Source organism: Diprion similis, chromosome 6 (genome assembly GCF_021155765.1).
Source record: "Diprion similis isolate iyDipSimi1 chromosome 6, iyDipSimi1.1, whole genome shotgun sequence".
In the NCBI taxonomy this organism is placed as follows: Eukaryota; Metazoa; Arthropoda; class Insecta; order Hymenoptera; family Diprionidae; genus Diprion; species Diprion similis.
The window spans coordinates 13,083,994-13,228,172 of NC_060110.1; the positions used below are offsets into that span (position 1 = coordinate 13,083,994).

Sequence of the window (144,179 nt, forward strand, 5' to 3'; positions counted from 1 at the left end):
GAAAACCAAGTATATGCACGCTTTGATAAGGAACAAGTTCTTATGTTTAATTAGACCACCGACTTATAAGATAAGCGGTGCAATTTTATTATAAAAAGACTTGTAAGTAATATAATATTATATTGTCATAAATGCCCTTGTTAAGAATTAAATTTGCACGAAACAATCGGTCGCGATCTAATCTCCGACGCAGAATCTTCAGGTTTGGCATTATCGAATGGCTTTCTATTTATATAGTACAATTACGATTATACCGCGGTTGGCAGCGTGTTTATATAAGGTATATTTATATTACGTACCTAGCAGTGATTGTAATCCAGTTATGTCACCTGTCGTTCTCTACACTTCCGATCCTTTGCCGGCTTTCTTCTGGCACTTCAATAATCTTACAACTGAATTTGAAACGAAAACTACAAGTTTCGCCTGGAACTAATATCGCGAATGACTGCCAGGTCTGTCAAATTCAAGTAACGTACAAGTAGAACGTAGTAGGATGGTAACTTGAGATCTAAGAATAGAACGAAATTAAACTATTCTATGATCAGTGCAGGGTCAAGTATTAGCATTTGATATAAATAACAAAACTCGAGGTGAATTAGGTCGATAAGTGAAAAATTCGAAATTGAGATCTGGACCAAGGTGTTTGACAATCCGTGGATACAGTACGCAGGAAATGGTACAGAGGATCGGGAAAAAATTTAATTGGGTGTATTAATAATTTTGATACAGGCTTTTTAATTTAGAAATTCTTAAAAGGAGACAGTGATATGAGTAATATAATTATATATATATACAATGAAGAAAGTTTTTTACTTATGTTTTTGTGTCAAATGTGTGTGTGTGTGTATGTTTTTGAAATTGTGTATGAGCTTCGGTATGTGGCCGTCAACTAACAAAAATATTTTAACTAAAATTACCTTGAAAACGGACAAGTAGAAAACCATATTTGATGTATATAATGCCATTTACCGCAATTGTTTAAACAACCTGTTTAAAGAAAGTATATTTTTTTTTCTCACAGGAACATCTTTTGTAGTTGCGAATAACTAGCCTCTCGTTATGAGATCAGTGAACGGTGTTCGATTTTAATTTTCAATTATAGGTACCTAATCGAAATCGAGTTTTCAGTTTCACGGAATGAACTCAATTTGAAAATTCGGCAATAGATTGTGTACGTGGAACACTGAATATACATAAACTTTTACACGTAATTGCCTTACGATCTCGAAGAGCAAAAAGATTGCCATTTGAAAATCGTCATTACCTGCGCGTATATAACGATTACTTACAGTTTCCGGTCAATTCGTTGGCCACTAATTTATGTATTCCCTTTCAGAGTCTCGGATGGCCCCTTTGAATATCGAAAAATTCACTCGAATGAATGATTTTTAATTCGTAAATCATACTCAAAACAAAATTCTCAACTGCTCTGCAATATTTTGTATAATCAATAATTACAAATTTATTGCCAGATTATAACTTTTGGAAGATACAGGTATTATAAGTCCCGTTGCATTCGAGGAAATCTAGAGATTCTTAAATTATAGTATATCAATAAAATGTTTCGTATGTTTTCCATATTTTGTATACCTTATTTATTTCGTTTTTCTTGTATAATAATCATAATAGTACAATTTAAAACAATAGTGCTCGTGTATTTATGTAATGTACAGGATATCTTTAGAGGCTATAGTACAATTTAAAATGAAATAAAAATCATAAAACTATTAAGTATTTTAATACATTTTTTCCGCTACTGGATGACAGTGACAGTTCTTTTGATCGTATATCCGTGTATATCTCGTGAAGGGTATTTATATTTTTCTGAAGGTCTATCTACAATTTATTGTAAAATATTCATTAAGTTTACGATATGATTTTTCATGTTTCTATCGTAACGAATCCTATGCATATTCATATTATGTATACGAATTTTTATATTACATCTTTATGAATTTTTGTTCTTTTAATTAAAAGCTGTACCGTTTAAATAATTAAAGCTATGATCTACGTTCTAGCGATTATCTACAAAAACGTATAGTGTTATGCTGGATGAAGAAGAAACAATTATCGGCCGTTACAGTCAGCCGTCAAATACTCTTGGTGTCAATCAACGTATTGTAACTAGCAAGGACGATAGTAGAGCCCATTTATGCATTTTTATCTCGCTTCGCGTTCCGATTAATGCGGATAATCGTTCTTGGATACATAGTAGACGGTTAATTGTTACCATTAAACGATCGATTAGAAATATTCGTAAAAAAATTTGAAACGGTAACCCAAATCGTATTTTAAATTGGCATGAAAAGCTCGCCGCGCCGTGGAGTATGATAAACAGAATAAAAGAACCAACTACCGTTTTATTTAGTTCAACAATGGATTTAAAAATGTCCAAGCATGAATTGAGTAAAATTGAACAGAAGTCGAGGATTTTCGAAATCCTTAACGCCAGTCACCGACGAAAAATTATTGTATGGCTCTTTTAGATGATTAATAGATGCAAATTAATATTCAATTTGTTCTCCATTTCTAATTGTTTTCGTCAATTTCAAAAAATCCAATAATATATATATCGACCATGGAGAATTGAAAATGTATTAAGCTAATTGAATTTAAATAATTTAGTTTGGTATTAGTGTTTTGAGATCGTGTACTTTTGCCGCTAGTTCAAAAATCGACAGCTGAAAATGCATTGGCAGATAAAATGTGAACGAATTAATCAAATATCGATCAATTGCTCGATCAGCTGTCGGTTTCTACGTTATATATATACACACACATATATATATATAACAGATTCTGGTTATCAGTTAAGTTAGTACTAACTAACTATAACCGACTAACTAGATAACCATCTAAGTTACAAGTTTTACGTTAAATATATACATTGATATTCTACTATTCCGTAAGAAACTTAAATTGTAACGAAGGAAAAATGTCGATCACTGGTCTTTCTTTTGCAATGCCCTTGAAACGTTAGTGTCAGTTAAAATCTGATTTAATTACGGACTAGAATTTAATCATAGATTAATCGTAGCTTAATCTGGTAAATACTAGTTTGATTCGTAACTTCGGGAATAACTTTTTATCTCTTTTAATCATTTAGCAGGCATTATTATAACTGTAATTAATATTACTATTGTTATTACTACTTAATAACTATTATTATTAATATTATTATTCGCGTTGTTGCTAATTTATTTACTTATTATCATTATTACTATTATTATGATTATTATTACTATTACTATTATTATTATTATTCTTGTTATTTTTATCATTATAATTATCATCATCATCATCATCATCATCATCATCATCATCATCATTATTATTAATCATGTTGTTGTTGTTGTTGTTGCTGCTGTTTCTGTTGCTGTTGTGTTGCTGCTGTTATTGTTATTGTTGTTGTTGCTGTTGCTGTTACTCTTGCTGTTGTTGTTGTTATCATGATCATCATTATCATTATCATCATCAATATCCGTTATTATCTTAAATGTTGAGTTTGAATTTTTGTTCGTCGTGTGGTAGGCCTAGGGTGTGGATATACTGTATGTAATATTTATATAGAGTTTAATAATAATATGGTATAGTAATGTACAGGGATTTGCGTTTAGTTTCATTTTGTACAATTATTTACATTTAGATAAGTCAAGAAACCACACTACCATTCCACGTGTACATCTCACTACCTCTCATCTCGAGGTTGAGAACCTCTGGCTCGCTTGTAAGCATGTAAGCTATATCACATTGGCTTCATAAGCCGTTCGTTTTCACAATAATAATTAATGATTCGATTACCACTTACTATGATACGTAATTATAACGCAATTATAGCTATATCATTTTTAAAAATTGAAAATAAGAAGAGAAAGAAAAAGGGAGAAAGAGAAGTAAAAAGTCCCTTCCACGATTATTTACTTTTTGGCTACATCATTTATCATTACTTTATAATAATAATAGTAATAATAACAACAACAATAATAGTAATAATAATAATATTAATAATAATAATAATAGTAATAAAATTGGTAACGGTCTCAAAAGATTTTTTTCATTACTTCTCATGATTTCTTTTCATAAATAGAGCGCTCAAAGCAAATATGAAATAAGAGAAATGAAATTTCAACCGAAAAAAACAGTCGTATCTGAAGAAATAACGTCAACAGCTTATACTATATATAATAAAAACGATAACATGAATCACAATTACGTAATGATTTAGTTTAACTTAGTTAAAATTAATAATAATTTCATCTAATAACGTTACGGGAGATTGCACTGTGGTGCCCAAACTCTTTTTTGGACAAAAGTTCGGATACATTGATTTCCTTTTCTTCTTTTTCTTACCTAAAAAGAGAATTGGTACTTATCATATACCTCATATATTATCGTAGGTAGAGCAGATTGCCAAGTGCAAAGCGAATGGTTGACAGTTAAATGAGTTTCTATGCGCCGTGTGCAACGTTTGACGAACGTTTTGATGAACGCATATCGCGAATTAAATTATTACCACACTCACTCGCTCTCGTTCCGTTCACTGTGCTAAAGAGTTTTTGATTCTGCTCTTTTTTCGGTGTGAATTCAGCCTCGTTCTTACTCTTTTTTGTCTCAATTTTCATTCTTACTTTTTCAGCAAGGTACAACCTGCGCCGGTAATACGGTAATGCCCTTATTATAGGCAGGAATCGGCTTAGCCGATATTCCTATCGTTGGCTTCTTTTTTATTTTCATTTTATTGTTTTTTTTTTTTTTTTGTTTTTATAGGATTTATCTAAACTATTTTTTTTTTTTTCTTATATATTTTACTTCTTTTTTCTTCACTAAGATCACTTTTTGAAAAGCGTACATATTTTGGCAAGTCGATAACGACGATATTCACTGCACTTCACTTCACTCTATAATACCTTGAATATCTTACTGATGAAGGAAAAAAAAGAAAAATAATTTAAGGAAGGAACGAAGGCCTGCGGGGGCGGAAGATACAAGGGAGTTTTGACATCCTTTTTCCATAATTCACATCCCATCAATATCCCACAGAGATCGTCATGATCTTGTTGCAATTCTTTAAGCCCCGTGCAATTAGTAATCCCACGTTTGATCCTCAGGCTCGTGTTTTACAACATCCTTAACGTTGTCCTCCTGCAGTGAATGCTGCTGCTGCAGTTGTTGTTGCTGCTGCTGCTGCTGTTGTTGTTGTTGATGATGATGTTGCTGCTGTTGTTGCTGCTGTGGCTGCTGTGGCTGCTGCTGCAAACTGGGCTGTGCCGAAGGGGGTCGCGGCGATGTGATCGGACTGTGCTGACCAGACTTTGGACTGGGCATCGGACTGTCACTGTCCTGGAGGCCTTGCCCCGTTCCGGATGCGGACGAGGAGTCGCTCCCGGCGTCCTCCTCATATCTGTCTTGCACAGGGGTTGGTTCGACACGTACGGTTTCCTCGGCTTCTCGCTTAACTCCGTAGTCGTCCGTCTGCATAACGCAAACTCCGTTAATTATCACCTCGTCACCGGTCCTGGCGGGCTCCTGCCATTCGGGGTTCACCCATTGGGGCGCGGCCGGCTTTCTCCTGTTCGATCGGACTGTGGCCGGTGCCGGGGTCTCCGTTGGTTCCCGTTTTATGCTCCCCGCCGAACCGTCCGAGTCCTCGCTACCGGGGTTGCTCATCGCGTCGTCGCCGTCGTCGTCCTCGAACTCCTGATTCGGCTCCCGCTTCAAAGCCCCCATGGAGAGGTCCAGTCCCGAGCATTGCTCCTTTAGGGCATTGCCGACGAGGGCAACAAGGTTCGTGTTGAAGTACGGGGGATACGGAATCGGGACGTTCCCTAGGCCCAGCCTTTCCTTCTGGATCTCAAGTAGTCTTTGGTTGAGAAGTAGCCGGAACTGTACGGGGTCGAAGGGTTGACCCGGTTCCCTGGGGGACTGTGGTTCCTGGGGACCGTGAGAAGACTGCTGCTTCAGCCGCATTCTATGGTTGTGGAACCAGTTCGTTATCGTCCGCGACGAGAGGGCGAGTTCTGCGGCGAGGAATTCTATCGTCGCGACGTTCGGGTAGGGGTCAAGATTGAAGGCGAGTCTAAGGGCCTCTTTCTGCTCCTCGGAAAAGAGGACACGCTGTTTCTTCGCCGAGGCTGGACCGGGTCCGGGCGATGCCGCGTGGTAGAACTCGGCAGTGTCGTTGCTCGACGTGTCCGAACTGTTATCGTGACCAGGGCCGCTATTCCGTCGTCTCTTGTTGGCCTCCCGTCGCTCGTTCTTCAGGGCCTGAAGCCGGTCAACGTTATGGGCGTCCGAGAGCCAGAGTTGCATCCTTATGAACGGTTCACGTCCTTTTATGCTCAGCATATGCCAGGGCTTCGGTTTGCTCAGTAACTCACTTACGGAACCCTGAGACAGGCCGAGTACCGCCTCGCCGAATATTTTCTGCCCGATATTGTTGGCCAGAAGAGCTTCCTTGATCTTCGTCGTTATCGTCTGGGTATCGAGGTCTTGCGTCAAAGCCGCCATCTCGTAAACACTTGGGGAAATGTGGGGATGAAGATTACGCAGCGGCGAAGGTGCCATTTGATGGTGAGGTGAGTGGAGGCTCATTTGCTGTTGTTTCTTCTGCAGTTCCTGCATCGTTAGCTGGGTATGAGGGTGGTGGGGAGCGGTGGGAGTGAGTATCATCGGCGGCGGTGGCTGCGGGTGCTGCGGATGCTGCGGACTCTGCTGGGGAGGTCCAAGCTGCATTTGAGATTCCTGCTGATGTTGCGCCGCCGCCTGAGCTGCGGCCTGTGCGGCGGCTTGAGCTTTCGCTGCATTCTGGAGTTGCTCTTGCACGAGCTTAGTAGGCGGCATCGGTTTCATGGGGGTGCCGCAGGCTGTAAAGGAAAGTTTAGAAACGTTAGACGGGATTGAAAAAACGGAATGTCTGATCATAGCTCAAAAGCTCCTTGATAGGTGCGGTGCTTCAGGATTACCAAACAGTACCTTCGGTTCCACTCATCTATGATGCACCCAAACACAGACAGTGCAAGCAAAACAGAAGTTGCTAAAAGTACGATGCATTGACTTAATGGAGATTCCGGTGGAATTTCGATAATATCGAGTTTTGCGTTTTTCAAATTACCAAAAAAGATGTGATCAAAAATTCTTTCCAAGAAAATTTAGATTACGGTAGCAGGTGTCCTAAAGAAAAAATTTACATCGTTTGCGATGGAAGTGTATGTGCAAGGAACCCCTGGCATCGGTACGCTGGAAATTTTCTGCCAAAAGCTAATAAATTGTACTACAGTTTGATTTTTATATCATTTCAGAGGCGTTTACAGTTTTAAGGGGAATTTTCGTAAATGAATATGAGAAATATTTTCAATACACCGGCAATCCCCATAGTGATAGTTTCGACGTCTCGATAAGTGAGATTGAAAAACCGGCAGTGTTTGAGATCGCATAGGTGGTTGGATTCTGTTCAGTAAGCTATTGAGCTATGATTGGTGGAATAAAGTAACAAAACATCTATATTGACCTGAGTTAAACTTACGAGGCAGGCCGCCGTAGCCGCCGGTCCTCATGAGCTTCTCCGGTGCGATTTTATACTGGCTAGCGACAAGCTTGTGCACCGCGTTATCGTCCTCGAGGAACATCTTCATTCTAATGAACGGCTCGCGTCCTTTCTGCGTAAGCATATGCCAGGGCTTCGGCCTGGCCAAAAGATCCGACACCGATCCTTGGGAGAGTCCGAGAACGGACTCGCCGAATAGACGCTGGGAAATCGAGTACTGGGAGAGCTGCTCCTTCACCTGTACAGAAATCTTGGCGATTCAGTCTCCAGAATAGGAATGAAAGTCCAACGCGAAAACTGTCGCGTACGTTTATTAAACAGTTACGGATGTATGACTTACCCTTTTGACGATGTCTTCTGTGTTCAGGTTGTTGTACATGTCGAACTGCTGCTGCGTTATCGGTGGTAAAACCGCCTTCAATGGTCTCTGATTCGGCGAATGGTGAGTCGGGGTGGACGGTTGGCTGATTAAGCTATTAGTTATGGACGCCATCCTCTGGAGCGGACTGGCCGCTGCCGCACCGGCAAACTCTTCGCTCGGCGTCATGGCTGGTGGTAATATCGAGTTGCCCAGAGGTGAACTCGCGCTGGAACCACCCGGGGTAGACTGGGGTCCGATAGATTGTTCCTGCTTGGGTCGGACCAGGGAGAAAGCGCTTCCCGCATGTCTCATTGCCTCCTCCATCTTTTCCTTGTCTTCCTCCGACACTCCGTTCATCATTTTGGTCCGCGGGTCTACCTTGACCAGACTGAGGTCCTGGACACCACCGCCATTCGTTGCGAGATGGTGCTGCTGGAGGGCCTGCTGCTGGAGAGCCAAGAGGCCCGGAAGTCCTGGCAGACCGGGAAGTCCGGCTAAGCCGGGATTTTGCCCGGGAGCAGAGTTGAGCTTTTGTAATTCGCGATGATACGCGTCGAGGGCAAGACGAATGTCATCCTGTGTGCGATCCATCCCCTGCATACCCTGGGCACCGCTGAAAAATGGAGGAAACATCGCACTGCGATTAATCGAGATTAAGTGCTGTCCTCATTGATGATCAATTTGGCACTGCTAGAGGGAAACTTATCGCGCATTCATCATGAACCCGGTAAGGACATTTTTAAAATCAGTTCAAGAAAAATGAATCTTAGCTTCGGCAAAATTTGGAAGATTGTCGGGAGATTTTAAGGTATTGTTGAATTGCTTTATCTAACTCTCAAAGCTGCACGTTTGCCGAGCTTGAAAAATGCTTAACAAAACAAATACAACTTTAATGATTTCCTGATCTCTGTCGGTTTCTTTGAAATATTTGCAATACTATACGAAAGAAGGAAATATCGAATTTGATGTTGCAACTGTTTCGAAAAGCTATCCGGAGTGTGGACGTAAGAGGAAAATGCTTATTCCGAAAAATCAGGTGATTAGAAATCCCACTAGTGGACGTAATAAAGTATCGAACAATAATAAGTAACAAGGTTGTTGGACGTGTAGGAAGATACTAAAGTGAACTCATTGAGTAAATATTAATACTACATTACGTTTATACGATGTTGTTAAAACGCTCGAGATTTAGGGTGTTATATTTTTAGAAATATAATGGGTCCAACGGTGATGAGCACATTTAAAATTCCCGAGGCAGGTATGCAAGGAAACTATTAGCATTACGCGCATGTGTATAACTCATAACCGTAAACCGAGAGGGATAGCAATAGCAATGAAAATGTGGAAGATAGAACAATGAACTAAAAAACGGTCTGTCGGATTGACGAACTCACCTCGATGGGAAGTCTCTGTGTCCGCGAAGATCGTCAACTCTACGTCCCATTAGCTTGGCCAGTTCCTCTTGATAGATCCTCACAACCTTCTCCTGGGGAATGTCGTCGTTTTCGTACTTCTTGAGCCTCCTATTTTGGCTGTCGATTCTCTCCTTGCTAAAGGGGCTAGGGCAGCCAACTCGATGCGGACTTTTGCTATCGGCATCGTTCGAGGTGTCGTGCTGCATCTGCAGGTGTCCGGACTCTGATAGCATGTGGGCCAATCGTTCGTCGCTCATGTCTTGAGGACCACCATCTTGGGGACCTCTAGCAAAGGTCGGCATTCCCTGTTCCTTGCCTGCAACACACTCTACGGGTAAGATACGACTTGCGATGCGTTCTCATTTCTTTCATCGGTTATATTGTACGACGGCAGAATGCATATATATACTTATATGTATACAGGCAATAGGCATGTACATACATTGCTGGGTTTTTTCGTGTTTCGCACAAAGGATCTGGCATTTCGTGGATCTACTATTCATCCCTGCGAGATAAATTAATATCGGCCCTTCTCTAGTTTTTTTACCGCCTGTTTAAGTATCACGCAGAACACGCACGTAATCCATAGGTGGAAACTATACCTATAACCGATTCTGAGAGTTGTTGGGATCAAAAAAGAAAAGAAAGAAAAAGAAAAATAGACAAAGGAAGGACTAAGTAACGAAAAAAGTTATTTCTAAGCATTGAAACGACGATCAGTCCACGTCGAACTAGAACGAACACCGACCGAAATTATCCAAAAATAGAGGATGAAACCACTCGTTTCCTGGTAATCCGTGGGAGGTGGAAAAAAGGTGATATTAGAATAGTTATAATAGTCGTAGGTATAGCGGCAACAGAACCTGCAACATGAACGTCGTTGGAGACGGACTGCAGGGGTGATGGTTATAGACGAATGTTATACGTTGAGAAAATGAGCGGCACATTGTATGGTTAGAAAAAGCCACATCGCGTGCAACGGGCAATGGCGGCATGATCATCTCGGCACGCAAGACAAAAATGTTAACAACACAGAACCGGCTGAGTGGTATGAGCGGACAATGTACGCCTGCACTCTTAGTCATTGTTCGACGTTGATCTTGCAACACTTGGTTGGCTATCGAAAAAGCAGCTCTGAATTCGGCGCCCTCGCTACAGACATGCACGTAATCAAAATTATATTCCACGACAGGACGATGCTGCAACCTTTCACTTGAAAAAAAAAAAAAAATGGATCCTTTTTTAATAATATTATCCGAGAGTGTTAATTGTAGGCAGATTGTGCAGTAAAATAGTATATCCCAATAGAAAATTCACAGTAAATTATATGCAACCGCTTTCTTTTACTTAAAATTTTCCATATTTGCTACAACCTTGTATACGAACAGAGTCACACGTGACTCGGTTAACAATGTGCAGCGATTTCGCATGTAGACGACCAGACCGCTAATAATAACGTCACCCTCCCGCACATTGCCTCAAATTAGAGGCAGTTCGAGGGATTCAGGTATGATTCCCGTGTAGACGTATAGTCATCGGCGCCATTCGAAACAGAGAATCGCTGGCACCGCAGTCAAAGTCTTCTGGCACGGAGTCAAGCGTTGCGACAATGCACCTACATACATATGCAGACCTATACGAATGTATATGCGATATTTTTTGCTCTGTTTGATTTCTGTACTGTCGCATTACGGACGCGGTTACAGTAAAAATTCTGCGGCACGGTTTCCTCATCGTGATCGGATTCTGTACTTGAATTTCGGCAGTCAATCGATAGCTTTGCAATGGATACGAAGCAGTGGCAGGGTCTTTTAAACCGGATACAGGAGGCGATCCAGGGATGCTTGATGCCAGAGACGACCCACGAGTCTTGTGATCAAACCGCGAAGCAATTAATATACTAACGTAAAATCAATAAAGCATCCCAGGATCCGGTGAAGCACCCATGATAATTAAAATATCCTCTTCTAGGCATCCCTCTCTTCGTCTTTCCCCCCTAACCGCGGTCTCCCCAATGCGAGAGTGTCTCGCACTACGTGTTTCTCCTCTAATTGACCAATCAGACGCCAAGATTTCGAGGGGATCAGCTGTCGATTGCTTTATACGTTTTTCAAATGCCAAGATGTGTATTCGGTTGTTAACGAGAAGACGATCCTCAATTTTTCAATACCCCCTCCCACTGCCAGATTCATTCCATCATTATATTGTACAATCTTTAAAAGCAAGGGTCTTATATTCTCATAGATGTCACTGCAAACCACGATAATTTTTTCAAACAAAGTTACGAGACCAATACTCGCGGATTGTACCCTTGTAATTGCACGGATCCAATCATCGGCCTCGTCGGTGAAAGTTGGAGCTTTTTTTGTCAACCTCGTTCAATCTTGATAGTACGTTTTATAGTTTCGGTCGCGAACCGAACGGAACATATGATAGGGAAATTAAGCTGAATAACGAAAACGATGCGTGAGTCAGATTCGTTGGTGAATGTGCGTGAACGAAAGAGTGGCCTCGTTCCCCTTGCTACCCCCCTAGCCCCACCGCCGCCGAGCTCTTTCATTTGTTTTTTATCGGAGAGAGCTAATATACATATTTCAATGATAATAATAGCTTGGCCTGAGCCGATAAATAGCCTGTAGCGGAGGTATATATTTTTGAAAATACCTCAACTGTTTCGTGAACGATGTGATTACGGCTAATAGGTCAACGCACAGTTTTATCCTGCCGACATGCACTTAATTTTCACTGATATATTGCGACCAAGGTATTATACCAGCTACTTTGTAGCTGTTAATACAGCGTGAGAAATTTTACACGAACATTCATTTTCACGCACATGCGTATCTGAGCCTCGCACGCAGTGAAGGGTTGCGTTTCTTTCTACTATTCAGAATTCACGTGATACTGTACACGACACGGTTTTTACGGAGGATTTTTGAAACCGGATGAGGAACGTAGCTGGTTCACGGTTGAACAATTTTAAGAAATATTCGGACCTATTGAGATAGCGTTTGGTGAGGTGAATTCGTTCTTTGACAACCCGCTGAATGAAAAACTGTTTCCAATACTATCGAAAGCCTGCAGTCTCTATAGGATATTTGAAACCTGGCTTCTTGTTTCTCTTTGGTACGATAAATGGCCAACTCTACACAAAAATGGACCTCGCGTTGATTATCAGCGCGGGTGAAGGGCGCAGACTTATCGAGGTGAAACGTCCGGCTACTTATTGGTGCATAAAATCAGCTGCCGTTGAGCATATCGAAACGGGGGTTCCCATGTGTGTTCCATCGTCCGGGGCAGCGAAGTAGGCACGAAGTTGCGTGGGTGGCCAAGTCGACGGTGAATAGGGTCAGAGGTCGGGGCGGTTGGCGATCAAGGGTCACTTCCATTACGCTGTTTCCTTCCGCGACCCTTTGGGCGCCGATCTGATTTACCGACCCGACGCCTCGACGTCGTGGCGTCCCGACGTTGCGACGCCCTCGGCGCGAATTCCGAATCGCAAGCGGGCCGCGGTCAGGTTAGGAAAATTATCGAAATCCGCGTTGAATTAAACGCTCGTAAAACAGCGCGCTGCTGCGTCAACGGTCCAATTTTACACCGAGAGCGTCGGAAAGGTTCCCCGGAGTTTTTTGCCGTCATAAAAGTGGCGGTAGGTAGGTATATGTATATACATCGGTGGATATAACGGGTAAAAAACAAGCTCATTCGTCAGCGCGAAGCGCGCTTTTATCGCGACATCTAAACGCGACCGGCTGAGATACCGACAACGCATTGACGCGCGACCCCGAACCTGTCACTCCGACAACTGCCATTGAATTAGTGAATTATGGAATTACTCAATTCCTGAATATTTTAAATGTGTTTTATCCGCGGCACATTACAGTGTAGCCCATACCTACACAACCGGACGGAGGAGGACGGTGGCATTGTTATTATCATATTCCTACCTACCGACATCCTTTTCAATTGATATTAATACCTGCTTGAAAAAAAATTGACAACCAAAGGCAACCTGTTGTTGCGGCAACAATGGGGCAATACCTACAGAATTAAATGGGACAAGCGTTCTCGGTCGATTCACTGCATGTGGCTCGCATTCGCAACTTGTGTACATGCATGTACACACAGGTATTATAAGCGTTATTATAACAGTGCCGTAGAGTCGGGCTGCATAACGGCCCGTTGATCTTATCGATTTACGTCGCCCGGTTGTCCCCTATTTTCTATGAGCTGCTCGGTGCAGCAATTATGCACACAACAACGGAAGACTCACGCCGCGAAAACAATCGGTATTTCTTAAGTCCGTGGTTGGATTCCCATGAAATTATAACAACTTTCGCAATCGAGTATATTATAGGTATTGTTCCCGCAGTCCGACGCGTTTATAACGGCAGGATTTCACCCGCGCGCGCGCGAGCAGTGCGCATGGTGATTTGGTTTTTAGAATTGCCAAGCGTTCTGCACGGGTAAAAATTTCACGAGCGGGTGTAATTGGCGAGAAATGTCATTTACTTTCAGTCGTTGTCTTACTCACGTGACGCATCGTTGTTTTACTTTTCTCCTCATGTTTCTATTCCCGTATTTTTCCTTCCATTTTTTCTTCATTGACATGTTTTAAATGCGCGACGTGCCGCGCCGTTTCCTTTCGTCATCGCAAACTCGGCGAACCGTGCGGTAGGCGCTAGTTGTACTTAAAACTCGTCGGTATAATTACCATTGAAATGTGTAATATTTCTTTCTACGAAACTGTAGACGGCAGGCGAAGAGTTGAAAACGCGGTGTACGACCTCTTCGAGGGCCGCTGCAAAATAAGCGATAAGTGCAGCACCCGTAGAGACATGGATATAATTCTCTCGAAGAGTAAAGATATTGCAAATGTACCTACATGCACACCAGGTTCGTCTGTGCAGGTCTAGACGCGGGAATACACGGAGGTAGCATGTATAACGCGAGCTTTACACTCGTATTACCTTTGCCCACCTAGCGTAACGAGTCGTTAGCAAAGATATTTAACGGGGAGGATCAACTTATCTTTTTATCGTTTTATCGCCGACCTTATATATGCTCCTTGAGCGGTGTTGCTGCCACGGTAGGATGCCTTTCATGCGGAATAAAGGCGTTGATTTTTGCCCATAAATCACAACTGCTTATGGAAGTTTCAGACAAAGCTTCGAGTATATTTATCCCATTGAGTCTTGCCTCATTGTATTTATAAACAGCCGGGAAGCACAAAACCTCCAATAATTAGCGATCAAAACAAGAGGGGGCCGCGAACTCCGGTGTTGCCTTTCCTCCTCCTTCGTCTTTGCCCTCTTCTTCGTCTACTTTCCCCGCTTATGCGGTACGCTAAGCACTTACTTGCAGGTGTTTGTGAAACAAATAAATTGCTACCTCGTAAAGTTCAGCTGTATAACATGGTAGTGACACCGGTTGCCGTTCCGTTGTAGTAAAAAAAAAAAAATTCCAAAATAAATAAATTAGGAAAATCTGTTACGTACTGTTACACAAAACACCGCAGAATTCGTTTAATTTCCAAAGAAACCGTTGCGGATGAAAGTGTGAAGAGAAAAATTGCTACAGGAACCCGACAATGACGAAAATATAATAACATAAAGATGAAGAGGAATGTGGAATTGAGAGTGATGGCGGATCGTGACAACTTCCGTGCGAAACTAATAATTCCGCAATTCAATGCAATCAACCAAAAGTGTAAATTACCTTTGGTAAATACAGACCGGCATCTCTGAATCTCTCGGATCCCTTTCTCCTCACCCCTTGCCCCCTACCGCCATGCTATTCCCAGGAGCTATTAGTCTAAACAATATGGCTGCCAAACGCAGCAAACAATCGATACCAGATAGGTACCGTTGGCTGCCTAATTTAATTAAGATAATTAATATTATTCATGGGAGAACGTTGGATTTCTAATTTAGGACAGCCCGCAATTACGAAGCGGGGAAAAAGGCGAATCCCGCCGGCATGCGGCAAAAGCCTCCATACATTGTTGTACATACCAGGTTATCGACGATTTCAAGATGTCACCGGGAAAATTTTCTCGCAATGCAAAGTACCTATACGAAAGGTATGCAGGTAAAGTTTCTCTACCGAAATTCTTTTACCCAGGTATAAGTTGAACGAAATTATGATATGTCTGACTGGTAGGAGATGCACAATTTCCTACAATATTTTTGGTGTGTCGAATTGAATTAGTTAGCGGCAGTTACTACATTCATTGTTAGTACGATGAAGTAAAATTAGAGCAGTGCATAGATAGAAGAAACTTGTACGATAGCGTGGTCGATGGTAAAAGCATATAAAGTATGTGTTGTACCTTGTACGAATAAACGTGCGCATCCTATAGCTACAATTTTAGTTCCGTAGTCTAAAGTTCTCGCCATAATCACCTGGCCTTACTATCCTCCTTCGTATATCTCTCTTTCCTCTCAGTCTTCTCTGATCTCTCTCTCTCTCTCTCTCTCTCTCTCTCTCTCTAGGAACCCTCCCTCCCCCCGCACTTTCTTTAGTCTCTTGGCCACGGACCACGCGCTCGCAAAGTTGGAAATTGGATAAGAAGACTCACCTTTTTTGGGGATGAGAGATTTGAGCAGCATGACGGCGTTGTCGTCGCAAGCCCAGCCATGCATCTTTCTATAGCTGTCTCTCCCCTTCTCCGTAAGCTTGTCCCACGGTTTTGGCTTGCTAAGCAGCTCGCTGACTGTCCCCTGGCTGAGACCAAGTACGTATTTGGCGAATAGCCTCTGCCCGATGTTGTGTATGGACAAGAGCTCCCGCACTCTCCTCGCAATGTGAAGGGTGTCGAGGTTCTGGGAGGCGTACTTGTCCATGTTGTACCGGAGCATCTCCTGGAGTCTAGCCTCCATCGGGTCGCCCTTCGGAATCAGCGACTCGCCGAGTCGTCCGGCCATGCCGGCTGCGCCGAGTTCGTCGGCGAACCGGAAGTGCGCCCTGTGATCGTCAAACCGAAACGGACTCTTGAGGGTGTCGAGGACACTGAGACCACCGCCGATGTTGTTGTTGGTCAGATGGTGGGAGTTGTTGTTGTTGTGGCAAGACTCCTCCACGGGACTCTTTGGCGGGATTCCGTTAATGGACGCGGGTGCGGGCTGCTGGTGCTGGTGCTGGTGCTGGTGCTCGACGACGGCGGGGGGCGGTTGAAGGCTGGCCGGTGAGGTCAGGCCGGCCGTCGAGGAGGGCGTCGGTGGTGCTGGGGTCTCCTGACCGGGAATTGGCGTCGGTGCTTTTTCCGAAGCATCCAGACCGCTACCCAGGGGGGTGTTTGACTTTGCCGGGGTGTTGGTTGAATCTGTCGGTGACGGAAGATGGTTTAACGAGGGCCCGTGTAACAGCTGAGGCTGGCTTTGCGAGACTTGGGGATGCTGCTGACTCATGATAGACCTCTCCAGGGACCGCCTCCAGTTGGCGACGATCTCCTCACCGAGGAATGAGCCGAACGTCTCCACGTTTTGGAGCGGTGGATGGAACAGTAGGGAGGACGAAGAGGTCGCCGAAGAAGGGGTCGGGGTGGATCGGGTTGGGGTTGGTAGAGGTGGCGGCGGCGGCGGTGGTGGTGGGGGTGGCTGGGATGCCGAGGGAAGCGCGTTGCCGCCGTGGGGCGAGGCGGTCGCGGCTCGCTGCAGGGGGGAAGCGAGGCCACCTGCAAGCACCAAAAAGGGGCCCCATTTGGGTCAGCCAATCTACGAGCTCACCACCATGTCGAACAAATCTCTAACACATTAAGGTTACTGTCTCTCTTTCCGTTTACGTTCTCACGGACATCCCGTGGTGTCGTGTCTTCTGCGTAAAGTAAAGGATCGCGCCGATCGGCTGAACTTCCGCAAGCACAATCTGAATGGCAGTGCACGTATGTATGCAGACTGTGCAGTGGGATCAAAGGAATTGTTTTATGTTCATACTCAATGATGGAAAACAAGAATTTATCCAAACACTCGATTGAAAGATAAATATTTCACGCATGATGGAGGATCATCGTACTATAGTGGTGCTTTTGTTTCATAGAATTGCGATAGTTTGAAGTTGAATCTGAGCGAACGTTGACAACAACGGATAGGATGCGTCGCGCATGGAAGAGGACTTTTGCGTTGGTAAGCACGTGCTGGTGCGTGGCTTCGACGTTTCGGGGTTTCAACTGTGGGGCGCAGGAACCCGGGGTGCCACAGGGACGAGGACGAGGATGAGGATCTGGTGGGCGTGGAGTATGGGTACGGAGACGGGGTGGTTTGAATCAGAAGGGTTGACGTTGCAGTATCTCTGCCTCTGTCTCTCTTCGCGTCCTGGATCGATTCATAATAAACTCGGTTTCGAAACAATGCCCCACGGGCAAATATTGCGTCCACAATTTACGTTGAAAGTTTCAAATTCGTTACGTTAGTACAGATACGTGGCAGACGTCCGACTCACAGATCTGCCCGAGTATGGTAAGAGTGCAGCCGAAGCATAAAAGAAACACAGAGAGACAGAGAAAAGGAGAGTGAGAGAAAGGGGAAATTGGACGAAGAAGGAGAGAGAGAGAGCAAGAGAGAAAGGAAGAATCGAGCGATGGAAAGAGAGGCGGGATTCGTCGGCTGGGAGACACAAAAACGGGGAGGATCAGAACTGCCGAAAAGAGATGGAAGAAGAGATATAGATGGGAATGTACCGACGGACGGAGAATATGGGAGAGACAGATTGAGAATGAGACAGAAAGAGAGACAGAGGATAGTCAGTACACAACACAAGCAGGATTATTCTGAAAGCTTGTCGAGTATAGCTTGATGCCGTTTTTTAGCCTTAAGGTTTTAGTTTGTCGACCGAGCTTAGAGAATCAGGCCTGAAGATGAGAGCAGCAGCAATTAGCATTAGTAGCAATGACCGATGCAAGGGATGGACCAGCGTATGTGATACGCCGTTAGGCTCGCTTCTAAATCTAAGCATTACATACATGATAAAAATTTGAGCGATTTGATCCGAGTGACTCGAGCTGTGTATACAATGATCGAAGGCGTTCTCGTCGACGACTAATAATTGTCGTACCAACGGTTGATCGAACGGGGTGAACAGATGCCGTTCGGAAATAAAATAATCCTTTCCGTATAATAACAGGTAGTTTCGAGACACGATTCCCCCAGGCTTGCAGAGCTAGGTATACATAGACAGATAAGGCAAGATGGGCGACGTTGCCCCTCGAGCTACGGTAAAAGAACGGCCGACTATATATGTAGGTATATGTATACGCACACGTACGTACGCAACCTGTTGCCCAATCACAACTCAAACGTGACGATAGAGAATTTCTCGTGATACATAATGGAAACTTCGCTCTGGATGAGTCGACATTTGGTAATACTCTGTCATTATCCCGTTTAATTGTGCATGGAGTGGATGACGTGCTACCATTTCAAATAATGGCCGTTGGAATATGTGCAACGTGTATTCTCCTGCCGGCAATTCATCTGTTACTTAACAAAGGCACAACAAGAAGACATTCGGAATACACCCTCCTCGATATCATTGAACGAAAATCATTCTGTGCAAAATCCATTTCACGCGTATACTTGAAACTTTTGAAGATCAATCGGGATAATTTCAGATACCTTTCTCTTCTATTTCGATGTCATTATTATTATATCTATTGCACCCGAGATGAGGGACACAGGGGTTTGTTCGTCTGTTCGTTTATTCGCTCGCTCGCTGCCTCGTATAGGGAAAACTTGTCGTTCACGTGCTCGAGAAAAATATAGGATAAAATTAATGCGTAACTGCAGGGAAGGCAACTCACCGAGTGCGTCCGGCGTTGTGGGTGGTTTCAAGCTCTCCGTTTGCTGAAGAGCTTTCGTCCGCTCCAGAAGAAGATGTTCCAGGCTTTTGCCCGGTTCCCCGGTCGGGATTTGGGAGAAATCCACGGACCTCAGGATGCTGAGCTCCCGTTTGAGGTCGTCATAGTCTCTTTGTCTCTCGAGTCTAACTTCCAGTCTGTGTATGTGTTGTCTCCGTAGTTCCAGTTCCTCTTCCAGGCGGGCAGTGGCTTGGGCGCTGGTCTCTTGATGCCGTTGCAGGCTCTGCTGCAGTCTCGTAACCTCTTCGCTCAGCTGACTGATCTGTAAGGTGATGGAAAAAAAGAGACACTTTAAGTCCAAGTCTCAACAAATGCGATTTAAGTGGTCTGACGAACGGAAATTATGTACCGAAGGCTTCGCTGAAAGAATTAATGGCATTGATTCTCAAAGACATCGTAACAGCTGAGAAGCTTATACATACACAATTACACACATATATACGTATTACGTATACACTACAGCGAGCGGTGTACTTTATCAATTTTATTGAGAATATACATCTAAAAGGTATAATACTCGAACCGGTAATTGCCTCTATATACCGAATGTAATTATCAGGGATTGAATTAAATAATACCTTCTCGATCGACTCCGATAAATACCCTCTCGGAGGGATTATTTCGTTATTAATTATTTATTGGTTTTTCTCTCTTAATTGCTTCCGCTCTTATTCATGCCCTATCGACGTTTCTTTGACGACAAGTCGTTGTTTATTCAAGTAGGTTTATTAATGACAAGAGTGAATTGATGATTCTCCGGGGTTTTAATGACGCTTTGTGCCAGCTACCGGTGCACGTAAGTTGTCGTTGTACCCGTTCTCGTTGTGATTGTTGTTGTTGTTGTTGTTGTTGTTGTTTGCGGCGGGGGATTCGCGAATATGATCAATTACGATAGACTACCGGATTCACGTTCGCATGTGTACGAGGGGTGCACCCCCGCACGAGGGGAACGGATGGAGGGTTTGCGGCGTGCACCGCGCTCAGGCAAGAGTGCATCAACGTAACGCGGTGCACTCGAGGACCCCACGAAGCACGTACCGAAGCCCGCGGTAAAAATGATCAAATGAACCGTGTTACTTTGAGGCTGCCACTGCCGAGCGATCGCTTTTTCACATCTGCAATACACGCCGCGCACTTTCGCTAACAACCGATCACTTTGCAAACAAACACGCACTCATGCAAAACAGACTGCATTCACGCGGTTGGAAAAAGTATGCTAATTATTTTCAAAACTGCATAAATTTTGAATTCCATTTTTTTAATTGGGAAATGAAGATTTCACATTAAATTGAACGATCTCCTTTGATGTCATTTCAAGTACAGGCGAGTGCAAAAGTTTGCGTATTATACATGCAATCTCAATAAATGTTAGAAATTTGACGTATCTAATTAGTGGTTGAGACTTTGAGTTATAAATATTAAGACTTATGAATCTTCGTGAAATTTATCGTTCAGAGAAGTTAAATAAATGTTTCAAATCGAAGAGAAACTCTATGGGAACGTGTTCATTTCATAAACGGAAATCGACATTTTCAGAAAATACTTCCGACCATGCAAATTATAGCATGGAAACTGTAACGGATTTGCATGTTTCGTGTAAACTGTACACCTACGCGCATTCACTATTGCGAGTAGCAGTTTAATTAACGTAACTCCAAATCACGTGGCTGCCAGGATAGAGGTATACATATAACTCTGGCACAAATAATACGAGCATTCATCACCGTTGCACGCACCATCCTCGAGCACACACCTCTAGACTTTAATATACGTGTGCACGAGTATAATTTACTCCGTAGGTTTAAAAGCTAGTGTGAAGTAAGTTACTCACCGACTCAAACCTATGCCGACGTTATACGCGATATCGATTACAATTGACGAAGAAGACTCTCTCGCATCCAGTCGTATAAATGAAACAACGAATGTGAGGGGGAGAGAGAGTGAAATAGTATAAGAGTATAACACGCAGGTGATAACAAGTGAAGGTCACTGCATGAAGAGCAGGAATAAAGATTCAACTTTAAAATTTGCGAATTTCTCCGATGCGGGGTCGGAAGTGGGGTGGGGGATTTTATTTGACATTCAACGTAAACCACTCGGTACAGATCGAGAGGGGTGTGCCGTATCGATGACATTAACGGGTGAAGGGTGGTGTAAGAGCTCCGGTCTGATCCGTGCTGTTAAATTAAATGTCTTTGGCAGTTGGTAAAAACCGCAAAACGAAAGGTCCCCTGCAATTGTCCGGTGGAAATCTACCTTTTGATATAATTGCACAATTTAGCTAGGGTTTTCTCCCCGTTGTCCCAAACCTTGACGATACCGCTAACGCGAAATTTGTCAAAATTACGTTAGAGAAAGAGAAAGAGGGGTAGACAGAGAGGGATAACCGATCAGTGAAGTAGAGCCTAGCCAGGAGTAGACTTGAATTTTCTGGCCGCTTTTTCCATACCCATAGAAATAACCCACGATGAGAATCCGCACGAAACAAAACAAAGCGCAACACAATAAAGCGTCGTGTTGCTACTAGATGCGGTATGGTCGGAGGGGGAGGGGGTGAAATTTTATTAGTAGGGGAAGTGACCGCCTCTTTTCTCTCGTATCCTCTCCCCTTTCTCTGCACCCCTCCTCGACGAGGACATTTCCCCGCCCCAAGGAGTAAAAACAACGGAGAAGCCCGTGATCGATGGTGGTAGTGGTGAGTCGGGTGGGCAGCCGGACGGATGGACGCGGTGGATGTGACTCAAAGGGGAAGAGTCGTGGTCCAGGCGAACCGAGTTGCGAGGCGGTGGTGGAGACGGGGGTGGAGGTGGAGGTGGAGGTGGCACGCACACACGTATCCGTCACGGAGACACAATTTATACAATCGCAATTGGCAATACCGTGGCTTACTCATACATGCTAAGAGGGGTGAGGGGGGGGGGAGAGGGTTGGTCAGTAGAATCTATATGCATAAATGCGAATCTACGTTAAGGGAGTACGATCGTAGGATACGATGTACGGTTTGAACAAATGCACATGTATGGTGGACAATGCTATGGTGGTGGTGGTGGTGGCGGAGGTGGTATAGATACCTAGCTGCAAGTTATAGCCGCACGGCGGTTAGGAGATGGGTACAGAGGCGTCGAACGACCATAATTTACTATTGTTTCTCCCGGAGCGGCAGGCAAAGCCTTAATCCTCCATGATTTTTGCTATTTGCATTATGGGTGTAGAGCTTTTGTTTGCGTCCCTATTGATCACATTTTCTCCCGCGGTGTAATCAATCTTCACTCACACAGTCGCGTGCATGCTCAGAGTTAACACACCGACTCAGGTTAGACCCCCCTCGCCACCGTCCACACACCCGCAACAAGATGGCCGTGGCTTGGTATTAATTTTACGACGCGTGCTCCGCGGCCCACGTGCGATGAAAAGAGAGACGCCGCAAGAGCCGGCCGAGGCCGCAGCTCGTCCACCACCGTCGCCGCCACACCGGGCTTTTCGCATTAATCGTCACCCCGTAAAATTGTCCCTATTTTCTCCACATCCCCACCATGCAAAAAATTTCTGATTTTAAAAGTTATAAAAAATAGCCGGACACGAGCATCTGCCGCAATAAGAAAGTAACGCACGTTATCGGTATAAGTACCTACGAGCATCCCCACTGCGTGCTCGACGACGCCTCGACTTTTTACCCAAGCAGCCCGAGGCTGTGGAGCGCTCTTAATTTCCGCCGATTCATTCCACCGGACATGGCATTGTAGCTTTTTAATCTCACCCGTGACTGAACAAATAATTCGTACGTTCCGCTGGACTGAGGTACCGGAGAGGGGTTTGGATCAAGCATCATCTTTCTTCTCGGGCAGGAGACAATAATACCGGAATGATCGAATCAGTTGAACGTACGTACGCCCAGACCGTGTGAGGTGTGGTATCCATGCAGTACGCGAAGGAGGATGGGGTGGGAGCGGGTGAGTTAACCCTTCCGACATGGTCGTCGAAAGGCTCACGTTCGCCACGACGAGAGAATGCCAATTAAAAGCCAGGCCCCGAAAGAAAGTTCAATCGATAGGACTATAGGAGGCGCCCTCTGTAGCGCGGGGTGGCACAAGGGGGGCAGGGGGGCAGGGAGCTCGGAGCGGAACACAGAGGGTTGCCGAAACTGGAAGTGGGAATTATGGGTAGGATTAATATGCAAGGACTGGATACGTGCCGCGGTAAGGGGAAGCGAAGCAACACAAGAGGAAGGGGTCCGTGAGGCGAGGGACGCTGTGGGGCGGAAGGGAGGGAAATATAGGAAGAGAGAAACGGTGGACGCGAAGGGGTAGGTATGGAGAGAGGTACACCTCTACACCCACTCACCGCTGGATGGCTGCAGGATGGGTGGCCGGAGGAGGAGGAGGAGGTGGCGGAGGGGGTGGGGGAGGGGGGCAGGGTGAGCATCTCATCCCCTCCATCGCTCCTTACAGGATACACGGGCAGCGGACAGCGGTATCGATTTTACAACTCGATATATGTGAATACCCACTTGTCTAATGACTGATCGGGCTTCGAGCTCCGAACCCTTTCCACCCCCGTCTCCGTCCCTGCCGGCGGCTCCGCCGCGACTCCACCAAGCCGCAGTCGAATGTATCTCGGCTCATTACGCGTTCTACCTTCGGCTAACGTCTCCCTTCGCCTTTCGCCCTTCACCCTTCAGCCTTCAGCCTTCACCGTTCGCTAGCCCCTCACCCTCTTTAAACTCGACTCGCTATCTCTCTCCCCCTCCCCCTCTCACTCTCTCTCTCTCGTTCTCTCTGTATGCCGCAGCCTGATCCTCGCGGCAGCGATAATATACGTATAAATAGACACCGAGGCGTACCAATAATTGCTGAATTCGGTCGCTGCAGGCACGTATTTATTATCAATGCCTGAAACACGCGATTAGTGTATGAAAAATTGATACGCGAGTAGCCGAGGCGCAATTCGGAACCGCTGCGCGTTTCAGAAAAGTCCGATATGTAGGTATTTTCTGCACGGTCTCTATTGCCTGGAGCGCGCACAGCCTATCGTCGTCCCCTGCTGGAGTCCTGCGGCGAGGAGATGAGTTAGGAGAAGACAAGAAAGGCGGACAACTACGCTCGTTGGTGAAAAGTGATATCGGGTGTCTGGCCGGTTTGTCGGTAGGTATTGTTACGCGAGCTGGGGAGTGCATTGCAGCCAGTGGCAGGGGCGTATCAAGCGAGGCTGGATGCGAGTCTCTCTCATTCCGGTGGCCACCTACGTGGCTGTAATAAGCATAAATCCTCCAAGAGCTTATCTAGTGGAAGCCAGAAGAACTCTAAAATAAAATATCATACATTCTCCCTGCGTTCTCTCCTCCCGGTCACCCTGCCCACTTTCTCTAACCCCCTCCGTGAGCCGCTCTTCGGCCACCCCCGCGAACCCCGTGGTTGGCTCCTCACGTCTCCCGCGTCACCCCCACCCTCCGGTGACTCGGGGATTTTGATTCTCTCGATTCCGGCAGCAGGCAGGCACGAATACAAACGTCAATGTCTATATACAGTGTAGATACACTGTACTGCACATTAGCAGTCCGTTTGAAGTCAAGCGATACGACGTATGCTCATCTTCTGAAAAAACTACTCGTGAAAATCAACCGCAAAGAGCGTATAGATAATAATTTTACTCCCATTGTCCCCGCGCACTGTAATTTTCACTTGCCGCGTACGAAATATGAGAAACTAAACCGAGGGTGGTTGGAATTGATGGCTGGCAGCCGGTCTCTGGAACTGTGTGTATAATGTGTATACGATATATATTGAAAATCATAGAAAAGGTACAACGACCGAAGGTGGCGAGCTTGGGTTCGGATGACTTCAGGAGGTGTGCACCGAGGGGGATGAACTAGGGTATCGAAGGGATGAAGCGTGGTTGAAAATTCGAGTTGAGAGCGTACGTATTATAACGAAAATTGAATAATGGAAGAGATCTCAAAATATTTCGTTATTATAGATAACCCATTTATGCTTCCGAGTACACGTGGATCTGATAAAATACCGTGCACACTCCGGCCACACGAGTTGAACACCTTCAATAAAAACTGATAAAAATAACGCTCGTGATTTGCGTTATCGGAGAAGCGCAACTCCGCGAGGACGGTAGTGGAGCATTTAAACCGAGACGACGAGAGAAGCCGTACATGTATGAGCTCGAACATTCGCTGGAGAGAAATGTCGGAACGGCAGGGAAGCAGAGTAGAAAGGAAAGAGAGAAAAAAAGAAAGAGAAAGAGAATGGGCAGGGGTAGGGAGGTGTCCAGTCGGACGGATAATAACGTCTGACGATTCCCTTGCCACGGGGAAAGGAATTAATGATAAATGTCCAGGCATCAGAGCTCTGGACCAGCGCTCGGCAGCTGGAGAAGGAAGAACGGAGGCATAGAGAGTGGGAGAGAGGAGGATGACTTCCGTACGGAATTTGACAATCTGCGTACACCTATTAATACATGAAAAATTCGTCACGTTGAAACAGCGTCGTCGTAAGTTAAGGTTACGTAATTGTAGGTGATAACAGCGATGACGTGTACGTATATATTTGTCTTTTTCACCACAAACAAAGGAGCCAGAGTTGAGCCCCTACGCACTCGCGACTGGCGCACGGATTAGAGTTCGATTAACGCCAAATTTCGGCCCCGGTGACGAAATCCGTGTACGTACAGTTAGGGTAGAATGTATAGGTATGTACGCACCGGCATGGCAGGGTGAAGCGTCGAGACGCCGGGCGCCGCGCGTGGACGGTTTAATCGGTGCGAGGCAATTTGCGGCGGCTACTTGTTGCCGGTGTTTTCGACGCGGTGAGCGAATTTTTTCTCTCTCTTCTTTTCCATTCTCGAACTCTTTTATTCTTCATTATTTATTTATTCTTTTTTATCTCCAAGCGTTGTTGCCTGATAAAACGCAAGACCTCAAGCTACAAGCATTCGGTTTCTATTACACAGCGGTGAATAAGGCGCGCTGCGCTCGTTATAAGAAACAGATCTAACCCCGAAGAGTGCTAATTAACAAAAGTATACCGCAACGTGTTTCGGTTCTCCAAGTTCCTGCGCGCGAACTGTAACACGGAGGAAGAGGATGTGGGGTCGTCGGATAAACTATACACACGTTTACCTTCGCACTCACGGCGTATTCGCATATTGCAGAATTGCACGTTTCTCGCTATAATGTAAGTCAGGGTGCATACAGGACCGGTGGACCAATGCAAAGTGACGGAGGGGCGGAGGGGGGGGGGGGAGGACCAGGAGGACAGGGCAGGCACAGCCTGGGTTCGGGCATTTATTTCATAATCAGCAGCTTTCGAATTGTTGCCATTGTTCCGTCCGCGTATTGACAGAAATGCTCGATACGAAACTCAGCCGCTAATCTCTGACGTTTATGCGCGATCCTTACGGACGAGTGTGCGTCTGCAGTCTCTCGGTGTGCATCTGCACCGCAACTGCAGCAGGAGCCGCGCGACGATTCTGCGGGCATTATTACACTCTGTCATGTACATATACATACATTATATACACTCGGGGAGTTTCGTGTAAGCGAACTGAAGGGTATTGTTTCGCCGCCTAATGAGAAAGTTGTGCGGCATCAGCTCGGCCGAAACAAGGCGAAACGATTGAAAGTTTCAAGTTTGAAGGAAGGAAATTTTTAATATCGGTACGGGACGAAAATTCGTATACTATATTTAGAACGGACCGATCGTTGCATGCAGTTGCACCCTCGAGGGTACCGCGACGGTCTCACACCCTGCGGGTCCTGTTCTAAGGGCGGGGGTATAAAAACTGGCTGGAATCGAAATTGCGACGACGAATTCGTCCGCTGCAGATATTTTTCTATTCAACAGCGCTTTAATTGCCATCGCTCCCGCATATACATATACATATATCTATCTATGTATACATGTAGTCATAGATCGCGGTGGAAAACCTAAGTCGTAAAAATACAGAGAGTAGTGATATAAGTTGCGTCATATCGACGTCGTTTGCCAGAATTTCACCCCTTCCTTTTGTCCGCCGGCCTCGCTATACCTATGATGCATATCGATACCCTCCCCTAAACCCCGCCGCTCCCAGTCATCTCACCCCCTCGTTTCGTAATGCAAATCTCTTTTTCTCCGAGTCTGGGTTTTAAATGCCTCCCTCTCACTCGAAGCCCCGCATATCTCGCGTCCCGGCTTCTCCCTCGCTCTCGTCCGCGGGATTCGAGCCGCGGCCCCCCCTCCCCCCCGCATCTACATCCTTCCTTCCTCATCCTGCACCTTCGCTTCCATCGAGGACTTTTTTTTGTCATTGTGGCTTATTCGATATATCGTACAGCGGCGGCTCTCTCTGCCTGCATGCGGGGCAAAAAGCAGCGGCGGGGACGAGGTGTGGGCGCGTAGCGTTGGCATCCGGGGGTTCGCCGGGGGTGATAGGGGGGTGGATCGCGGTGCCAGAGAGATATTGGAGACAAATGACGATACAAAATGCATACGTGCGAACCACCCTTCGCGACGGCGTGACCGGGAATAGTAATTCGACGCCCTCTGGAATGCCTCTATTTTCAATGATTAAGGGAATTCTCCATCCCCGTCGCACAGGTGTCATACTATCCGCCGTTTGGGACTGACCCTTTGGTCCTAAATACTCACAGAACGATACTTACTTTATTTGGGACTACAAGCTCCATTTTGATTTTCGTCGATGATTCCCACTAATTATTGTTTTTTTTTTTTTTTTAATGGAATAATTTATTATTATTATTTGTTGTTTTTTTTTTTTGTAAGAAAGCAAAAGATAAATTACGCCCAAAGAGTTTTGCCCGTATCCATATAACGGAGTGCAGAGGTCAGATTAAAATCGACAGGGTCACCCCACCAAGCTGCGGATAACGAAAATAGGACAATCAGTTTCAACTGACATTCGTAGAGAATTTTGACTTTGGCTTCGTTATTACTGCGGCAGGAAACGAGCTCTCCCTAAATCATATAATTCCCATTTTACCGATCAGGAAACGAAGATAATAAATGTACGAATGAATAAAATAACACTCAACTTGTACGATGCTGTTAAAATAAATCTCATACAAAATGAATTCTCACCAAAGTTATCCGAAGTTGTCTCAACGAGTTGGACTCAATCGTAATTTACAACAGTAGGGTGTTCGAGTGCGGCGGTCAGCGCAATAACCGCAATCGTGCGGTTTTCAACTTTCGCAAGTTAAATATCTCCGAAATTATATGACCGTTAGCATAAACTACTACAGTGGCAGCTCCATTCTTATAACTTTATTTCGTTCGACCTTCGATTTCTTCGTACAAAGAATTTCGATTGTGATTCTTTAAATTCTTTGACTTCTAAGGTTTATTTGTAGATGATTAGTAAATATCCGACAGCGAGCACGCAGACCTTTACTGCAGACGAGCGAACGGCGTGAAACAACTTGAGGTCCGTAGGTATCGGGTAGGTGGTAGCGTATTTCAAAGTACGACGGGTGGCGTATTCGGGATGCGTGCGGAGCTACGGTATAGGTTAGAGAACAAAGGTCGTTTGAGTTTTATCTTCGATGTGGGATCTCCCCCAAGACTGGTTCGGCGGAGGGTGTAGAAGGCGGAGAGGCGGCGGGGGCGGGGGTTTGCCGTACGGGCTAATGAACTTCTCATTGATTGGTTAAAATTTCGTTAATACTCTGATGTGTGCCTCCATGCCTCGCCAAACCCCCCGCGAAATCCCCTGCCGACCCCACCGCCCTTCTCACGCCGTCGATTCGCACTCTGAGAAGGGTGAAATTTCAAGGGTGACGGGCAGGGGCGAGGGAGGTGGTTAGTTAGGCCTCTCCGGGCGCCTCCGCCACCCTTTATGACTGAAACTAACGAAATTTCCCTATCGGCGATCAATCCTTCCTGCAACCCTTTCATTGATCTGCCCAACTCCCACCCTCCCCCTCCCCCATCAGTCGCCGACCACCTCCTCCTCGGGGTAGCCGGCCCCTTATCGCAACACTCACCCTACTCCTCCTCTGCATCAGTCGACGAACTCTCTAGCCGCCCCTGCGGCCCCCCCTACCTTGCTCGGCGAAATACCCCGGCCCCGAAATATTATGCCAAACCAAACGTCCCTCGAGAAAACCCTTATTCTCCATATTGTTGGTGTGTATAATTCAACTGTGTATACATATAATGTACCTACACGGTCAGTTTCTCTCAAGTCACTGAGTATTGTGTCTGCTCAATGACGAACTCGCCGATTTTTATAGTGTGTTTAATTTTGGCGGTGAATGGTTATTTTCTAATTTCAAATCGATTCGTCCGGTCTCGTGTAGGTAAATGTAACGCCGTATGATGAATTTTCTGTATAACACATAGGTTGTTACCACGATCTCGAATATTGTGGTTGTATAATTCGCGGCATATACCACTATTTGTACGTTTTGAAAGCAAAGAGATGTTCTCGCGTAACGCGAGCGAGCTATCAATTCCTAGTAATTAACCCCGCTGCCGAGATACGAGCACGGATATAATGCTCTTCCAATAATATATGCAGTAGTCTGTTAGTGGCATCCTCTTGTGCACAAAGAAGATTTTCCAATTGAAACTTACCGATGCAATGCGCGCATCGATTAACAATTGATCCGCTTATTTTTAACTCATTGTCAGGCATATCGCAGCCCCTGCTGATTCAAAGCTCGCCTGAATTCCATCTTACTGGATGACATAGTACTGCAAAATTCGAGGCTTTAAAACTGTTTACTCTGCACTCGCAGTTCACCGTTAATGGTGACTTGGAGGACTATTACGCGATGCGGGGGATACGATTCAATCCTACAATCCTATACAACATGAAAATAAAATATAAATGTGTTGTAGACGTAGAAGATTATTGCATTTGTGATAACGCGGTTTAAAATCAATTGAGCTTTGTCAATTTTAAACAAAAATGACGATAATTTGCGATACGTAGAATTTAATTCTGCTTCCTTACAGTGTTCTTTGAATCATGCCCAAGTCCCTTCACACATGCACGTTAACCTGGAGGTCGTCGTAGATAAAAACTACGAATAAGCGTGCAAAAGAAAAAAAAAAAAAAAAAAAAGAAAGAAAGAAAGAAAGAGAGGAGATGTAAATAGAGCAGCAACCTCTGCCGTTTTAGATAATCTACAACAGATGCCCGGTCGAGATCTAGCATGACATTCGACTTCCGGAGTATGCATGAAGGAGGTCGGCGCAGAGTCGATAGACCAACGCAAGCCGCGTGTCCCTAACCTGAGACAACTTTCGTCCCAACGCGGATGGCCCGACGCAAAGAAGTTTCTGACCCGCTCACCATCGGCGGCCTGGAGTTCCCACCGACTTTGGGCGAGTTTTCCCAAGTACATGGAGAGAGAGGGAGAGAGAGAAGAGAAACGGACGACGTCGGCGGGACCCTCGGCACCCCTCGAAAGGGGTGGCGCGTTTACTTCGCAAGACGGAAGAGTCGGTGCAGCGTCAAATCTTCCACGCGAGCTGCTGTAGCTGGTTGGAGAAAAAGGATCCTTCTACGGATCCAGCTGACCTCCGTCAGCACGTGAAGATTACGCGATATGCTTGGAAGGATGAGGGTGAAGGTATATCTGCACGTCCAGTCGGTTTCGAGGACTTGCGGAAGTCGATGTGGCGCCGATTGAACGTGGACGGATTGTTACGATTTCGACGACTCTCGGCGTCGAGCTGCTGCACTGGAGATGAGAGCATTGGTCAGATTCAAATGAGAGGAAACGAAGGGAGGAAACGAAGGGTGCACGCCGAGCGACGAGAGGGCAACGCGTGGCGGCGATGCGCGCGAGGAAATGTGAGAAGGAGACGAGGAGACGAGGATGGGAGAATTTCAGGAGCAGCGCCTTTCGCCTCCGCCTCATTCTAGCTCTCCTCGTCCTCGTCCGATCCTTCGTTGCTCACTCGTTTGCAGGACCGCACCTTATACTAGATGGTCCCTGCTCGACGTCCGACGTTCGGCTAAAATTTATTTCCAAAACGAATGGTTACTGGTGTCTCGATTTATTTTTATCCAGACATTCGAGAAACGTCTACTCGACGATTCATTCGTAAGTTGCAATTTTCCTATATTATAGCGCTTATAGAGTAGCGCCAAGCAGATTCCCTACACCTAATCAGAAAGATGTAATGTGGAACACCGTCGGCGGGTTTGGGGGATGAAATTAAAGGAGGGAAGGGGGGGGATGTCTCGTCGGCAATACGGCCCTGATCCCTCACTCTGTGAGAAGCTCGCATCGGAGCTTTAGCCTGTACCTCTAGTCACCCCCCCCTCCCCAACCAGAACCCCGTTGATTCGTCTCGCTCGGTATCTTACCAATGTGCGTATCTCGCGCTCTCTTGTAACCCTTTAGCGGCAATCCATCTGTCCCGTTCTCTCTTTATTTGAGTATAATTATTGATTATTGGAGGACGGAAGGCTGGCTACTCTAGTAGGGGGTTGGTACCACGCTTCGTGGGGGGGAACGACGGGGGGAGGCGGTTAGCAGCGAGATGGAAGGAGGTGGAGAAGGAGGAAGAGGAGGAGGGTGATTAAGCTATATGGCTGGCATATCTCACCCTCTCCCTCGGACCGGCGGCCCCTTCAGATATAACGTTCTCTCTCGGTCTTTCTGTACTGACAATTAGACTGATATACCTTAGTCTGCTATCGATTTGATTTCCCCTATCGTGTGGGTACACCCCCACACAAGGGAAATTTACATTCTATGCTACACCGATGCCCCCTGACTCCTCTCCCCCTCTATCTCTCGGCTCGCCTCCACCCCAATCCCCCTCATCTCGATCCTCCGCGCACAGTCTTCGATTATAACCGAAACCCCTGCCTGCCTTCACTGTAGAGCCAATGTGTGAGAGGTACGATGCCAGAACTTGATTAGTACGTCACGGACAACTTTTGCTAGCCCGTTCGTCTTTTATTATGTATAATTCGACTGCAAATACGGAGACAATACGATAGACGAAGAGAAAAAATATGGATAAAAATTTACTTCAACGATTATAGTTTATTACACACGATTCAAATAAAACTTTTTCACCCGATAATACCATATGCATTGCAAACAAGGAAACAAATCCCATCCAATGATTTTCACCATCGCACTCGAATCAATCCCTTGACGATAAAATAGTCATGTAGACGTGTATGAAAAGTTTTCAATCCAGATAATCATCCGTTTTGTGAATGGACATCGACCTGAAGAAGATCTCGCAGCCAACCATCTGGTACCCATATAGGTAGGTACGGCATAATAACGTTGACATGCAGTCTGAGGGAGGGAAGAGGTTCCGGCATTCGTGGACCCACACACGCGCAGGCTGAACCTACGTACACCGAATTTGTCGTGGTATAAGTGACTTCTTACGCATATTTACTTACGACGAGGCATGCGATGCACGGTTGGAATGGTTACGGTAAACCAACAAAGAGAACCGTGCAGGCATTGTCGCAGGCTGCCGTTGTTTTACGACTTTCGGCATTATAAATTCAAGCAATACTGTTTCGTCCGACGTCGCTTCGAGGTTGGTTATACTGATAAAAAGTCCCGCGCTCTATTTTTTATCAAATTTCTTTATGGGTTTGCACCGGTTCAACATCACACCGTGGACCGACCACCGGTCCGATCTCTGCCTGCACTCGCCGTGTGTACGCGAGAACTGTACACAACGCCTTTCACCCAAAGGGGTTGGTAAAAGATAACGGTAATGATAAAATAAGAAAATTTGTTCTCTCTCATACACACACATGTATACCTTAATGGCAAAGTTTATCGCCCTTTTGTAATCGTGATCGCAACCGTAGCGTCGTATCTTTAACACGTTGCATGCAGTCGAGTTATTATAATAACTGCATTGCACGTAAAGCTCACAAAAATTGTATACCTAATTGCTGGATTGAAAGTCTGGAGTAAACAATTTGATTTTCCAGCTTTCTGTCTTTAAATCGTTAAACAACAAACGATGCAGAAATGCTTAATTGATATGTGTATATGTATAATTGTATATACAGATATAGTTACAGTTTCCATCGATGATCGAAATACACATAAAAATTTTACTATCGACCCACTGTCGAGAATTGAGATAAAAGTAAGTTCTGGATAATTACAAAATACTGTGCGTTATATCTACACGTGTGTAATACGAAGCGAGATATATCTTGTAGCCGAGCGTATCCCGCGTTGTTTCCGATAACGATTCGAGAATAATAATTACACAATTGTACTGCCAATATATGCTTCATATTACGTAAAAGGCAATTAATATTCACCCGTGTACGATCGGCGAATTCACCATGGCAAGGGAGAAAACAAATGTTATACGCGCGTTATTTATTTCAAGCAACACGTTTATCATGAGTATACGCAACGCGAGGTCATTATAACTCCGATCATCGAATCCACCCGCATATTTTATATATATATATATATAATATATATATAAGCGTTGCCCGGTTGGTTAGTCGCAACGAATGATGAAACCTTGATATTATACTTAGGAATCGGTGATATTAAGTGCCGGGGAGCATAGTAGAACCTATAATAATGTATCGATTCATTCGCTATCAAACGGGAGCATTGTGTCAAACGACGACGAACGGAGCACAGGGTATACCGTTTGCATCGATCAGGAAACAACCGCTTCTGTATACACGAATACATACAGCGTAATGGACTATAAACGCTTTGTTTGGATTGAATAGAGCTCAATTTTAGAAATTTAGTCAAAATATTTAGGATTCGTGCTACATTTTCATCATTACGCGCGTGATCGAGTAGCGGGATAAAATGATTTCCGAGAGATTGGAAAAGTCATTGTAACAATGAATTTCGGAGATGAAAAGGGAGGATGAAGAATGTGAAAAAAGACTTTTTCAAGGTCTTAATGGAAGGATAATATATACATGTAGAGCGATATTAAGTCACGCTCGGAGTAACGTGTGTAATAATTGCATTATTAACATTGTTACAGCAGCGGAATTCTCAGCCACAGCTGATAAAAGTTTGGCTAGAAATTACGCGAAGTTGATACCGTATTGTTAATTATATTTATTGTAATCAGTATTAGCGCTGTTTTTTTTAATTACCGGAAGACGGTTGACGAGTGGTCCGTGAGAAAGAAACGGAGAGAAAAGAGAAGAAAAAATGGAATAATCATGAAATGGAAGTAAATAAAAACAACGACGACACATCTTACCGCGAGAAAAAGCAAACTTTGATGCTCGACGAGCTGCGCGGGCGAAACCTGCGGGCTAAGAAATTATTAGAAAAATGTAGAAATAATTATTGAATTGCTTGTGACCGACTGGCAGGCCGTTTGGTCTGCTGAGTTGTTTTTACGCGCGTCCGAACCGTGGGAAGATAAACCAAGGCGATTAGTGTCATTTGGAGAATGTGGTGACATTTTTTGCCTCAAAGAAGTCACTGTTCGCCTCTCTCCGCACCTCTAACAGCGGCTCAACGATCGGCGGCAACGACGAGACGAAGACGAAGACAAAGACAAAGAAGCAGCGATATAAAAGTATCGCCGACAATATTGGAGCGGGTTTCGGTATCGCTTATCGCTATCATATAAGTTAAAATGTATAAATTACATATATATATATACATACACATATAATAGGTATCAATCACTGTTACGATTCCGATATGCTAAAGTTAGAGTCAAATGTCACGCGATACGTAAGAATTGAAAATAATTCAGTGTACATGAATGTCTTCAAATTGCCGCGATGATATCTTGTTGCGGTGATATAATTCGCAATAACAGAAAAACGAGAAGCAAAAATTGAAAAAAATATTTTTAAACTTAAAATATCTACTGGCCGTTGGAAATAGGACAATGACTTAATCACTGGTTTTGCTGTACCAACAACAGGTCATGATGCAAGGCTCAACTTCCTACAAGCGTAACGAAGAAAATTGTAAACGAAACCTGTCAGTGAATCCAAATGGAACAGCAAGTATAATCTAATCGGGATAAATGTTGCGTGAGGAGTTTCATTTGATTAGGAAAAGAAATGTTCATAAATTTGACCATTACTTGGGCATTGGGATGTAAATAAAAGGAATCAGCAAGGTGAAAAATTCTTTCCGCATAAAATAGGGCATCTCGCCGTGGATGTTATAACCCTGTAGGTACCTAAGTGTGGGTATAGAATATAGATCCTGGCCGAATGGCGCAGAGGATAATAAAAGACGATAAATAACGAAAATTTTATTCAGCTCAGTTTGATAAGCAAAGCATTAGTTTTTCTGGTAAGATACAGCCCCGATCCGCGGTCACGGCACCCCAGGGCGTACTGCCGGCCTGTTAAAGTATCGCAGCTTAATCCCGCTAACCAATGTTTACCTGTACTTTACCCCCGCCCCTGAGCCGCGGCTCTCTTTACCCTCTTTTATCGGGGTTTTCTTTTTACCGCTCGGTTCCGAAGCGAAAGCCTACGGTTAAAATCGTGCAGCCGTGCATATATAATAAAATAAGCTCAGGGCTGGCCGCGCAACGAGATCCCAATTGGCGAGGGTTAAATAAGTAATTCTTTCCAATTTTATTGCGCCCCCTCGGTCGGTCTTACCTCTTACTTTCGATGAAGGGTCGCCCATCGAGAGAATGAGGAAGAAAAAGAGAAAGAGAGAAAGAGAGGCTGGGAGAAGGAAAGAGAGGCGAGGCTATGGTCGGGGAAGTTGGGGGACTTGGGGGAGGGGAAAAAATCACTCGCCTCGCTAATATTGATACCTGGCTATTAAACTAATGAATTTAATCAAACCGAATGAAAATGAGGCGAACGCCGTAAGGGAGTAGGATTTATACGGCGTAGCGAAGGCGCGGGGCATTGCAAACGGTTATTGAAGATTAGATTTTTAAATTGGAGGCCACCAACGGCACCGATTCCGACGCCGGCGCCCCGCGCCAGTGATCTCGGTGAATTAGCATATCTCCGCGAGTGATCCCAGGACCCTAATTGAATTATTCTTAAATTCCTATAAAATCGTACGAAAATCGTCCGTCGGCGTGCACCCAGGTGGCGCGGATCCCGCCCTCGGACGCCATCTTCGATTCATTTTCCGGGGTGTTGGGTCCGTGCAGGGATTCACGCTGCTAGTCGATTCCTTAATTTCGCTGATCTTGAAGCACGAGTTACGCGGTATAATTTCGGGGGTGAGATAAGTGGCTCGACACCTCGAGCAGCGGCGGATATCCAGAGACCTATATCGTTTCTCTACGCACCTAGCTGAAACCTACTTCTCGCAATAATTCGACTCTTGAGGATCTTCGACTGCTCGTTGATACGCCGGTTAACGAAACTGCACTCTCGAGACCCGATGAAGCGAATTGTAATTCGGCAGCACCCCGTTATGCAATCCCCCGCTTATAATTTTCAAGATTTCATTTTCGATGGATCCACTCTGTGCAGAGACATTTTATAAAAGTCTAATCCAGCCAACCAGAGCTTGAAACAGAGAGGGTGAAAGAGAGACAGAGAGAGAGAGAGAGAGCGCAACCCCTCCGAAGTACATCTACTCGCCTAACTAGTTTTGTACACCGAGCGCCACCCCCTTCGCTGATTCGAAATGCTACGCTTGGTAATCGGGGCGGATACATTAGGAGAGGAATTAATTCGTTGCTCGCGAGATTGGGAATTCTCTCGTTGAGCCCGGGCATGAGGGGTGAAAAGAGGATATACCGGGCGTTGATCTTACGAAAATTGCATTGCGGGGCTCGTTTTGTAGGATGTTTATACAATTATATCGACGCTGGAAAGGTGGAAGTCAGTCCATTATACGCTGCCAGCTGCACATCGACCTCGATGAGCGGTTTCAATTGTAAATAACACACCGAGCCCGCTTTTGCGGTATGGAAATCCGAAATTCCGCACCGAACGACTTACGGGTGTACGTAACGCTTATCGATGCCATCTTTTATCGTCACACGTGTCAAAGTACGAATGGATTACGGCTTCTTGACCGAGACTCTAGCCGAAGCGTTGCACCTGCTCATTGATGCCCATGCACCGTGGTTTCTCCGCAGTGGAGGTCTGGAGTAGGCGAATACGATGAAATAAACATAGTCGAGCAAATCGCCACGTCATGTGAAGGGAAAAAATCTATAAAGCATCGTTAGAAACTTTGTGTTGTCCTCGTACCTGCTGGATCTATACATATAATGCACAGGTAGCCACGTTTATATGCCGGTGCTTGCACTCCCTCGATTTGCCCGCGCGTACAATTGATACACGTGTCTTATACACGTGTGTGTATAATAATATAAAAGCTGGCCGGCAAGTAGAAACACAGATACGTTATCTACACGGTTAAGTCATACGGCCGAGTATATACGCGTCGTATGTGTACTTATATAGGTTTAATCGGCGGGTGAGGGAAACAGCCGCAGCCTCGCATAATACGTCTTTAATCGGCCAAAGAAACCCGCGCGTTAAAGTACAAATTGATTTCGAGCGTTGCGTGTCAAATTAGGCTTTTTGTATAGTATAGTCAAGGAATCGGAATTACCCGGTTAGACACGGCCGGCGAACGGCGGCTGCACTCGCTTCTCCCACGAGGCACACGCGTGTCTTTGTGTCTGCGGCCGCAGGTGAACCAGTGCAGGTACCCGCGTGTCCTCGACCGACCCCCGGTTGTAACGTATATCCGCACGTTCGTCAGCATCCGAGTGTATTTGGCACATGAATCGATCTCGTGACCACGCGTTCGATAACCCGCTTCGTCGTCATATGAAATCATACCTTTTTACCACCAAGGTGGTAATGGGAGTCGGGAAGGGGTTGAAAAGAGCAAAAGTTCTCAGCCTACTCTCTGCCTCTCTCTCCCTCTCTCTGTCGCGCATACCTACATCTCCAGCAGCGATTAAAGTCCGAAGGACAAAACTCTCTCGTGGGATAAAACGCGTTACGGGTCGAGTCGACCGACACCGACGTGCGTGTAGGTATATCGGCAGAATTCGAACGCTGGAGGGAATCGCGTCGGTCCTTTCCACAGGGTGGCATGCTATGCCGGCTACCAATGTACACCCGCCACCCGCGGGGACGGCGTTAATAAATCATAACGCGGGCCAAAATTACGGCGAATTACAAGTTATTGCTCGAGAGAGTGTCTATACGCGTTACTATCCTGCATGCGTATATCGCGGCTTACAAGTGCAAAGGGCTTTGCACGACGAGTACACGTATACCTAATGCCCGGTCCCAATTGATCAGAAAAGAAGTCGGAATTTCGATATAGATCATTTTCTATTTATATAAGATTAATTTTGGATCACGGATTCAGGAATATTTATATATACATATGTATTGTATACACATACGTACCTGCATGGCAGCCGTATACAAATACGTGTCTAAATTGCACCTAATGCCGGGTTATATTGTCCTTATATTGATCCCTATACTGACATTCAATAATTCAAGCGTTGAATTCTGATCTTTGGCATGGAATATTCATGGCAGTTTAATGAGAGGCTGCATAGACGTGCCCCGTAAGCAGCACTAGACAATGAGACGTTGTATACGTTGTTACGCGCGCCACGTTACGTGCCTGAGTCCATCGACATATATACATCCACATCCCTATGTATATATATGTATATATATATAGATATTAGATATGTATATACATCGACGTTATAAGGATTATACTCTCCGCGGTCAAAACAGTGGAGAAGGTAAATTTTACGCCTCTATGTGAGGATTTTATTACCGTGATTATTATGGTTGAGCATACACACATGCATTTTAATAATCACGTACCTACATCGTCGGATATCGCTAATTTGACGGGACGAATTTGAGATTGAAAGGAAATCGATAATTTTCTCATATCCTAACAATTATTAGGGATCAAGCTCGCACGCGTTTAGGCCTACATCCTGTTTCCGTGTTACGATCCTCCGACACCTGCAGCGAGTTACGGAGCGACGCGCATTCACCACGGCGTTAAGTATCGGTGACGCAGGTACGTGCATACTTGAGAAGATCTCTGTAATTCAGCTGGCGCGCGGCTCCCGAAGGGCCGAAAGGGTGATTGAAAAGTTTTGCTGTCAATCTCCGACAGTTTGCTCGAGACATCTGCGGCGAATTGCTCGAGGTGAGGCGGCGAGGAGAGAATGAGAAAACAGAAAATAGAGAGAGAAAGAGAGAGCGGAAGAGGAACGGAACGATTGATTGAAGGGGGCGCGAGGAAGTAAAGGGGGGTGGAGAGGGGGAGGAGGGCTTTTTAGTTCTAATTGCCGTAATTAAAATGGCGAACTTACCCGATCCCCACAGGGAGTCGTATACCCAACGGAGCTGATTGCTACCAACTCGGATCACAATGAATCTCAAAATTACAAAAGTCTCTTCCTTTTTCAACGTGGCTTCGACTTGCGTGTGGTTAATGCACTGCGCGCGTTTTTGCAATAGGCGAAAGAACAAATCGTGGCACGTGCGAACGAGACAAAAAGAAGCGAACGAATGTCACTAAAATTGATAGAGAAAATGTTGCAATCGTTAGCACACACGTAAGAAGTACTGATCACTTGAATCGGAGCGGCTGACGAACGGTATTGAATGTTATACTTGACTCGAATTCCGAGATTTATATTCCGAGCGAACATCACTCGAATACTGTTGGATCGAGAATGAATTCCAGAGGGACTTTGAGGTCTATCTGTTGGCTTACTTTTCTTATTGACTCCCGAACACAGTAAGTTATTTCATAGAATCGAACACAGAGCCCTGGTGATTAGTGCCGAAATATATAAAGTTATTTATTTCGTGATAACCCCAGCTTCCCGCAACAACTCGACGCCGTCAATGGCGTCGACCTTTCTTATCGAAGAGCGAAGAGAAACGATCTAAGATTTCTTCGCGTGTGAAATTCTCTCCAATGATCATCGACGTGCTCACCACGACATCTCCGTGGTCGGCTTGCGTAAATCTATCGATCAATAAAAAAATATCCTCGAACTCTTGACTCGTACGGAACTTAAAGGTTTTACGGTCAATTTGGATCTGACACCGGCGCCTTTGGGCCATTCGCGAATATACATATAATATATAAAAACGTATCTGACCAAATCGACAACAAGATTAATCGCAACGAAAGTTGACTACTGTTCGATTCTCCGGTTATACACGCGCACACACGTTACATATGTGCGTGCACGTGCCAACGGTATCGATGGATCGTGCAGGTCATTTATCGACCCCATTGAAATCCTCACAAACACAATCGTTAACGGGTGAAAGATTAGAGGTATCGTTTCTCATTGATAAAGTCTTATTTTTGACGTACGTCGGTTCCGTATTAGTAGAAAAAAAGCAAAGGGAGAAAAAGAAACTGAACCGGAGCCTATCGTGCCTGGGCCAGGGGGCTGCGACCGCATAAAAAAGTTATCAACCAAGTAAGTTATCGAACGGCATGACGTAAAGATTTCTAATTACAGAGAACTAGACTATAACTTTCCGTGCAGGCACAGAAAAATCAGTCAATAATCGATGAATCCATTCCAAGCTCGTACATCCTATTACGCCACATGACAATAGCTTAAATCTCAGGGAAGACCGGAAGTGCGGGTGAAGATAAATTTTCGGCTAAACTGTGCAGATAGAGAAGAAAAATACATCTCCGATTCCCGGTGGGTATATCGGCGATAGCTGTTAACCGCGATTGGCGTAATCGGGGGAGCTGGAAAGGACACGAAGCCTGCGGGATCCCTTCGAAATGCGGACGGGGTAGATTGAGCCTAAGCAAATGACAAAACGCAGATATCTGAAAGCACACCATCGGGCGAAGTGGGGGCGGGGCAGTTTCCTACTCGGCTAGCCGCAATCTGTCCGTCCCTTCGTCCCTTCGTCCCTTCCTCCCTTCACCCCAGCAACGTCCGTCCGCTCGGCCGACTGCACCGCTTCTTCCCATCCCGATCGGAGATTCCGGAGCTTTCGGAAGGGTACATCCTTCGTCAGTTAGTCAACGATACCGGCGTGGCGCGGCGATGCAGCGCTACTCCTTGACGTTATATGGACGAAGGCGGTCGAGTGTGACGGAAATCAAGTACAACCCTATCTATTCTTGACCGACAGTGGTTCTCCCCTTCATCCTTAATGTGGTTGAAAAGGCAAAATCGATTATTTTCATTTCTTTTTGCCTCAATTACGCGGATTTAAAGTAAGATCAACGGTAACTTAGAGTTTACGAAAAATTACTGTAACAATGTTGATGAATAACAAGTAAGAAAGTTATATATATATGATTATAATTGAAAGATATGTATGTATATTAGGGTAATTCCGGGGTAAACGGTGACCCACGGAATAGTTTCTTACGAACTTTGTTGCATTGGACTATATTATGGACCATGTCTTACCAATGGTCTTCGCACTCGGAATCGCCCTATATATAAATTGTACATGTAATATGAAAAGCACTGTTATCCAGCTGCAGCGCGCCGGCAATACTTCCGCCGTTGAGTTTGACCAGATGCAGGGAGAGGGACAAACGTGTAGGGATCTGTGTGGACGCGATATCGCTCATCGACTAACTAGTATCTAAACTTCGCGGAAACTGCACAGATAGGCGTGGCGGAGGTCGGGATGCGTACCTATGTACACGCCGAGGAGTGCGGGACTAGCTGTACCAACCTACAGATCACGGAACGACGATACAGACACAGATACAGATACAGATACAGATACATATGTACATTATACTTTATCAGTAACTTGAGATAACCGAGACGCGCGATTAGACGGCCAAGGTTCGGTAAATTGAGAAATTGAATAGCCAACTTGACGCGTAATGAACGATCAGGACAGGCGACCTTTTTTCGCAAGATAAGCTGGTTATGTTGTTGTTGTTGTTGTTGTTGTTGTTATTATTGGTATGATGTATGTATGTAGGTATGCCTAAGTCGAAACGAGGCGAATTTTTGTCAAAAGCTTTAACAAGCGCAGTTCGAGGGGAGAGGATTGAATGACCGACGATATAACGCCCATTCGTAAATTAAATTATTCATCGTTCCTGATTTCCCGTCGTTTCCGGGGCAAACAAATAAAAGGCGGTGCAAAACCGGCTGCAGAGAGCGCAAACCGAAAGTTGCAAAACTAATACGACGATTTCTCGCGTTGCGCGTTTAATTAAATTAATTATAAGCGCACCTCGACTGCCGTATAAATTCAGCGAACGGCATAAACTACGTACAACCCGTGGGGGACTAGAAGAGTTGGATTTGCAGAGATAGCTGACGAGGAGGACGCGAGGTGGCCACCTGCTATCGCTGCAACTTTGATCGTTATCCCGTTTCATCTATAACAAACCGATACGCACACGAGCATAGAATCAACATCCGTAGAATTCACAATCACCTAGAGTTCGACATTTTGTATCATTTTGTATTTGCCTGAGTAAACGCTAATCCGTATAAATACACACATACATACATACATACTAATATCACGTACGTCTAAACATATTCTAATATGCCATTACAGTAGAGAACTGACCGACTGGAATTACCGCACCTCTTAATTATGACAGTTTAATTATGTTTAACCATAGAGCAGGATCCGTTTCATTTTATTTCGCTTTCACGATAAAGTAAGTAGTCAGATATACCAACCGTAACCGTACATGGATACATTTATATATATATGTATTACGTATACCGTATAGGCAGACGATTTGAAAAGCTTTTGCCGACGAATTGCTTAAATAGAGACGGCGGAACTGCACGCTGAGCATACAGACCTCGTATATCGGTATACCTTATATTACGTAGGTACTGCAGATCCTGCACGGCGAGATGGCACGGAAGGGAGCTGGGGAATCGGTATATCTGTATCTCGGCATAAAACACCGCGGACCAACTTTCAGACCGGCAACCATCACCCCTCCCCTCCCCGCCCTTCCCTTGCCACCACCGCCACCTCCACCTCCACCTCTACCTCTACCTCCCTCCCACTCCCGGGTCTTGGTCGCAGACGGTAAATACATTTTTAAATAAGAGTTTTTTGCCCTCGGTCTCCGGATTTCGTCCCCGTATCGGGAATTATCCTTTGGTTTGTGCATTATCCTTCAGCCGTGGGGCGGGGTGGGGCGCTCCAGGGGGTCTAAAGAGAGGCATCAAAAGCTGACTCCGACCTATCCGAGCTCCCGCGGTCTACTCCAACCATCGTGTCTGACTTCCAAGCGACCTTACTACTCGATGCGCAAAAACAAAAAACGAAAAAATATATAAAAGATATAAAAAAAAATTCAAGCCATTTATCTCTCTCTCCCTCTCTCTCTCGATCTATCTATCTGTCTGTCCATCTGTCTATCTCGCGCGATCTCGCTGCAGAATATACCTTCAAGGTGTTTTATGCCCTGCAGTGCGGTGCAGTGAGTTCGATCGATCGACAACGTCTCTCTCTACCTGCCGCACTTCCGAAACGCGAGACGAGACTCACCTGCAACAGAAAATGACGAAACATAGGCGTTAGATTGAGGGCTGACAATATATTAATCCATAAATGATCGATGAATGAACGAGGGTAGCAAAGTGACGGGGATCGAAAGAGCGATATATACATATATACCTGTAATACATAATCGATGGAAAGACGAATGATAATTTCGAGCCATGCAGTAGGCAGAGATTTCTTGGAACAAGGGGGTAGCGAAGACCGTCGCGGGGTATCGATTTAATTCCCATCCTGGTTTGACTTCGGTTCAATTATGATTGATCACCCCGCGGTGATTGAGGATTTGAAACGAGAGAGCCTTGTGAGGTGAAACAAGGAGGAGAAGAGAACCGCGGTGCCTTTCCCTACCCCGAGTCACCCAGACGGCGCGGCGAGGAGGGACTGGAGATGGGGGAAATAGAGGAAAATTTATACGACTCCATATCGGGACGATAAAAAGACAGACAGAGGCTGGCACAAAGGAAGGATTAATTTTAAATATCATATACTTCCAGGCGAACAGTGAGGATTCCCTGCGGGGCCGTGAGTGGTCAGAGGGGGAGGGATTGTTCCGTTACGCAAATCCCTCTGCACCACTGATATTGTTGTAGGTATGGACATGTCTGTCAGGGACGAGAAGTCGAACCCGGGGGTTCGTTAGACGATTGTAAAGAAGAAATTATTGAAACATTGCAAATTCAAAAAGTTAGACTTTGTAGAAAATAATTTGAGCTTGCGCGAAAAATCCATTCGCATCTAATTACTGGGTTATTTTGGAAGTATTAAATCTTAGATACTTAAGTTCTACAAATATTGATCATCTTCTGATATAATATAATATAATGTAGCTTCAGAAATGATTTATATTTTGGATCAAGAATTTATCAAATCAAAAATCCTAGAACTACAAATTTGTGGTTTTTATTAAACAGCTGACGTAATTGCGGTAATTGATTTTTTCAAGATCCCACCGCCTAAACCGCTGTTACATCTTGAACGAGTTTCTATAAATAAGCTAAAATCCCCACTCGAGCATCTGCGATCCCCCTCACCCCCCGTTCCAACTTAGGCGGATTTAACCCCTGTGCTAATTGCGGCGCAAAGTTTCACCTCCCCAAATCGAACAGTCGTGTTTGTTTCAATTTTCCGTTTCAGGGATCCCGAAGCGAATATCTTACCTTGCGCGAATCGACCGCGTCTATACGATATTGTTAGCCGAGACAAACGTTTTCTCACACCGCCTGTATAGTATTATAGAGCAGCGAATTATTCGCACGAATGAGCAACCCTGCTGCAGTGAGACATTAGGCGCGCATTCGTGTGTGTTTGTGTGTGTGTGTGTTTATATATTAGATATAGAATATAAATCTACACGCTACACGTTACAAAAAATGCCTGGTTCGTCATGCTACGAATTATTATCAGTAAAATTTATGAGCTTATTATGAATCCTCGACGTGTAAAAATTGCGACACGTCACTTCTTTCCATCTATAAGTTGAACGATGTGTAGCTTCAATTATCCACGGGTATAGACACGTCGCATGGAGTCCCGTCTTTTTGCATTCGCAAATGAATCCCGCTGCAGAAACGGCGGTGATCCGTTTTTGCACGTACAACCCACCAGACCGGCGACCCTTACGTGTATGATATCTCGAAATTAATTTTTCAGAGATGGAAACCTAACGAAGCTTTATGCTTTATTCCGTCGGAAGTTCGGGGGGCGACGGAAGGTGAGCTGGGTTTGAGGTGGATACAAATACGGTGTCTGGAAATTAGATTCATAACTTTTCCGCTCCCGGCTTCTGTTTCGCGAGCAAAAAGGGCTCGGCTAGTTAAAAATTCCGACTACCACGGATCTCGCCTCTTCCAGACCAACGTACTGGAATAATACACCGAGGCGCACCTACGGTTACACATGTGCCAACGCCTCTATACATACATACTTTTGTACATAATTGGCAGGACGATACCACCTCTCCCGATATCCGCCTTTGCAGACGCGGTTCCGGCCCTTTTCAACCTTCCTCTCGTCGTCGCCACCTCGCGTTTTTATTTTAATTCAATTTAATACTTTTGCACTTTTTTGGTTCACGAGTCTGCTTGGTGTCTCCATAATTTATACGTTGGTTTTTAATATTATACCAGTGTTTCGTGTCTACAAAGTTATATGAGTACATATACGTGATGATTATACACTGGTTGAAATTAATTATTATATCGATTATTTGTAATTACTATGTATATATGTATGTATGTATGTATATGTTTTCTGTGAGTGTGTATGTTTCCAATCGACGCTACAGGCATCTTTTTACATATGCCTCTAAATGAGAGTTGCAAGTGCGAGCGAGAGGGTAGTGTCTGGCCATTTGACTTTCCCTTCCCCGAGACGTATACAAAGCTAGTCTTCGAGTAACGGCGCCTCCTAGTCTGAAATTAAACATGCGAGTGACTCTGGCGTTTTGTATTAGCCCACGACCCTTAAAGACTCTTCAAAAGTCATATATCATTGAAATTTAGATGGGAATCGTCTCCGTCTCTGTCGAGATGCTCTCGTGGAGGCCACACAATTAACTTTCGAGTATGCGATACGATACATTACCGCTGCATTTTGGTATATTTTGTATACTATAACTTCAGAATCGAATGAACAATTCTGCTGTGCAGATTTGCCTGTAGGGTGACGAAGAAGAAGGGGGCAAAGCGAAGGTGGGGAGAAAGACCGAGCACGAAGAGGGAGTCATGAAAATTTGCAATTGCGCGGTTTCTATATAAATCTTCTGTGACCCGATAAGAAAAGATTGCCCTCCGATGAATTGCACCCCCGCATTAAGCAGAGGGCATGGAATTACCTACGTCTAAGCGTCGCGTGCTCGATGAAATATATTTAAAACTGTAATTACGATATAATCTGCGGCCGCCGTGACCAGATACGCATCTCCAGGCGCTGGAGAGGTCGATCGATCTCCCGGACTCAAACTCTTCTAAAAACCAACCAATGTACAGTATACCGTAGGTACAATACACGCGCGAGAGCTTTTTACACTCGCCAATAATCACTCGAGCCAAAGGCCTCCACCTTACCCGACCATTTTCCCCGATTCTCCAAGGACGCGGCACATCCCTCTGTTTTTGCCAAAATTTGAAAAAAATTAACTAACAATAAATTTCTGCCTGGCCTTTAAGCCGTGTTTACATTCAGTCTTGTGCAATATCTAACTGGGAAATTGAGACAGGAATATCACAAGGAATAACGAAAATACAAAGAAATCGTTTGCAAAAACTGGAAATCGGTGAATTTATACCGGCGAGTACCAGTAACAGATACGCGGTATCATGTTGAAATTAGTAACGTTATTGCAGTGATTTGTGCCGAGAGAAAATCTTTATTTCGCTACTTTGGAATTGTTTGAAATTCAGTAAGCCGTAATAAAACAAGACGTATACATATTTTCGAATCTTTGTTCCATCGAAGTGATGGTAAATACAAGAAAATAGTGAATTTTTTCCGAATGTTTCGTTGTAACGCGTTTAGCGTTACAAACTTCAACCTCATTACGCGGTTAGATACAGATATGGATTCTTATGGTAATTTTCCGGTGCTCAGTGGTCGCGGCTTCGTCTACCTGAATAATGTTGGCGTCAATTCTGCGGGCGCAATTTCGCGTCATATATAGATGAGAGATGATGCCCCGCATACATCTGCGGAGATGAGGTGAAAAGCGACGCACGAAGGGAACGAGAGGACGTCTGCAGGGGAGAGAGGGAGTTCTCCCGCGAGTTTCTATATTTTGTTCTACTTCAAACTTACGAAATGAATATCTAACGATATTGGTTTTCCAGCATCCCGGGTGCCCGCTTCTCCCAGCTGCACGCGTATACTCCGAATACCGCTGCACTTAAGTACCTACCCACCTCATCCCGGTGCATCGCTGCATCCCGACCAACGCAATTCGCGCCATTTTAGCTCAAGTGCAAGTAGCCCTCGAGCATCTACCGGATTTTTCCAAATTTTTTTCAACCCGCTGTTGTTACAGGGGGATACTTATGCTCGGCAGTTGGTCGGGTGTGCGACTCGATTTCCGCGCGCTGCGTTTTTCCGCTTCGAATTGTCGTGAGTTCAATGGTTCGAACACCCCGCTAAGTTGCAGTGTCCCAGATACATTAATTATACTCGTGTATATACGTGAGAAAGTGACGAGAGGCGTTCGAACAGCCGATAACGCGTATAGATAACGGTTTGTCTATCCGAGTGGCTTCCGTTTCCGGCCAAGTGCCGGGGACGAACAAATAATAAAAGATGGTCAAATCCAGGAGTGGTGATACTTGAACTCGTCGGAAATTAACTCTACGGATAGATCATCGGGATAGATCACCACGATCATCCACGTGTACGAATCATGGTCGAGAAATCTGCGAAAGAGAGAGAGCGAGAGAGATATCGAGGGGCTGCAAACGTGAATCGAGCGTTAATTCACTCATCCCTCATTCGAGAGATGTATAACAAGACTGAATTCACTCGAGTCGGTCCTGATTTATCTTCTATGATGTCTTTCGCAGAGACCAGACGAGACGACATAATAATAAGGAGGGCGCGCTTACGGGCCGCTGTTTCGAAGTAAGGCATCGGCGTAGATACGTATCACAGACCTAGAGCGTATGGACGATCGGCGCAGAGGGGAAATCCAGAAAAGCCGCGAGATGAAAGAGAAACCGAGAAGCGAATGCCAAGACAAACACGCCGGGCGAGTGTTTCAAAACACGTTGGCTAATGTACCGCAGCTAGCTCAGCGAAGATCAAGAAATACTTACCTTACGACCACGCGCCTTGCAGCCCTGCAGCACCGACTGCACTTATCGCGATCATTTTATCCCCTCGAGAAAGGCTCGTCGTTGTTACGCGCATGCGCGCACGCGTCCGCTGTCTTGTCTCGCGAGACGTGCATAGAAGCGAAGTGAGATCTCCTCGGATGCGCGTTTTCGACACCCCTTGTCGTTCGCCGGCACAGCAGTCCGGGACACCGATAACCTGAAATAGAGCCCGGCAAGCCGGCTCGAGAGCAAAAACAATATGATCCAAGTCATGTCGCGTCGCGGTGATTTGCGATCTGAGAAAAATTGCCCCCGCGATTAATTTTCAGCGCTGAAAGCTGAAAGGCGACTCTAAAAGTCATTTGGGAATGTACCGATGAAAGTTGAAAACAAGAGGCACATGCGATTCGCCAAGGGTACCCAAGACACGAAGCGTCTCTTTTTAAATCTGCTCTGAGAATTTCTCGCCAATTTTTTCCAACGTGTCGATGTCCGGTTGCTGCAACAACTGTGCAATTTCGATGGATAAAAATAAATTCGCTCGACGGTTGGAATCCGAAGAGTAAGATGTAGTCGAACTCTTGATCGAGCGGGTGTCGCCTTGCCAAGTTCCATAGATGATCACGCGGCTGGAGACAATGGAATGTTTAATTGTCACGTATCTACTGATACCAATCTATTTATCTGACTGTTGGCAGACCTACATTTATTGTTTAATTAATATCGTGCCTAATCGGTTTATGGCGCACACGGCGCCTAACCTCTGTGAATATAGGCGCGTCACTCAGAGCGCGCCTTTGGAAAATGAAGACAGACTCGTTATTAGAGCGACCGGCATGGTTGCAGCCAGCCCAGCGTAGCCAACGTGTGAAATTATCGTTCGCCTGTTAAATGTTTGTCGTATTTATCGCCCATATTGCGCAGTCGATTGCTTCTCCTTATCGCTTATAATTATTATCAGTAAATCCCTATCTCTTCCGAGGCTCGCATAGGTGTCTTATGGTATCAGCGCAAATATGGAAATATTGCCCCCCTTTGCGTAAGCGATCGTAATGGCGGTTCGTTTCTTCTCCACAGGTTAATGTGCGACCGAATGCTTTTAGGTCGACGACGGTTCCATACGCGTTAAAAAGCGCACTTACACGTGCGCTGCTGCGTTGCATGCGTGCATGCTTGCATGTATACATGTACATATAATATACATCTATATTCGAGAGCTGTAATCGAGCCAAAAACCTCCCCGCGTATATGAAGCATCGCCGAAGTCGCAGCTTCGTTCGGCCAACGCCTACACCGCGCTTTTCCAAACTTAAACACACACTCGATGTGCTTGCAAAGATATGTGAATATATGTATAGGCGAATGTGCGAAACGGCCGAACAGCTGCAACGTGCACCCACATGCATATTTCCTGCTGTAAGTCAAAGAGACTCCCCGTCAAAACGTAATTGTTTCCGAGCAAGTGCTCGAGAAGGCTCGTCTACCGCGGGTCTGCTGCCACTTCTATAATGACACGTCTTTCGCCTGCTACGTAGTTGTTACAACCATGCAGGCGAGCGTCATGGTCTCTTGAACATCCTTCGATCCTTGGTCCGAATAACTAGAGGTAGGTACATTTCTATTCGATTGAAAGAAAAGAACGAGGAAAGTAACTCAAATTATTCTTGTATCTCGTTCGATGTTGTAGTAAAAAATTACCGAATTAGCTGACTTTTAAAACCAGTTACTAACGAAAGTCTTTCGCGCGTATTTTCAATGCACACGCACGTGTAATTACATTTAATTTCTGTTAATCATACGCATCATTCTTTATATCGCGTTATTTCCTTAGGACTTTCTTTGAATTTCTTCAATAATAGAAATGAGAATTTCCTGACGGCAAACTTATATAAACACCAAGACTGTTTCTGACTTTTTCATATAAAATCCTGCAGAACGGTTTTTCCCGACCGCAGAGAACGGTGCGTGATTACGATGATTACTGGGAATGATGAATAGGCGAGCGTCTGCGGGCTCGAATGCACAGGATTCGATGCAATAACGAGTCGGGATCTCCAGAAAAAATGGCCGCAGATTGCAGATTTTATAAGTGACATTGTCTATCAAGTTCGGCAAAGAAAAGTAGGTATTTATGTTGAAAATAAATCCTTGGACGGTCGGTGATACGGACACATTTGAGTGTCGTTTAGCTTGGCGTATATACGTGAGCCGTTAAGCTCGATTATAGCTTCTCAATAAAGACATTATAACCAGGGAGCTAAATTCTTATCCGGTATAAACATGCCATCAAACATCTTGCCCGCCGCCAAGGAAAAGGGAGCGGCGGGGGTGGCTTTGAGATTATTGGCTCTTGGATTACAACGGGGCTGAGCGTTGGGCAAACGATTTTCCGCGACGAAGGGATGAGAGTCGAACCTTCGCCGTTATGAAGACGCCTGAACAACGGCGCGATGGGAAAGCTGGAGAAGGGAATCGAAGAAGGCGAAGAGGGACATTTATTGGCTTTAAGAAGCTACTCATCCAACTTTTTAACCGGAATTTTTACCACTTCTTTTCCCGCGATTTTCGCCCTCTCAACATTCAAGTGTTTTCGGCTTTGCTCAAGACTCGAGTTCAAGACCCGCCCCATGGATACAACCGAAGACGGACTTGAAACTATCAGAAAACTTCGTCTTTCACCGTTGATCTTGCCTCAATGGTTCACGCTGTTTTAACAACAAAGTATCACCGACCATCCGACCAATCGGTTTTCCGTTTTCCAAAGCAATCGGTTAACCCAAGCGTGTACGATGCGTTCGTAATACATCGCTGCCCTGCCAGTGAAGTCAGGTGCGACGCACGATCAGGCCGGGCACCCGATGCAGTCAGTTACAGGTATTCGAAACGGCAACAGGTGTCGCTGAAATTTGTTAATCAATGGCGTGCCCACACCGTGCAGGCACCATGTACAATACACACATATGCCACCAGAGTTTGACCAGATACCTGAATTTCATTTCGTCCGATTCAACGGCCAAGAAAATATGCCCTGCATGCATCGGGTGATCGATCACCCCGAGCGCTTGATCAAATGCCAGCAGGATGCGCGTACATTTTACCGATTTCCAGGGCTTCCGGTCCATTAAAACCGAGGCATGTGGCCCCGCGCTTTACCCCGTTCCACCCCCGTCGATCTGCGCCCATCGGCACCGCTCTGCAATATTACAATTTTTACCCGCGTGATTCAGCTCGCCTCCTCGTCATGTACCGGACCATTTCAGCGGTAATACCATTACCGTATATTTATCGAGAGGGTAAATAACCCGGCAAGAGTACGCAGCCCGTCAGCCTGCAAGCCCGCCAATTCATCCGGCAAAAATAGACCCGAAGTGTTCGTGTACCTACTATAACCGCGGAGCCGCATATTCAGTCTTGATCGTCGCCGAAAGACTCGAGGACTGTCTCGGCACTTGCGGTTCGATATATCGATCCGGCTCTCGATAATATCGAGTGTTCAGTTTTTGCAGCAAAAAAAAAAGCTTCAATTTTAAAACCGAATGGATAATATATGTGAAATATTTTTCGTTCTTGTATTAGATAAAAATGGCCGTGGATTGGTAGTTTTCATTACACGTGAATAACTTTAATGAAAACGAAGAGAGATGATGAAAAAATGTGTAACGAATCGACTCGGTTGCCGTTTAATTTTCATATCAACATTTCTAGACGTTTTCCCGTTTCTCTAATTACTTGCGGGTACGATATTGACTACACCGAGGAATATTATAGCACGACAAACAAAATAGGATTCAAAAACAAAATCCAGTGCTTGAGGTTTTTATTTCTACATGATATTTCATCGATGATGAATTTCACGGTGAAATGAGAACGATATCAACAACAAATTCGAGGGATCGTCAAAATTTAACGATGCTGCTGTAGAGATGCACCGATGCGATGCTGGGAATTGGCGTCATCGGTAAACAGCTGCAGAAACGTGCATCGAGTAGCACTGCAGGTTATTTTTACCGAGGTCTGATCATCGCTTCGCAGGCCGTTCATTCGTAGTGATTTTTCGCACAGCCTGCACAGCATCCCGAGGCGTATAAAGCGGCGCGTTATAACCGGATGTTTGAATCGGATGACTTACCTCTTTGTCTTTGGCGTGCAACTCCTGTTCGAAGTTCGCATTGGGTGTCCGCCTGGGGTTGTTCGGGTCGTGTGTCTGGTCCCCGTGGTGGAGGTTCTGGGGCGTTTGCGGCCCCTCAGTCTTTGTCGTTCCGTCAGCGGCTGCAGCGAGCTGTTCCTTCAGCGCCGTCACCTCTTTCTCCGCCAAAGTCGCTCTCTGTAATCACGAAAACGGTATCGGAATCGTTAATGAGAGTAGGTGGCAGGCGGGGGATGAATCGATGCCGCGAAGCGGGGTGAAACGCGTCGAGGTGCGAAAGAACCCCTCGGGGTATAAAAGCGATTCTCGTTGTTATTTTGACCCCTGGATTATAATCGATGCGAAAATCGTCTCCACCACGCGCACACCGCCAGCTTATATCAGGCACACATATAGTTACTACAATAAATTACGTTTGTCGCGAAATCTACTTTGGTGCAGCTTATACCTGACACGCTTTATCGTCGATCTGGCGCCAATATGCGACGGAACCAATTTCGCTCAGAAATAGCAGCCCGGCGAGGTCAATGAATTTGCGCAACGCGCGTGTATCAAGTGTGGCGACAATTGTTTATGGCAGTATTAAAAACAAGCATAAAAAAAAATAATAAAAAAATTATTTCTCAAGAATGCTAAAATTGCACGAAATCAATCACACCCACGATTGTTGGTACAGATCGATCGTATCATCTGTACACAAGTAAGCATACGACAGCATACCATTCCTTGAATTTTTAGTTCACCGGAGTCTAGATAACTGTAATTCACGAAACAACAACGACATTGTCTGGTCACAAAAGAGAGGGGAAAAATATCCGAAGGTTAAATACTATCCGGACCACAATTCGTGCTTGTTTTTCTTTCATATGAGAGAAATCGCTGCGGGAGGGAGAGTTTTTCAAGAGCCGCTTCACAGAGACCTACCACGTGCTTCTAGCCGACCGCAGGGAAGATTTTTACACGCGACAGTGGCTACCGGGGGTGAGAGTGTGGTGCATAACCCGTTTGATCCAAGCCAACTGATCGATATCGGCGTTGGTCAGGTATCATCTATTGTCCGATACGCGCGTCGCGTCGCGTCGTTCCGGGGACGGCGTGCATCACTGGAATATATATGTATATAGCAAAGAGAATGGAATAGCCCCGACCCACCAACTCCATACCTACCCATCTACGGTTATATAAGGGTGTCGGACCGCCGCTGGCTACTTTGAATATAAAAGCGTCTATAATTAATATCCGTATACCGGAGAACAACGCCGCGTTGCAGGGCGATATTTATTAGATATTTTATGGGTAAAGTTTAAAAAGGTAATCCCTGCCCTTGGTGGTTGCGTAAAGGTAGATACGTGGTTATACAGCTACTGTATTATATCCGAAGGTTTGTGTGCGGCGGTGGCGGGGGGGATGGAAAGTGCAGGGAACCACTAAAGTCCTGCGATCGAGGCGTCTATATTATGTATATTACACTTATGTATATCTAACGATAAGTGTGCGGAAAAAGAACAGCAATCGATGTCTGCAGGCATTGTATATTGATCAACGAAGACAGAGAGTAAGAAAACCGCTTCGCGGTTTGGTGAATCAACTTTTTCTTTCTATTTTTGTTTTTCCTTTCCTTCCTCTCCCGCGCATAATAACAATTCTAAGTTTCCGTCTGCGAGGACTCTGTTCTAAAGTCCTATACACACTTTACGCGGTTATACGTCGATATCCTCCGCATATGTAATACAAGTTTGTCCGATAATTGTAAAATTAACGGTATAGGTAGGTATGTGCGTACATACATGCATGATGTATTATTCGAGGCGGGTGGTATTATACCTGCAGGGTGAAACTTTAACCGGGTTCAGGGGGGCGCGTCGATGTACGTGTGCATATATGTGTGTGCGTGTTTGTGTGTGTGTATGTGAATGTATGTATACGCGACTGATCTACGGATGTGTGGAAGTTGCCAACTGTGTATGTATCGATTTGATGAACCGACAACTCCTCGCCGCCATGAATCATTGAGTTATGGGTTAGGATCGGCGACAAACGAAGAGGTGGATACCGCAGGCAGGATGCTAAGAGTCGAACTTGCCACGGGGTATGGATATCTGTATAAAACGTGTGTGTATGTGTGTATCTACGACTAGTAGGTAATGACCCATTGTTTCCTGAAAGAGTAAGAAAAAATGAGAAAAAAAAAATTAAAATAAATAATAAAACGAGGGAGAAGGGCAAGGAGAGAAAAGAGAGAGAAAAACAACAGGAAACCTCGACGATATTATCGATAATTACTAAATGATACGGAAAGCGTAAATACATATATCTGCAGCACCGCCTGCGAATGCTAATACCCGGGAATTTTAATGCGATGGTTTGACGTATCGATGAGCTCGGGGTCACATCCTGCCCCGAGTTTCCATCACGTGAACAAAAAGTAAAGATTATTTCTATCGAGGTTCGCCCATCGCCCATCGCCCATCGCCCGGACGTGCGGACACGCACGGCACACGAAGAGACCGCTTATAGGTATATCGCAGGATCATGCAGACTGACTCGCGAAGAGATCGAGCCAAGTTCTACGTAGGTACAGACCTACTTCATCGCGTATATGCCTCTAAGCGAGGCGCGTAATCGAGTAAAATATTGGTGAGGTGTGTACACAAGATGCGAGTTGGAGGGCAACGTTAATCAATTTCAGTTATCAATCACTCCTCGGAAGACGATACGTCATCAGGCAGTAATGACAAACACATGCCTCTGTATCCTCGTCGCGGCCCGCAATGCACGAACTACAGAACGAAGGCGTGTGGGAATATTTATACGTATATATTGTACGTGTATAACGCATGTCATCCCTACACTTACATATGTATAATATAGGTGTACAACTGCACGGATCCCATACCGTCTATGTAGCGCGGCATGTTCGTATATCGGACTGATCTATATAAGCGCGGCATATGTTTAGGTCATTAATTAGCATCTGGAGCTAATTAAAGTAATTAACAATTCGGCAGTGAAATATTACCGGTAAATATAAAAACTACCCGTTTGTGTTGGTGTGTGTATGTACGCGGATGCTTATTAACTCAATTAATTCAGCTGGTACCCCCCTGTGACTGTCTATCATTTCTACCGGGGCGTCTGCTATACTTTCACTCTGTTGTTATACAACAATCGATCAGAGCAATTCGTCGAATGACAAAAGTTGACGGGCGATCTGTACGATGGTCACGTAATCGCAGGCTTCGAGTAGTGGACTGTGAAAAACATAAAAAACAATTTCTACATGTTTTGTATTATACATCACGTGGAAATAATATACACTGCAATAATAATTGATGCCAAAGATTGCGAACATGTGGATATATAGTCATTTTTTATATACCCGGGATGCATATTTTTACCGCTGACGATAAGTCCGCCACTCGAGCTCGGGTGGATCGCGTTTTTTGGGTCATTATTATTAATACCCGATGTTACTTTTTCCTCGCCTCATTCCTTTTTCAATTCGAAAACAGTCGATTTGGCCGATTAAAAGTCACGCGCCATCGAGGCCTCGAGAGGGGTGCAGCAGCGCAGCGCAATAAGAAACGGAATGAAATTATGAGAAGCAATATACCTGTATACATATGCCTAGGTAACAGTCCGCGAAGAAGTATCGTGACGGATAACATTAAAATATGCCGCTAACAGCGATCATGCCGAGCAGCGACCTGCAGCCGTTCGAAGGCCGAATAATCCTCTGTTATTATAAGTATATTAGGAACAGACATTCGTTCCCTCTCACAGCGGATACAGTCGATCGCTGATTGTCTTCTTTCGTCATTTTTTGCTCCAGCTTGCCTCGTGATTTTACGACTCGGGGCTTCACACCGATTCCCGAATACCGAGCACAAGTGTCTAAAATCCTCCACGGACCTGGGCGATTATACAAAAGTAAAGAAAGAACTTCCGCTTTCCTCCAAGGCTTTCCATGCCGATTCGATAAACGGATACCTATATCTTGTCTGTAACACGAGGCGGGCGCGGAGGATCGCGGTGAATGATTTCCTCTCCTTATTCTTCTTGTTTTTCCCCTCCCCTTTCCCGACTATGATTTATTAGCGCAAAGGCGCGGGTCCGCAGTCGAGTCCAACGAATTACGCGGCGCATGGGCGTCGCGACGGCTTATATTTACTTCTTTCCTCCGCATCGTTCCACGGACGACGACAACGACGAGGACTATTTCGACTGGGATGCAGAAAGAATTCGGGGTGTTTGACGGAGGAGCGATCGGCCATCCAGAGTCCCGCGGGAATAGGGTCCAGCTGCTCCTCGACGCCGACGCCTCCATCCGCGCGCACCAAGAATCGGACTGCTTATGGTACAGGATCCAGGACGAAACGCGGCTCCGCTGCAGGCCGTTTCCGTCGACGTTGAGCGAGCATCTGTAGAAATACCCAGCACTTTTTCCAACAGTTTTTACACTTTTCCCCCCTCGCTGCGTGAACGAGGCGATATAGCAAGGCGAGTGGTGGGAAAGTCTTCAACCTTGACTGGAGCTTTTATCCTTATGACAATATCGGCGATCTGTTTGCGAGGAAGATTCGACACCTCGGCGCGAATCGATTGTACGATGCGGTGGTAGAAATCGCCGGTTAATTAGGTGAAACAAACCGCGAGATGAGCGCCGAGGGCCACCCTCGAGAGAATTCAGAGAGAAAACAAACCCAAAACGATTAACCCGGCGAATACTCGCAGCTTGAAATCCCATGAAACGCACTAGATTGGACCCCCGTTTCATTCGACGAACAATGCAACGTGGTTGAAACATTCCTGTGACAATTCTGACCATTTTCCACAAATCGATCAACGATCATTGTTCCATCGCGAGTGTAAACGATCGCGTATAAAGAGACAATGACAATCTCGTTACTAGCCGCAATATTTCGATTTTGCTTGGTCTACCGAACACCGTAGAATCGACGCTTGTGTGCTGCAATGCCAGAGCATCCGCGGCCCTTTGACAACCTTGAACAGGGTGTACGTACGTCACGTGACCGTACAATGTTTAACAGTATAGTTCAGACGAGCTTGCATATTTTGTCACGAATTGTACGATGTAGCAGAGGTACAATTTTTTTTTTCTTTTTTTTTTTTGAGTAAAGTTTACGTGACAAAAAAAAAATCTGTTGTTGGAAAAAAAGTGTGGCTGAAGCAGTACAACGTCTCTCGATTATTTGGCCATATCTTGCCGGATATAGATTACGATATTATCCAGCTTATATCTTATACGCACAGAGGAGATCGTGCAACTGTTTCAGGAGAGAGAAAAAGAGAGAGAGAGAGAAAAAAGGAGAAAGAGAGCTGACACGACACCCACACTCCTGATCGTAACATAAATTCTAATGACAGACTGTGATGAAAATATAAGATTTTCTCTCTCCCGCAGTTGTCGTATCGCATTATTATGTCGTAGGGAGGGTTAATGCGTTCTATTTTATACGTAAAATGACGGCCACTTTTTATCGTCAAATTTTCAGATAACTGTGAAACGAATTTAGTATATTACATAGGCACATAACCTAGAATATTAATATATAATGATATATAGGTACCCGAGTGTACTTGAGGAGAGTGAAAAACCATACAGTATACACAGGTTTGCACAACGTATAACAAAAGCGACGAAGATTTGCAGAGTTCCACCGAAAGGATAGAGAAAAGAAATCTAACTAAAACTGAAGAGAGGGAGAAGGAAGGAGAGAGGAGGGCGGTGCTTATGTCTAATGATGTTTAAGAACGGGCTTTAATTTTTCATTAGTACAGAGCAGCACATCAAAGGCCCCGTCTTCATTTTTAGTCGATGCCTTCGGGCTGCACAGAGGGAGAAAGAAATGGAGAGAGAGAGATAGAGAGAGAGACAGAGGAGGGTGAGATTGTCGCCGCGGTTTCGTACTGAACCCTTCTCCTACCCCTGATATATTGACATTTCTTAAATATTGCAGAACGACTCTTTTATATTGTAAATCACTGCGAGGGGCGGAAGTACAAAGGATATCAGAATACCTCGAGGAATAGTTCGACGGGACGGACGCAGCAGGCGGTGGGCGCCCTGACAAATACTGGGACAAGTACCTGTGTCAAAAGTATATTGTGTCCTGCGCGGCAGAGTCGCAGGGTTGGGTACAAAATACAATGGGGGAAGGTCTTAATCAGCCGGATGTTGAACAAGGAGGAAGAATCGCTGCCGCAGCATGCATCTCGGTGAAAAATATAAGTTATTCCGTAGGATCACGATTATCGGGGCTGCACCGAAGGTATAATAATAAAGAGGCGAAACACTGAGCGCGGTTTTGAAATATCCGGTACCCCACGTCACACACACACACACACCGGCATATTCTTAATCTTTGAAGGTGGCGCGAAGGGGGCGAGGGGCAGACGCGGCCCGGTTACGACTGCGGGGTGTTATATTTTTTTTCGAGGGGGCGCGCGCGATATTTCAAATTTTCTCATTACACGCCGAGGTGCGAATGATGTTCTTCTTCTCTCATCCGCCGCCCTCCCCCTCTTCAATCTCACACCAACCAGCCATCAGGGTGAACCACCCCTCTTGTATTTATTATTAAGATATCGACCGGCTTTATCTCACCCTCTACCACCCCCCGTGGATGTATAAGTCCGTTGCGCGATGCTGATAGGACCAGCTAGAACAGTAGAGGCGGGTAATCTGCACCCACCCTCCGATCGCGGACGAAGACCAGAGATCAGGTCTTCCTCTCGTTTTCTTTAGAAATGAAAATTATCAAGCTCACAGTAGGATAGTGACGATGATTTGAGCGAAAAATTTCACGAAATAGCCAGCAGTTCGATGTTTTACTCACATAATGCACGTATTTTCGTCTAGTCGCAGGGCCTGATCCGGCGGATAGATAATCGTACGAACCTGTGAGCGTGGGTGTGCGGATGGTGGGTATAGCTATACATATACACATAAGGTTGCAGGTTAAAGTTCGTCGAATCAGCTTGTCAGCACGGTGTGCGTTCGAGCGTGGTTGCGGAAGGCTGGAAGTAGAAGGGTTGAAAAACAGAGCCGAAAAATATACGTGCTGCAGCGTCGGCATGGTGCATGGGTATGTATATACATACAGACACGTATCCAGTATCCAGTCCCTGTATCTGTTGCCCGCAGAACCTGCCCGGGTAGAATGAGTATGCAAATGTATCGGGTTATTATTTCGGCAAGTGACTCCTCTGGTTTACTGAAGTTGAAAACTCACGAAGCATCGAAATACCAACGGCGAGAGAGAGGGGGGAGCGCGGCGGGTACACCAAGTACCCTTACAATATTGAGAAAAATGCCAAACGATCTCATTAGTGTCGGTTCGATAGAGAGCTAATTATGATCCTTGTTCGTCATATTGTACTCTCAAGAATTTACGTCTCGTCATTCGACCTTACAGACGACCCGAAATGATTATCTGTTATTATAACCAGTAATCCGCGCATGATAGCCGGAAACCGCCACTTACATACATGGTCATTTTTGTGCGAGAAATCCGTCCGTGACTAACAACAATATCCCAAATAAACGGTTACGTCTGGTCCTTGCAAAACTGATTTCAGAATTCTCTTAGTACGAGGCATCAACACCGCAATCAACCTGTAGTCTTGATAATTAATACCGCTATTCTCACGCGGTTGGCTGTTGTTCCGCTACTACAGGTTGGGAAAAAAAAGTGCAAAATATTTTTGCATCGTAGGTGAAAAGTATTCGGAGGGTCGAAAAGTCTGCAAATCCGTAGACGGATTCTATACCTATAGAGTGCACGTTAACGGTGTACCCATACCGCGGACGCAGCCTATAACGTCTACCCCTATACACTTTTGATGCTTCGCTTTGAAAATCCTTTGGATCCCAAAGTCTCGTCTTTTCGGGGGTTGAAAACGTCGATGCTTTCTGAAAGGGTTCCTTCCATCCAGCTCCGATCGGGGGCGATAAAAGCGCCCGTGGCGGGAAGAGCCAGGGGAGGGGGTCGCGAAGGGGGCGAGAAGGGGGAGGAAGGGGGGGGTGGCAGGGGTAAAACACTAATTAGTTATCAAAGGGTGAAGAAGGGTTTGGTGACAAAATAGTAGAACCGCGTCTCCCCTTCGATACAGCCCCCATCCCCATCCCCATCCCCATTTCCATTGCCATCCCCGAGCCATGCCTCTCTTTAGATAGCATCCCCCTACTGTCTTAATACTCCGGGGAAGGTCGGTATTGATTTTCGAATCATTAATTCTACGCTTAATCAGAAGTTGTGATATTCGCAGGGTGGCTCGGGGGCGAGGATGTGGATGGGGACAGAGACCGGAGGGTATAAGGTGGATAACGAGACGGGATCCTTACAACGTAACGCACCGACGTATAGTACGTATATGAACGCCGTTTCAATACGTCGACGTTGTGCTCCACGAAACGGTGACGTACCTTATATTCCGATATAATACGTCTGTACAAGCGTAGGTAGAGTATAGCAACGTTGCTATGCACGATGACGTTCTCAACATCTGTTGCTCCCATGTGGCATCGCCGGACGCGGCATAGATACGTCATGGAATAATTGGGGTGTAGAGGTTTATTTTTTACTTTTCATTTTCGAACGAGTACCAAAAAAAAGGTCAGATTTCTGACCAACGAATGGGATTATCTGGCATTTGATTGTCGAGAAGAGTCACTCGCTTCATTTACTTCGGATAATATGTTCAGTCATTAGAAATCCTATTTTTTCTTTTTTTATGTACATGAATATTTGCACAAAATGCGGTATTTTTAGTAAAAAAAAAGAGAAAAAACTTGTTGCTTCTTTTGAGGTCACTTTTCAGATTATACCTCAGACCATCGTAATGGTCTATGTAAATCAGTTTGTATCCTGATTGGAAGTTGTGCCGCCCAACGTCAAGTTAAAGCAGGACAGAATATGTCCCTCTCTCTTTCCCTCTCGGGGTTATACGCACAAAGTTTAGTCCGTAGAATAATATCCCCGTAAATGCATTATGGTTTATGTTGTACGTACCGTACATACAAATGTACCTACGCGGTTCCGCAGTCGATATATGTATAAACAAAGTTGCACCCTAGCTAGCGCCACCATAACGCACACGCGGCACGTCACAAGGAATGAGTAATAATTTAAAACAGGAATAAAATCGATATACACCCCCCACCCCCGCCGAGAGCCACGTTCACAGTCGCGTACGTACCTACGTACCTACGTACGAGCAGGAAGCACCTACATTTCGCCTCTGCATGAAAGGAGCAATACAACACTGCCATTCCATTCCCTCCATAGGCATCGCGTTCCCGGGTGTAATTTTGATCCGGCAAACCTCCCCCGCCCCTCAGTTTCGGCCGGTCAGTCGCCCGACTGCGTATGTAATAATCAGACGAATGACTCATTGATTTAGTTACCAGATACATTGCGTGTGAAATTAATATTCCATTGTTCTCATGTTCAAACGCGCGGACGTTGCAGGCTGCTGGAGGATGCCTGGTTTGTACAGGTTTCTCGATTATTCAACGACTGACGAGTAACAAAAAAAAATGACATATATTGTAAAAAAGGGCAATGTAGAAATAGCGTCTAAAGGAATGAATTTCGAGTCATAGAAATCTCACAGCAAAGAATAATGTGTGAAAAAAGCGGATATATTTGGAATCGAAGTGTTCCTGTCAAAGTCAAAGAAGCCTTATTCGTTTGTAGACAAGTGATTGTAGACATTTGATGACTGAATATTATATTGGCATCATCTGTGCAAGGGAGTAGGTATAAGGGATGTGAACACGTGACTTCGTTACACCACATATGCATAGTTATATTTATACAAAAACATTCCATCGGTGAGGCATTATAACAACAATTACGCGTATTACGCGACATGAGGCGACATGTCAACAAATATTTTTAATTGGAACTGAATCGTGGTTTTTCGTAGTTCTGTACACATACGTCTTGTCTCTCATGCATATGTATATCGTCTCTCGCTCGGTTTATAGGGAATTTGTTGTAACAAGTGGTTGACACAATCGCTAGATAACAACTTATCTCCCGCACGATGTATCATTCCCGGTACGAATCATCGCGAATTGAAACTTCTGAATATGATATGTACACATGTGACGCATGCGAAAATTTGCTCGTGTGCAGTCCTGCCCTGTTGAATGCTTGGTAATTGACTTGCAAGGCGGTATTGATGAAGGAGAGGGAGCGCGATAGGCTTCTTTGTTTATCTTACTCATTTTTCCTGTGATTTCATTACAGGCACGCTTACATTTGTATGATTTACTCTATAAGACGCATATTTGCATCGCACGATCTGCGGTCAAAAGTTCGTCGTAGAAAAAATTCTAAGCGCATATATTGACAATTTTTATATTTTTTGCCCATTTTACATTGATCGTGATTCGCATATCTTATACGTGCACACGTATATGATGAGGTTTACGTTAATTGAATCGTTGGTACTGCATCCGTTGGCTCATAATTGGATATCTCGGATTCTTACTCGGCTTCAAATGATTATAAGTTTTGCCATCACGTGCAGAATCGCTGAATCGCAGCGCCAATTAGCATCGAGTAAATCGGCTAATATTCCCGATAATGAAAATTCTACGATTATACTACGAGCATGCTCCATGCAATTATGCACACCTACGCGTATCAAGCCGCCTCATTTTACGGCGAGCGTAAAAGTCTTATTAATTTCGTCGCATTTAGCATTTGATCCAGCAACTATAAACTCGAGGTTAGATATTTCCGTACAGATTTATCGTTCGTAACTATAATTGTATTGCTGCACAACTGCAGATTTTACAGTTAATATCATGTGAGTGTCGAAAAACACACTTACAAGACTCAAGTTTGCTTTATATAATTAAAAAATAGCCGAAAGTATAGGCGAATACCTGGCTGCGGGCGGGTTTTCGGTTTATACACGTTTCACTTGTATTATACCTATATTTAGGTGGATTAAAATCGGTAAAGATGAACGGTCGGACGGACGGACTTCATCAGGAGAGCCGGAAATATGAGACGAACGAAGGCTGCGTGAAAATCGCTTCAGAAGGGGTTTCAAAGCAAGCGGATAGGGTGGCGGATGGGGTTGGGTATGGGGATGGGGCGGGGGTGACGGTAACGGGGGCGGTAATGGAGGTGGGGAAGCTCGAATCAAAGGGTTGCGACGATGGGGTGAAGTGAACTCGGTTAATTATCTTTATCAATCATTAGAAATCCATTCATCAAAGACTTCAATGCCGCGGAAAAAATCATCGGAGTTATTGGCCGCTGCAAGAAGAGCCTGCGATGATTATCCGCAATTTATATACTACTTCTATGACGTATATACCGACGAATAAAAATTATACGGTAACCGTAATTGTTAATGAAACCGCGATGATATTTTTTTTCCACCGTGTGATTTTATCACTTTACTTGAAGCTATTCAAATCGCTTCGAGGATCGCCCCGGGGTTAATATCGGGGAACCCTTTATGCGAGAGCACCCTCCGTTGGTGCAGAGGCGGTGTGTAGGTATACCTCTACGTGTAGACGTCGAGGAGGAGGATGGATGTGGAACGAGTGAGCGCAAATTTTTCCTTCCACTACGTCATGATCGATCCTTCAAGTTTTTACGCGGCCACTTGTATCTCTGCTATATACGTGTCAACGGATGGGTAAAGGATGAATAATTAGTCGACCCATTTTTTATTACGACATTAAAATGGCGCATATACCTCGACATTTTTCGAATTTTCAACATTGCATGACATCCTCACAAGTAAAGGATGCAGCGAGTGTTTATTATGTCCATAGCAATCTTGAACAAACGGAAATCAATATGCGATACAGCAAAAACAAAGATAAAAGCGAGTAAGATAGACAGAAAAAATAACTTAAAATAGGTACAATCGAAAAAAAGAAAGAGGGAGGGAGGGAGAGAGGATGGAGATGGAGATGAAAGCTTGTTAATGCGGAGGCTATACAAGGGGTTGAAAATAAGCGATAATACTCAAGCTTTACTTAGCTAATTAGGGCCGCCTGGCATACCGTCGAAATTCTCGTTTTGTCTCTTTTTCGTCGCTCGGTCGGTCTGTATTAATTCATTCGGATATCATTTTCCCGAGGCAGGCAGAGGCTGCGGCATTAACGTTCTCAATCAGATTAATTAAATTATTTAGCACAGTCTCGAATAATTTCGAACGTACAGCGGGAAGGATTCGATGACGGGATAACAAAGTCCGCGAGCATATTACATAACATGCTTTGTATAAATATAAGTCCTTACATACCTACACCCTTACACCGCTGCTGGAAAAACGAACGAAAGTCCGCGGGGATCTGCCGCGGGATGGTCAAGGCGGGGAAATTAAGGGAGCGCGGGCTAATGTAAAGTCCGGGATAATTACCCACATGGTTGGCAGTGCGCATTCGAGCCCCTTTACTTTGATCAAGTCTGCACTGTTTTTCTTCGCTCACCTTTTGCGTAGCGCCACCCTTCCGTTATGAGAGATGGCCAACCTTTACTCTTTCGCCGGCGCGGCGGTGTAATTATTGTTTCCACCTGCACCACCCTCGCGCGCTTCTAATTTCTAATTTACACCTTTCCCGCGTGCACTCGCTTCGCCAAAGTAGAAACGTCATGGGCAGGGGGTCGAGGGAGGCGGAAAATCATCCCTCGACGAGACCTTTTCGAGAAATAATATAGGTACCTACCTACCTACCCCCCCCCCCCCCCCCCCCCGGTCGGCATTCCGGCACATTTCTCTGCTCCATCTAATTTTCTTTTCTTCTTGTTTCAGTCGTGTTGCTTTTAACATCGACAGATCGAGTGCTACCTGTATATTATATTTCTGTGCAACGAATGACGATTCAACTTGTGCGTATTTGAACTAATAAAGAAGAGAATTGTACAGCAGTAGAGTTTAGAATTGGCGGATGAACAAAGTGGTATCATAAATGGGTAGGTGAATATAACGTTAAACATACAGGCCGTGATTGCGGGTTTGATAAATGTACATAGATACACAGAGTATATACAGTACGTATAGCTGAGCATCGAAGTGTGTATCTGTATATATATATATATATATATATATATATATATATATATATATATATATATATATATATATACAGATACGATATAGACTACCGACGATACATACAACGTACAGCGCGCTGTCAGTTTGAATAATTTATTAATGAATTTCTCTTTCGCAATTGGAATTGGATTGCGCCTACAGTTGAAATTCTAGGTAGAGTGGATAGGTAGCTCTATATAGGTGGGTGGGTAGATATTGGAAGGAGGAAGCGTTGGTATTGAGTACCGCCCCCACGTCTCCTTCACCCTCTTTCCGCTACCTCCTCCTGCCAATGCTAAATTCAATTTAATATGGAGAGGCAGAACGGGGTTTGTATTGGATATTTATAATAACGCCGTATTAATTATTGCGACTGTATTGCGCCCTGCACGTCGGCTAGAAACGCGAACCAACTTACCCCCTGAACCCGTACACCTTCGCCTCTGCACCGACCGAGAAAGTCTTTCGATGATATTGACGAACGAGTTTGTAGAACGAGGGTAAATTACACCGGGGCAAGGGGGAGGGAGACTTCTAATATCATTCCGTCAGATCTCTTAATTGTAAGTTGACGTTTCGTCGATCGGGTACAGCACCTGCTTATGCAGCCACCTGAATGCTTGGGGAATTTTCCGGAGACAGGAAATCATCGACAGAAGGCCTGACTATTTAGATCGGCGTTTAAGTTTATAGGTAGAGGTATACAAGTTCTACCTAATTGTATTATTATAGGCACCGGACGAATGATTTCCTTTCCATCTTAAATCGTCTCATTTACACGCAGCATCAGCATCAGCAGCGACATACACGCATACAGGCTCGTTACCCCGAGGCGTATATTAGTTTCACACATCCGTTTCCGGTCGCATAATATAATAATCACTCGCGGATACAATGCGTTGCGACGTGGTTCTGTGCACGAGCGTTGGTTGAACGCTTCCACATACACACAGAGCTATTGCCTCGATGCGATCACTTTATAATAAGTATGCCATCCTGCGGCGTGACGACCAATCAGCGTTAAAAAACTCGCGGGGGCTTACATTCGCGCCAATGAGAGTGAAAAAAGGAAGGGAAATAAAGAAAATAGAGCGCGGGTGAGGAGTTTGACACAGGAACGTGCACAAATAAAAATAAAAACAAAAATAAAAATAAAAAAGAGAAAGAAAAAGGAAAAAAGAAAAACCACGTGTATTTGTTTAATTATTAAAGGAGCGGGATTAACTCGGTAATTGAGCGTCAGATGACGCTCATTGTTTCCGTCTGACACGCTTTGTGTCGCCCCCGAGACGTAGGAACGACGGTACGGTGTGGGAGTTCAAATTTGGAGGGCCTCATAGAACCCGTGAGCTTTCCCTTTCCTCCCTTCGCTTCCTTTTCTCGCCCTCTCTTTCTGCCGGGTAGTTTTCGGTGCTCCGAGAGTCCCGTTTCCACAGTCAACGCCTGGTGCAATAATGCGTATACCTACACAGACGTAGGTACGTATACATGTATTGCATACGTTGCGTGTGGACCGCAGGACGTAATAGACAGGGGCCAGTGTTTTAATCGTATGCACAGATTAGAACAATGAATTGGCATTATTCTCCCGATCCTGCAGAGCAGCCTGCGGGGCACACAGAGAAGTACCAACTTGAGTGACGGCTGTATAGCATCCCGTTTGAGACGGGCATTAACGCGTTATTATACACGTGTGCTGTTCTCTTATATCGGTTATACCTGCGACACGCCGCACGGAATTCAATATTTTCCTTCTTTTTTCTCACTTCGTGCATGTTTTCTCTCGACTAGATCTACGCATACACGCACTCGTCGAAGCTTGAGGTGCCTAATTTCACCGATGCAATACCTCGCCGATTTATCGCTCGATCCTGATATTTTGGGAGCTCGCTAACGGCTAATAATCGCCGATTTGCATCCGATCGCTCGAGGGTTTCGGCGCGTAGTTATTATAACTCGATATGTATGCACGCACGTTACGATGCTGTACCGTATAAGGTATGTCTACAACGACGACGGCACCGCGTGCGTTCGCCTCGATAGCGCGGTATCGAAGGTGATAAGCAAGTACGCGATACGATACGGTCCAGCAGGAAGACAAAACACACCGAAGCCGAAGGCACGTCATGCTATATTATTATAATTACAAATAAGCAAATATCATTTTATTTATTCTTGGTCACGTTTCTTTTTTTCTTTTACCTTTGTTCTTTCGTATATTTTCATTTTTTTTTTATTTCTTTATTATTCGACGAGACTTACGTGCCACGTTGCGTTACTAATCGATCTCACCAACTCCCTTCCCAATTTCGACTTTAATGCAACCAATTGATCAACCCACCGCAAATTGCATCGTCAATGATTTTAATCAAGGCAATTAGAACGTCGCAAAAGATTAGATCGATGTTCGGATTCTGAATAAATAAATCCCCGAGTCTTGTTTCTCGATCAAAATTATACGGCATTGCAATCGCGATATGATAGTCGGATATAATATTTACGTGGATGATGATGTGCCTACCGGGAGGCGGGCATGACGCGGGGTGTGCAAGGCATATACGTCGGTAGGTATGTGTATGATACGAACTTGGTGGACATCTTCGAGCCCGTGTATATTTATACATCGACGTCGAAGAGCGAGCGAGAGGTCTGAAGGCGGTTTGAGTAGGTCGTAGACCCTCTTGGGTGGCGACCGAACCTTTATCTTGGACACCGTGACACCAAAACATCTCGAAAGGAACATTATAAACAACAAGTCACTAGGCTCCGGCCAATCTTCTTATTATAAACATATTTTTACAGGTATTGTTTTTGCACGACTCACCTCACTCCGGGGTGAAAAGTGGGGAAGGGGAGGACTGGGATGAGGGAAAGTGGAAGTGGAAGTGGAAGTGGTGGGGTTCAAGGAAGTCGGGGAAGAGGGGTTTATCTCGGAGTGTCGCGTCGATGAAAAATGATCCTTGTGAGAGAGCTTAACGGGTCGAGGAGTGCAGCGAGCACGGTGCACTGCTGTCTATACATATAGCTCGAGGTATGCCAACTGTCTTCAATTATAAAACATAAGCGTACGCACGCGCGCGAGCGAGCGAGCGAAACTGCTGCGTTTATACGGTGAGTATATATATATGTATGCGCGTACATGCATGCATATTGCAGCGACTCGAATCTCGCCGCTCTTCTCCGCCCACCCGCTATTAGATATCGTTCTAAAAATATATATTCTATTATACGAGAGGAGAGTGAGAGACGACACTTTGCACGGTGCGAAATAGGTATGTAAAGTCCGAATTGGTAAGGGAAAAATTTCAAAGTATGAACGGTAAGGTATACGTACATGTAGGTGCGTTGTGTACGGAAGATGAAAAAAAGCAACATTTCACATTTCATCACACGCCACGTGGAAAAGGTCGATATAAGGGGGGGGGGGGCTTGACGCAGGGAACGAGAAGCGAGGAAATGCCCAAAACGGTTGGATAAAACGATTGACGGCCAACGTCAGGTGCACACCTGCAGGTCGCGCCGTATAATGTCCGTTTAATTCATCCCCCATGAACTGCAATGGCAGTTCGGTTTAACGGGGGCAGAAGTGACCGCGACTAAACGAACCCGATCATGCTCACTGACAACCCATCAAACTTGACGACAGGAACGTCCGTGACAAACGACGATGACGAAAACCGTTCCGTACACCTCCATCTGTGTATCATGCGTGAGTGTGTGTGTGTGTGCGGGGATACGAAATACGTACACCGCACCGAATCATCGCGGTTATGTGTAAATCGTCCCGTGACATGCGTTAGCAGGGGTGAATATCTGCTCTTCGTTCGTTCGTTCGTTGTGTCGTAATGGGTGACCCGTTACGTTCGCAACAGATTTCAGAGTGATTTGATCGCCGGCTAAATTTCGATCAATGCGATACGTCATATTTCTGCCAATTTCTTTTTAGTACGCGGATTTTGACGACGTGGCCTTTGTCTCAACAGTTTAATAAATATATAGAAGAAGCTATTTCAGAATAACACAGAATGTGAAGTATTTTGGATACTTGTAAGTAAATTTTAAAGTGAGTGTTACTAATTTGGAATTACTATTACACTTTTTTTTTTTTGTCCACAGTAAGTACAACTACAACGGATTCTTAAAACTGTGCCTGTTTTCATTTCACACAGGAAGTGAACTGGAAGTGAAATCGATCACACGTTCAAGGTTCGGAAAGAAATTTCCTCTTTCGTTCTTCGAGTATCTTATTTTAGCCCTAATTAGTACCTCTGCACTGTTTCATGCTCGCAGTTAGAAATATTTCCAAATCTGACGCGTACAAAGTTTATATATAGCTAAAGAAAACTATTGAAAATTTGAAATGAAATAAGATAAATAATTGAGAAGTGAAAGTTCCGAGGCTGCACTATCACGTATACATAGTATAAAACGATTACGTCTTCCTTGATCGTTATGTAGGCACGTATAATGCATATACAGCTTGTACAGGTCTCATTATACGTAAGATTCAGAGTAGCGATCGCTTACAAGAAGCGTAGGTATCTCGTCTGGAAACGAAGAGATTTTTACCGTATAAAGTTTAGACTACATACCGAATGTATGTAAGACGCGGAGCCAGACGGTGCGGAGGGAATCGAAACAGTCAAAACAGAAGTTGAAGACGCGCCGGCTCGGTCGTAGGATCGCAGCGGGGGAGTCATAAAAATATTTTTAGATCCGAACACTTCGACGTTTCGGGTGGTGGAAGGAGAAAGAAGGGGAAAAAAACGAGGGAAAAGTAGGAAAACAAAACCGAAAAAACATTTGAAAAAAGTGTGTGGTAAAAAAAATTTTCAGAAGGAAGAAGAGAGGGGAGGAAATTAGGAAAGGAAAGGAAATACTGAACCGATCGAAAAGAACGCGTTGCAGCTCGCGCAAGCAGCGAATGCCATCGAATACATGCATGCATGCATAAAGCACAGTTCTTAGTTCACGTTCGGCCACGTGTAACCGATACATCAGTCGAGCCGGTCGGTCGGTCTGTCCCACAAATCCAAAAAATACCGCAGGATTCGATCTCCGGGGCGAAGAAGAACTTCTTCCCTTCTCTCATTCCGCGTCTTTTTTCCGTTTTTTTTTCTTTTTTTCTTTTTTTTTCTTTTTATTATCGTGTCAAAGATTGGGACCACGTGTTCCCTGCTTCGAGGAGTCGCGAGGGTGCCGCTTCCTCCCCCTCTCGTTTCCTCGATATCTTCGATACACGCTGCTGTCGGCTGCTGACGTGCGGTTGGTGTATTTCTAGACTTTTCCGGGACCGAATACTTGCGTTTCTTCTTACTCAAGTTATAATGCGGCGATCATACGCCTCTGTAACCGGAACACGTTAGTAGTTATTATACACTCGGTTCACCACCGCAAACGTACGCAGGGGATAAAGACTCGAGTCGCGTCGATTTCTACCGAGGAAAAAAAAGAAATGTAAACGATTTCAATTTAGAGATAAAAATCTGCGGTAGAATGGAATTGATGATAAATTGAAATAATTTTCAGAAATTGCACATATTTACGAAGATCTACACAGAGATGTGGAAAACAATGCTGGAAAATGAATGCTGTATAACGGATTTAGGGAATGAACGAACCATCAGTTACTTGGCAAATAGAATCGTCGTTCCGGTCGTCGAATTTTTTTCTTCACTTCCAATAATGGGCATCTGCCTATACTTGACAAGCCACTCGATCTGACTATCCATCGAACCTTTTCTCAGGACGGCACTAGCTGGCTGTTACATAGTTTCTCTATAACGATCCAATGATCAACGAAGCGTTAAAATGGTACAATGGGAACGATAGACTCGTCGAGATGTGTTTACAATTTTTGTTTCCAATTTTCACGCGTAATTGGTCACCAATGGGACCATTCGGCACCCAAGGTACAAGGTCCATGGTCCATAATAAGAAGACTCTGGAGAGTTGAAAGTTCAAAGATCGATCATAGGAATCGCGCCGACCGACAGGGAGAGAGGGAGAGAGGGAGAGAGAGAGAGAGGGTACCGACTCCTAGACGTTTTCTACGCTCTCCTCTCCTCTCGACACTCAGCCAGCTATACCTATATCCGATAGCTTTTGTATATGACGCGGGGTCCATGAGACTACTGCGAGGGACGCAAGTGCCGAGTCACGCCTTGGCAAACAGGGATGTCAAACAGATGTCTCATCCGGACCGCCGCCGATGGTTGCTCCTGATGCTGATGCTGATGCTGATGCTTCTTCGGCGTCGGCTTCGGCTACCGATGCAGCTCATGCTGCCTACGTATGTCTATAAGTCGTAGTACAATACATATACGTGACGCTGCCATGCAGGCTAGGTAGTATAATATCAACCGTCGACGCACCGAGTTTCTCTTCAGACTTCGTACACGTGGTGTGTACATATATATATTATTATATATATATGTATATACGCTGACGATGTCGTCTGAAATATAACAGTCGATGAACTTTTTACGTTGGATGCAGATCCTTCCCGAGTTATTATAGTCAAGGGCATCGGGGTGATTACTGATTAGGGCAACTCGGTTCAAGTCACATATCAACAGTTCCGAGACTGAGTTACAGCCTAACAGTGTTTCCTGTTACGCTCACTTTGAATTTGTATAATTTTTTTCCAGCTATTTAATCACTTACATGCACTTTAAATTTGATCATTTTCATTTTACATTTTAAAGGAATGCACAGTCAATCGAGGGGAATTTTATTTTTAATGAATCTATATTAGGCTCAATTGTTGAGATAAAAAATTTCTTGATCCTGTAAAATTGTCGAAATTCTAAATAAAACTTTCACTCTCACGTGAATCCTGATAAATAACTGAATCATACGAGTTATTGTGATCATTAAATTACGTTCCAACAAATACACACGATATAGATGATTGAGACAACAAAACCCTCATATTAATATCAAGTTCAGCAATGAAAACTCAAAATTTGAAATTCACAGGCTGTAAAAACAGAGATCACGTATCCCATAGATCCGCTCAACCAAGACGCTATACATAAGATGAAAAAAAAAAATCAGTGAATAAATCACCTATACTTAATCGATTTGTCCGAATGAACGCGTATAATAATGATATAAACAAATAATATGTGGCACACCATGCATTGGCCACGATGATTATCCCCATCGGGTATGTCAGCGATGTACGTACATTGTACATATCTGTACGGTATAGTGTGTGGAGTAACGCATTGTCCCGAGGCTGGAAAGAGCGGCCGCGGCGCTCGCTTCTCGGCATAACTTTCGGTATCTGTGAGGGGAAACAAGCATGAAAGATTCAACGACGGTAGGGCACGGCGGCAGATAGACGGTATCGAGATAAAATCCGAGGCTGTGATTGGCCGGCGTTCGCGGTCCTCGGATCCGCGCTGCAAACGCACGACGGACGACGTGAAGAGGCAACGCCGGTTGTGCGTGCGTCAATCCGTCGCCCCGACATGCACGCCGAGTGTACAAGGTAGCAAGTAGGTACCTACGTATGCCGTAACGTAAGACGGAATCCGCGGACAAAGAAGGCATCATACCGAGTAGCTCGCTCCCTCCTCCGCGGCGTGCCATCTTCGCATCTCGTTTCGACGAGTGGAGGAGCGTCAAAGCGCCGCGGCGTCGGACGTCGGACGTCGGGCGTCGTTGGTGGTGGTGGTGGTGGTGGTGGTGCCGGCGTGAGAAAAGGACTCCACCGTTCGCCCGTTTGCTCCCGGTCCTGAGTTCGATGCCTCGCGATGTGGGAAGGGGAAACTATACCAAGAGAGGGACCCGCCCCCTTTTTTAAACCACGCCTCTCTCTACGCCTATACGTAGGTACGTCCGTATGATGCGGCGGTGCAAGACGATTACGCTTGTGTGCGTGCGTCGAAGGTAGGTAGGTAGGTAGGTAGGTAGGTATGTACCGATGATACACCTTCCTTCCACAGCCTTCGCCTAACTGCTTGTCTCTGTCTTCCTCTCTCTCTACGCTGTCTTATTCTCATCTCTTTCAGATTTGTTTTATTACACACCTTATACCAGCAGCTCCACGTTTTGGACGAACCCAGTTATAACAAAAACAACATGCCGCGAGGTCTCAAATTTTTGCGAATCTGCACATGACACACGTACGTGTATGTAATGCAGCGCGGGTATGATATGCCCCCCCCCAAAAAAAATATCGTATTCGACTATCAAACTTTACTTTATTCATTCGAGCCGAACCGCGTGCAATGCATATGCTTCTCAATGGAGATTACCGTGGCAGCGCAGATGGAAGGTTTATTAGTATAGGTAGGTACATACAATACGTTATGTAGACTGCAGGTACAGAATATCCTTTGTCGCATGGAGTATCAATTTTCTTTTATTCTCTTCCGGTCATTTATTTCATTTCTATAAATTATCCCATTGTGCAGGTAAATTTTTTTCTTCTTTTTCTTTTTTTTTTTTAGGCCTTGATTTAGAATTTTCAATAATTTTCTACCCATATTGTCGTACCAGTTTTAAAATCTGCAGTCTTTGAATCGAATTGAATCAGAGAATCGGATAAAAGCTGTGTTTGCTCCATATTATAACAGCATCGTAACTGCCTGCCGGTATCTATGACGTATCTATCTATTCATGCGCTAGCTGGAACAAGTTTGCATTGATAATTATACTCTCGTTCATGGCGCCACGTGTTGATGTTTTGCACCTACACTTACGGCGAAAACAGAACGCTCGACGTGCATACCTTACGTAATATGCAGAAAGTAATATGTACGTGTTGGATACAAGTATACATACATATGTGTTGCGCTGCTCACTAAACCAGCTTGACAGAGACAAGCTGGTTAAAGGTAATTCAGACGAATATACCTACATATAAGGTTATTGGCGGATGAAAGACGCGGCTGTCAGCAGCTTTTCACCTCCTGATACATACGTGCTTGTGTGCATAACATGATACTTGAGCAGGAATATAGCAGATCGATGTTGTATCGATGGAGGTGATAAGCGTGCAGATTATATGTGTAATGAGTGATCCACGGGCAGGTAAATGAGCTAGGATCTAAGGCAAAAGGTTCAAGCCGCAAACTTCTGTTGACCGGAGGTCGAGCCGGAGGATTCACGCATCAGTGCACGAGGCGTGAGGTCAGAGAGAAAGAGAGAGAGAGACGGCGAGGAGGGTAGAGAAAGAAACGGAGGAAGACAGGCGTGAGTAAAGAATCTCAGAGTGAGAAAAGAAATCCTATAAAAGTGAATAAAAAGCTAGAAAACAATTTTGATACTTTTTGTAAAAATACTAGGTCTGTACTTTGACGCGTTATATGTATAATATTACCCACTGCATTTCGACTGGCGAACAATAATTTCGGCCCTGCACCGGATGTTGAAAACTCTATAGGCGCAAGAAGAACCGATCAAATATGAATTGATCACGCGAGCGTTGTTTATAATACGTGTATTACAGACACAGGTGGCTGTATTTTAGAATAACGTCTAATAAATTTATAAGAACAGGACGAATTTGAAACCCGGTAACCGATCGACGATTTCAACGATGCATGGCAAAATAAGACAGGTAACGTCTTGCGAGCACTTGCACTGCTTGTACCACTCATTGTCAGCCATTTTGCTTCCCATATATATTATACGTATGTATGCACGTATAAAGTTTTCATCGATGGCGGCGATGTCGACCTTTACACACGTGCATCTGCAGGGCACCCTGCAACCCCTATATTTATACGCTTATTATACACGGTGACCGGGTGTCCCGCAACGGTTTGTCAATCGTTCTGTTTAAGGGGGTACAAGCTACATGCATTATCTGAATGGACGTGAAAAAAGCTACATAATCTAGTATTGACGGAACTCAAAAATGGCTGCACGAATTTTTCGGTACAGGCATATAACAGAAATTGTCTTGAAATGCAATTCACCTGATTTCCTGCTAATTACTTCATTCATTCGCATATTATATGGATGTACCTACTTTGAATTGGTCAGATTCCGCAACTCCGACATCTTGCACACAAATATACAGCACAACTATATATATATATATATATATATAAACCCGTTTACTATAGATGAAAACGGAGACGTTTAGAACGAGCTGCACACGGTGAGCGGATACGTTGACGATCCCACAGCTCGAGTGAGATTTCTGAGGGGTGAGCGTGCCGAGCAGGGTGAGAAGGGGCGGGGGATTTCATGGGGATAGAGGAGGGGAATTGTGGCGCCACGTGGTGGTGCACGCGGATCCTCTCTCTCTCTCTCTCTTCTTTCTATGTCTCTCTCGGTCTTCGTGCCACGCCGCTTTTGTGGACACAGGCATCTATCTCCTCAGCGAATTTATAAGCGTTATTATACGTAGGAAAGTAGGTACATATTATTGGAAAGGAGTAAATGCGAGAGTAAATCTATAGTAAGAACACAACTGTCCGTTGAACGAACGTTTGAAACAGGTAAAAACTTGATCAGTAAAGGCCCGTCATCAGCTGTCATAATGTTATGGATAATGTATGTATAACGGTCATAACATATTCCGGTTACTCTAATCTAGTCATTGACTGATTTCACAGATTACCAGGATGAAAAAAATCCTCGTATATAATAGGCGAATCACGAATGTCGTGGTATTTGACTGTTGGGTAAGGATTAAAATTGAAACCAGAGATAAATGACGTTCCGAATGAGTCAAACCCCAAAACTGCAGCATAAGATAGTATCCGAGATGACACGAGTTAGCTTTGCAGGTTGATGCTGCAGCTTTCCTAACGATAAGCTCGAGGGATTAGGGAAACTATCCTATAAAGCTCGACTTGCGATGTCGTCTAACGATCATGCTGATATAATTCGAGCTTTTCCCAATGCACGTGCGTAAAAACGTTGATTCCTCATCCGATTTATATAAATCAACTTGTTACGTGTGGGTGAACGTTCATATGTATAATATATGCGTACACTTCGGTTAGTCGTAATATATTATTTTGGGAAATCGTGGTAAACACAAACCGATGGGGGAAACGGTTGTAGTATTAACGATATACGTTGTTTGCTTAAAGGTCCATGATATACGTATTTCTATCACCGTTTCTCTAAATGAGGGAAAACGAGAAAAAGAGGGGGAGAGGGAGAGAGAAAGGGTTTGACAGATATTGGTCGTTAATATATTTCTCGGGTCAGCGAAAAGAATAATAGACGTCAACGCGTTTTAATTAACGCGCGTTCGATGGGACGGTATAGATTATATACGTTGTGTGCAATGTTATACATAGGTAGATTGAGCAGTATATATACATATATACATATATACATATATACATATATACATATATGTATGTACACGTTAGTTGGTCACGGGTTAAATTTGGTCGAGAAACTAAAAATAAAAATATACACCAGATACACAAGCAGGAGGAATGTCAACCTAAAACGACAGTGGAAAAGAAATGATGAAGAAATATCACGGAAACTAAACAAGCATATTTGTGTTGGAAAATTTAATCCAATTTCATTTTTATACATTTTTATATTGTAGAGTGATTCCGGGTGAGATGGCCATAGATAAGGATCATCCACGTTATAGTTCAATACAGCAAAGTACTTAAGATACTATACTGCGAGCTATCTCTCACCTATATATATGACCATCTCATCCGGAAATATCCTATATATATATCTCTAACCGCACGACGGTGCAGTAAAGCTCATTCAGCCGGTAGGATTTCAAGTATCAATTTAACACCGTAAAGACGTTTTGAGATTATCGGTTTTACATAGACTTACCTACCCCAAACTCCATCAATATTCACCCTCGAACTGGTATAAGGAAACCATCCGCATCCCCTTTCAGCCGCTCGGGGCGCGTTCATGCGGACAAATCGACGAGGGTGAAAGAAAAAACGCAAGAAAAGTGCGAAAAATCGAGTCTCTGCTCCGCAAACTCTCTGTAATATGGACCTTCGAAAATTGAAGAGGTTTTAGCTTGTAGATATATGTATAGGTGTCTACATCTGGTCTGTACGCTCAAAAGAAATTCCTCGAATCATCCGAAATCTCTGGGGGTTTCGCTTCGTGCTTTTTTCATTCAATTTTTTTCAAGGGAAAACTTCACGACAGCTGGTCCGTGCGGAGGAGGAGAGGATCCGTCTTATATATAACCGCCGCAGAAGCCAATTAGCGCTCGGGACTCGACAATTTCAACTCGCCACGCTTTTGGGTTGTACGAATACCTACTTGCGGCTGAAACTGTATACGTATAATATGTACCGGTCATAATACTTTGCGAAGGTCAAGGACTTCGCGGTGGAGAAGTGCTGGTCAAGATCTATCCGAGTAAACTTTCACGACTTCGCAAGTTTAATCGCCCCTTTTGACTCCCCTGGGGAAAGCTGAATTCAACCGCAAACTGGGAATTTAAGTCCAATATACGTATAAATAAATGTTGATCAGTTAGTCTTGTTTACTATTTTTATCTGGCGGCTAAGGCATCGTGAAAGAAAAAAATGAAAATGAAATTGAGAATCCTATATTAAGTACATAGAAAGTTGAAAGTTGAAATTGTTAGTTCAACAAGTTAACTCCGAAGAAATCCATACGTTACTTTAAAAATGACAATGAAGCCGTTCACGGGTAATAAAAAAAAACGCTTTTTTTTACATTGGCTTTGACGTAAAAAATAGATGAAATAGTCAGTGTATAACGGAGAAGAAGATATAATGTAAGACCGTAGCTGTAGACGGTAAATCAAGTCTTCCGCAGCGCCTCTGTGCACAGTACAAGTTTACGCAATATTGTGAAATACTTTCAATTAAAACACTTTCTAATTGCGATTCTTTGTTGGTAATTAGAATCGTCGAATTACGTATGCTCCGCTTCCACACCCACGACCAACTATACACAAAGTGCCGGCCTACTAGATACGGGTTATTAAGCAACGCAGTTCACACATCGCCGTCTTTAACGCTGCAGGGTTTTACGATGCAGATTGCGGTGTAAAATCGCACGAGAGTTCGGTTAAGTTGTGAAAGAAAATCGTGCTGCAAAATGAGTAATTGGTAGGGAATTTTTTCAGTAAACAAGAGAGAATAAAAAAAGGAATTCAATCCGAAGGTGGCTGCGCGCAGAGTGGCGCATGTGGGGAAACTTACACATCGAGTATGGCAGAGATTGCGCAGAGTTTCAGAAAGATTAAGACGCGAAGTGAGAAGGCTTAATGACTTACGAAGGACTTATACTCCCCACTTCCGACTTCCGGTCGGTGACCTCGCGACGCCCCTGACGCATGCGCCCCGCAGTTATCTTAACGATGCCTGATCGCGAGTCTTCTGTTTTTCTACTTCCGAAACGCATAAAGTGTAGGTGCAGCTTTCGGCGTGTCACAGAAAGCTGCTGCAGTCGAGGATACAGGGCGAGGAGAATGAGGAGAAGGAGGAAGGAATTCGACGTAGGTCCTGAGCGGAAGCCAAATAACCCGAGGAAAAGAGAGGGAGAGATGAGGCAGATAAATTCCCTTCGTCTGTTGGGTATCATGTAACCTCCATGGGCATGGAAATTAAATTCAATCCGGGCTAGAATTGTCATGCACCTGGTCCGAAAATTTAACCATCGCATTTCATATTAAGCATACAATTTTAATTTGTGGCTACCTCGTAATCGTGCATTGAGAGATTGATCTTTGATCATTATGTACCTTAACGGGAGTATATATGAGTGTAAAACGATCACGTAAATGACTCGAGTAATCCACGATGAGATCGGTTCCGCCGTTATCGGTTATGCGGCAGACTGATGATGACCGTGAGGTTACACGTTACATATACCTAAGTATAGAACATATAAACGAGAAGCTTTGTTGTATAACGGTTTATATTTGTGTGAAACCTAAGAGCAACATCCAAATATGGAAACAATCTTGATAATATTTCATCTTATCGTGTGTCTTCGTGCTACATATGTAGTGACACCGCATCTGCGGTGGCAGAGGAAACCCAGAAAAAAGAGAGAAAAAAAAAAACGCCAGAATCATTATTAGTCGAAGGAAGAGTATTAAATCAAACGCAGGATACTTGAGAATATGTATATACGTAATTATAATAAATAAACGTTAATTGCGGGTTTTTCCAAGTATAATTGTACAGTAATTGGATCCATCACGATTTGTGGAAATTCTTCTCCTACTGACAATGGAATCTAGGTTGGTTATCATTTTTTCTTGTCACAATGGATAATTGGCTGAAATATATATTGGCGGGATTTTGGCTATGAAGCCTGATTTATGGTGTCCTTGAATAGCGGGGAAATAAGCAAAGACTGAAAAAAGAAAAATGCACGTTTGTATCTCACTTCCTCTTATACATACCTACGACATACTTGCGGAAAGGGAGAGGGACATAGGTGGCAGCCGGTGAGAGGGTATGCCTATACGTATACACACGCATATACATATATATTTATATGCGTATATAGCTATGTATAAGGTACGTACATGTGCGCCTAATATTAACGACACCCGATATGCAGATCAACACCGACAAACTGAAATCTATGCAAATGACAGAGCGTAGCGAGCAGACTGGCATTGCCATTCAAAAAGGAATCGGGTCCCCACCAGCAAACTGGTTTTCGCTCTGAATGCGCGCCCGGCGAGAATGACGACGACGACGACGACGACGGCGACGAGGAGGATGGAGCAGCGCACAGCACACATGCCTTGATATATTGGTTCCTTTATTTTTTGCGTTTTATGTTTTATGGATCAGCCTTTGTACTTGGGATGCGAGCCCATATGCATAGCACGTTTCTCCCCGCGTGTGAACCGACCCAAACTACATGTATATCCGACGAATCGGTTTCAAGATCAACTCTCTCTCTCACTCTCACTCTTACTCTCACTCTCTCTCTCTTCTCGCAGCTCGCATCATCCACGGATCTAAACGTCCCCCTGACAATTATTTCTGTGTGTGCACATGTGCACGTACGATTATATCGATATATAATATTTTTCTAAACATGAGACAAAATTTTCCACTTATTGTTAGCGTTGTTTAACCACTGCAGTAACCGCGTCCGGGAATGTGAAGGAAAGTATATATTCTCACAACAAAACGACTTGCAGATTTTTTTCATGTAACTTGAACTGATAGAATTATTTCTTTCATCTGCAAACCTCGAGAATGTCCATTCAGTAAAATATGGTATACATACATAAATATTTCGTACCGATAAAATGTTTATACAGAAAAAAAGGTTATCGATTTTCAAAATTGCTGCAAGCTAATGAAATTATAATCTCTGATATCTGTTGCATATATACTTTTCCATCGTGTATTCACGTAGCTTCAATTTTTCATAAAGATACCTCGAATTTCCACGATCACGACATGAATAATTATCAGATATAAATCTCGAGAGCCTTCATTATACAAGCTGCAATGCAGCAGGGTAAGCCCGTGCCTGAAAATTAATTGCAAAATATTGAATGAAATTGAATGCATCCCTTGTTTCAACGGGCGCCGAAGGGGTCAGGTTATTGAAAAGTGTAAAAGGACCTACTCGTGAAAACTTCCAGGACGCCACAGTCCGTCCAACGATAAATGGCGATTGGCGAATAGCGATTTTGCGCCAACGTTTATTTGCAGTAAATGCGGAAAGAACCGCGTAGCTGTTGCGGCTGACAAACAATGAGGCACCTGTGCCCGGACACGTGCTTCCCCACCTACAATAAGGGGTCTCCGTGGGTTTCCCCATGGAGTGTATTATTCTTCCTGCCTCTTCCCGCCTGCTGCCCCTCGAGTAGCCCTCGCACTCGCATTGTTTTTTTCGCTACCAACCTTGCGCCAAGCTTGGCTGCACTTGCAGAGCCCCTGAAGTTTGATAGATTTCCTCCTTCCTTTCACTTTCAATACTCAAATTTTCAAACAGCCGATCGCTTTTTCTCATTGGTAGAAATATTTCGCAACTGAGAGTCTGCAGACTGCGGAGCACCGATCCGTCGATTAGGATTAGGTCGAACGGAAGCAGGCTTTATAACGCTAGGCGTATGGGTAGAGCTACTGGCTGCACGTTATGACGTCACGGGTATGTTACACAGTGTGTACCTAGTAGGACGGATCGCGGTGTGCGCGGAAGTGCAGAAAGTTTAATATACCGGGTACTGGAGGTTTGAATGCACTAGGCGAGTTGCAAACGAACTGATTCAATTAGGGGGGAAAATAAACTTCTCAGCTAGCAGTGCGTTGTCAACTAATTTGGGTGGCTCTTTACTCTCCTCTCCTCTCCTCTCCGCTCCTCGGCCCTCCTCGCGATCGTAGAAGTGTAGTTAGCCGGACACGAGACGGCCCTATACCTCGAGCCATTATCCCATTTCGGAAGTGCAGTAATTACCTAATCCGGTTTTCGAACGCGCATACGTGTAGAACCAGGGATACCCGCGGAGCGTAGTTTCTGCCAGTCCATTTGGCGGCTTAGACCTCACGGAAAACGAGCTCAAACTGCATCGTGCGCATTCGCGAGTACTTATATGCATGCGTAACATATCGCCGTGTTTGATTACGGTACAGAAAGAAAAAAAAAAAAAAAAAAACGCCCATTCACACGCGCATTGCATACTTCACTGCACTGCTGCCAACTCGCGGTATATTAGTAATATTGTTATTTAAATGTATAATAATATGTATGATATTATTTCAAAATAATATATATTCCACGATGAACATAATACGATATCGCGGGTATGTGTATATCGTATATGGTAATGATGGAATAACGAAGAATAAAACAACAGGAAGTACAATGTCGCATAAAATGCGCGGTGGTTATTTATTTATTTATTTAATTCCGTACAATTGTATCAATTATTTTGTGTAATTACAGATGCGCACTCGTTTCACGCGTGTATTGTTATGTGATCGGAACAATCAGTTTTCGCGTTATAGGTAGGTACCACACGCACGTATAGTCTATGAATTAACGGTTTAATTCAGGTTTTTAAGCGATGACGCAACGAGCGAACGCGGTGGAGGCCGTGCGGACCCCAATAGAACGAGATGAGAGCCATTGTATGGCAATCTTATAATTTAGACAATCACTGATCAATTGAATGGACCTTTTACTACTGGTATAGCTACTATAACGTCCCAGAAGCTATTCGCCGCTGCGTTCGTGAATGATGAATGAATGAAGGAACAAACGAATGAATGGATAGATGGGACGACCGCTAACTGTTCGTAAATAACCCTACGCTTGATTCAATTACGTTCAATCGTTGGGAGCCAATAAATACAATTTAAAAATCAACGTATAAGGTACCATATGTTATACAAATATATATACCTATGCCTATACCTATACCTATACCTATACCTATACGTGTCAAGCAGCGACCGACTCCGCGGGGATAACATAAGACTTATTTTTATTGTTCAACGAACATTCGTGAAAATTGTATGCGACAGGGAATGCGGTTGTGTTCTTCCCCGATCACCGCTCGGCTCTGATTTAATCCCTGCCATGCATCGATGCTAAGAAATTCCGAGATTCCGAGAGCGAACTACGTAGTACTTACGCTATCTGGTCAAGTATCGGCGGACTGTGTCACTTCCGGTTCAAATTTCCACGGGCGTTTCAAACGTACCCGTTCGCGATCGCTCCACCTACGCGACGACGATCGCAGTTAATTTCATCAAATAATCCCCGGAGCGGGTCAGAACCGATTCCATTGGGATGCTGGAACGGATTGACGTTGAATTTTACAGGTGCCTGCAGGCCACGTGCCGCTATACTTTTTATCGCTAACGCACTTTCGTCAATTAAATTCACTCGGCAATTGTAAGTTTCGCCGTCTCTATTATATCAACTGCGCAGTATACAACAATTACGTACCGATAGCGTTTCGACTCACGTGTAGGTATATATAAAAAAAAAAGTATGAAACAATCAGCAATTCGTTTCGTACTCTGTTCAAATATAATTGTATCGCAGTAATAACTGAATTCAAATTTTAATCAATTTAATCCACGAGTTCTCTATTTTGTGCAAGAAATAAACGTACAATTTATTATGTTCCGAAGAGAGATATATATATATAAGATGTGTATAGCCATGCAATCAATGAATTGAACGGAAATTTATAGGCATATTAGGTGAAAGTTATTAAGGGAGGGAATAGCGTAATAACATGTAAGTTGAATGTTACAACTGTAGGTTGGTAAAGAGCGAGAAGAGAGAGGAAGTAGAGAGAGATTATTTAGCGATAAGTCGAAATTTACCGATATGGAATTCAAAATAACGCTAAATGATTTAATATTGCGTGCGGTGAGGTCTCGATTACGGTGTAATGATACACATGCATACACATGCTGAAAACAAGTTTATTATAGCGAGGAAATCTGTTATCAGAGGAGACTGGGTGTTCATGCCGCAGCGCTACTTCCTGCAAACTTATCAATCGTTTCGCCGCAGCGCTCCCTTCGGTTTTAGGATTTTAATTGCGGTTAGGGAGCAGCATTCGTTCATATAATAAATGTACACATACAGTCAACTATACAAAACACGTCATATATCGCATTTTTTAACTCTCAGTCACGTGTCTCGCTCGACGTATTTTTTCACTGGTAATATCAAATTTACAAATCCGTTAAACATTATGTATGTAAAGTCAATGGACCGCAGAGTTCCGATAAATACCTGCGGCTGTTTTCTGTTCTCATCGTTTATTTATCTCATATTTTTCATTTTTCATTTACTTTATTATGCGTACCTACACTCCATTTATAAATTGGTGCGAAATTGCCGTCAATGTGACAATTAGAGGAAAGGGTTTTTCAAAGGTTATAAATATGTATACGATCCTGGCACGCTTTCGAAACCCTTTCTTATACGCGAGAGCGAGTTTAAAACAAATGAAATTCGCTTCAGCTAATCAGCTATAATTAATTTTTCGCACCTGTACAGAGGTCTCATATACATACCTACATAAATTATTTCATTTTTCCTGTTCCACGAGCACAACATTTTTTGAACCACTTGAAAAACCATTAAATTTAATCGTCTTATCTTGATTGGGACAATCTTTTCGAGGCGGTGTTGCGATGGTGGAATTGAGATAATCAAGACCCAATTAGATCATACAATACATACGTACGTTTTATTCCGCTCGGCAGCGAGGCAGCGTGATATATCGCAGAATTGCGGGTGATTAAGAAATATTTTCAAACAATTAGCCGCGATGATCAACTAACTAATAATACAAGATAAAATTACTTGTACAGTTTATAAGATATTTGTGCGCTGCAGGGACGCGTACCTCGGAACGTTTCGTTAAGGACTGACCTGTGCACACTTTTTATATTATATAGAGCACGCATGCAGGCACTATACATAAATATATATGTATATATATGCATATAGATATATACATAAATAATAATGTATACCTACACGCATACTCGTATTACCGGTAGCGTGTTCACAATCAGTTTAGTGTGTGAAGTACCAAAGGAGTTCTTTGTTTTCGGGTACGGGTCACGTCGACCGGCTCGATCCGTGGGCTAAAACAACTTTTACGCGATGCTTTATGCCTCTAACACCATTATACACTCATGAGTCTTAATCCAGAAAAGTATATTGTATAAGCTTATTCCTTGTCTCACCTACACGCCTGCATTTTCTTACTGTATAACGTAATATTATAACATAAGGCGCGCGAGAGGGAAATAGAGTTTTCAAATACGTGAACAATAAATGACAATAATGTATCCACGGAGAAATATGTAAACGACATTAATTCTGCTGTGAACGTATATATACGAAGCAGCTGCGTAATCTCGCTACCGCGATTGAACAAGTTATTGAAAAGACAATGATCGAAGGAAAGAAATAACTATAATATGCCGAAAAATTCCTATGAATTCTCAGAACAATCTATAATTGTAGGCCGTTTTGAATGAGGCATTAAAGAAACGGTTGTATATTTCATCAACTTGTTCGGGATGAATGGTGAGAAAGGAGATTCTATACCATATGAAATCTCGTGCTCTTGCAAGACTTCCATAGTCAGAAAGGTGTCGGTACGTATTATTACTAGAGAGAGAGAAAGAGAGAGAGAGAGAGAGAGAGAGAGAGAGAGAGAGAGAGAGAGAGAGAGAGAGAGGTAGCCGACAATGAGAGGTGAGTACGAAGAAGTGAATCATCTGGTCCTATAAACGACCGCCGCGCCACTTGATCGTCGTAAGTCTGCGAGATGGACGCGCTCTGCTGGGCATAGTGACCGGTACCATAAATCCAGACGACAAGCTTCGTTTCTTTCCGTCCATCTTATTCCTTCTTTATTATATACCTTGTGCAATCCGAAATCGAGGGGGGCGGTCGCAGGGATTATCATTCAACTTTACTCTCCGCACCGAGTTCGCACCGATCTGCACCTGCAGCCCCTTTCAGCCGCTGGATCGGCGTCGCGAGATCAGAGAGAATCGAGGAATCCTCGAGCCGTGCCAGAGGCCAGGTTCGGGGGTCGCGGGTCACGACCCGGGACAAACGTCTCACGTGCCTGACGCATCTGTTGCTCGAGATACGACTTTAACGATCCGCGGTTGACAGCCGCGAGGTTCTTGGACGCGATCATTGTCTTGGCATTTTTACAGGTTCGTGTTAATTACCGATCGGTTATCGCGGTCCGAGTTCTGTTAAAAAAATTGCGATTCATTCGGAGATCGTCGTCTTACTGCGTAGTAATCGAGTTGTTGAATTTTTCGAGGTTTTCTTTGAATTTCTTTTTCTTTTCAGTGACGGTACACCGAATCGATGGATGAAAATGAGTGACCGGACCAAATGCGTGAAAGGATGATCGATTTTTTTGCTCACCGAGAACAATCGGCGCCTTGAGCAGTTTGGTATTTACCCATAAACGCGGGGCATGGGGGCAAGCGGGTCGGTTAGTTAGTGGTTAGTTAGTCCGTTCGTTGGTTCGGTAGTCAGAAAATACGACTACACGTATATATGGTGTATTTTTAGAGTGTGGGTGAATCACTGTTTGGCCGCGGCAGCCGCGCCGGCAGGTCGCTGAGAGTCGTTTCGACGACCAGCCAAATCACTTATTTCAGAAATAAACACCACGCGAGGAAATTATAATAGACGGGAAATATACGGGAGTTGCGGATTACGCTCCGTTGGCGGTAGCGAATTACCACTTTCGCGTGAGATGAAGAGGTGAAATTGATTCTCAAATTCCATTCGTCCCGGCACGCAAAGAGAAGCTGCAAATTTTACATTCCGCGTAAGAGGGAAATCCTCGAATCGAGAGCATCTGTCAGGACAGGCGGCGTCGCAAGTCTCGTATCATACGTTAGGTACATATATCTGACGGATGCAGCTGGTCGTCGAAGATCGCAGGGAAGACGCTCGAGGATCGTAAAAATTTCAAAGCTGTAAATCAAATCGCGTAGCAGCTCTCGAGAGTCCCGAAGGGGTTGAAGAGCCGGGAGAAGGAGAAGAAGGAGGAGGAGGAAGAGGAGGAGGAGGAGAGAGAGGGAGGAGCGGAGACGCCGGCCGTCGGACGTCGCGGCGTCGTCGACGGTGGTAGGAAGAGCGCGCGCAAGCTCTCGATAAACGCCCGAGACGCATAATCGTTGTTTGGGTTCGCGCGAAAGGCCAGTCGAGGAGAGTTTCGCGGGCTTCGCTTCCCTCCTAGACTCGAGATAGACGACTAGAGACGGGCCGAGCTAGACTAACCAAATGAAAACGTTCCGCTGGAAATAAAGCGCCTGCGCTATTTCTGGCATCCTCCTCCCCTTTCTCCTCCACCTCCTCCTTCGTCTCCTCGTGCATAGCATGCATATAATCTCGGACGCATTGACACCTGCAGTCGTCTAGAAAACGTTCATTAACCGCACCATTAACGGTTATATTCCAAGGCGATGTAGACGAAGTTAAAGGGGTAGCTGAGAGGGGAAGGGCAAGGGGGTGGACAGTCTAGTTAGTAAAAATCACTCGGCTACCCCTCGAACCCTTTTCCTTCCATGCAATCGCGAGCCGACGTCGCGACGCGCGGATGCTGCACGCTGCACGAACACAATGCGTGAATCAGTCGGAGCCAAAGAGCGGTGGAAGCTGCTGCCACCGCACGGGAATTTCGGCAAGTTGTCGGTACGGGGTTCCCCCTCCTCGACCAGGGTGGCTAAAGTTTTGTCATCCCGTGCGCGCCGAACTTCGTCTCCTCGAGGTGTTTAAGATCTGAGGAATATTCCTGATGACAATGACGGTGTTGATTTTATTTTATCTTCGAGCCAATAGATGTAATTACAGATGTACGGAAAGATAGGCGCCTATAGGTTGGTGACGGTATCGCGATTCAGCTTTGACAAATCACGATATTCGACGGTATTACTGTTATAAATCAATCCCGCGATGAGCAAGTAAACACGCGTATGTGTAATAGGCATTAAATCGCGTTCTAGAAAACTGTTATATACATACACGGACAGACTGACTTATGACAATGTTTTTCTCTGCATCGTCGACGAACGATATAATATGACGTTGTAACAACCGTCGATAAAACGAGCAGATTCGTTATAAAGAGCGATTCGAGAATGTACGTAGGTAGGTGCGTTGCACTGCAAGAGGAACGTTTGCCAAAAATTGACTTTTCCTCTCGCATTTTCCTCGCGATGCACCGTAGGCACGACTTGGAACGTCAAAGATTTCCAGGAAGGAATTTCTCGTTCGGCCGCGTGCATGTGACAATATTTATAGACACCGATATCTCCCCCCGACGACGTCTTCACCCAGAGTGATTCTACAGTCGGTCGAACCGTTTCGAGAACGTGTAACGCGTTGGTACCCGTCCTCGGGATGTCGGATTCGTACGATAAAAGAATCCGAACCGAACGCGCTTCGCGGCGGTACGATCAAAGAGTAGGTACAACGAATGAGAGAGGGGGGGGAGGAGAGGGAAGAGAGAAGAGAGGGCCCCGCGTCTATATTCGACGACAATTCTCTCCCCGCGAGATCTTTGGTAGGTTCTTCTTCGTCTTCTTCCCCGGGACGGAAAGACGACTGCGGGGGGTGAGAAGGGGAGGAAGATCTAGCCGCGAGTAGAATAAATTAATTCCAGAAACTAATTGGACCACTTTGTTAAAGGGGAAACGTTTACCGTTTGACGACAGTTTGCCGAATGTTACATCTCTCGTACATCGTTAGATCTACATGTACGGGCTTTGATCGCCGTTGCAGATCCGATAAAAAGAGAGAGAGAGACAAACATTTGGGAGTCAAATATTTCGACAGACTTCTTTATCATATTCGAAATTTTCCAACGTCTTGTAAATTCGCCGTGTCGGCTTCAAGAATCGGGGAAAAATTATAGTGATAATGCTGCATCAAGTGACCGCGACTACATACACCATCGATGTGGTTTCGCACGCGTGACGAAGGCACGAAAAATTTCAAAGAGATTCGTTGACTCGCCGAAACCTTCCGTGGAATGAGATTCGCAGCATGCAAGACTTGTTAGAGATTCAATAATATTTCACGGGAATTACATCAATCATTGCAGAGGAAACTTCCTTCTGCGGTGGCTGGCAACTATTTCTAATAAACCGCTACGTGCGCATACATACGCTTATATATCCGAAATCTCCGCATGCGAAATTAATGTCGCAATAACTTTGGTAATAACTTAGCTGTCAATCACGAGTTTCAACTTCCCGCGTTGCTTCTGCAGTATCTACGTATAAGGTAGCTTCTTGCGGAAGTAACGTTCCTTCGCAAACCAATTCACCTGTCTGGTGTTATTCGCACCTCGAGATCGACATCCAGAACCTCTGAATCCATGCATTTCACCTAACTTTCATCAAAAGCGAATCATCAACTCCCCCGAAAATACAGTTTCATTTACTGTATAACCGCGTAACGATTATTAATTTTTTCGCGAATCGAAGTCTCCGCGAATCGACGTTCAGGAATCATACTGTCCGCGTTTTCACATGCACCTAATGAAATCGTTAAAGTTCCCTTACCTGCTGCCAGAACTGGGCGAGAAGGTAGATCCTCTCCTTTTTGAACAGCCAGTCCATCGACTGCATGGCCTGTAGATCGAGTGAATTGGCCTCCGCGGAGGCCTGCATGTTTACAATTGCCGCGGAGTTAAGGGGTTGCTGAAGAGCCGCTGCGACTGAGGTCTTGCTGCCTGCAGCTACGAGGTTCGCGTGGTAAACCGTAGCGGGAGCATCTTCGGCCCCAGAAGCCAATAATTGGGCCCCGATTGGCGCAGACGGCCCCTGGAGGCCCAACGACGAAGCCACTTTGACGGATTGCTTTGACTGATCGTCAGGTATACCGATAAACAGCCCCGTCCTTTACCGCCGTGTTTCTTTGCCCTTCGACCTTCCCGATTTACCGCGGCTTCCGTTTCTCTACACTCTTCGACGTCCTTCCCTCCTTTCCTCCTTCCGTTTTCTCCTCTTCTTCCTCTTCTTCGTCTTCTTCTTCTTCTTCAGCCGCGAAGTGCTTCTTACAGCCACCGCAGCAGCCTCTCAGCGTGATGTCAATGAAAACGCATATTATCACTTCCGTTGTTCCAAAATTCAAGTTCACCACCCGAACTTTGCAAACAACCTTTGTCACAGTTCACGTGTATCGATCAGCCTTTTTCGCTGCATCGCGTCGTCGCGTGTTCGGTATGTATGGAACACCCTTTATTTTTTACACCATTTTTATCGTAACTATTTCTCTTTCCTTTTTGTTTTTTTGTTTTTTTATTTTACTTTAAAATCCCCGACACTCCGGTGTTATCCGGCCTTTTCATTTATCGCGAAGCACGAGTAACTTTCATCAACGAGGGAAAAACCAAACGAAAAGTAACTGAAAAAAAACCGGTACGTCGTCGTTTTCTTCTCGCTGCACTTTGCGATATAACACTGCTATGGTACATGTGTTTCAGATTCCCGGGTAAACAACAATTTTCGTCACCGATTGCGTCGTTTACGATAATCGTTGTTCGTATAGGACGTTTTGTTCGTAACAAAGTTCACTTTATATCACTTGTTCCTGGTTTTTGTCGAAGGAAGATGATTGGAGTTGGCGTTTCCGGTGTCTTGTTTCTTCGAAATTTACTTCACTATAACTACACGTTGATCGGTATCACACTGCGAAAACTCTTGTAAAACATGCAGCGAATGCGACGCCGAATATTGTTTATTCCCGCTTGGTTGTTGTAAGTGTGTAAATTAACTTTCTTCCGCCTTTCGATGTTTATTATTTATATTATTTTTACTGCGTACGCGTACGGATGCACGATATGCACTACATCACCTCTCCGCGTGTGAAGGGGTGGGAGTTTTCGATTATTACATGCGACAACCGATCGGAAACATTAACCGCAGCTCGGTTGGCGTTCAGGATTTTCAAATTTCCAACTTCCGAAAAAAATCAGTACATCGAATCACGCCGCTGTCACGTAATCGGAACCGGTCGGTAGGATAATTATGTACATATATCCAAGTAGAAATAAAAAAAGATTCGATTTTCAATATCGTTGAGAAAACTGCACTTCATATACACACTGAACGATCGATAACGAATAGTCCTTGCATTACTCCCGCCTCAGTCGATTGTTTATACAGGTTACAATCGCGTATTGTTGTCACTTGCCAATTGATATTTACTTTCGGTTAAACGTCGCTGCAGCGCAATGCGATGCGCCTGGCCAACGCTCAAGCCGATTTCAAGAGAGACCCGTCCTAGCAGGCTCCTAACCTGAAACTAAGAGCTACTGAAAGTCCGATGCGAGGCTTGGAGGAGTGACGGTCGAGGAAGCGGGGATGGGCGGGGCCTCGGTGCCTCGGTGGGGTGCGCCAGCCCCTCGGCCGGCCAATCAGAGCGCCCCGTTCATCCCCACGAGGGGTGGAAAACGCCTCATACCGCGGCGATGCCGCGGAGTGGGAAGACGGAGGTCCTGGAGGGGGGAGGAGGACAGGAAAGAAACGAGAGGCTGGCTAGGTGGTCCCCTGCACCAGATCTCTCATATTTTCCCGACCCCGACCACCGTCGACCGCCCTTTTTCACTCCGAGCCACCCCGCGATCTGCCAATCCCTACGTGCCGTCGATTCCTCCGAACGATGACCGTCTTACGCGCAGCCGAGAGCGTGTGATCGGAAGCTTAACACCTTCGAAAATCTGATGCCGATTGTATTTCCACACGCGAGACATTTGTAATCAGAGGTCAGTGCGGGATACGGAATGAAACGAAACAAAATACATTTTTCAACCCAAGGTATGTTGGGGGTGAATTGTGTAAAGGGAGCGATTGAAACGAGCCGCGGAATCGACACCGTTTTTCACCCTATTTGCGTACGTCACACACCCTTGGCACCGAGTAAAATGGAGAGATGGAGCAAAACAAAGAATAAAAGTTTTTTAAATCCAGAAACAAAAAGGGAAATTCGGGGCCAGGGGGGGATATCGGGGGAACAAAATGGGAATAATAGGAAATACAGAGACTGACAATGCGGAGGTAGGTATATTCTAATGGACATGTGCGTGCTGATAATAGGATGTGTCCATGACTACTGACAGAAAAGGTTACTTAGGGAACTACTCGTGTCCGTGACCGCGTTGCTGCCGCGATCCAGTGTCGATATAACCGTTTCAACACTTTCTGGTCAACGGCCCCCCTGTCACAGATTTGAATAACAAAGTAACTGCACTCGCGAAAATTGAAAACAGTTCACAAAGCTTATCACCCTTCGTTTCTACACCCGTATTAGGAGGGACGTTTCGACTATTAAAGTTCTAAAAATTCCTCATCGATAATCTAATCTTCTACTTTTGATTTACATACTCGTAGCTTATTTTTTTTTCTTCGTAATTATTGGAGAATAGAACTATTGCAGGTATAGAAAGTTTATAAAGAGGCTGTTTAAAAGACACCGATTTGTCACAATTTGGACATTGCGAAGCTGCTGTAGCACACGTTATATGTAGACACGATGAATTTACGCTACCCTCGATATTTGTATATTGTTACATTTCAGACGCATACGGAAACACAAGAAAAAATTACAATATTTTCTTCATCTGACGTTCGCAAGCCTTGGGAATGGCGCCGCATGGCCACGATATCATCGATGACAACTCGCACGACCTGTCAACTGCTGTTACGATCGTACTAATTACGTACATGTATATAGGCGCCGAAATGTAAAAGCATGTATAAAGCTATTGGTGTATCGGGCTCGCTACCTTTCAACGTTTGAACCTATGCATATTGAATAATAATGCAGACCTAATTAATTGGCTCTTGAGAATAATTTTCATCGACATCACGTCTGTACGGTCAAAAAGACTTTTTCACTATTTCACAAATTTATGCCACGTAAACGTACCGTTAATAGTTTAATTTTTAACACTATTTGTCATTCTTCACGGGTGTATCGGCACCCTGTTACGCCTGTGGGTGAAGGTTCGTAATATTATACACGAGTCTCACGAGTGTCTGCGTGTGGGTGTTAACGTAACTGCACATGTATGAAGTCGTTCTGGCACTCAGCGTGTTTGGTCATTTCTAAACTTTATGAGACAATAAAATTATGAAAATCTTTACCGAGAGAGTGTCCGCTCTGGTATTGGTATTTAAAATTTTTCGAATTAGCTGCGTTACCGGAGACTATGACGATATATTTATATGTTTAATTTTTATTTTTCTCGGGTGTAAGGCCATTCCAGACGACGGCTATTGGGCAGCTGAACGTCTTGGTTATCTACGACTTCCGAAATATTATGTGTATAATAATGTATACTCGCCTATCTAATGCTTGTCGCCTTTTTGGTTTTATTGAGAATTTGAATAGTCGGTTTTATTAAATATTTGTTTCAATTTATTGGTTACTTTTTCTAGCCCGTTGCACACCCTTGTGCTCTGGTGCACATTTTTTACCGCCTATATAAGTCGCTGGAAAATCTTCAACCGAGAGATCAATTTAACGTTAACGTTTAGAAAATAGTCAATTCCGGCTTGGCTTGATTCTGTATATTTCGAGTCAGATTTGGCTATTTCTTAGCACCACCTTCGTCATTGGATTCCACGAGTGTATACAATCTACCGATTCGTAGATACGGGACAGTCAACAGGAAATGTTTACCACGAAACTTTTAACCGGCAGCCAGTACATTTTCTCTGCCCAGTGATTTATACCAGTATTAGTTCCACGCATACATGAAGTAGTATCCGTATATATAGCTATGCACACGCGGAGAAATTACGAAAGTTCGTTAATATACCGCGACTATCGAACTGCGGGCCGGTCTGCTGCAGTAGGTAGGGACTTAGAAAAATGGATACACGCTTTACTCGATATTTCTTTTATGCAGAAATATTTAATTCGATCGCGTGAAAACATCGATTCGCTTTGAGTTTCAAGAATTCATGACATTTCGGTATACGTATAATGAATACACGACGCAAAAATATATTCGCCACGTATGAATTCATTTTCATTTTATACATTGTGAACTCTGATCGCAAAATTGTCACGCAAAGATCAAATTCGAGAATCGCAGTACCCTTGTCTGAGATATCAAACGGTCAAATGTCAATTGCAATTATCGTCGACTTAAGATTGGCAGAGTCGTTGTAGGAAGTAGGTACTACGAGCACTAAGCAGATTGTAATGCGGCAAGCCATATTTACTATTAATCGCGGATTACTGCTAGGAATTTCGCTGTATCTCGTGGACCTCGTACTTTTCCATACATCCCACGATACTCGATATCATTTCGCGTGATAACGCGAACCTTATTAAACACGTATTACTATACTATATATAGACACACACACACGTCCAGATACACGTGTGTATAAGAACGAGGCCATGGAACCAGCGTTGGTGTGATTGTAACCATATATCGCGACTGAAAGGACGGCAGAATGGACGGACGAGAGACAGACAGGCAGAAAGATGGACAGACAGAGAGACAAACGCCGGACGGACACACGGACACCAGGTTCACGAGCCTCTCCCATGGCCATCGGGATTCGAGATGAGCCATGAGCCATGAGCTCGCCTCAAGTCGCCGTACCTATTTTGTCGGATAAGCGAATTTTTACACCGGATATCTTTTTATCTCAAATAGGATCGTCCGCGTACTGCAGATATATGTGTGTAATGTACATAAGCTAGTCAGCGTATAGACGTCGCGAGGATAGCGAAGAAATATCTGGCTAGTGTTATGCGTAAAACGTAAAAAAAAAAAAAAAAAAATCAGTAAGAAAGACAAATAATAGAAATAAAAAAATTAAATAAAGTCAAGAAGTAGAAAAATTGAAAAATCTTGCCGAAGCTGAGAGTTTCGAATCCACTCGAGAATATCGTTCAAACGTTGAACACAATTTAACGCGAATATTTTTAATTCCGTCCAGAGAATTACCCTCAGTCATTCCGGTGTAATTAATTTTTATTTTTCTCATTTAGCACCGAGACGATCGTGATTAATTTCGTGAGTATAATTTTGCGTTATTACAATTACGATAGTTCTGTGGTGTGTGTCCATATCGCGATGGTGCGGTCAGCGGTTAAGTTAGGTATGTCTTACCTACGCGTCTATCGTGTACCTACACACGTACGAATTTCTAGGAAATGATTAATTTTAACAAACATCTCGATTACGTCAATTGATCTTCGCATATGAGTAGCGGGGTTTATAAACTGCTGGTATTTCGCGTTACGGATACTGCACACATTATTCTACGTGTAAGTGTATTCGCCCAGATCATTTAGATTTAGAACCCGATGACGAATACTGTATCTAAAATAAATGTAGCATTATATCGATTCGCATCTCGGCAGAAGAGTGTCAAAACTAATGATTCCATTCGCTTTTTTTCGTCGCAAATCGCTAGAGCCGTATGACAGGGTGAATTTTTTGAGTTAAGAAAAAAGGAATTCAATCACGGAATATTTTTCGATCCGGGATTTTACAAGGCCAACTATTTACATACAGCTTCATGTAGATGTCTAAAGCTCGAAGTAGAGATATGAAAATTCTCATGTTCTGTGAGAAGGTCTCATATGCGATCGGAGCGCAGCGGCTTGCAAAGACACCGAAGAAGAAGAAGAAATAGAAAGACATCAGTGGCGGCTGCATATTAATCCTGCAGTATAATATGTATAAGAATAACGCGGTGTAATCGTAGCTATAGGCGGACTCGTGTTTAACTTTCAAGTTTGATGACCGCCCGCAAAGATAATAAGTTTATACGAAGGTATACGTTGTAAGCTTGTTATGTGTATATGTGATTCTAACGCCGCGAGAATCTTGCCTCTGTCACGTTTTTATCATATTGCGTTTTAACTTTCATAGAACCTAGTCGACGCATCGCACGTGTGCAATTGGCCAAACTATAACAATTCACTCACTCGCGTGGCTCGTAGGTACGAAATTGAATGAAATATGCAGTGGTGCAGTTTTACGCACGGATGTACCAACACGATGAAGCTCGTCAAACTTTTGCGGTTGTGGAGCAGTGAGTAAAAAATTTGTATAAAATATAAAAGCACTCCGCGTGCACTGAATCTAATATCCCTCAACGAAATATACGCCTAATCACCACGAACTGTAATAATACGTCAGCTTCGTCAGCTGATTTGTGAATCGGTTTCCCTACGGTAGTTTAAAATTACCCAATATTTCCTCGCAGCGTTTGATTCACGCATTTATTTTATTCCCACCTTTTCCGTCAGCAGTCGCGCACACTTGTTATCTACGATTATAACTTTTAAAGGGATAAGAAGAAGGGTAAAAAAAAAAAATTTATGAAAATATCGTATGAACAAAAAAATTGTAAAAATGGTGCAACACGTAATCACAAACACAATCACAATAAACGTAGAGGGGTTTGTTCTTGAACAATCACCTGCAGTATTCACTGGTTGATATATATATGTATATATATATACGCTTGCATATATACTGGATGCGGTCATGACTGCGTTACACATACACGTATCTGATATACGTATATCTTGAATAGCAGCGCAGAGTATCTCGTTGTTCGCTCGACGATTCCAAAATCTTATATTACACACGTAAAGTAAAAATTGTCTTTGTTTTTGATAATCTCGTTTTTCTTTTACTTTTCAATTTTCTTCATCTATACGTGTTATATAAATAAATCTCGACGTTTACTCGTACGTATATACATACACAGGTATGTATATATATGTATACATCCGTATATATTTTTTCTTATTACAATGCACTTATGACAAACTGCAGCGACGATCACGGTACCAATCTCGCATAGTACGGTGATGCGACTAGGCCTGTGTTCTGGCCAAGACTAAACCGAGCCGCGCACTTCTGCAGCCCTCTCTGTCATCCCTCCGATACGCACTTGCCGTGCCGAGAAACTATTGTCTGGCCTAGCCGGCGAGTCCCTTTCTCTTTGAGACTCTCGACCCGCGTCTGGGTTCCCGTTTGCTGAAAACAACCGTCCCTGAGTCCCGGATCACTTCTCTCGTCGCGGATTCCCCGCATCCGTCGGGCGTCGTCTTCGCGGCCTCGCCGTCATCCCCCGAACCTCGACATAACATATCCCGCCAGTTTGAAGGGACGTCGCGACGTCGGCCGTTCAGTGGCGCCGCCAGACGGCCGAGGATCGCAGCGGCGGGCTGATCGCGGGGGTGGCAACCCCCACCACCCAGGGAACGATGTCCCCTTAAAACTGTGACGAGCTGCGCGGCGAGGGCGGGGGACGGAGGGGACGCAGCTGTAGGGTGGGCAAGATATTGGAAGTATCGGTGACTTCAACGGGCGATCGGAAATAAGAAGGGGCGATTTCACTTACCGGAGGGTTGGATTTTACCCGCGAACAAACGAGGGGGAATTTCGGGAAGGTCTGCCCGATTTACACTCTATATATATATTTGCTCCGAGTTCTTATACCGCTTATGTCGCAGTTTATGCGTTATATGTATATATACGTATCGTACACGTAACACGTAACATCATGCATGTGTTCTTATTATACCGCATCATCTCGGCGAGTATCACGCACGCACATGTGGATATCTAGCATACCAGCTACAATCTGCGTTCTTCAAAAAGAGTTGAAACTCGAGGGAAATTTACGTTTCTGATTACCGGGAGTGGCATTTTTTTCCTCTTCTCTCTCTCTCTCTCTCTCTCTCTCTCTCTCGTTGTTCATCTTTTTCTTTTACTTCGTTTCGAACTTGATACATCCATGAATATAATATATACGTCAAAAACACGCCTGTGTGGGTAAATATATGCGAACTGATAAGCTGCAGGGCTAGACTTTTTCTACGAGGTAAGAATAAAGGTAGTCTGTTTTAAACTATTGAAAGTATAGTTTTTCGAACAAAATTGTATTTCACGTCAGAATAAAATATTTTATTCCAATGATTCTCCAAATGGTAATGTCAGAAAAGTCCTGAATATCTCGATGAGGAAAAAAATTGCTTTCCAATCATTAAAATAATTAACTGCGAAACAATTTAGAGTTTTTCTCAATACCTGAGTGGGCCATAAAAAAGGGTATTATTTTCAGTACTTCTTTCTTCTACCAAGTCATGTCACATGATCGACAATAACTCACTTACGTGATCAATTGGTACCTCATTATTCAATTAATTTTTCTTGCAACACTCAACCATCAGTGAAATAGCAGTGAAGCGTTATTAACGAGAATTCAAACGTATAATATTACCGGTATGATAACAGTCTGCAAAGCTTGCGAATCTCTAAGACACTGCTGTAAAGACAACTTGGAAATAAGTGAAGCAAAACTTAGAAATTTACTTCCGGGTTGAAATTCGTACCAACCGATGCTACGTGAAAACGATGCAGGAATTGGAATGAATAGCTGATCCCGGCATTTGATCCGATTGCAGAGAGACCCGGAAGAATTAAGGAAGCCTTTGCAGGTCCTACAGGATGCTGCAAGCTGCAGCTGGAGTCTTTCGGTGTGCAGGGTGGTACACGGTAACGGGGTAGGTGTACGCTGCGATGCATGCACGGGGGTGGGAAGGCAGTCGGGGACAGGAACCGCTGCCAGGGAAGGAAGGGGTACGGCGGACATGCGCCCCACGGGGTCTTCGCAGGCGCAGGAGCTGCCACCCTCACCCCCACCCCTGACCCCATCCCTGAGCCGAGCCCGCCCCCACCCCCAATTCTCGCTCACCCACCCGTACGGCTACATAACTCCGCGTTTTTCGACGCTAAACTTCACTCATGCCGCGCGACATTCGAAAGCTTGCTTCCGGAGAACAGAATGTTGTACTTAACGTAGTACGTTTACAGGAAAGTACTACACATGATGCGATTCTCATCGTCGTCCTACTGACGCTTACCTACGGTAGAAACGAGCAGCCCGGCTAGTCAAACCAAGCGCGAAAGATTACTGCCGCGTAGGAAATATTGTTATTGGTAGACGTGTGTAGGGATTTCCGGTAGGTTGAACCATCCTGAGAATGAGGGAAATATTGTTATTGCTCGTGTTATACGTTTTTCGTCCTTTTTTAGTTTTGCTTGTTACTATTGTTGTTATTTCTTTTTACATTATTATGTTGTTATTTATATTGAAATTCCACCATATCATGCGGTTCGTCGTACGATTGTGCTTAATTGTTTCATATGAAACTCTACGGTTTGAATGTAAAGTTGTTCCTCTCTGCATATTGATACGCACTGAAGCCGCAGGCATTTGGTTTGTTTCGCCGTTGTCGCTCGTCATAAAAATGTGGAAACGGTATGTTAATTCAATTTTGCTCAATTGGGAAAGTTAATCGTGAAGCGATTCGAGTTGTTCCTCATAACTACTGCACGGTCTTTTTATTTACAGTCCATCGAGCTTTTACGTTAAATTATTTCTCCATTAAAATTTTTCGATTTTATATTCAATTACGATTTCTGATTTGAAATGTTAAAGTTACAATGCGCGTTTTTCATTAACATACAAATTTTTTTCACAAAACGAACAAGTAATTCTCTTGTCGGTTTAAACTGTACCGTACAAAGTGGTAAAATTTTTTACGTTAAACATATGCATTACGATCAGGGGATGAAAACACAGGTGTATTCGAGTAAAAGGAATTACGCCAAATTCTTCTTCCAGTAATTATTATTGCACACTGTTGCATCCGAATTTTATGTTTGTGTATAACTCGTGGCAGCTTTGAGTAAATGTTGTGAAATCAGAGTTTTGCGCATCAAAATAAAATTACCGTATTTCGACACGTGTCCAAAAAGAGGGAAAAATAATAACGCTGCTTTGGAAAACCAGTCCGATGCATTCGAACGTTCATTTTATGGTCCCCCCCAAGTTCACACGGTGCGTATAGCCAACCTTTCGAATCTATGCTACAGCATTGTATACATTACAGTGTGTATGAGTAAAGACATTCGAAGAAGAGCGGACGTGAATACACCAAAGTTTTATAACTTTATAAATAAGTAGGAAGCAGTAAAGATATATTTTTATTACGCAATCCGTACTCGTGTATACATATATATACACACACACACACACACACGAATTCGTACGTGTTGTATTATCAAAGTTGCAAAATATTAAAACGTCAGGCAAGCAAGACAAACTTGAATAATTGCGGCGTAACTCTCGTCGCGACGTTCCACATTACGATTCGCGATACACGCATATATTTTTTCTCACTTTCTGGTTCTCCATGGGCAATCCTCGTCGATATCAACCCTCGTTTCACGTTTTTCAGTTATCCCAGCCAGTTACACAGGCTGAAACTCTCCCCTTCTTCTGCATCTACAAGAATTGTTGGGAAGAGCGATATAAGCTTCCAGGCAAAAAAGTTCGGCGCGTATAAAATTCATACGGAACGTAACCCATGGTGATGATATATTTTTCGTAAGCGTCGCGCTCGATTCTCTCTGGTGTGGCAGTTTTCACAGAAAGTATACAAGTAGGTATAGGAAACGGTGGTTTGATTTCTTTAGCAGCACGTCTCGCTCTTCGCCACGATGCGACACGGAGGACAGGATCTACGACTTCTCCTCCGGTCTAATGCCTCCGCACCATGTAGGCCAGGATGTTCAGACGCTCGTATTTCGCCACACTAGCGACATCCAACACCGTCCTACTCATAGAAAGAATAAGCGATTAAGCGCGATAACAACGGAGATTTCCGGAATACGAGGCAATGGTGATCACGAGATTTGGCCTGACACGCTTACAGTGCGGCGCGATAGCATTTCAAATTTACTTGCCGATGTAGTGGAGCAAGGCCATGAAAAATGATTTCGATTTGAAATTTGAGGTTGAAATTTGACCGAGCAGCACAGCGATGTTTCGCGGTATTTAATTTACGCAAAATTCGTTGCCGTTGAAGTGCGTGAGACGCATTTGTACGACAATACGTGTGCACGGACATATAAACAAGTAATTCGCACAATACGCGACATGCTGCGTTAGCAATTATGCATATGCGTTTCCGTCAACAGCTGTATAAATGTCGAAGTATTGTTTCTTTCTTCGACGTCGACACTTGTAATTATGAATCGATGGATCGAAGAACATTCCAACGACAATTAATCTTGGAATTTTTCACACCTTTCTCTAATTCCGAATTAAAGATAGCTCTTGGAACTATTATTATTATTATTATTATTGACTACTAACGGTGTAAAACTTTCGTTCATTGCAGCTTCATTTTCTCCGTTCAAAGTCTTTACAGTCTGATTATACTTGAAAAAATCAACCGAAATCGGTACTCTTTCGGGATTTGATTGGAATTTCGACATTTCGATTTTCATCGGTAGCTGACAATATTTTCTTTAATTTAGCATTTCTCAGTAATCTTAGGCTGCTGCAGCAAGCTCGAAATCGGTCCATCCATCCATCCATCCATCCACCCATTACGGTATGCATATAGCCGGGTTCTTGTCGCTTGGCGGTTGTTTTGCAATGCTGCAGAAATAATTGCTTTGAACCGAATGGACTAGTGAACTGGTTCACGTAACATTTCTGTTTCCACTTCTACTTCTGCGATGCAGTTGTGACGGTTGCAAGGAAGATAGGCGCTAAATTCCGCTTTGCTGTGAATTAATCTTGGACGGAATGGAATGTGGATCTGTTACGCTGCAGGCTTTCATTCTAATAGTTTCTATAGCGATATAATAGGAAATATTGTTACTGCATTTGTTTTTACTTCTTTTTATTTCTCTATCTCCGTGTTGATCTTTTTCTATGTACTCGAACACATCGCGTGACTCACGCTTCCGAAGACCGTTCAAAACTGGGTGTTCATCACCACGTGAAGTAACAAGCCTCCGTAATACGAGTTTACAGAAAAGCTCTTGGTCGATGGACATGGATTCGAAATGAGGGAAAGCAGTTAGTATATTCAGTCAGGTTATGCAGTTGTATAATATACGAACTCGCAACTCCTGGGAATCGCATTGCCTTCAAACGTTAAATAATGAATTTCAATTCCCCCTTGCATCAGATGCATACACCTATGCTAAAAGGACAAGCGCAAAAAGCCGTTGCATTAGATGTTGCGCTGCTTTAGCAGAGTAGGATAAAGATTGAACCTATGCAAATATAAAGTTCGTTGTGACAATCGGCGAATGTTTATTAATATATGTTTTTCGTATATATTAAAGCAGATTAGAAATTTCAGGGGTCAGTAGCACCCTTCTTCATGTTCGCTTCGCACCGAGAACCTCGGCGATTGATACAATATGTGTAACAATCGATGCGCAGGGCTAATAATCAGAGGTCTTTATTCCGAAGCTGGTGCATGAATTACGGTGGTAAATTAGCAACGAAGGGTACAACCAAGGGTGTCCCGATCCTTGGAAGGATATGCACGACGGGTATATTCAAATCTCGAAATAACAACCGATACGTGTTTAATAATTTGACTAGCTGTTGCATTAATTATATACGGCGGTGAAATTAGCAAGAAAGGGTCAGCAGTCGGCGGCGTCTCCGCACCTAGAATCATCCACACATTATACGTTGTTGTTAATGCAAAGTATATTCAAGCCCCGAAAAATCTATAGCCCCACAAATAATGAACCGTTTAATAATCAATGCAAGACTAATAATAATTATTTTGCATAGGAACCGGTATGCAAAGAGGGTCCTCGCCAACTGGTTTCAGACAATACCCTGCGTCGCCCGAGCAAAAGCACAGTCGCTCGATATACTCTCGATTATTTCGCAATTTTGATATGCTAAGCAACCGGTATGTATAAGCTGCAGCCAGTCGACTCGTCGCGAACAATCAGTTGTACCTCAAGGTGTGGTTCCTGCTTCTTCGCCTCTCGTACCGAACGGCGGGGTTACTTTTTCTCACGTCCAACTGATAGCGATTCGCTTCTACGAAGCAATCCATACGACACGGTGCAAATATCATACGTACGCTGCTTAATCCCAACTGCCATCGATGCAGCGCTTCACTTTACGTTCGGGAGTAACGAGGCCTGCATAGGCTCGATAAATCATCACCTTGCATCATAATACGAAAATCCAGATAATTTATACTCGGTAGGTAATAAAAAAATCCGAATAACTTATTGTTAGTTATTGTACAAACGTTAGGAATTCTTGTACCGCGAAGACTGTTGGGTAGCAAGAATTGACGAATGAAAAATCACCACTTACGGCCTGTTATTTTAGTATAAAAAAATACATTTTTATCGAAAATAGCCAAGACGAAATTGGCAGCTGACTTCATTCCTCCAATTTCGTGGCACACTAAGTTTGGCCAATTGTAACTTTATTTTCAGGAATTTTTTGACCGTCTCAAAAATACGCCTGACCTAAAAAATGGACGGTCCTAAGCCATTGGAATGGCATCCCTGCGTAGCTCGATGGCAAGACGCAAGTTGGGCTGAGGACAGTAAAAACGTACCGACGTGCGTGCCGTGCCGTTGTTTCGGTAAAGCGGGGTTGTCGCAATATGTTCGTCGAGCGTCGAATTTCTTGGTAAAACTATACATGAAAATACGAAGACAAAACAAACAATCGGATCGGTGGTCTGTGCAAACATAAAAGCCGGCAGGATCATACACGAGAGCTGGAGATCCTTCGGGTAGGAAAAATCCTAAAAAAATATATTAGAGTCTCACCCGGGATACAATGGTAAAAAATGGTATTATTCGAGAGCCTATATAGTACAGTAGAAAGGCATTAGTAGCATTTTGGAACTAATATATTATTCCTGCTGGAGCACCTTTGGACAACCTCGAGGCGTCTGTCTCCTCGTCTCCGTGGCAGAAACACGTTGCACAGAACGCGCACCCCTCCTCGCCCCTTAATTCCTTCCTATACCCTTTCAATAGATACAGACGCACCCCTTATTCCTCACAGAGTCGTACCCTCGTAACACGTTGGTCTTTGCCTCAATGCCAAAGAGAAGACGACGATGCAAATTTCTTCGTATGCAAATGCTCGCGATATATGCAAATGCCCAGGACATGTGTTCGTTCGTCTTACCCCTGCACCGGTCTTCGCCCTTTCGTCCCTCGCCGCTCTTCCCCCACGACGAAGATGATCGGAATGTGTCATTTGCATATCTTGGATATTTCCTCTGCATTGTATCGGGCCCATTGTGTTCCGAGCTCCCGTCCGGGTGTCTGGGGAGGGTGATTTCTGATCACAGGATGCAGCCCATTAATCCGAATCTTTTTCAATTCCAATCGGATATGACAGATAGCGTCGAGTGTTCCCAGGATCTGACGTGAATACCTAATGAGCGAAAGAGCTACTTCCTTCCTATTGCGGTGCACCGGTTGCAGGTTACGTGATCTCCTTCCTCGCCTCCTCGATGGTTTGCCCCAAGCTTACGCCGTTTCCACTCCAAACGAAATGCGTACCTACACAGAATTTGGGTATTAGCGGTGGCGCACGGTTTGAGGAATTCTTCGGTGATCTTCAGCGTTCAGGGTTTAACGTGCCATTCGAATATTCTAGCCCGGGTAACGAAAAATCAAACGAGACAAGGTGCAGTGAATTTAATGACAACTTTGGTGATCAAATATTATTTCACAGTCAAAGACGCACCCCGATATCACCTGCATACGTGTTGCGGACCCACACGATGAGCATGCACTGTAGAATTTGACTATCCACAGCTTATAGAATTTGGAAAGTGTTGCTACCTGTCATTCATTGTATCGTCTCCTGCAGCGTCTCTCACGTTTCCAATTCCGTGACGTTTGAAGAGGTTTTCATCACGGAGGATGGATGGATGGATCATGTATCGTTTTCCACCTTCACACACGGTATATGTTAGGCTTTTTCATTCGATTTCGCACAAAGCTGAAAAGCCTACCTGCAACGACTTACCCGATCCCAAGGGCCTATTGATCCTCGATCAATGGATCAGAGGTGCTGCAACGTGTTATTGTGCTAATCCTGACCCACAAACTCAGTTACCTAACTACTGAATGCTGGTTTCAGTGAAGGTGCTGCACCTTAAAACCGCGATAATTTCATCGTACGATGATGATATGGTGTACAGAATGCTGAAAACATCAAAGGGCTAATCGTCTCTCGATCTCGATGCGAGTCGTACGCACGCCTGGAACCTCGGTTCTGTGTTGTTCCGTTGAATGGTCAGTGGCCGTCGAAAAGAGGAGAGCGTTCAGCCTTGGACGAGGCTTCTAAGACCCTAGAATAGGCCTCGGTTCACAGAGCACGTCCGTCCGCCCGTAATACAGGACAGACTGCAGACTGAGGGAGGAGAGGGAGTCAGGTAGCGTGTACCTAGTTAGGTATACCGAACGGTGATGTGTAAGAGCGTTGCACACATACCGGCGTATTATGGATCCATCCACATGGGCAGATTAATAGTCCCAGAAACTCGCGAGAGTTTTGAATCAAGATCGTAAAATCCTTGGTTTCCGTTCACACTGCTTCTGATCTGACGAAGGAGCCAATAAATCTGGCTCGACTGACTGACGCGGGTAGTTACGTGGCTAGTAAGGCGCTTAACCTCGGCCAGGAGCCCCGTTCAGCTCCCATACTCTCGTACTTCCATACCCCTGTACTCCCATACTCCAATTCCCATACGCGTAGCCATGCCCATCGAACCCGCAACAAAACTGAAATCCATCCGATTTACATATCCGCGCCGATGGCAGAACGCTATTTGCATGCCCTTGCTGTGAGACGTGCGTGCCGATGCATATGCGAAGAAACGGAGGGGCTTCTTCGGATATTTGGTCCAGGTCTCGATACATCGACGGGTCTCGAGATGCGGTCTATCCTACTCGAGTCTATACCTACCATCCGGAAAGGTATCCTGGTACGAACCTTGCAGGGTACCTGCCATGCAGGGGATCGAATGACACATGCAAAGGAAGGAAGGAAGGGGTTCGATTCTTTATTGGCCATGCGGCGAGGGTCCTTATAGTCCTTCAAGGACAGCTAGAGTAGAGACTCGTTGTCATCTTCGGTAATTCGAAATAAGGGGTGGTAGAATCGCCTATGACCCCATAGTACTTCGCAGATTGATGAGCCAGATTAGCATTGCGGGTTTGTGTCTGCAAAATAATATCGATATAAATGATATGCAGGAAAGGATTTCGCCAGATGATTTTTGGATTCCGCTCTCACGGCCAGAATTTGGGGGTTGAATTTTCTCCTGCGCCAAGACCGAGTGCAATTCCGAACACACTAGACCCGCAAGCCTGTTTCAAAATCAGTTGAGTTCTTGTCAAAGAGCGGATTAGTTTATTCCAAACCATCCTGCCTCGAGAGCTTGAAGGGGCGTGGTATGAACAGAATGAGATGAAAATGTCCGAGAACCTCGGTCTGATTAGTGACACGCGTGTCGCTTCCAGAATTCAACGCGTTACTGCTAAAGCACGCACTGTCGCCACGTGAGGAGAACAGGTAAAGCGCTGAAACCTCGTCGCTTCGCCATTGCGAGGGTGCTGCATGTGCAGCGATCGACCAAAGTTTGAATTCGAATATAAAGAGTGAGTGCACGATCATTAGCCACGCGTCGTATAGCACGTGGTTTTAATTCCTGGCCAAAGTGGCCCTGAACGTCACTCCAAAATTTATTCCTGGTGATAAAAATGAAAAAAAACAAAAAAAAAAACAAGTAAATTGGTAACCACTGCGGCGTGAAGGTATAAGGATAGGTCGGTAGATATAATAATGATATCAGGCCAGTCACCGTAGAATAGGTCTACCAGCTCTCACCCCCTCCTCATTACGTTTGTATTATTCCCGCGCTGATTCTAATCGTCTTCTATTGGGCTGGGGTCGTTTGAATTTTTACCACGCTCACCGGTTGATAGATCGCGTCTACCCGTCGTTCTGATAGCCATATGGATGACCGACGCACGCCCCTGTTTCTATGCCCCGTATTACCGTTCACGCATAATATCGTACGACATAATAAGCACCTACGAGTTGTCCGCGGTGTGGCCGCCGGTCAAGTGCTCCTGGTGCTTCGTTTCTTGCGCCCTACTTGCCGCTCCTCTCCATTTATTCAGTTGCTACCACCTAATGTCGCGGTTCCCTCTGCAGCCTGTCGTGCTGCTGCCAACCGTCGTCGTCTTGTATTCGGTTTATCAGATTTCAAATATTGAAGCAGGCATACTGATAGGTTTCAGCAGCGCATTAAATCGCCAGGTCAACCCAGGAACATGATTCACGCGTTGTACGAGTATATAAATATGCTGAACTATTTATGTATATCCGCGAAATATCGAAGAAGAAATAATTTTCACAAGATATTCGATGTTCAAAAGTGTTGGCTTACCAATGCGGAATCATTTTTGTTGATTTTTGATATACCATCCGTAGCGAGATTACATCTGAAAATTTTATTTGTAACTCTCTTTTTTTTTACCAACATTCGAATAGCTTAAAAATGTCTTATCGTTAGCATATAGAGCGACAACGTCACTGTACACTCTAATTAGAAACATAAATATTTGTTGTTTTTGAATTATTAAATATTTACAATATAGATGCATCGAGGTGAGGGTCGAGGCACTGTTTCACTCAGGACATGCCAATTATTATCGCCACTTTTTTACAGCAATAATCTATCGATTCGGCCGTCTTGAACTTAACGATTTACGTACTTCACTAAAGTAAAAAAAATTTCCTGAAACACAAACATTTTTTGGCAATAAAAATAAAATGCACAGGTTATACGCAAGACGTAGTGAACTCCAGAGCTCTAGGGAGGTAAATGGAAAACCTCGTGTATAACGAAGAAAAAATTTCGTTCTCTGTTGGGAATCTTGGTTACCATTAATGAAAATGTGCACTTTTGGTTTCTTAACTACATGCAGCTTGAACAAAAAAATTACGGTGTCGAAGCTTTTCAATTGAAATGTTCAATTCGCAATAATTGCCAGAGACTCACAGCCATGTGCAGAAAAACCTTGAATATGCACGTAAAGTTTTTCTGTTTCACGAGTTGTTTTATTTATTTTTTTTTCACTCACAGTTCCGTGCCAATGCGCGTCGGTTCTTGACGGGCATAAGCGAAATGTGTATAATGTATACGAACAGGTATATGGGATACTGCAGGCGTTGAAACGCCTCGGACGGTTGAAGACGCGGGACAGCACCTGTCCGCTAGAACTCAGCTGTGTGCTCCACACGCGGTTAGAGAAGCGCAATAGTGAGCGTGCGTGCCCGCGGTTGTGCGTGTGCGTGTGCGTGTATACCTACCTTCGTCACGCGTCTCTGAACAATAGCATTAATAGCCCTCCCGAGATATTAATTGCCGTTGCCCGCCGGATATGACTGTCTATAGCTCCGCGTACTATTTACCTATAGGTATACATATATATGCACGCGTATGTATGTGTATATGTACATGTATATACATATTTATATATTTATGTATGCGTATGCACGTATACAGATGATGAACACAATACGCATAAAAGCACAAATGTTGTATATAATGCTGTTTCTATTTTCGCACACGTCAGCGCCCCTTCAACATTTTCAACATTAGATCGTACGCGGAACGTTTTGCGCCTCTTTCCCACATCGTGCGAATATCGCGTTGTATATATTGTGTATTCCTGGAGCATTTGGTTTGTTCAGTTTTTCTGGATTTCACTGTCAGAGATTGGCGTTATGCATGCAAATAACGGATTGAGGAAAGTGACGAATTGTGTATTATACAATTGTACATACGTTTGGGTCTATGAAACGAGGAAAGAAGGTGAAGAATCGCGGTTTGTCGAGGAAGACTAGGGATGAGCTGATGGGGGGAGGGCGATATGCCGTCTTGAGCGTTTCCTTCATGCCCACTGCGCTCGGGGAATTACTTATTTGTGATAATTTTACTTCCTTTTCGGCATCGTATAAGTTCATATACGATTTTAATTTACACCGAATGCCTACACGCGGCTTCTTGTTCGTTTGTGAGCACACAATGAAACGAGGCAATGAAACTGTCGTGTTTTGTGAGAAACCGTTGACGTTAAGTCGGCTGAAAAATTAAACACAGATTTTTATTTCCCATTGTTTTTGTACATGGATATATGTATATGTATATATACATATGTATAAATTCACACCGGAGGTAGGATATAATAGGAAAACAAAAAATACCTGTGAATCAATCAAATGATTCCGTTACCCACACGATCAACGGCACATGCACGGTGCAGCCCTTGTTCGATGCAACCCTAAAAGAGAGGGCGAAAAAAGAACAAAACAAGATGAAATAAAAAAAACAAGCGCAGTTAATGATAATTTATAAAACTTGTTTTGTGAGAACATAGACACGTCGAGATACGAATGGGTTCCATTATTTCGGTCACGTGAAATAAAAAAAGTACTAAACAAACTATACGAAAACGTAGGAATAAGAAATAAGAGAAACCTTAAACTTTGGCATTGCCAAAGTCGTTCGACGGAGACGAATTTCATTGTTACCGACTTTCAGTTCTTTCAAATTTTTGCCATTTAATGTAATTTATACTTACATTCTACGCACGTTCAATTATCGCGCGGAGCAATTCTCACGAGGTGAACTCTTTTCAACTCCTTACGGATTCGCTCGTAAAATTTATATGTTCAGGTTTAAAAAATGTCTGTGCGCGCGCGCGTGCGTCCGTGTGTCTTTATGTGTGTGTGTTGTTTTTCTTCTTTTCTAAAAGAATGTACGTGCAACGCTGCCAGTTCCGGGATCAAACTAAAGTACCACCTGAGGATACCGTCGTCGTCCACTCCGGTTGCCAGCAAATAGTTGGACCAGTGCTTCATGCCTTTGAATTGGAGTGAACAGATTATTCATGCGACATACCGCGAGCACAAGGTATAATCCATCTTTGCACAAGCATCTTGATAATTCCGCACCATACATTTCGACAGATCAAACACAGCGATACTCAACCGACTTTCAATTCAATCTCGGTAATGTCCGCTGGTATCACGTACCGTGGCTCGATGACGGCAGACTGGTCTGTAACCCAACGCCGTTGTTCACGGTATTACGGTTTTTGCCAACAGATGCTAAACCTGGTCTTTGGAGTTGAGACAAAAGCAAAATAATACTACGAAATCACGAGCAACGCCTGCGAAGGACGTCTACACTTCGACGATTGAAAACTCGACGGAGATGATCCACCGTGTGGCAGAAGCGCGAACCAGGTCGGCATACCGTCGCCTAACGAAGTGCGTTTCCGTCATAGCTCCCTGGCGACCGGGCGTTTCGCAGCGCACCATGAGAACGCTGAACACGCTTCAACGCCCTACAACGACGAACCAAAACCCCAAGCGTGTTTCAAGTGGTGGAACTAATTTGTTCCGACAATTTCTGTATCTAGGTATACGCGTAGGTATACCTACAGTAGAGAAAGAAAGAGAGAGAGAGAGAGAGAGAGAGGAGAGAAAAAAGAAGCAAGCAAAAAAAGAGCGACGCTAGAGACGTGACTGTGTTTTAATGGTCGACGAATTTTGCCCACGGAAAATAGATTAGGATAGAATTAAATTGCAGATCTGCCTAAATTACTTCTGAAGTCCTGCCACAAACGATACCACTGCCGTATGGAAGACAACAGATTTGCGGGGAAAATATTTTCCAAGATATTCCGAAGAACGGACAGGATAAGCACAAAGGAAAGACCGCGTATATATCATGCACTCGAAAGTGGCAGCTCATAAAGAGGATCGGTGATGCGATGCAATATACGCATCCACTTGAGTATCTCTTGCTTTCCTGTCATTACAGCATTCCTTGACTGGCACCGTTCCATCTATATGTATAGACACTTCGATGCCTGTATTTCATCAGATCGTCCTTAACCAGCCAAACTCCGCGCTGCCTCCCATAGCCGAGTGTCTTTGGTCTCCATACTTTGTACGAGCTAACATCCCGCGCGATAGAATTGGTAATTATTAATACGGTAATTTTAAAAACCCACAGCGCAAACATGTTCCACGGATAAGGAATGAGGAGGAGATCAGTATCAACGGAAAGAAACGGTAAGAATATAACGATAGATCAATTGGATGTTCGAAATGGCCATGGATGGATCATTCATCTCAGGCTGTCATCGCGTTCCACATGCAAGAGTTTGGCCGAAGTAACTTGTGTATATAGGTATGCGTATTCGCCTCCTTGAAAATATGTACCGCCGAGGCGATGCGTATCTTCACGCTTCATGTACGGTAATTGGCCAATATAACAGAATTAATTTGCCATCGGATGTGGCGTAGAGAATGAGTGTGTAGTAAGTAATACATCCATGAGGAACTAAGGGCCGGTTGCCGGCTCGGCGTCATTAGACTCTTCGCCCTGGTTCAATCTCGAGTTATTCTTTTTCATTCTTAACGCTAAATTAGCAGCTGCGGACGCCGAAAGACAATGATTCGCGATAAAGCTAATGCGATGTGCTGGTATGGTATGTCTTCGGTGCATGACGTGCCTTTGTACACTTATTACCGCGGGCAGAACTTGTCACGCACACACGTACCTGCGCGTATTATATACGTACATATATCCGAGTAATATGAAACTCGGGTTAGACAGCAGCTGAACTCGCTCTTAGCGGGACTTGGAACAGCTATTACATACCTAGACACGTGCTCCGTATGGCGGCATCAATTTTATGTCATCACGTGAAAAAATACGCGGCATTTTGGCAAAAGTTGACCCTGCATACGGAGTTTTATACTCGGTAGTAGAGGGTCAGGAATTTATGGGGGTCGGACAGAATCGGGACACAACTCGTACTGTACCGCGGCATAGAGAAAATGTTAAAATAACATTGGAGCAAAAAACAGCTCGTGTAAATAAAGCTCAACTCCACTTCCTTTTCTTCGTCTTTAGCCCATTCAGTATGGACCACCTCAAAGGGGTATCTACGCAGGCATTAAACCCCCAAAACCCATAAGTAACACGTGTGTGTATATGTACGTACGTCTCCTTTTATTTGCTTCTTTAAGGACAACCTTCGAGCATACTTTGCAAGTGATTCTCAGTTTCAGGTACCATCTCGCGCACTCTATGAAAATTTTCCGTTGCCAAATCATCATTATTCAATTCTCACGCCGAACCGCTAAAATTTTGCTATCTAAGTGAAAAGTTCAAATTTACCCTGATAACAAAAAACACTCGTCTCGATTCCTCTGCAATTCAGAAGCCATAAATTCTTTGTTCATTTACACTATTTTCAAGTACTGTGATGTTTCTTTGTCCACTCAGACGGCTCCGGTTCCCATCGGTGTCCCGTGGTCCTTGAGTTCCGAAACAGTGTCCTGAAGTCAGTTCGGCATCAGAAGTCCCAGTTGAAGCATACTTCGCCGATTCTTTCACTCGTCCATCTGTGCTAACAAAAATATTCCCTAACACACACAGTGAATTTTATTGGAAGACGTGTATTCGTAGACTGGAGATTGAGCTGCAGACGGTCGGAAGACAAGGATACGTACCCTCGTCAAGTTTCTGGACGATGGTAAAACCGGGCTAATAAAAATACAGGAAATAGATACTAAAACTGAAAACAATGAAACACATACATATATTGGCAGTCTAACAATACGGAGGTACAATAGGAAAGCAAAAGGAAGTTCCGTGTGACGTGTGCTCGTCATAGCGTGGCGTCTGCTAGTCAGAGTGTTGACTTCCTCGCACAACTTCTACTATTCCCAGTGGTGCTCATCTTCTACCAGCCCAGCTTCACAAATTCATTTCATTATCGAGCATATTGCTTCTCTTCGCTCAACATAATGGCTTCCTGTTCAGATCATGTATTCAGAGGTCTTTATCATTCATGCAATTGGTGATTTACCGTGTGCTAATAATCGTCTGCATTGAAGGAAGTGGAGATTGTCTGTAAACAGATCTGATGTGGGAGTGAAACGAAGAAGAAAAAAAAAAAAAAAGAAAACGAAGAAAGAACGAACATGATTCAGTATTCATCTATACCCAGACACATAACTTCCAAATGGCACTTGATTGCTAGAGTTATCTTCCGACAATAAGAAGTTCAGCAATAAGTCATGATGACGCTTGGCGAACGACGAATAGCAATCAAACATGGCGCTCGACAATCAAGCATCAACTCCGCCAACGCTATCCGCATAATCGAGCCGCTGAATAACTCCGAGTCGGTGAATAGCGACGGATAGAAACTGACAAGACGCTGTAGTACGGTTTTCACGCAACCAATGAAACGCAGATCAAACTCGTCAGACGCTCGACTTTCCCGATAGAAGTGTCGTTTTCTAACGCTTGGCAGGCCCACATTAGGAGAGGACAAAGCAGTCCAGCTTTTGCCGATCGAGAACCATCGTCATCGTCAAACGCGACATTTAACAGCCACTCGGACTGAGCCTCGCATCGCGAGTTGCTCGCGCCTTTCACCAGCGACGACCTGCACCTACGCACTTGAAGCTCCGAACGCAGAGGCAGGATCTCTTCCTACTTAGGTTTGCCCGGCGCCCTGGAAAGGGATCGGTCGAAGCCTGGCCGGGGCGCGTTGTTGGCCAAGATGCCTTCTTCAGGTGTAGGAACGCTACGTGGAAATGGCAAGTGGAAGTGGATCGGTGGCGCGGCGGCTGCCCCGAGAAACCAATGAAACCAATGAATCCGATGGAACCAATGGAACCGATGGAACTAATGGAACCAATGCGCGCTGCCGAGTCGCTTGCCTCGTCCAATCGTTTCGAATCCGGAGCTGGCAGCAGCCTCTGTCGGCCTGGACTCGGGTTCAGCGAAGCGTGCACCGAGTCCGCGGCAATATTATCACGGGTGCGAGAGAGAGAGAGAGAGAGAGAGAGAGGGGGCAGGAGAGGCTGCGGGGGGCAGAACGTACGTACGGCTTGCCGGTGTATTGCGCCGTCTCCGTCTTATCGATAATTGGAAAAAAGATATAAGTGGGGGAGAGTGGTAATCGACAACTTGCGGTATGATGGGAGCTGAAGCAACGCGTCGAGTATTGCACAAAAGCAAAATATCCACGTACATATACTTTTTTCAGGATCTTGTACACGGTGCGATATCCGATCTTTAGTATAGAGTAACAAGGGTTTGAGAAACCGGCTTCAACTAGACACTATATTCTCTTATTGTGTCCTGGTTGATTGGTCCTGCACATCACATGATACGTCTTACATCAAAATGGCTACTGCATGTGCAGGAAAATTTTGCAGTTGGATGAAGCATGTGTGGTTTCATCTGATAAACGAATAAGAATGTGTAAGATTTTTTTAATAGTTTATGATGGAAAGTCACGTAATGGAACAGTATGCCTATGAGTGTAGTTACCGGCAAAAAAATATGTCAAATAGAATATTATTAAAATTCTTTCAGGTTTCGAAGTATGGTCTGTAAAATGAGCTGACTTTGTTGAGAAATGCTCAAGATACGTCAGAGAATTCACTTTTATAATACACGCATTCAGATTTTTCTTTTAAAACCATTTCCTGCAGGTTACTCTCATCGAAATGTTTAACATTCATGAAAAAAAAAAAAAAAATTACAACGAATTGAGTTGACGGTTTCGTCCACGTCTACGCCTTCGTCTTCATACTCTTATTTTTTTTTCTCCTTCACCTCACATCATTCGCTCCTGCCGGCTGCACGTAAAAATTTAATTGAAAATCGAGGTGGTTTGTAGGTTGGATGGAGTCGATTCTAGATCGGAAAGTGGTATCAGGGATGACGGATGGAAGGGTCAGAGGTCAGTTAAATCTTTACCACCCCTCCTCCCCCCCCCCCTTTCTCCTGACGGTTTTCCGAACATGCGGGTGCAGAACGGAACCAAAGCGCAGGACGTGATATTATAGTCGAGAAGTGAGTTCTCGTAGTTAGGGAACCGGGAGGTTGGACCGCTGTTTATCTTATGAATACCAAACACGCGCGCCTGTATTGTATTATAATTTACTTACCAATGTTATAATTACAATTTCGAGCAAGTGGCCACTGCCCAGCGGTGGATGTAACGAGGTATACTCACTTGCCTGCACCTCTCTCTCTCTCTCTCTCTCTCTCTTCATTTATCCCCACCCTACCACGGGCATCTCGCTCTCTTGGTGGCTGTTTGCTTAGTCCGGTATAATATTCAATTCTAATTCATTCAATATTAAGCTACCTTCGTAATGCTGCGGTGTGACCACGTGATTCCGGTAGCACTTAAAAATTTTCAACCCAAACGAGTATAACGCTCCATGGTATTATAACCAAGCTGCGTGCTTTCCTCTCGGCTTTCATCGTCCTTTTTTCGCTCGATCGTTGCAGCTGTGATTATACAAGCTTGATTAGAGAAAGAAAAAAAATGAAAAATTCACAGAACCGTCGTTTTTATTACAGCTGACTTAATACGTCTGCTGTAAATTATCATTTCCCACATTTCATGTTTTGATTGGAGTGGGGAAAAAAAAAAAAAAAAAAATTGAGCGAGAAACTTGAGTCTATAAATTTAATATTCACTGCAGGAGATAAGAATTTGCGGAGTTACTAGAAAATAGCAAGAAAAAAAGAATTCGAATACAAAAAAGTCGGAATAAAATTGCGCAAGATAGAGCCTTAATACTTGGATCGACAGCTAGCACGTGATAGGCTGAAACCCGTTATTAACTTCCAATTAAAAGGCTATAAAATTTCAATAACAGTCATTAAAAAGCGAACGTTATAGACCTCGCAGAGCCGAAGTACGAGGGGCCCCGGTGCGTTGGCCCTGAGATGCGAGGGGAACCGTCAGGTGTGCCACATGTGTTCCTGTTCGATATTAATCGCTGATCGCCTCTAAATTATGCGAGGAGATATGAAAGTAAGTGGCTACCCACTCGCAAACATACCTAGAATTTTTCATTCCATTCAATAACTTAGTAATTTATTCCCGTGCGAACGTTTCAATGTGATAGAAAATTTAGTTGGCCGTAGAAGATAGACGAATAGCATAAAATGAATCTAAACAAAAAATAACTCGAAATTTTACGACCTTTCGTAAGCAGACTAATTGCGACTGTATCAGATGTAAAATTCGCGATGACGAAGTTGATGAGATCCATCCTCCGTGAAATATGATTTAGTAATTTATAGTCAGTTGAATAACGAATTTCCTAACTTTATTGACATTTTCTAATTGCGTATGATTATTTGCGACATTCAGTGACCGTCTATGTGGTTGTCATCCGTTCATCTTTATTACGGCATCAGCTGAAAGCATCTACCTTGAATCAAGACTATTCAAAATCAATGCAGACATCTCTTGATACGATTACAGTGAAATCATGCCAACAAACGTACTTCGCGATGGTTCTCTGACAAATTTTAGAAGTAAGTAAAGTCCGATAATGAAGGAAGAGGTCTCGAGTGGGTTACCTTGTCCACTTATGCGTCAGGCATCGGTCGAGTGACTTTTCAAACGGAATTCCACCGACATCTGTGCTTCCATTGCGTAGCCCGCGACGTCGTCGTCGTTGTCGAGGCAGTTCCTGCGAACGTTCGTGCTTTCTGTTTCCTTTATTCACAACGACGACGCTGCACCGGCCACTCTGCAGTCGCGCCTGAGCAAGACTCCTGCCAAAGTCAAGGGTGAACGAACACAATGCGGGACAGCCCAGCGCCCACGTTGCCCATTTCCCTTCACCTTCCTCATACACTGTATCAGCATAACAGAGACTCGACGAGCGACGCTATTGACGACTGTATTAAAATGTCTTCAGAGGGTTACCGATTTCCGGTCTCCTAATTAGTCCTGTTCAATTTTATTCCAATACGTTTTCAATTCCAACCCTAACGAATCGGTTGCGGTTCCGCGATCTGGAATTACATATCCTGCTTTCTCGGTATAATTATGTTATTCTGCTTCTAATTCAGGAGCAAAAACAAGTGGAAAGTAAGGTATAGAATATCGTTAATATTTCATTGCTAGTCATACATAAATAAAGGTAGAAAATTTTCCAACCGATTATGGAACGGAAGAAATTTCGTAGATCTAAACCATGGACTATACATAGAGAAAGGAAATTTTTGTTTCTAGGCGATAAAGATTCGGACATCAAGATATGACGCGACTTACTATATAGTAGGAAATAATTCTTGGTCATATATTTCCTTCTCTACACGCGTTCAACGTCATCTGCCAGCGAGTTGGCAGCTGACAGGGCGGAGTGTGCGCTACTTTTAATAACCACACGAAAGAGGACATTGATGGCTGTATTAGAATATTCAGGGATAGCTAATTTGAATTCAAGACAAGTACTGCTGTGCTATCGATTATCTTCAATTGAGCGGTTAACGATCGGCGGATGTTCGTTACAAGGCGTATCTGCCTGAAAGTAGGTACATCTTTTTCAGGTACTTTATTCGCCCGTTAATTATCCGAAGAAAATGCAGGTGAAACTATTTTCGTAATAGGTGCCACAATGTATAAGAAAATTACGGTTTCTTGGTAACGAGCGTCTCTTAACCCTTGACTAATTGAAACGGTATTTTTGTTAATTTAAAAACGACTTGCAACGCAATTGATAATCGAATGAAACATGAGTATGTACTGTAGTACGCAAGTTCGCGTGAAAATGTTTAGATTTTTTTACGAAACGAGAGCATATGGACGAATGTTTATGGGGATGGATAAGAGAATGGAAAAATATAGAGATGAAATATCGTGGATTGAAAAGTGAAGCAGACAGTGACGTGGCACAGGGCAACCCAGCAGGGCGGACAGGGCCGCACCCTCTTTGCGTGGGCCACCGGATGTGACAGTCGCTCTCTTTAATTACTCACACGCATATAATGCGGTATGCGCGACGGGACGCAGGGCAAGAAAACCGAGCAAAGTAAAACGTAGGAGCATAAATTTGAGTTACTCACTATATCATGTTTTGTGTGGCTCTGTACACTCCCACACCGCCTATATACTGCAGATAGCCATTCCGTATGACATTGAGAGGGTTTCTTTATTCCGTTTTCCGATCCGTCGTTTCTAGATGTATTGGATGCTGCCCTTATACTGAGCAGTTACCTTTTTTTGCCTTGACGGTAGATTCTAACTCAACACTGGCTTATGGGTCTATTATTGATAAGAGAGTGTGATGAATGAATGAACATCGTTAAAAATTCCGTACATATACGTACATGCACGTAGCGTATTTCACCGGATGAATGACGAAAGTGAACGGGAAACATCGCGGCGTACCTGAAACGTATTGCTAATCATAATTCATAACGCCATAATTATCTGCAAGGGTACGCGCAAGACTACTCTTAGCAGAAGTCTTAATTCAGCAATTAGCCTAATGGAATGTATATAACAATTAAGAGTCGTTCTGTTCCGTTCGCGATCTCACCCCCACCCCCACCCCCGAACCCCCGCCTCTGCTCCCTCCGCGAGTCTCTTACACCCTCTTAAGGCTCCTTATACGCGCCTTATTCCACGCGCAGCTATAACACCGGAGGCTGTATCTCGTAATTACCAGCTGATAATTTATGTTTATGTGGCTCTGGGAGCTCTGGCTTACTTACCCCTTTGTCCCCGCACCCCGAGCTCAACCCTCACCCCGATCTCTGCGTCCGCACACGCGGTGTATCGGGCGACATTCTTATCCCGCGGCGCGTCCTAAACGCCCCGGAATGTACGCCGGTTGAAAATTTACAACCGCGGGGCTCGAGTCCTCTGAAAACCGAAAGGAAATCGCATCGAGTGCGTAAATTGAAATTCACCATCCGAGTTGGATCCCAGCGCTCGTTCCTTGACGAGAGTTTTCACCCCCGGTGACTGCATCCATCTCGATTTTTTCATATTAATTCGCCATGTACCGACGAAAATCACCCGCCGATGCACAGAGAGTGAAAATTTTGCCCGAAGGATTGATTGAAAGTAATGTGTCTGCCCGAAGCTCCGTGCGACCCTTGGTGCCATTTTTATATACGTCATATGCCCGAGGATTTCGCAGGTAAAAACGTTATTTATGGCTTCGCTCGATCGCCCCACGGATTCGCGCGTCGATGTTGCACCGCAAAACACAGCTGTTATCTTGGTATCGTGAGATATAATTGTTTCCTGGTTAACGGAGAAGGCTTCGTCGAGGTTCCCTCTGAACGAATAGCTTCACGTACATTCGTCGAGATTTACAATTAAACCGAAGATATGGCTGCAGAGATACAGTGGTGCGTTACCGAATTTCCGCAGCAGTGGTTATGAAGGAAACGGCCGAGGCATTCGTGGTTCGCTGCATTTTACGATCGCTCGCCACGATGGATCGGACAGGTTCCCATCAATAATTTATATTTCGGCGCGATTCCGCCATACGCCGCTAATTAAAGATTGCAATTAGTTCCGAGCGATACGTTTCATTATTTTTTTCGTCCAGGAAGAGCTGCAACCGTTCTGATTTCTAGATAGATCCGAGCTTTCGCAACGGGGTATTTAGAAATCTTTTTAATGATTTTGGACGAGTCCACGTATGTACGTAAGTGTGTATTCCGCATCGGATTCGTCGACAGAGATCTTTTGCGGATAAGGTGAGAAGAAGGGAGAAGGGAAATGACGGAAAAAAACACTCAACAAAAACAGTGATAATTCTTACCGCCCTTCTTTTCCGGGACAAGACGATCTACCCTGCACTTCCGCATCTCACCTAATAAATAATTAAAACTTTTCCCCGTGGAAGTACAAGTTTGGTGACGCATGGTCCAGCGTAAGGGCGGCGGTGGCGTCGCGACGCGACGCGTCCCCCGTCCGTTCTAAGTAATCGCACTACTTTATAAATGAAGGTTATGCTTTATGTTAAAAGATTCGCTCAGCATCTGTTTCTAATTACCCGTTAATGGCTCGCGAGGCGGTAAAACATTCGTTACCATTAGTCGTCGTATAACGGTAGTTTGTATTAGAATAAACCCCGCTCCCACCCTTTGCCGAGAGAGAAATATATGTGCGTACTATTGTGTCTCTACAATTAAAACGGAATACGGTATACATACACGAGGAAAATCTTTGCCAAATTAAACGGTCCAGCAAAGCTTGAATGCTCGCAGAGGCTACGGCACACTTACGATGCGGCGATAGTTCACTGCGGGGAAAGTTCGGCTCTGCTATGTATGTAGGTACGAGATGGGTCGTGTAGCTACGCCGAACCTCCGGCCCAGCCAGCCAACCCTTATCTTGGGCCAACCCCAACTAACCGTAAATCAGGGATTTCTTTTAACGAGCTTTAATTGTTTTTGTGATAGCGAGAATTGCTTCTGGGGTGGTTCACGTCGAGGGCACCACTCGTTATGTAACTTATCCTTCTATTTGCGACGAGACGTGATCAGAAACGAGAAATAATGCACTCCGCCACGCTCAATTTTTAAATGGTTTTATGAACCGGTCGTTTATCTAATACAGTCTGTTGAAAATCGTTTAGTCAGTTTGAAAACTTCCAAGCCAAAAGGATTTCTCACAATAAGTGTATGATTCTCTAGTTATAGTCCATTGTTGTACCTAGACGATAATCAAATTCGGTACTTGAGTTCGTTTAAATTACGACTGTAGAAAACAGAATCTGATAAAAATCGCTGACCGTATCAAAAATCCTAAGCACCTGAAATATTGAAAGACTAGGGAAGCGAACTAAACATCATGAAAATTGCAACATTCAAACCGATCTGCTGAATAGCCGCTAGTCTCGAAGATCTGAAAAAATTCTTTACCAATTTTGGAGAATAATTTTCAATTTTCCCATTGAAAAGAAAATGCAGACAGTGAAGCTCATGTAAACATGTAATGTTATTGAATACGAGGCAGCATTAGACATGGTATATCGAATGAATTAGTGGTTATCGTTGAGAAATCCGGAACACCAAGGAATTAAGTGACGAATATTTATGCAAAAAATTGATAACCAGTCAGTGTTAAGATCTAATCTGCAAATTCCCGCACCTAGATTAACAGAGCAATTTTTGTTTCGGTTAAACGTTCGCCGTGACCCGAATGAACGGGGGCGGAAACGCCATGAGTGCATGGGTCGGGTAAAGCGACCCGGCTGGCGATTCGCGCAATAAACTACAATCACAAATTACAGAGTCGAATAGTTTCGGCGTTCCACGTGGAATGTCGCAATTTTAGCTCGCGCCCGCGACCGAGGGTAGCGGAATGGGCGAATTGGAGGGTGGAGGGTGGAGGGAGTGGCACCGGCATCTTCCGCTAGAGAAGAGAGGGTTCTAATGAACTTACGATAATTGCCAGCCATTGATCTATGGGCCAAAGAGTTGCGTTCTCTGTATCCAGTTTCCCCCTTTCGAAGCTGTTTCTCCCTCCCAAGCGACGTTTTGTACCCCGCACACCGTCTCCACTCACTGCAGTAGTACTGCATGGCTACACACGAAGGCACCGTAAGAAAGGTGCAACTTTTGCTGTACGGTTAGTCAGGAAAACCTGGAACATCGAAGCTTCTAATTACGTAGCCAAGTGTAGGTGCAACAGTCACCTAACAGCGGACCAAGTTGTCATGCTCAGGAGTGATGCTTTTACGATGAATGAAAGTTCTTAATCGTGCCTCATCCGACGCTTAATCACTGCGATAAATTTCGTTTTTCAGTCTTTCGTAAAAGAATTCGACTGCCCGCAGGTACATGCAGCGCACCTGTTGTATCCACATCGGTATATAAGGACGTCCATCCGCCACGCCTCGTAAGACACGAGCCTCACGAACTTCCTTCCTTCGAGAGAAAAACCGTGCGTTTTCGATTGGGTGAAACAATCGGATTCAACCGTTCTTAATTACAACTGATTTTCCGATCTTGATGCTGATAACAACGATCGAGAATGAATTGATATAAAAATTGTGTGTACTGTGTACTCTTCGTTATTGAGTTTTCTCAGCGATTGTTTTTTTATAATTTAATGAATACCGGAAGTGCGTAAATACTGTAGCGCAGATTCGAATTCCACGACCTGAAGGAGGAACGACAGTGAGTCTCGTTACTGCGGCATGATACGGAATCAGCGAGAATACAGTGGAATAGAATGCGGAGGCAGAAGATGTCTGCAATTTGTACATTATAACTTTGGTTATTTATGGGCTCGTTCAGCAAGGGGTATGAATATGTAATGCATTTTGCTGATTGAATTTTTTCTTTTTTCTCCGCCTTATTCCGAGTGGCGCCCCAATGCCCCGGTCGACCCCCTCGCTCCCTCTCGCCGCTGTTACACGGTGTGTACGATGAAACGGGCTCTGCCACCCCGCCTTCGTATTGTCGCCATCTTATCTTTGAGCCCTCTTTTGTTTCTCATTTGCTTTTTCTTTCGGATGCTTTCGCCAATCCTTGCGGATTAATCCCGTATTCCACGCTATATCTTTTGCTAAAGATGCGAGGCTTTCTGTCGGATTACAAAATGATTCTGGAATTCGAAATTTATATATTTTGAATTTATCCGTTCTCGGAGTAAGACCGCAGCCTCTTGTGGCTGCGAAGTTATCCCAAGATGCGTTCGCGTCGGCGTGGAGAAATGGCCGCAGGGAAACGTTAGACGAGTAGTTGAGAAACGTAGACAGCATCCAGACGGACGCGCAGATTAAAATCACGAGGCTAGTGATGATTGTTCGCAGTGTAAAATAGTGATGATAATAAAAATCCTTGGAACTCCGCACGATGTGTTTACCCAGGTAATAATAATTGCCATTCCTATTTCGTACCTCTCAAGAGATGTCGACGGCGTTAGGCGGGCTTGTGACAACTAAACAAGAGCCGTGGTTCTGAATTGCAGACTGGCGAGAGTAGGTTGGTAGGTACCGTTTTTCTAGGTGTTAAACTACTGTTAACAAAGTGCAATTCAGGCCTGGCTAGCCACCGCCTTATACCGAGAGGCGGCTGGTGTGATTGCGTGGAAAATAAATTTGCGAAAACAAACAAGTCACATCCGTCTTGCAGCCCGTACATATTCCGTATATAACGCATAAGAGTTGTCTGAGAAAATTATCCAGATTAATAGGCACGTCAGGAACAACGGGACCACAGATGTCGTCGTTGACGAGAGTTGGGGAAACAAAAATAAAAAAAATAAAAATAAAAAAAATACGGAAACGGAAAAATAGATGACTTCTTCCCCCCGCCACCCAAGTCGCTGGGCCAGCTGATGAAGACGTCGAGCATCGCGAAACTGCGAAATACACGGGGGGTCGAGAGGGACGGGAAAGAAAACCGGGGTTTGGTCCTTCTTATTTTTTTCTTTATCCCCTTCGGGCGAAGAAGATCTTCGCGCTGAGAGCCTGGCTCAGCCTTCGTCGCAATAAATAATAAATAATTCTTAAAACAGTCGCGTATACATCATTGTGTCATTTCGCCCGCGCACCCGCACGCCCAACCTACCAACACCGAAGCGGAAAATTTATCGATGCTAATTTTCCACCGCAAGGCTCTCGCTGCAAGAAAGAATTGTACCCCGGTTGTCTTTCCTTAGCCCTCCTCGCGTCGCTCCTGACAAGAGCTTTTCTCTTGGGCGCAACACCGCCTCGCCATTCGTTCCTCAACTTACCTGCAATGTATTTCTTCTCATCGTACAGGTTTGCGAAAAATATACGAGATCCAAATACATTGGAATTGAACTCGAAGGCGAGAACACGGTTATGGTTTTCTTCTCCCCTAAAAAACCATTCGAGAACGACGCGGGTCTTATGCCGATTGCAAGTTTAACCGTCCGGACAAAGTTCACCCGCGTATTTACTGCGGTGGATACGCAAAGATACGGTGCGGTGCACCTGCGTTATAAAATTGGCAAATGTAGCAAGAAGGTGAACAAAGCTGTCCGCGAGATTCTGCTTGCACAACATGGACGAGTGCACGAACCTAAAGCGGTGACGTGACGCTCCAACCACCGTTTACATTTTATTATTGCTTCTCACCGGTGTATTACTGTCATTAACGCCGGCGTTGTTTTGCCAGAGACGTAATTAAATACGAAATTGTGCATTTATACGTAATTGCCCTGAATTTAGCAATATTTAATTTACGTCTCCGCGGAGGCAAAGACTCTTAGCCGCAGTCCGCGGGGCGAAAAGGAGTTGGATAGAGAGCGAAAGGAGAACCGGGCCCAATCCAGGCCCCGCATCTCAAAGTCGTGACGGGACTTTAATACTTTCCGCGATAATAGTACTTCTTCGCTGCGCGGCAAAGTGTCTGTACAGTGTTTTTAAATAACCAGAGATGATAAGTCCCGCGGTTAATTAAATCCCAATCCTCCGCGGTTCCTGGTTCTCTTTCGACAACTCACTTACTTCGGTGCGCGCAGCTTGCGTTTGCGTAACGCTAAACGCTAAGCGCGCTTGGGTTTCGTACCCAACGTTGAGTGAGAATAAAATTCCGGGGAGCTAACTCGATTATCGAATTGCACGGGGAGAGAGAATGAGAGCAAGGCGCGGTAACGGGGGGGGCTAAGAAATTAAGGTAAGGCTGGAAGCTCGCGGCCCATTAGACGGTAAGGAACGTTAGACGAGCGAGTGCTAGAGGTCCAGGCGAACGTAAGTTCCGTGAAACGAATCAACGCAATTTATCATAAAGACTAAGTTCCGCGGGCATGGCGGAGGTTAAGGGGAAGGGGGATCGCTCAAGGTGGATAGCTCAACAATGCACAAAAGCGGTGCTGTATCGGGCCGTGCGCCGTATAAAGGGAGCTAATAGGGCCTCATTGTTGGAGAGAGGAAGTTCGATGATCGCTCGGCACACACCAAACCTTGCAGCAAAATCGCGGCTGGTCTCAAGCTCATCGTCAGCTTTAACGGGTACCTTACGAAACCTTGACTAAATGCCTCCACGCTTCCTTAACTTCCCATTAATCAATATTAAATCATGTTGAATATACGCTTTGTTTATTGATTAGGGTGTAACGGGCACGTCTCGGTTGCCCTATGAATTCGGGGATGCTCTAACGGCCCTGACGAAGTCAAAGTAATTACTCGTCCCGACGATCCTCGGCGGAAAAACTGCAGCTCGAAAGAAAAGCTCCTAATTATTTGGGGAACGTGGTAGCGAAGTTCCTCTCTCTTTTTCTTCCGTTTCTTACTCTTCTGATTCTTCACCCTCGTAAAATTGATCAACTTCTCGTTGAAAACGGACGACGAGAATAGACATCCTCTTTCCTCTCCATGGCGACTCTCGATGATCCGGTGCGGTCTGCTTTTCCTAGGCCATAAATGCCTCGGCGTGCGTAAAATCCTTATACTCGGGTCTTGAAAGTAGCAATAAATACGCGGCTGCCCCTGGGCAGAATTTCAGTCGAGCACCCACTTCCTAAGCTAAGGATACGGTCGAGTGTCGACGGCGCCGGCCTCGCCTAGGGATTCTGACCGCCCTGACCCAGCCCGACACGACTCGCACCGGCTTGACCTTCCACCGCAACGGGGCCATGGAATCCGCGGCGGAATCACCGGCTGAGATAATGGCGTTGGCCCGTGTCTTAATTCGCTGTTGGTATCGGTACAACGACCATGCCTACGTCACGAATGACGATTTGATCATTCGCCTCGATGCCATTAGTGAAACGTGATTTTGAAACCTGTCGTCAGTGCGTGCCGCGGTTTTTGGTGCTTCACTAACCGACTGTTATGCCGCGTGACCGCCTTTTTATACCTCCAGCCGAAATTCTCTGTTACTAGGAATCACTTACACAAAATGTTATTTACATTTGTTGATGATTAGGATTTCGAGGAAGTTGATCTTCTCGGAAGTGATTTCATGTCTAGGTAATTTATGTAGTCTTACATTATGGGCAAGACGTCGTCAGTATTCTTCAACTCGCGTCTTCCCTGTCAGATCGAATGGGACCGTTAACACTGCACCAGACGTTAACTCTCCCTGAGGTCTCAACTTCGCTCGATTTATATACTCTTTTTTAATCTTTCGAGTGACCGTAACGATCATCATACCGCGGAATGACTAAGCTACATTCATTCGTCTTCCTATTCATCTTCTTCGTCTCAATTCGTTGACGATCCACGGTATTTGCTAGGCCTGGTATTTGAAAAAGAAAATTTCTATTTTCTTCGGGATGTATTTTCGGAACGGACTGCAAAAGATGTGTATCCGAAGTAGATGAAAGGCAGCAGTTTATCTCTGCACGCCGCGGAGGCTGGGACATCGTCATGGAGGGGCCTAGAGAGATTCCGTGAAGTTTTCGAGCTCTTAGGTCCTTCCGTTTGGCCGGCCGGGATGTATGAACGCAGACGCGTAACGCACACAAGCACGTAACCAATACGTTTTCATTGCACTCGAGGATATATAATATACCTACCTACTAGCACGGCTTTAGTAGGCGCCACTAAAATTATGCCTTCGGGCCCTCGTCGCAACGCAGGCAGGCAGGCAGGCAGGCAAGCAGGCAGGCACGGAGGGATGTTTTTCTCTCTTCTATTTTTTCCCCATACTCGTTTTTTGTTTCTTCTATGCGCAGTGTCCTTCTTCCCTTCTGCCGCACGAGCCGAAAGTCCCGACGAGATATACAGGCCCGCGTTAACGAGACACGTCGAATGGTTTATTGTTATATCCCGTTGGATAATTAGCCCGTGATCGAATTCCAATGCGCTCTGGTAGTACGGAGAAAAATAACAAGCCTGTCAACCATCACGCGAAAGTGTCACAGAACGGCCGGAAGGAAGTCGAGGGCAGGCTTCCAGAGAACACGTGCTGCCGGCGGATTGACTGGGTCGGAGGTGAGGAGGCAATATCATAGGAAGCTTATTATTGGAGCTTGCCGAGTCGGCGTTGCCGCCGCGTAGGAGAAAGAAGAAAATACAAGCGAGCAGTGATTGCTGTTTCCAATTGAACCCGCTGGGCCGGGAGCCACGAGCCAGAAGCCAGGAGCCACGCGCATCTTTCGCTACCTGAATGAACGAGCAGGCAGAAAATAATCACGCTCCGCCCCGAGCTACCACACCATGGCAGCCAGGGTTCGCAGCGTATTCCTCCATATCGGTCCTTTTCATGGTAAGAACAGCATCGCTGTGTAGAGCGAGAGATTCGTGAATATCGGCGCAGAGACCAGGGCCAACGGCATGGTACCTCGTAGGGTTGCAGTTAACGTTTGACTCGCCATTAGTAGCGTCAGTTTTAATTGTGCCTGACTGCACTCCGTCGCCTCTGTGTATTCGTCTGCCGCCCGTCTCAGGTGAAGTGTATCCGCTCGTGTGTCTCTCCACCCGCTGTGCCCTTTAGCGATGTCTCATTAGTTGCACGGCTGCAACGGGTGAGTACCGCCACTCGACGCAACCGCCCCCCTATTCCGCCCCACGACCCCTCACCGCCGGCCACTTAACGACGACGAGGAGACCCGGCTCCGTGGGGTCAAATCAATCGATCACTGGAGTTGGGATCGCATCGGGATCTTGGCGGGTTTTTCAAGGGATCAATGTCGGTCTGTTGCCACTAGCCGTTGCGACCCGGTTGCTTTTCTGCGATGAGAAGAAGCGCGACAAGGACGCCGGAGAATGATTGCAGAAAGTGAGCTCAGTCATTGGGCTTGGATAGGGTGCAGGGATGGTTAGGTAGAGTGTGGGTGTGCAGTCGGGTAACAATCGCGTGCCTTCATACCTTCCCGAGTTATTCCGAGTGTCCTCGAGCGTCAGTATTGTCTCGGGCCTTGTATCAGTGCAAGTGTGCTTCTATTTAACAAGCTTTCATACGTATTGTGCGGGGCATGCTTAAAAGGAAACCAAAAATGAGGGCAAGTAGCGTGCGAGGCGGGCGGACTCCGCGCTGCCGGCTGGCGAGATGAGGCGAGAGAATCAGTGGAATCAGTACCCTGGTGTGTCGGATGCTTCTGGTCCTCTTGGCGCTTCGGGTCTCGCCGACACCTCGGGGGACTCTCTCCCGCGCACCGCCAAGTACTCGCCGCTCCGGATGTTGTGCAAACAATAACACAAACACTCCCTAATGAGCCTCTTCAATACGACAAGAAAATTCCCTGCATGTACACTTGACTCGTTCGTTCGCACCTACGTCTACCTGGCTACCTTGCGAGCAGCGCCTGAAAAGTTACAGCCGGAAAACTGCAGATTTTCATCGTCATTTCTCTGCTGTTGGTCCTACCGAGAGTGATGAGCAAAATTCGTTTAGGTCTTGCATTTTTGCAAGACCAAGACCAAGACCAAGACCAAGACCAAGACCAACCTTGCGAGAGTCAAGCAAAAACAAGACGAACTGCAAAACTCTTGCAGTTTTGCAGTAAACTTGTGGAATGTTTAAACAATTTTATTATGTTGTAAGCAGATTAAATAAAGAAATTAATTATTGAAATGAAATAGCTTTTTCATGTGATGTACAGCTTACTTCCCCTCTCTCCGCTGCCGACCTCCTGTTTTCCCTTATTTAGCCGAATTATACGTGTTGGAACTAAGAAGAATTGTTTTTACGTACTTTAATTAGATGTAGATGATGAATCTCGTGTAACGAAAGATATTTAGGTATGTTCCACATGATTAGACGAGTCAATTTCTATTATCTTCTACTGTCTACATTGTATGAGTGGTTAAAAGCCACTGGCTAACGTAACTTGCGAGCTATCGTGGGGTAGAAGAAAGCAAGACTGCAAGAATCTTGCAAAAATCTTCTGAGAGTGCAAGACCAAGGCAAAGACCAAGACTGACTGTAAAAGACCAAGACCAAGACCAAGACTACCAGAGTCTTGGTCTTGCTTTTGCTCATCACTAGTCCTACGCTGTTTTTCACGTGTTTTTTGTGTTACTGGTGGTCCAATTACTCTAGGAAGGGTCATACTAATCGACTCGGAGACGCAAAATTTTCGGCTCCGAAAATCGAGAAAAAACTAAGGCTAACCTCTTTGGTTTTTCGACGAAAGTTTAAACGATTTCGGAAAGTGCTGCGATTAATTCTTTGGGGCACTATTCCGACGTAATTTTGCTAGAGAAATCGATGAGGTGCAGTCTCAATACGCTGCGAGCAGCGCCTGAAGAGTGACAGCCGAAAAACTGCAGATTTTCCTCGTCATTTCTCCGCTTTTAGTCCTACGCTGTTTTTCGTGTGTTTTTTGAGTTCCGGGTGGTCCAATTACTCTAGAAAAGGTTATACTAGTCGATTCAGAGACGCCAAATTTTCGGCTCCAAAAATCGAGAAAAAACTGAGGCTAACCCCTTTGGATTTTTGTCAAAAATTTTGACGATTTTGAGAAAGGCTGCAATTAATTTCTTAGGGCACTATTCCGACGTAATTTTGCGAGAGAAATCGATTGAGCGCAGTCCCAATACGCTGCGAGCAGCGCCTGAAAAGTTACAGCCGAAAAACTGCAGATTTTTGTTGTCATTCCTCTGCTGTTGGTCCTACGCTCTTTTGCATTTATTTTTTGAGTTCCTGGTGGTCGAATTACTCTAGGAAGGGTCATACTAATCGATTCAGAGACGCCAAATTTTCGGCTCCAAAAATCGAGAAAAAACTGAGGCTAACCCCTTTGGATTTTTGTCGAAAATTTCGACGATTTTGAAAAAGGCTGCAATTAATTCTTAGGGCACTATTCCGACGTAATTTTTCGAGAGAAGTCGATTGAGCGCAGTCCCAATACGCTGCGAGCAGTGCCTGAAAAGTTACAGCCGAAAAACTGCAGATTTTTGTAGTCATTTCCCTGCTGTTGGTCCTACGCTCTTTTGCATGTGTTTTTTGAGTTTCTGGTGGTCGAATTACTCTAGGAAGGGTCAAACTAATCGATTCGGAGACGCAAAATTTTCGGCTCCGAAAATCGAGAAAAAACTAAGGCTAACCCCTTTGGATTTTTGTCGGAAATTTCGACGATTTTGAAAAAGGGTGCAATTGATTTCTTAGGGCACTATTCCGACGTAATTTTTCGAGAGAAATCGATTGAGCGCAGTCCCAATACGCTGCGAGCAGCGCCTGAAAAGTTACAGCCGAAAAACTGCAGATTTTTGTCGTCATTTCTCTGCTGTTGGTCCTACGCTCTTTTGCATGTGTTTTTTGAGTTCCTGGTAGTCGAATTACTCTAGGAATGGTCATACTAATCGATTCAGAAACGCAAAATTTTCGGCTTCAAAAATCGAGAAAAAACTAAGGCTAACCCCTTTGGATTTTTGTCGAAAATTTCGACGATTTTGACAAAGGATGCAATTAATTTCTTAGGGCACTATTCCGACGTAATTTTGCGAGAGAAATCGATTGAGCGCAGTCCGAATACGCTGCGAGCAGCGCCTGAAGAGTTACAGCCGAAAAACTGCAGTTTTTCCTCGCCATTTGTCTGCCGTTGGTCCTACGCTCTTTTGCATGTGATTTTTGAGTTCCTGGTGGTCGAATTACTCTGGGAAGGGTCATACTAATCGATTCAGAGACGCAAAATTTTCGGCTCCAAAAATCGAGAAAAAACTGAGGCTAACCCCTTTGGATTTTTGTCGAAAATTTCGACGATTTTAGAAAAGGCTGCATTTAATTTCTTAGGGCACTATTCCGACGTAATTTTGCGAGAGAAATCGATTGAGCGCAGTCCTAATACGCTGCGAGCAGCGCCTGAAAAGTGACAGCCGAAAAACTGCAGATTTTTGTTGTCATTCCTCTGCTGTTGGTCCTACGCTCTTTTGCATTTATTTTTTGAGTTCCTGGTGGTCGAATTACTCTAGGAAGGGTCATACTAATCGATTCGGAGACGCAAAATTTTCGGCTCCGAAAATCGAGAAAAAACTAAGGCTAACCCCTTTGGATTTTTGTCGAAAATTTCGACGATTTTGAAAAAGGCTGCAATTAATTTCTTAGGGCACTATTCCGACGTAATTTTTCGAGAGAAATCGATTGAGCGCAGTCCCAATACGCTGCGAGCAGCGCCTGAAAAGTTACAGCCGAAAAACTGCAGATTTTTGTCGTCATTTCTCTGCTGTTGGTCCTACGCTCTTTTGCATGTGTTTTTTGAGTTCCTGGTGGTCGAATTACTCTAGGAATGGTCATACTAATCGATTCAGAAGCGCAAAATTTTCGGCTTCAAAAATCGAGAAAAAACTAAGGCTAACCCCTTTGGATTTTTGTCGAAAATTTCGACGATTTTGAAAAAGGCTGCAATCAATTTCTTAGGGCACTATTCCGACGTAATTTTGCGAGAGAAATCGATTGAGCGCAGTCCTAATACGCTGCGAGCAGCGCCTGAAGAGTTACAGCCGAAAAACTGCAGTTTTTCCTCGCCATTTGTCTGCCGTTGGTCCTACGCTCTTTTGCATGTGATTTTTGAGTTCCCGGTGGTCGAATTACTCTGGCAATGGTCATACTAATCGATTCAGAGACGCAAAATTTTCGGCTCCAAAAATCGAGAAAAAACTGAGGCTAACCCCTTTGGATTTTTGTCGAAAATTTCGACGATTTTGAAAAAGGCTGCAATTAATTTCTTAGGGCACTATTCCGACGTAATTTTTCGAGATAAATCGATTGAGCGCAGTCCCAATACGCTGCGAGCAGCGCCTGAAAAGTTACAGCCGAAGAACTGCAGATTTTTGTCGTCATTTCTCTGCTGTTGGTCCTACGCTCTTTTGCATGTGTTTTTTGAGTTCCTGGTGGTCGAATTACTCTAGGAATGGTCATACTAATCGATTCAGAAGCGCAAAATTTTCGGCTTCAAAAATCGAGAAAAAACTAAGGCTAACCCCTTTGGATTTTTGTCGAAAATTTCGACGATTTTGAAAAAGGATGCAATTAATTTCTTGGGGCACTATTCCGACGTAATTTTGCGGGAGAAATCGATTGAGCGCAGTCCCAATACGCTGCGAGCAGCGCCTGAAGAGTTACAGCCGAAAAACTGCAGTTTTTCCTCGCCATTTGTCTGCCGTTGGTCCTACGCTCTTTTGCATGTGATTTATGAGTTTCCGGTGGTCGAATTACTCTGGGAATGGTCATACTAATCGATTCAGAGACGCAAAATTTTCGGCTCCAAAAATCGAGAAAAAACTGAGGCTAACCCCTTTGGATTTTTGTCGAAAATTTCGACGATTTTGAAAAAGGATGCAATTAATTTCTTAGGGCACTATTCCGACGTAATTTTTCGAGAAAAATCGATTGAGCGCAGTCCCAATACGCTGCGAGCAGCGCCTGAAAAGTTACAGCCGAAAAACTGCAGATTTTTGTTGTCATTCCTCTGCTGTTGGTCCTACGCTCTTTTGCATTTATTTTTTGAGTTCCTGGTGGTCGAATTACTCTAGGAATGGTCATACTAATCGATTCAGAAGCGCAAAATTTTCGGCTTCAAAAATCGAGAAAAAACTAAGGCTAACCCCTTTGGATTTTTGTCGAAAATTTCGACGATTTTGAAAAAGGCTGCAATTAATTTCTTAGGGCACTATTCCGACGTAATTTTGCGAGAGAAATCGATTGAGCGCAGTCCTAATACGCTGCGAGCAGCGCCTGAAGAGTTACAGCCGAAAAACTGCAGTTTTTCCACGCCATTTGTCTGCCGTTGGTCCTACGCTCTTTTGCATGTGATTTTTGAGTTCCCGGTGGTCGAATTACTCTGGCAATGGTCATACTAACTGATTCAGAGACGCAAAATTTTCGGCTCCAAAAATCGAGATAAAACTGAGGCTAACCCCTTTGGATTTTTGTCGAAAATTTCGACGATTTTGAAAAAGGATGCAATTAATTTCTTAGGGCACTATTCCGACGTAATTTTGCGAGAGAAATCGATTGAGCGCAGTCCCAATACGCTGCGAGCAGCGCCTGAAAAGTTACAGCCGAAAAACTGCAGTTTTTCCTCGCCATTTGTCTGCCGTTGGTCCTACGCTCTTTTGCATGTGATTTTTGAGTTCCCAGTGGTCGAATTACTCTGGCAATGGTCATACTAATCGATTCAGAAGCGCAAAATTTTCGGCTTCAAAAATCGAGAAAAAACTAAGGCTAACCCCTTTGGATTTTTGTCGAAAATTTCGACGATTTTGAAAAAGGATGCAATTAATTTCTTAGGGCACTATTCCGACGTAATTTTGCGAGAGAAATCGATTGAGCGCAGTCCCAATACGCTGCGAGCAGCGCCTGAAAAGTTACAGCCGAAAAACTGCAGATTTTTGTAGTCATTTCCCTGCTGTTGGTCCTACGTTCTTTTGCATGTGTTTTTTGAGTTTCTGGTGGTCGAATTACTCTAGGAATGGTCATACTAATCGATTCAGAAACGCAAAATTTTCGGCTTCAAAAATCGAGAAAAAACTAAGGCTAACCCCTTTGGATTTTTGTCGAAAATTTCGACGATTTTGACAAAGGATGCAATTAATTTCTTAGGGCACTATTCCGACGTAATTTTGCGAGAGAAATCGATTGAGCGCAGTCCGAATACGCTGCGAGCAGCGCCTGAAGAGTTACAGCCGAAAAACTGCAGTTTTTCCTCGCCATTTGTCTGCCGTTGGTCCTACGCTCTTTTGCATGTGATTTTTGAGTTCCCGGTGGTCGAATTACTCTGGCAATGGTCATACTAATCGATTCAGAGACGCAAAATTTTCGGCTCCAAAAATCGAGAAAAAACTGAGGCTAACCCCTTTGGATTTTTGTTGGAAATTTCGACGATTTTGAAAAAGGATGCAATTGATTTCTTAGGGCACTATTCCGACGTAATTTTGCGAGAGAAATCGATTGAGCGCAGTCCCAATACGCTGCGAGCAGCGCCTGAAAAGTTACAGCCGAAAAACTGCAGATTTTTGTTGTCATTCCTCTGCTGTTGGTCCTACGCTCTTTTGCAGTTATTTTTTGGGTTCCTGGTGGTCGAATTACTCTAGGAAGGGTCATACTAATCGATTCGGAGACGCAAAATTTTCGGCGCCGAAAATCGAGAAAAAAGTAAGGCTAACCCCTTTGGATTTTTGTCGAAAATTTCGACGATTTTGAAAAAGGATGCAATTGATTTCTTAGGGCACTATTCCGACGTAATTTTGCGAGAGAAATCGATTGAGCGCAGTCCCAATACGCTGCGAGCAGCGCCTGAAAAGTTACAGCCGAAAAACTGCAGATTTTTGTAGTCATTTCCCTGCTGTTGGTCCTACGCTCTTTTGCATGTGTTTTTTGAGTTTCTGGTGGTCGAATTACTCTAGTAATGGTCATACTAATCGATTCAGAAACGCAAAATTTTCGGCTTCAAAAATCGAGAAAAAACTAAGGCTAACCCCTTTGGATTTTTGTCGAAAATTTCGACGATTTTGACAAAGGATGCAATTAATTTCTTAGGGCACTATTCCGACGTAATTTTGCGAGAGAAATCGATTGAGCGCAGTCCGAATACGCTGCGAGCAGCGCCTGAAGAGTTACAGCCGAAAAACTGCAGTTTTTCCTCGCCATTTGTCTGCCGTTGGTCCTACGCTCTTTTGCATGTGATTTTTGAGTTCCTGGTGGTCGAATTACTCTGGGAAGGGTCATACTAATCGATTCAGAGACGCAAAATTTTCGGCTCCAAAAATCGAGAAAAAACTGAGGCTGACCCCTTTGGATTTTTGTCGAAAATTTCGACGATTTTGAAAAAGGCTGCAATTAATTCTTAGGGCACTATTCCGACGTAATTTTTCGAGAGAAATCGATTGAGCGCAGTCCCAATACGCTGCGAGCAGTGCCTGAAAAGTTACAGCCGAAAAACTGCAGATTTTTGTAGTCATTTCCCTGCTGTTGGTCCTACGCTCTTTTGCATGTGTTTTTTGAGTTTCTGGTGGTCGAATTACTCTAGGAAGGGTCAAACTAATCGATTCGGAGACGCAAAATTTTCGGCTCCGAAAATCGAGAAAAAACTAAGGCTAACCCCTTTGGATTTTTGTCGGAAATTTCGACGATTTTGAAAAAGGGTGCAATTGATTTCTTAGGGCACTATTCCGACGTAATTTTTCGAGAGAAATCGATTGAGCGCAGTCCCAATATGCTGCGAGCAGCGCCTGAAAAGTGACAGCCGAAAAACTGCAGATTTTTGTTGTCATTCCTCTGCTGTTGGTCCTACGCTCTTTTGCAGTTATTTTTTATGTTCCTGGTGGTCGAATTACTCTAGGAAGGGTCATACTAATCGATTCGGAGACGCAAAATTTTCGGCGCCGAAAATCGAGAAAAAAGTAAGGCTAACCCCTTTGGATTTTTGTCGAAAATTTCGACGATTTTGAAAAAGGCTGCAATTAATTTCTTAGGGCACTATTCCGACGTAATTTTTCGAGATAAATCGATTGAGCGCAGTCCCAATACGCTGCGAGCAGCGCCTGAAAAGTTACAGCCGAAGAACTGCAGATTTTTGTCGTCATTTCTCTGCTGTTGGTCCTACGCTCTTTTGCATGTGTTTTTTGAGTTCCTGGTGGTCGAATTACTCTAGGAATGGTCATACTAATCGATTCAGAAGCGCAAAATTTTCGGCTTCAAAAATCGAGAAAAAACTAAGGCTAACCCCTTTGGATTTTTGTCGAAAATTTCGACGATTTTGAAAAAGGATGCAATTAATTTCTTGGGGCACTATTCCGACGTAATTTTGCGGGAGAAATCGATTGAGCGCAGTCCCAATACGCTGCGAGCAGCGCCTGAAGAGTTACAGCCGAAAAACTGCAGTTTTTCCTCGCCATTTGTCTGCCGTTGGTCCTACGCTCTTTTGCATGTGATTTATGAGTTTCCGGTGGTCGAATTACTCTGGGAATGGTCATACTAATCGATTCAGAGACGCAAAATTTTCGGCTCCAAAAATCGAGAAAAAACTGAGGCTAACCCCTTTGGATTTTTGTCGAAAATTTCGACGATTTTGAAAAAGGATGCAATTAATTTCTTAGGGCACTATTCCGACGTAATTTTTCGAGAAAAATCGATTGAGCGCAGTCCCAATACGCTGCGAGCAGCGCCTGAAAAGTTACAGCCGAAAAACTGCAGATTTTTGTTGTCATTCCTCTGCTGTTGGTCCTACGCTCTTTTGCATTTATTTTTTGAGTTCCTGGTGGTCGAATTACTCTAGGAATGGTCATACTAATCGATTCAGAAGCGCAAAATTTTCGGCTTCAAAAATCGAGAAAAAACTAAGGCTAACCCCTTTGGATTTTTGTCGAAAATTTCGACGATTTTGAAAAAGGCTGCAATTAATTTCTTAGGGCACTATTCCGACGTAATTTTGCGAGAGAAATCGATTGAGCGCAGTCCTAATACGCTGCGAGCAGCGCCTGAAGAGTTACAGCCGAAAAACTGCAGTTTTTCCACGCCATTTGTCTGCCGTTGGTCCTACGCTCTTTTGCATGTGATTTTTGAGTTCCCGGTGGTCGAATTACTCTGGCAATGGTCATACTAACTGATTCAGAGACGCAAAATTTTCGGCTCCAAAAATCGAGATAAAACTGAGGCTAACCCCTTTGGATTTTTGTCGAAAATTTCGACGATTTTGAAAAAGGATGCAATTAATTTCTTAGGGCACTATTCCGACGTAATTTTGCGAGAGAAATCGATTGAGCGCAGTCCCAATACGCTGCGAGCAGCGCCTGAAAAGTTACAGCCGAAAAACTGCAGTTTTTCCTCGCCATTTGTCTGCCGTTGGTCCTACGCTCTTTTGCATGTGATTTTTGAGTTCCCAGTGGTCGAATTACTCTGGCAATGGTCATACTAATCGATTCAGAAGCGCAAAATTTTCGGCTTCAAAAATCGAGAAAAAACTAAGGCTAACCCCTTTGGATTTTTGTCGAAAATTTCGACGATTTTGAAAAAGGATGCAATTAATTTCTTAGGGCACTATTCCGACGTAATTTTGCGAGAGAAATCGATTGAGCGCAGTCCCAATACGCTGCGAGCAGCGCCTGAAAAGTTACAGCCGAAAAACTGCAGATTTTTGTAGTCATTTCCCTGCTGTTGGTCCTACGTTCTTTTGCATGTGTTTTTTGAGTTTCTGGTGGTCGAATTACTCTAGGAATGGTCATACTAATCGATTCAGAAACGCAAAATTTTCGGCTTCAAAAATCGAGAAAAAACTAAGGCTAACCCCTTTGGATTTTTGTCGAAAATTTCGACGATTTTGACAAAGGATGCAATTAATTTCTTAGGGCACTATTCCGACGTAATTTTGCGAGAGAAATCGATTGAGCGCAGTCCGAATACGCTGCGAGCAGCGCCTGAAGAGTTACAGCCGAAAAACTGCAGTTTTTCCTCGCCATTTGTCTGCCGTTGGTCCTACGCTCTTTTGCATGTGATTTTTGAGTTCCCGGTGGTCGAATTACTCTGGCAATGGTCATACTAATCGATTCAGAGACGCAAAATTTTCGGCTCCAAAAATCGAGAAAAAACTGAGGCTAACCCCTTTGGATTTTTGTTGGAAATTTCGACGATTTTGAAAAAGGATGCAATTAATTTCTTAGGGCACTATTCCGACGTAATTTTGCGAGAGAAATCGATTGAGCGCAGTCCGAATACGCTGCGAGCAGCGCCTGAAGAGTTACAGCCGAAAAACTGCAGTTTTTCCTCGCCATTTGTCTGCCGTTGGTCCTACGCTCTTTTGCATGTGATTTTTGAGTTCCTGGTGGTCGAATTACTCTGGGAAGGGTCATACTAATCGATTCAGAGACGCAAAATTTTCGGCTCCAAAAATCGAGAAAAAACTGAGGCTGACCCCTTTGGATTTTTGTCGAAAATTTCGACGATTTTGAAAAAGGCTGCAATTAATTCTTAGGGCACTATTCCGACGTAATTTTTCGAGAGAAATCGATTGAGCGCAGTCCCAATACGCTGCGAGCAGTGCCTGAAAAGTTACAGCCGAAAAACTGCAGATTTTTGTAGTCATTTCCCTGCTGTTGGTCCTACGCTCTTTTGCATGTGTTTTTTGAGTTTCTGGTGGTCGAATTACTCTAGGAAGGGTCAAACTAATCGATTCGGAGACGCAAAATTTTCGGCTCCGAAAATCGAGAAAAAACTAAGGCTAACCCCTTTGGATTTTTGTCGGAAATTTCGACGATTTTGAAAAAGGGTGCAATTGATTTCTTAGGGCACTATTCCGACGTAATTTTTCGAGAGAAATCGATTGAGCGCAGTCCCAATATGCTGCGAGCAGCGCCTGAAAAGTGACAGCCGAAGAACTGCAGATTTTTGTTGTCATTCCTCTGCTGTTGGTCCTACGCTCTTTTGCATTTATTTTTTGAGTTCCTGGTGGTCGAATTACTCTAGGAAGGGTCATACTAATCGATTCAGAGACGCAAAATTTTCGGCTCCGAAAATCGAGAAAAAACTAAGGCTAACCCCTTTGGATTTTTGTCGGAAATTTCGACGATTTTGAAAAAGGCTGCAATTAATTTCTTAGGGCACTATTCCGACGTAATTTTTCGAGAGAAATCGATTGAGCGCAGTCCGAATACGCTGCGAGCAGCGCCTGAAGAGTTACAGCCGAAAAACTGCAGTTTTTCCTCGCCATTTGTCTGCCGTTGGTCCTACGCTCTTTTGCATGTGATTTTTGAGTTCCTGGTGGTCGAATTACTCTGGGAAGGGTCATACTAATCGATTCAGAGACGCAAAATTTTCGGCTTCAAAAATCGAGAAAAAACTGAGGCTAACCCCTTTGGATTCTTGTCGAAAATTTCGACGATTTTAAAAAAGGCTGCATTTAATTTCTTGGGGCACTATTCCGACGTAATTTTGCGAGAGAAATCGATTGAGCGCAGTCCCAATACGCTGCGAGCAGCGCCTGAAAAGTTACAGCCGAAAAACTGCAGATTTTTGTTGTCATTCCTCTGCTGTTGGTCCTACGCTCTTTTGCATTTATTTTTTGAGTTCCTGGTGGTCGAATTACTCTAGGAAGGGTCATACTAATCGATTCGGAGACGCAAAATTTTCGGCGCCGAAAATCGAGAAAAAAGTAAGGCTAACCCCTTTGCATTTTTGTCGAAAATTTCGACGATTTTGAAAAAGGCTGCAATTAATTTCTTCGGGCACTATTCCGACGTAATTTTTCGAGAGAAATCGATTGAGCGCAGTCCCAATACGCTGCGAGCAGCGCCTGAAAAGTTACAGCCGAAAAACTGCAGATTTTTGTCGTCATTTCTCTGCTGTTGGTTCTACGCTCTTTTGCATGTGTTTTCTGAGTTCCTGGTGGTCGAATTACTCTAGGAATGGTCATACTAATCGATTCAGAGACGCAAAATTTTCGGCTCCAAAAATCGAGAAAAAACTGAGGCTAACCCCTTTGGATTTTTGTCGAAAATTTCGACGATTTTGAAAAAGGATGCAATTAATTTCTTAGGGCACTATTCCGACGTAATTTTGCGAAAGAAATCGATTGAGCGCAGTCCCAATACGCTGCGAGCAGCGCCTGAAAAGTTACAGCCGAAAAACTGCAGTTTTTTCTCGCCATTTGTCTGCCGTTGGTCCTACGCTCTTTTGCATGTGATTTTTGAGTTCCCAGTGGTCGAATTACTCTGGCAATGGTCATACTAATCGATTCAGAAGCGCAAAATTTTCGGCTTCAAAAATCGCGAAAAAACTGAGGCTAACCCCTTTGGATTTTTGTCGAAAATTTCGACGATTTTGAAAAAGGCTGCAATTAATTTCTTAGGGCACTATTCCGACGTAATTTTGCGAGAGAAATCGATTGAGCGCAGTCCTAATACGCTGCGAGCAGCGCCTGAAAAGTTACAGCCGAAAAACTGCAGTTTTTTGTCGTCATTTCTCTGCTGTTGGTTCTACGCTCTTTTGCATGTGTTTTCTGAGTTCCTGGTGGTCGAATTACTCTAGGAATGGTCATACTAATCGATTCAGAGACGCAAAATTTTCGGCTCCAAAAATCGAGAAAAAACTGAGGCTAACCCCTTTGGATTTTTGTCGAAAATTTCGACGATTTTGAAAAAGGATGCAATTAATTTCTTAGGGCACTATTCCGACGTAATTTTGCGAAAGAAATCGATTGAGCGCAGTCCCAATACGCTGCGAGCAGCGCCTGAAAAGTTACAGCCGAAAAACTGCAGTTTTTTCTCGCCATTTGTCTGCCGTTGGTCCTACGCTCTTTTGCATGTGATTTTTGAGTTCCCAGTGGTCGAATTACTCTGGCAATGGTCATACTAATCGATTCAGAAGCGCAAAATTTTCGGCTTCAAAAATCGAGAAAAAACTGAGGCTAACCCCTTTGGATTTTTGTCGAAAATTTCGACGATTTTGAAAAAGGCTGCAATTAATTTCTTAGGGCACTATTCCGACGTAATTTTGCGAGAGAAATCGATTGAGCGCAGTCCTAATACGCTGCGAGCAGCGCCTGAAGAGTTACAGCCGAAAAACTGCAGTTTTTCCTCGCCATTTGTCTGCCGTTGGTCCTACGCTCTTTTGCATGTGATTTTTGAGTTCCCGGTGGTCTAATTACTCTGGCAATGGTCATACTAATCGATTCAGAGACGCAAAATTTTCGGCTCCAAAAATCGAGAAAAAACTGAGGCTAACCCCTTTGGATTTTTGTTGGAAATTTCGACGATTTTGAAAAAGGATGCAATTAATTTCTTAGGGCACTATTCCGACGTAATTTTGCGAGAGAAATCGATTGAGCGCAGTCCCAATACGCTGCGAGCAGCGCCTGAAAAGTTACAGCCGAAAAACTGCAGATTTTTGTTGTCATTCCTCTGCTGTTGGTCCTACGCTCTTTTGCATGTATTTTTTGAGTTCCTGGTGGTCGAATTACTCTAGGAAGGGTCATACTAATCGATGCATAGACGCAAAATTTTCGGCTCCGAAAATCGAGAAAAAACTAATGCTAACCCCTTTGGATTTTTGTCGAAAATTTCGACGATTTCAAAAAAGGCTGCAATTAATTTCTTAGGGCACGAATCTGACGTAATTTTGCGAGAGAAATCGATTGAGCGCAGTCCCAATACGTTGCGAGCAGCGCCTGAAAATTTACATCAGTAAAACTGCAGATTTCCGTCGTCATTTCTCTGCTGTCGGTTCTAGGCTCTTTTTCATGTGTTCTCTGAGTTCGTGGTGGTCGAATTACTCCAGAAAGGGTCATACTAATCGATTCGGAGACGCAAAATTTCCGGCTCCAAAAATCGAGAAAAAACTAAGGCTAACCCCTTTGGATTTTTGGCGAAAATTTCGACGGTTTCGGAAAGTGCTGCAATCAATCCCTCAGGGCACTATTTCGACGTAATTCTGCGAGAGAAATCGATCAATCTTAGTCTAAATACGCTGCGAGAAACCGATTAAAAGTTACAGCAAAAAAACTAAAGAATATTCAGAATTTCTTCAGTTCGTTGTCTTTTGCCGTTCCCCATATCTGAGTAGCTACCTCTGATGGTCTGATCAGTCCCCAAAAATGACAAAATCAGCAAGGGTCACCTTACGAATATCGGAATCAAAGTTACGTCCATAATACATGAAACTTGCCACAGATTTTCTGAAAGGTGTGAAAGAACAAACACGTCTGCTGAGCTGAAGGTTACAGTTTATTCAATAAGCCCTAATTCCAGTACAAATGTTCGTGTATCAGCGTATAGTAATCTAACAAGTGCATAAATATAATTGAAATCAAAAATCAAGAATAATACAAAGTCATGATCTACAATTACATAAGAAACTACGTACTACACAAGGAAGTAAGTGCGCAGTATACATTGTCCTTATCAGAATATAAAAAATACTACATCATATAATTAATATCATAGTTTATCATACAGCTCAAGTTTTGGCATGCGTACAGGGCCAACACGACTTTGCAGAATGTGGTTTATTTTATTATAAGGTATGATATTGTATCGTCTGATCTTCATGCAATCAATATAAAAATAAATGAACAATTAATATACAACGGTTTCCTTCGTATTCCCGTCACTGCTGGTCGTGTGCTGCTTCATTTTTCTCCATCCTGAGGGTTCAACTAGTCTAGAAAGGATTGTACAATCGATCCAAAGACGAATGATTTTTCGCTCAAAAATAAGTAAGGCTTACCCCTTCGGATTTATATTGAATATTTCATCGGCTCTGAAAAACGCTGCAAACAGTCTTTTCATGCCCTATTCTGACGTAATTTTACGTGAGTATTCGATTGCGCGCAGTCCATAGAGTCATATAGAGCGCAGTCTGTATAGAGTTGCCAAGATCTTTACAGCTCAAAAATGGTAAGTATTTGCGTATTTTCATCGTTGTTTCTTATTTTGAGTATATGGAAGTATAGAATACTGTTACATGCTGACTTTCATCCGTATTCATACAGATTCATAGATTTACAAAATTGATCAATTCTGCACATTCAAGTCTTCGATCTTGGATGTTACAGGTGCTGAGGTACTTATACGTATCAGTGTAAATGTTAATGTTGTTTGGCGTTGATGACAATCATTGACAAATTTCACGCTTCTCGAAGATATCTCAATCTTTCGCCTCGAAAATCATGATGAAGCTCTCCATAGTCAATGCCGCAGGGTGTCAACCTTGACATTCACTGTCAAGTTCGCGTCTTATAATGTTCAATGTTCATCACACAAATAGGACCCCTACATTGATTTTTAAAACACTTATTCTTTCATTAATCTTGGATATTGATCTTTTCTATTGTAAAAAAAAGATTTTTCTCATTTATTTTAGAAAATATACAAAATATCAAACTTTTCCAAGACATGTTTTCTTTTGTTTCATTTCTGTGAGGAATATTGTGAATTAATTTTCACTTCACTTTAGAAACTAACTAAAAAAATATATATATATATATATAAAAAACATGAGGCAATCACCGTATCCCAATTTCTAATCGTCATAGATCTTGTTTATCTATAACCCAGAATCTGTGGAAAAAATTGCAGAAATTTAAAAATAGTGTTTTACCTCTCTGTTTTACACAAAAACGATCGTCGCGACACCGTCACCGACGGGATTTCAAACCTTCGTCTCCATCGTTTCCCTCTGAACGATCCCTTCCCTCGCGTGACTACTGTGGCTAAGTCATCTTCAAGGGTCACAGAGACCGGCTTTCAGCAGTAGTGAGTCTCTGTTTTGCTCTGTCTCCAGGGGTCCAAAGTCCGGCATATTTTTTTAGAGTCGTTTGACTTTGGAAAAGCATTGAAACTATCTTAAGCAATTTTCCAATTCTTTTTCTTCATTTTTTTCTAAAACTATCCTGAAACAAAATTGTTACAATTTTGAACGAATTCATTAATAAACACGGTAGTCGTTCAGACCGTTATTTTTATCTGATTTTCTAAAAAAAATATATCAAAGAGTTTTTCAAATCCCAGACGCCTCAGAGTTCACTTGCCAAGTATTTCAGACGTTGGCAGAGAAATGAAAATGTTAGAAACGGCAACAGGCTGGTGAATGTTGAAGAAACGTGGTAAGTGATCGAGACCGTCAAAACTTGGATCTTATTGATCGATCCTTTGAACATTTCTCGCACTAATTTTGCTCTACATTTGCTCCAAATATATGTACTACTGTACACATAACATCAACGAAAGAGAATTTCAGCTGAAAGATTTTTCAAGCACAATGACGAGCCGTTGGAAAAATTTTAGTTTCTTTTCGAAAAAGTGCCCCGGTCTACATAACAGCTGAAATAATATTTGCGCCATTTCCATAGGTAATTACTGCATTTTTCTTTCGAGGGATTCCCAAACAGTTATCTTGAGATTTGCTCCTCATTAGTTGGAGGAACAGAAAAAAAAGAGAAAAAAGGTACCGGGAAAACAATCAGACAATGTTTGCCCTTGTGCAATCCCTCGTGCTCATCCACTGCTTTGCAACGGAGCCTTTGCGACTTGCAGCACGGGTAAGTCAGGATGCAGAGGATGAGCGCAGACACGAATGGCGGAAGGCCCGGCTGTTTTCATCCGCTTCGGCGAACCGCTCGCTTCGCCAACCCTTAGATGGCCACCCTCAAGAGAATATATATAAGGGTGATTAACGGAACATGGAGGTGAAAAAGCGCAATAGCGAAACCGGCGCAATTAATAAATAGTCGTAAGACTCGCAGTTTCTTCTCGAGAAGGACAAGACGATGCAGTCCTGCTGACCGGTGCACGAGTAAAAACGCTACTGACGACACCGAACTGGGACGAAGCGGCAGGAGGGCCGCACTGCCCGCACGGTTTACACTCGCATGTTGGTTGTCACGCTAATTCTAAAGGAATGGGTAATCGCAGCTGTAAACGATTTTTACTCGTT

The 144,179-nt window shown here is 44.2% G+C and overlaps 1 protein-coding gene across 9 annotated transcripts; it reads right to left on the reverse strand.

Annotated features, from left to right (window-relative positions):
- Window positions 1-4,351: 4,351 nt before the first annotated feature.
- On the reverse strand, window positions 4,352-90,741 carry LOC124406798 (homeobox protein cut). Of its 9 annotated transcripts, none has more exons than XM_046882401.1 (8): window positions 89,696-90,741; window positions 52,563-52,757; window positions 19,116-19,434; window positions 15,900-16,643; window positions 9,299-9,647; window positions 7,884-8,541; window positions 7,508-7,793; window positions 4,352-6,863 (listed from the first exon to the last, which is right to left on the reverse strand). In XM_046882401.1, the coding sequence occupies exons 1-8, from the start codon at window positions 89,801-89,803 to the stop codon at window positions 5,083-5,085; spliced, it is 4,440 nt and encodes a 1,479-aa protein (XP_046738357.1). In that variant the 5' UTR covers window positions 89,804-90,741; the 3' UTR covers window positions 4,352-5,082. The 9 variants fall into 9 exon arrangements, with proteins under 9 accessions (XP_046738357.1, XP_046738353.1, XP_046738356.1 ...); XM_046882397.1 differs by having other exon boundaries at window positions 9,299-9,635; window positions 15,900-16,994; XM_046882400.1 differs by having other exon boundaries at window positions 7,508-7,781; window positions 7,884-8,517; window positions 15,900-16,994.
- Window positions 90,742-144,179: the final 53,438 nt, after the last annotated feature.

Bases quoted from the DNA above. Each gene is read 5' to 3' on its own strand.
- LOC124406798 (XM_046882395.1), bottom strand. From the start codon at position 89,803: ATGCAGGCCTCCGCGGAGGCCAATTCACTCGATCTACAGGCCATGCAG. The intron at 52,758-89,695 runs GTAAGGGAACTT...TCGTGATTACAG, and splicing joins TCGCCCAGTTCTGGCAGCAG to AGAGCGACTTTGGCGGAGAA. The intron at 16,995-19,115 runs GTGAGTTGCCTT...TGGTGCTTGCAG, and splicing joins CACAACGCCGGACGCACTCG to GTGGCCTCGCTTCCCCCCTG.